The following is a 144,179-nucleotide window of genomic DNA, read 5'->3' on the forward strand; positions in this document are numbered from 1 at the left end:
GTGTATGTCAACTTACTTTTATAACCTTTATAGTACACAATAACCACAGACAAATAACTACCTAAAAATATTGCATTGGTTTTATTAAAAATATATGGTTATATAAAAAGTTCTACTTTTTAGGTAAAGAGGAAGTATTTTTTATACTTTTAGTATAAAACTAATAAAATAAGATAGATTACAACTATTTAAAGTATATAAAACCTACTTTGTGGGTGTAGTACTTTTTACAGTGTGGTGGCAAAAAAATAACATCGATATTCAAAGATCGCTAAAGCAGCTAAACGCCTCCACATTCACTCCATCAGAGCGCATCTTTTCAAAGGCCGGCTTCATTGTGAACATGTCGAGAAGCTCCCTTCTTCCCAACAATGTGGACAAGCTGGTGTTCCTCTCACATAATATGAAAAAAATTTAATCGAATTGAAAGCTTAGGTAAGAATAATTAATTTCATTTTTGAAGTGTTTCTGTTTGCAATCCGTTAGGCTATATAAAAAACAAAACAAAAAAACCCGGATATTTTTATAACGGTTAGGCTATACAAATAAATAACTATTATTTTTATTTATTTGTTTTTATATAATGCAGAAGTACTTTTTTATTCTAAGAAAAATTTGTCTGATGTTTGCAATTTGTTGTTTCAGGTTAAGACTCATCCATCGTCTTAAATGGCAGTTTGCGGCTTTGCTCTGATATTTTTGTCCTTTAAATTAGCATATTTGTTCCACATTTTTTGTTCTAAAAATAACCTAGTTGTTCTAAACAATTTTGTTTGCCGCCTTCTTTTTTATTTGCAATATAAGTTTTGGCGTTGTGCGATATGCCATGTGCATTTATTAAATTGTTCGTTTATTAATTTTCCTTTTGAACAATATAAAAAATATATTAATTTAATTTTCCACTGTATTTTATACCAAACAGTGTTTTTGCTACAGTATTATTTATTTTTTGCCTTGTTTTGTACTAGGCCTAAGTTACTAATAAGTTTATTTAATTTATTTTAAAGAACGAAATTTATTTTATTTTATTCAAAACAGTTTTTTTTTTCATTTAACTGTTACAGTTTGTATTTTTGATAATAAGTTATTAAAATGCACACTTGCACAGGCAGTCTGATTTTTTATTCTACAATTAGCCTATAACGTGTTGTAAGCGCTGTATACTTTAAACGCTTTACTATTCTGTTTTAAGCGCTTAATTTTCAGTTTGAACGTGCTAATATCATGCTTTAGCATTTTCTGTCATATGGAAGTGTTAAACTTCAACTTTGGACTATTCCTTTCCTTGTATATAAGCAAGCTTTTATATTCTTTTATATTAATATCATAAATGAACGATTATTCGACTAATCGCTAAGATGCAGGAGTGTTAGTCGACTAGGAATATCTTTAGTCGGGGGCAGCCCTAATTTTAAGGAGTGTACTGTGAAAATGATTTATTGTTCTTTTAGAGATGATGTTTTTAAAGAGCCGATTGTTAATGCATACTGGATGCAGAATTTCAAAGATTTAAAGAAAGAGAGTACATGCAGAAACATGAAGGGAAGATGTGTGGAAACTAAATTGGAATGTTTGGAGTATTTTATAAGGCATAAAGTTGTTTTTACTGATGCAATTTTAAACAAAATAGGAATTGAGCAAAATGCTATGTGTAAAGTGTGCCAGGAGAAGGAAGAGGGGATTTTACATATGTTTTTATATTGTAAAGAGCTGGAGGAATTTTTAAAGAAATGTAAATGTTTAATTAAGGATTTGACTGAGGAGTGGGATGAAAATGGAATGGAATGGAACAGAGTTGTGATGTTTGGGTGGGGAAAGAAGTGTCAAAACAAAAGTTTTATTAATCTGTGTGTCATGTTAATGAAAAGTGCAATATGGGAGAGAAGAACTGTGGTTTAAAAAGAAAAAATCATGTTGGATGTTTGGAGTGCATTTAAAAGGAAAGCTGAAGTATATTTTGAAAGATTGTATGTGTATTTTAAAGGTGAAAATATGTTGAATTCTTTTTATGATGTTTTTACACCAAAAGACATGTGTTTGTGTTTTAAAGGATCTAATGTGGAAGCTGCCGGGAGAAGAAGTCTTTTAAATGTACAAAAGTAAAAGATATGTAATGTAGAGATTTATTCACATGATGTTTGGAAAATCTATATTTTTTAGTGTATTTTATTATTGTATATTTTATTGTATTTTAATGATTGAAACTTCTTAATTAAAAAAAAAAAACTCTTGCTGTTTGAGGATGGATACCTCTAAGAGCAAGGAAGTAGAAGTGGCTGGACAACAAGAGAAGGGAAGAGGACAAAGCATGCGGAACATGAGAGGTGAAGAGCGCAGCTATGGCAAAGAGCTGACTGTGTTGGTGAAGATAGAAGGTGAGGACAGAATCACAATGATGGAGCTATTGAAGAGTGCGAAAGAAGGATGCGGAGGAGTGGTTGGTTGCATATATAAATCTCCAAAAAGAGTATGAATTAACAATGGAAGATGCGAGGGCAAAAGAGAAAATCCTGGATGGTTTGAAGATCAAAAATAGTCGTGTGATGGTGAAAGAAGTGGATTGCATGGAGGTGGTCGTTTCTTTCTTAGGACTGCCCGTCTACATTCAAGATGAAGAAATTTTGAACAAACTAAAAGAATGGGGAGTAACAGTGGTGTCTAAAATCAAAAGGAGAGTGTGGCCGGGAACAGACATTGTGGATGGGACAAGATTTTTAAAAGTTAAGTTCAGCAATGTCGTCAAATCGTTGCCCTAATTCAACAAAATTTGAGACGCTCAGTGGGATGGAACACTTCAGGGTCATACACGATCGACAAGTGAGGGTTTGCCGTATGTGTATACAGCCGGGGCATGTAGTGAGGGACTGCCCAAGTTTTAGGTGCTTTAAATGCGACAAACAAGGACACTATGCAAGAGAGTGCAAAGAGGTGAATTGTGATGTGTGTGGAATGCAGACAGGACTATGCGTGTGTGAAACACTGGCAGTGTTGGAAGAGGGGAACAGTGAGGATTCAGACCTGTACGACGCGGAGGAGAGCGAAGAAGACGAAGATGCAAGTGCAGAGGGAGCGGCAAAAGGGGAGGTCATCGAGAGCAACAGCAGCCAAGGTGATGCTGGAGATGAGAGGAAGGCGAAAAGCAACGACGAAGAAGGAGGCAATGCCAAAAGTCAGGAAGGAAAACTTCGGGAGGAAGGATACAGAAGGATGAGGGGGGAGGAAAGGAGAAAGAAAAGCCAGGGAATCCTGAGACTAACATGGAGGAAGACATGGACACGAGTGAGGGGAAATGCACCCTTAGGAAAAGAAAGAAGAAAATGGCAGAGAAGCATGAGGTTGAACGTAAGAGCTTGGTCTAATCTGAATGTGTTTAAACCTCTTTAAAAATGTAATAATGACTATGTGGGGTGTTATGCACATTGTGTGCCTGAACAGTAATGGGTTAAGAGACCTAGAAAAATTTGAGAAGGTGAAGAGACTGTCAAAAGCAGATGTGTTATGCTTACAAGAGACACACTGGACAGGGGATATAATGGATAATATAAAAAAGAGATGGGAGGGGGACATTTATGTGAGTCACGGAAATGTAAAAGCTTGTGGAGTGGCTATATTGATAAAAAGAGACAGAGTGCAAAATGTGAAACAGATATATAAAGATGAAAGCAGGAGATTGTTAGGAATTGAGTTTGTTTTGCAATGCGCTGTTTAGGCTGATTAACATTTATGCACCGAATATAGAGGTGGCTAGAAAAGAAGTCTTTAATGAAATGAAAAAAATACATAAAGGGAGGTGTATAGTGGTTGGTGATTTCAATGTGTGGTGCACAAGACTGGATGCTTGTAGCACTGCCAATTTTTAATGGAGTGGATGAGGAATGAGGATATAGTGGATGTGTGGAGGGAAGAGAATTTTCGAGAAGACAAATGGTGATGGGTAGCTTAAAACAGAGTCGCATAGATTTATGTTTGACAAAAAAATGTTAAAATGTGTTAAAAATGTGAAATGCAGAACCCGTTGTTTTAGGATAATGTATGTGAGTGGTGGGAGGGAATGAAAGAGAAAATTAAAAAAAGAAGTATTAGGTATTCGAAACAAAGGGATTTTTTGAGGAGAAGTAAAGTACAATCATTAGAAACTGCATTGAAAGTGGAAGCGGAAAACATAGAAAATAATCCCGGGTATGGTGAAGAAAGATATTTGAAGTTAAAAACAGAATTAAGAGTAAGAAAAAGAGAAAAGCAAATGAGTAATAATAAGGAGTAGAGCTCAATATGCTTTGGAGGGAGAAAGGAGTACAAAGTTTTTCCTCAATTTAGAAAATAAGAAGCAGAGGAGAAAGCAGATAGTAGAGTTGGAAAATAAAAATGGTGATAAAGTTAATGATTTTGTGGGGATATTAGAAGAAGTGGAAGGTTTTTATAGGGATTTATTCAAGAAAGAGGGTGTAGAGCAAGAGTGTGTGGATGAAGTTTTGAGTGCTGTGAATGTGAATTTAAGTGAGGAGAAGAGTATGTGTGAGGAGGATATAGGGATTGAATAAATAAAATGTGCTATAAATCAGACAAAAAATCCGCCCCGGGTTTGGATGGTCTAACACACGAGTTTTACAAAACTTTTATAGAGATCTTAACACCATTACTGCTAAAGGTGTATAAGCATATGGAAGAGAGGTTGGAAATGCTGAAATCTATGGGTTTAGGAATGATAACAATATTTTATAAGAATAAAGGAAGCCCGATGAAGCTGGAAAATTATAGGCCTTTGAGTTTATTGAATTCTGATTATAAAATCTTAACACAAGTTATTGGAAATAGAATGAAGCAGGTGGTAGGGAGTATAGTGTCGCCAAGTCAGGCTTATAGTATAAAGGGGAGAGATATTGTGGATACTATACAGGTATGTACAATAAGAGATGTAGTGGATAGCATGGGGAAAGATGGGGAAGGGGGGTTGGTTTTATCAGTGGATTTAAATAAAGCCTTTGATAGAGTAGAACATAGTTTTATTGAACAGACATTGAAAAAATATGGGTTCGGAGATAAAATTAGAAAGTGGATAAAGGTGATTTATGATAATGCTAGAAGTTGTGTTAAAATTAATGGAGTATTAACTGATTCCTTTGCTTTAGAAAGGTCTGTTAGACAAGGGTGCCCATTATCAGCAATGTTATACTCAATAATAGCGGAGCCACTGGCTTCTCTGATTAAAAGGGATAAAAGCATAAGAGGTATTCAAATGCCATATGGGGGAGTAAGTGTCATTCACCAGTATGCGGATGACACAACCTTTACAGTAAGGGATATGGAGAGTGTGAGAAGAATTAAAATACAGATGGAAGTGTATGGCAAAGCCTCAGGTGCTAAGATAAATGTTGACAAATCAGAAATAATGTGTATAGGAGGAGGGGTAGATTTAGAAGGGTTAGATGCTCCTTTTAAAATAACGAAAGACTTTTTAGAGATTTTAGGAGTGTGAATAGGAGGAAATGCAAAAGAGGCTAGAGATGCTACATGGACAGGAGTTTTAAACAAAATTAAACAAGTGCTAAATTTCTGGAGGTTAAGAGATTTCAGATTAAGAGGAAAAGTAGTTGTGGCTAATTCTTTAATATTTACCAAGTGTAACTATGTGATGGGAGCAATTGATTTGCCGGACTGGGTCTTGAATGAGATAAAGGAGGCTGTGATAGCTTTTGTCTGGGGAGGGAAAGGTATTAAGATATCAACAAAAACGTTGATAGCTGATTATAAGGAAGGAGGTTTGAGGATGGTAGATTTAAAAGGTAAAGAGGAGGGCAATAAGAGTTAAAACAATAAAAGTATGTGTGTGACAAAATAGAATATGGGTGGAAGGAGTATATGAGGGATTTTTTAAAAGAAGGTGGACGATGTGGTGAAGAAGGGCTGTTTATGGCCTTTAAGAAACCTATAACTGCAAAAATGCCATTGTTTTATCAGGAGGTTTTTAGTGCCTGGGCAGAATTTTTGGATAAAGTACACTGTAAGAAATGATTCTGTGGTGATGTAGATTTGAATTAATGTTTTTGGTTAAAATGTATTCAATATAATTGTGTTTTTGATTTTGAGGCAAATATTTAATTAAATTTCAAATAAAAATGTTTGGAATAAAAACCACCCATTGTTGTTAATTAAAACTTAAGCATTTTTATTAATTTAATTCAAATAAAAATGTTTGGAATAAAAACCACCCATTGTAGTTAAATGAAACTTAAGCTTTTTTATTAATTTAATTCCAAATGGAGAGAATATTGAGTGAATTCAAATTAATGTAATCAGGCAAAAGCACTTCCTGTCAAAGTGCACCAGACGGCGGAAGAGATACGTTAAGCTGCCTACAGACGGTGAATGTTCGCCGTCTTCCACTTGCTCATCTTGCAGCTGGTTGACTAAGGTAAGAAAACTTATTTTGTTTTCACTGGACTAGTAAAGAACGCATGTAGTGGTTATATGTAGCAGGGATAATGTCGAGCGAGGCGTTGTTATGGCAAATAGAAAACCTGACAGGCTGATTTATGACCGCGATGCGAAGCGGAGATGAAGAAGGGGTCGTATTCGCTAACAACCACCTTGCTCTATATTTTCCTGCTTATTACATGGCTACTTACCAAATAAATAAATAATTTGACACGATTTACTGATTTAAAAAGGAGTTTATTGATTTAAAAACGATTGTATTGCTTCCGCTAAAGAAAATAGTCCGTTCCGTCTCTACGGTTAAACTCCATATGGCAACGCTTTTGGGAACTTTGATTTAAAAAGAAAACTCCTTATTGTGTCACGCAATGTAGTTTTAATAGTTTTTCAGTCGACAATGTAGTTGTTTAAAGCTCAAATATGTGGTTTGTTTATAAAGATAGAGCCTATTTAAAAATTTTATCTGAAGTTTTCGGAGTTGCTGCGCCCCCGCCCAGCGCTCGTCTACCCCGCCTGGAACAGCCGTACCACGGCCAGTGCTTCTGACGGTTGCCGCTGGCTCGGATGTCTCTAGTCAAGAGGTTAAACATGAGATATAATTCGTATAATTTGTGTTTATCTTTGGTCTCATTAATCTATTAATGGTTCCCTGGTAAATAGTTTTGGCTGAAGGCAAAGTAAAGTTTCATAACTTTATATTTAGGCTATTTTAACAGTATGTTTGACTGAAGCTACTTCTGTTATAATGGCTAGCCTATTACTGATCAATAAAACTGAAATTTAGCACAAAGAGCTAAATATTAAATATATTTTTTGTGTGTGTTTATTCCGCAGCAACTTTCCAAAGCGGCCAATAGGGCGTCTATGTATATATTATGTCTATGGATACTGTAGCCTACATAGAGAGGGATATAATAGTAGCTAGTGGAACACTAAATCCCTCATTACAATGGAAGAACATTTGTAGACTACAACAAACATAAAAAAATAAAGAAAAAAACATCAAAATAGAGAAGAAAACAATTTGAGACCAAGGCCTGTGAGAAAATAAAATGTAATAAAATAGATTTATAAGCTATGAAAACCATAATGAATGTATTGTCTAGTTCTGCTATATGCTTGCAATATACTTCTGACAGTTTTATACTAAGACACTACAATTTTATGTTGCAGGACACTGAGAACTTGAAGGAACAGTTCATAATGGCCATTACTCTGACCCCAAAACCTGAAGCTTCTACAAGCAACTACCCAAAGAACATTCGAATCGTCATCACAGGACTTGGAAATATTGCAGCGGCCTTGCTCTGTCCTCCTTGGCTTGACCTACGCGCTGAATCTCGATTATCACCTTTGTACACCTTTGAGGTATTCCAAAAACGTTTCTTGGAACTGGATCAACAAAGTCCAATCCCTCTAGAGCAAACTTCAGGCTTGAAATGAGACTGTATTGCAGTGCAGACTTTTGTGCTACACAATGTCTTACTTGAGAATTGCACATTGATGTTTGTAAGTTATACTGATTTTTCCCACGAATGTCATGACATTTCAATTGTTGTAAGTTCAAAGTACAAATGTATTTTACTCTGTACAAATTGCACTTTAAAGGTCCCATTCTTCTCGATTCCATTTTTTAAACTTTAGTTAGTGTGTAATGTTGCTGTTAGAGCATAAATAATACATGCAAAATGATAAACTTCATAGAACAAGCAAGTCAATCGGGCCGTTTTTTGGACAGTGAAAACAGCAGTATACAGATAAGTAAATTGTGTGAAAAATACAGTGTTTTTTACACGCGAAACATGAACACAATCAAAGCTTAAAAAAAACATGGAGAACGGGACCTTTAAGGATTTATGGAGTATTTATGGAGTATTTTTATTTTAAGATCTTTATTGACCCAATTTAGTGGCTATGTGAGGTGAAAAAGCATGGAAACAGGTTTATGGACACGTGTATGGCATTTATTTTTGTTTTTACTAAATAGTTTGAAGTCAGTATTATGTCCTTTTTAAATGTCTGGTTTGAAATGCAAGATCCTACTTTTGTCTTGAAATGAGACTGTGAATGCAGTGTACAATGATGTGCTACAATGCGTTGAAAGCACAAAAGTGAATTGTTAATAAAATTCTCATTTGTTAAGTTCTGTACTTTCTGGGCCATTATTTCTAGGAAAGGAATATTTAGATTTAATTAATTGCATTGATTAACTCAAATTAACTCAACATTTTTGTTTAGATTATAATTAATTCTGTTCTGTTTTCTATTCGAATCTACTCATTTTAAATGGATAACTTTTAAGAGTCTTGTTTAATTAATATTTACTCAATACCAAACCTTGTGAAATTTAATTAATAATATTGCTTGTAATCTGTTGCCTCATTTTTATTGAGTAGATTTGGTGTATCTTTTTTTACAGTGTAGATTATGAATGTGATAATATAAATCAGGTGCTTAACCAGCCCTTATTTCTGAACCCAAAAATTAAGAGGGGAGGGAAAACGCTGTATAATAAATTGTTTATGAGGGCGGGAGTGAGAAAGGTGAAAGACATGGCATATGAGTATGTTACCGGTTTTTTGCCAAATAGGGTTGTATATGATTGTTTGGTGGGTTGGGATGATGACATTGAAAAGTCTAAAGTGGACTGTGAATGTGAAAACATTAAAACAAGCATTCCTGAAGGCTGGGTGCAAAGGATTGAGAACAATGATAAATGATGATAAAGTAGATATATATTTGTCGAGCTTAAGAGAGACCACATTTGGATTATGGGTTGTTTTTGGTTTGTGTTTTTTATTATTTATTTATTTGTATTTTATTATGAGTAATTTATGTTTGGTCTCGATTAATGCTAGAGGGTTGTCATCTAAATGGAAGTTTGAAAATGTAATTACTTTAACAAAACAAAGTGAATTATATGCATTCAAGAGACTAGATGGAATGAAACAATAATAGATGATTTTAAAAAATGTTGGGATGGAGAAATATGGTATAATAATGATGTAAAAAAGAAAAAAGGTCTGGCAATACTCATTAGAAGGGGAGTAGTAGAATCAACAAATGTTCTATTTAAAGATAACCATGGAAGGATTTTAACTGTTAAAATTATGGATAGGGGGGAGGAAATAACAATATGTAACATACATGCTCCAAATGAACATACAGAAAGAGTTACTTTTTTAAAGAATTGAGTGTTTTAAGATTATATGGTGTACAGAGCTGATGTTGGAAGAAAAGAATTGAAATGCATGATGGATAAACATAATTTAGTAGATGTATGGAGAGATAAAAACACAGTTAAGAGAGAATATTCAAGAAGACAGTGGGTGAATAACAGTTTTAAACAAAGTAGAATGGATTTTCTTTTATGTGACAGAAGATTAGAGCATTTTATTTCAAGAATTTTTAATAAAATGTATAGTGGGAGTGACCATGATTTTTTATATGTAACAATGGATTTTAGTGGAGTAGAAAGAGGACCAGGTGTGTGGGTGTTTAATGTAGAACTCTTAAAGAATGATATTTATAAAATGGAAATGGAAAACTTGATTATTAATAGTGTAGATGACGTTTTATATGAAGAAGCAAAAAGTGTGTGGTGGTGGGATCATTTAACATTCAAAGAAAATGCAAAGAATAAAGAAAAGAAATGAAAGATTATTAAATAAGGAATGGGAAGAATAAATGAAAAAAGTGGCAGAAGGAAGGATGGATGGGAATAGAATAGTGATAAAGAACAATTGAAAAAGATTGAAGAGGCAAAGTGCATGGGAGCTAAAATAAGAAGTAGAGCGAAAAATACAGTAGAAGGAGAAAGGAGTACCACATTTTTTATGATTTGGAAAAAACAAGAAAACAAGCAGAAATTATAAAAAGTATTTCAAAAAACGGAAAGGTTGTAAAAGGAAAAGAAGGTATTTTATATGAAGTGAAGGATTTTTATGCTATTTTATTTAAAAAAGAAGTAATAAATGAGGAAGATGAAGAGTTTTTATTGAATCAAATTGAAACAAAAGTAAATGAAGATGATAAGAAAATGTGTGATGAGGAAATAGAAAAAGAAGAAATAGATAAAGCTATAGATCAATTGTGTAATGGGAAAAGTCCAGGCCTAGATGGTTTACCTTCTGAATTCTATAAGGTTTTTAAGAATGTTTTAACGCCAATTTTGCATGATTTATTTATTGATATTTATAAACAGAAAAAGTTAAGTGAAAGTATGAAGAAAGGAATAATTAAGATAATATATAAAAATAAAGGTGAAAGAGAAGAGCTTAAAAATTATAGACCATTGAGCATGTTAAATACTGATTACAAGATACTGGCAAAGATTTTAGCAAATAGATTGAAAAAAGTGATTCCAAACATTATAAAAACAAATCAAGCATATGGTGTTTTAAATCGTGACATATTGGATATAGTAACAAGTATTAGAGATTTAATGTGGTATATGAAAGACAAAGGGAAAGAAGGATATTTGATAAGTATAGATTTGGAAAAGGCATTTGATAGAGTAGAGCACAAATATTTATTTGATATATTGGAAAAATTTGGTTTTGGGGGAATTTTTTTTGCATGGATGAAGTGTTTATATAATGATATTTTAAGTTGTATTAAAGTAAATGGGTTTAACAGATTTTTTTAAGATATCAAGGTCAATAAGGCAGGGGTGTCCATTATCAGCATTACTTTACACTTTAGTTGCTGAGCCATTAGGACTTGCAATAAACAATGAAAAACAGATAAAAGGAATAGTTTTGGAAAATGAGGAAGTACATCAGAAAATATATCAATATGCAGATGATACCACTTTGTTTTTAAAAGATTTTAAGAGTATTGATAAAGCTATGTTAATATTGGGAAAATATTGTGGTGGAACAGGGGCTAAAGTAAATAATGATAAGACTGAATATATGAGAATGGGAAAAGTAGAAAGACAATGGAACTTTAAAAAACAGAAGAATGAACTAAAGATTTTAGGAATAATACTTGGAAGAGATGAAATTAGAACAAGAGACCTGGTTTGGGAAGAGATTATAGGGAAAATGGAAAAAAGACTAAACTTTTGGAAACACAGACAATTATATATAAAAGGGACAGTACTGGTTTTAAACTTTTTATTTTTATCAAAGATGTGGTATATTTTAAATGTGGTTAGTCTGCCAACATGGGTGTATAAAAGAATAAAAACCTTTACGTTCAATTTCATGTGGGATGGTAAACCAGCTAAAATAGCTTATGATACAATTATTGGGGAGGTAAAAAAGGGAGGTTTGGGACTGATAGATCCAATGATAAGAAAGCAAAGTTTGAGAATAAAGACTGTAAAAAAGTTTTTTAAAAAGGATGATTCAATTTGGAAAAAAATAATGAGTTTTTATATAAATAAGTGTGGAAAAATGGGGGATGATTTTATGTGCATGCATTTTAGGGACAATATGATACAGGGGATACCGGAATTTTAAAAAGAAGTTTTAAAAGCATGGAAAGGTTTTAAAGAAAATGTATATATTGAGTTTAAAGGGAGAGAACAATTATTGAAGCAACCACTTTTTTAAATCAACATATCAGAATCAACAGAAACACCATTTTTTTTTATATATAAAAATTTGGTTTAATGCAGGACTAAAACAAGTTAAAGACATTTTATATGAGGTAAAACCAGGATTTTTACCTTTACAAGCAATCATAGACACATTAGAAGAAAATGAAGATATAGAAAATAAGAAATTGATAAAGGAGCAATATTTGAAAATTAAAGAAGCTATACCAGTAGAATGGATTAAAAGTATTGAAGACAAAGAAAAAGTGAATGAAAATTTGAAAGTATTTTTCAAAAATGAAAAAATGTTTCTTTTACTGATTGCACTTTAAAAATGTTTTATGGTTGTTTATGCAAGTCTGTTTTTAAAATACCAAAAGCAATAGAGTATTGGGGAAAACTATTTGATAATTTTGATGCATCCAATATATGGAAAAATGTGAGAATTCATTTCAAGAGTCCTATGTTGGAAAATTGTGATTATTTATTAAGACACAATTGTATAAAGACAGACATGATATTGTGTAAAATAGGGCTGATTCAAGATGAAAAATGTAAAGTATGTATGGAAAAAAAAGAAGGTGTGATGCATTTGTTTGTAAATTAAAAAAAGTTAAATGGTTTTATGAAAATATTAAAAAAGATAATAGGAGATTTTTTATTTGATAAAAGAATAATTTTAGAAGAATGGGAAACAACATTTTTATTTGGTTTTAATGGTAAAGCAAAAAACAAGTTTGCTCTTAATTTTATCCTAACAGTTGCAAGATTTGCAATATGCAGAAGAAGGAATATAATGAAACAAAAGAAAATGAACTTCCAATAAGTGTGTTTTATAAGCAGATTTTGAGTAATGAATTGAAAGTTTTATATGATTATTTTAAAATGAACGAGAAAATGGAAATATTTGAAAATTGGATAATAAGAAGTAATGCGTATATTGTTAAAACTACTGATGGTTTTAAAGTTTTATTGCCTGAAAATGTGTAAAGATGATCTTTGCTTGTATTTTTTGTATATTTTCTGTTTCTTTGTACTTATTTTTGTATGTTTTTGTCCTTTTTTTGATTTTAAATGATTGTTTTTAATAAATAAAAAAAATAAATTAATTTAAAAAAAACCTCGTCTGATCTCGGAAGCTAAGCAGGGTCGGGCCTGGTTAGTACTTGGATGGGAGTCCGCCTGGGAATACCAGGTGCTGTAAGCTTTATTGTTGGATGGGAGACCTAGTAAGCTTTATATGGTTTACTACCCTAATGTTCTAACCATTCAAATAGCCCAATTTTGGCAGCAGATTTCGCTTACGGCCATACCACCTTGAGAACGCCCGAACTCGTCTGATCTCGGAAGCTAAGCAGGGTCGGGCCTGGTTAGTACTTGGATGAGACTCCCTGGGAATACCAGGTGCTGTAAGCATTATTGTTTAAAAAAAAAGTCAATGAAATGGTTCAAAAATCCTAAATTGTCTTTTTTTTCCCCCTCAAAATGCCTGAAATAGTCTCTGGCTTTCTTCAGAAAGCCTGAAAGAGTCTCTTTTTTTTCTTCAAATAGCCCAATTTTGGCAGCAGATTTCGCTTACGGCCATACCACCTTGAGAATGCCCTAGTGGTACGATCCAGGAAGTTGTGTGGCAGTAGTTGGGAGAGGAAGGCTCTCCCCCATTTTGTTTTCTTTTATTTGTGTTTGTTTTGTGAGTTTTGTTACTTTAAGTTAGTTTTTTTTTTTGGTTTTTGTTTGTTTAAACCACCTAACAGCAGCTTTTTGCTGGCTGGAAGGTGGTTATTTTTATTTTTTCTTAAAAATGGATGGATTAAATGGCAAACGACACTGGAGTGGGAAGAGGAACACGCACGGCAAACGACACTGGCTCGAGGAACACGCACGGCAAACGACACTGGACTGGATAGAGGAAGACGCAGGGCAAACGATTCTGGACTGGCTGGAGAGAAACGCTTGGCAAACGACACTGGAATGGATTATCGTCAACGAGCTGGACATGATGGGAGAGACAAGTTTGCAGGAAGGAAATATTTAAAGGAGGCGACAATCATATTGAATGTGGAGAATGTCAATGAGGTGAGAGCGGCGGATATTATCAAGGCAGTGGTGGATAAATGTGGACATGGCAAAATTCTGGCATTAAGACCAAGACAAGGTAAAGAATATGAACTAACAATGGAAAATGAAGAAACATGTGAGGATTTGATGGATGGACTGAACATAAAAGAAGTAAATTGTGAAATTAAAAGACTGCAAAATAGAGACTATGTTGTTTCCTTCATGCACCTGCCCGTCTACCTGGAGGATAGAGAAATTATTGAAAAATTGGAGGGATGGGGAGTTGATCCCATATCAAAAATTAAAAGAAGATGCTACCCGGGTACCGAAATCGAGGATGGAACGAGGTTCCTTAAAGTAAGGTTCCCGAAAGAGGTGGCATCGTTGCCCTACAGCACAAGGCTGGAAACGGCTGAAGGGCAGCAGTATTTTAGGGTGATGCACAGTCACCAGGTGAAGACCTGTCGGCTGTGCATGAGCCCAGACCATCTGCTAAAAGAGTGCCCAGATTTTAAATGCCACAAATGCGGAGAAAGGGGACACTTCGCAAGAGACTGTAATGCAGCCAGGTGCCCGGAGTGTCAGAAAATTTTAAATAAATGTGTGTGTATGGGGGAGGAAGAGGAAGGAGGTAGGGAGAATCAGGTGGACGGACAGGTGCATGAAGGAAACAACGAGGAGGAAAGACAAACTGATGTGGTACAAGAGGAACAAGTTATTCAGCAAAAAGAAATGGAAGAAGGAACGAGCAACAGAGAGGAAGAAGGAGAGCAAGAGAACAATAAAGATAAAGAACAAACAATGGAACAGGACATGCAATGGTCAGCAATGGGAACATCGGACAGTGGTAAAAGGTATCGGGATGAGATGGAGAAAAAAGAAATAAAGATGGACAACATGGAGAACAACACAGAAGCGAGAGGACAAATAAGAAGATCAAAGTTCGAGCCAAATTTGGAAAATGCAAGAAAAAAGACTACAATAAGGGGCAGAGATGGAAGTACAAACAGATATGACGTGTTAAAGGACCTAGAGGGAGAAAACGGAGACTAATGGTTTTTAGGTATTTATTATTCTTTTTTTTAATGGTTTTAAGCTGCACTGTAAACCCAGATTTTGTTTCTAATTAAACTTACGAGTGATCATTACTTATTCTTTTATGTTTTGTCAAAACCTGCTATCATTACTAAACAACATTAGTTGTTTGTACTATTTATCTGAAAGATTATTTGCACTAATCATGTTTAGTAGAGATAACTTGGTATGTTAAGTTTCATAAAGTTTCATTTTTGAAAATAAATTCAAAAACCTGCTGGTCACGTGAAAAGACCCGTGTCTAACGTGCGTCCAAGAGGCTCTACACCTGGCGGGACGAGCACAGCACAGTTCTCGACAGCAGACGGTATCCTGACTGCATCATTACTGCAAGTGGAATGGTTAATATTTAAAATTACTATTGTTGCCTAGTTATCTTTGTGGGAATTTTTTATACCCAAAAGCTTGCAGATAATTTGTTAACGCAACTTTTTTTTCCGTCTAATGTTACAGTTTGAACTTGTGCATGGTGTTAATAGATGCTAGCTAACACTAGCTAGCTAAGTTAACTGCTACTTAAAAAGTGTCATTAAGTTAGCTTAGTGTTAACAGTCTAAGGATCGCTCACATACCAGCGAGTTTGCTCGACTGTATCATTTGTATATTTATAACTTTACGCAATAGAAAAGCGATTCAACCGCTGTTGGGGCAAAGGAGTGTAAATTAGTACCCGCTGTGGTGGTGTTAATAGTACTGAATAATTATCAATTTTCAAATATTGCAACTGTGAATACAGAACAGAATATTTTGTAGCCTTTTTTTGCCGTCAATACTGCCGACGTTGTCTTTGCTGTAATCAAATCAGTATATATTTATGTTTAACATGAAGTGTACTACTGCTTGAGTGCAGTAAATCTATGGGAATTATGAATTATTATATGAAAAGTTACAGATAACAGCAGCGCCGCGTCAGACACGTTTCTGGTGTGCAAAGAAAAAACACCACGAAGCTGACGCATGCCGTTTTTCTCTGTAAAACAGGCATCGTTTTGGTTCTATTACCTTATAGTATTTAACAGTGACATTGTTGAACTGAGTCGTTGAGCTAAACATTTTCTTGTTTTCTATTTTTACAGATCCTTGTGGTGTTGTGTGGATGCTGTGGAAGTGTAAGTACTGTGAGTTTATGTGTGAGAAAAGGGGTTACCTTTTAAAACATTATCGTTTAAAACACGGAAACTTTGGTAGAACTGTCCCATTTCCCTGCTTACACCAACAATGTGTGTGCACATTCAACTCCACTAATGCACTTAAGGTCCACTTAGCAAAGATTCACCTGAAAACCCAGGGTGCACAACTGAGTGAAACTGCCCAAGTAACCTTTCACTGTCAGTCATGTGATTTTTCTGCACCGTGCACAGAAGCAGCCTTTCTCACTCACCTGCGCAGTACACATTTAAAGGTACATCACAGAGTCCAGTGCCCATATAATGGCTGTAACTTTCACACAAATGTGTATTCTACATTTAATGCACACAGAAGTAAGGAGCACAGAACCAACACAGTCTCATCTCATTTTGACCATACGTCAATATCCGCCTTTTTAGGGCCCCCTTAAACGTCGGTAGATGGCGATCCCGGGCCGTCATACAACTGACGCTTTACCTTTAACGTCGGTTAGGTGACGGGTTAGGTTTAGGTCTGGGGTAGAGTTAGGATCCCATAACCTCATCTACCGATGTTTGAGGGGGCCCTAAAAAGGCGAATATTGACGTATGGTCAAAAGACGTCCCAAAACGTCAGTTATATGACGTCTTGGGATGAGACCGGGTTGACAGAACACACAACTGGAGGATGTTTAGGCCAGAAATAGTCGCTAGTAGTGTAACTAATGAAATGGCCCAAGAAGAACATGAGCCTCCAAATGACACCCTTGAATTAGAAGACAGTGAGGATTCTACCAATGAAGATCTAAATGATCTAGAGAAACAGCTGGAGCACAACCTAGCAGCTCTTTTTTTAAAGATGCAAACAGTCCTACACATTCCAGAAAGTACGGTGCAAGAAATCATACAACAGCTGTTACAGATGTGTGAACTATCCCAGCCACTGCTGCATAATGCACTCAAGGACATTCTGAAACAACAGACAGATGTAGATGATTCAGTTGTGGAAGAGTTAGTAAGGGCTGCCGCAAAGGGCAATGTGATCATGAAATTTTGTGGCAAGGATGGCCCCTTATCAACAACAAAAAGGAGAGCAGCATATGTGAATAAAAACTTCACAGAGGTTAAACCAGTGGAGTACATCCTTTGCATCCAATGCTACAGAAGTTGTTGAATAGGGCAGATATTTTGGACAAAGCTCTTCCCATCCAAAAGCATGTGCAACATGAGTACAGTTCATACAGAGATGGCTCGTATTTTAATGACAATGTCCTCCTTAAAGGGGAGGAATTCAAAATCGCTGTTGGACTTTCTACAGATGATTTTGAAGTGTCCAATCCTTTAGGAACATCGAGAAAGAAACACAAAATGAGTGCAGTTTATTGGGTGATAGCTAATGTGCCATCAAAATACAGATCCACACTCCACTCCATTCAGCTTGCTGTTTTGTGTAAATCCTCTCATGTAAAAGAATTTGGCTACGCAAAAATTCTCCGCCCTCTCATTCATGATCTGGCTTCTTTGGAGCAACATGGTGTATATGTTGGGAAGTTGGGAGAATCTGTCAAAGGTACAGCTTTAGATGTGGCTGCTGATAACCTGGCTGCTCATTCTCTGGCAGGATTCTTTGAAAGCTTTATGGTGGACAGATTCTGCAGGTTCTGTATGGCGACAAGAGGCGAGATGCAAGGCAAGGAGGTAAATTCAGGTGCTTTTGAACACCGCACTATAGACACTCACAACCAGCAGGTGCAGGAGGTAAAGCATGATCCCACTGTGGCAAAACAGTATGGTGTGAAAGGAGGGTATGTATTGATTGACGGCCTGGAGCACTTTCATGTTGTCCGTGGGTACCCCCCTGACATCCTCCATGACCTTTTTGAAGGCATTGTTCCTGTTGAATTATCCCTCTGCATTTCAGACATGATTTCTAAGAAATATTTCACCATAGAAACACTGAACCATGCCATTAAAACATTTGAATATGCTTTTCATGACAAAACTGACCAGCCTCAGCCAATTGCCCATGGCTTCTCTACCAAAGGGACCATAGGTGGCAATGGCCATGAGAACTGGGCCCTAATCAGGCTGCTCCCACTTATCATTGGTCATAAAGTCCCTGAAGGAGACAATGCATGAAACATTCTGCTGCTCCTAAAAGACATTGTTGAGTTGGCTGTCGCAACAAAGCACACTGATGAGTCGGTGCATTTCCTTGACTGCAAAGCGTCAGAACATAGGGACTTGTTGCAAACAACTTTCCCAAATTTTACATTACGGCCAAAACACCACTATGTTGAGCATTACCCTGAGATGATCAAAGCATTTGGTCCCCTTTCAGATGTTTGGACAATACGGTTTGAGGGAAAACACAAATTCTTCAAACGGGTCATTCGTAATGCTCACAACTTCAAAAATGTAGCTCTTACATTGGCTGTTAAGCATCAGAAAATGATGGCTTACTATTTGGACACAAGTTTTCAATCCTTCAATTGAAATGGACAAGGTCACTACAGCATCGATCACATCTTATCCTGAGAATGTCCAACAGGTTTTCTGCCAGAGAGTTCCTCAGCTTACATCAGTTCTTGTTGCATCATCAGTCTATGTAGATGGAATTAGATATTGTGCTGACATGATAGTCTCTGTTGGTTCATGTGCTGGCCTCCCTTCATTTAGACAGATCAAACAGATAGTGGCACTTAACACTGAGATCCTGTTTGTTTGCAATGAGATGACTGCATGGTACCATGAGCATTTGAGATCTTTCGAACTCATCTGTGACAGCAGTAACCCCTCTCTGTGTGTGGTGCAGCTGAAAGAGCTGAATGATGTTTTCCCTCTCTCAGCGTACAGATGTGGCGATAATTTGGTAGTGACCCTCAGGCGTTATATTCTCTGTTAAGAAGCCACAGTTAGATCTCTGCAATAAATCTAGGCTGTAATGGAACATTTCGTAGCTTATTTTAGAGCTCATGTTGAAATGTAACAACCTCTGAGAAGTTTTTATTTTTCCCTAAATTTGTGACTTTTTTTGTAAATGTTTTTCTTATACATTTAAGTGGGGATTTCTTGTGAATCATAAGTTGTTGTTTTTTTAATGGATTTACCACTTTAATCTAAAGGGACAGTCACTTTTTTTCTATGCTCAGCAATTGAATGGCCTTTTGGATATTTATATTTCTAATGATCTATTTATTGTTTCTATTCCCAAGATGACTGCAAACCAGAAGATGACCTTGAGGGTAATTCTAACAGAGGCGGATATAAGAAAAGTCATCCTAACCACAAGGCCCTCTACAGTCGACGATTTGATAAGCAAGCTTAAAGAATCACTGGGACTTCATTATAACTTTTGTCTCCAATACCAAGAGCCTGAATTCAATAATGAACTATGCAATCTGACAGATACTGAAGAACTTCCAGAAAAACCAACAGTTAAAGTCATGCCTGTCCTTGAGCTGGTACCCGTCTTATCTGATGAAGTCTTAGTACAGCAGATACAGACATACTCTCACACTCATCTCAGGAGCGACAGAAACAGTGGCCAGAAGTTTTTGAAATCCCTACCATGTCTGTGGATGTAGAGTATCGACTTAGACAAGCAGATCTGCTGTATATGAGTGAGGGTACATACCTTAAAGTATCAAAAGAACTAAAACATGAGATACTTGAAAGATTGGCAGAGAGCATGTATAGCTACACAGCATACCCAAATAATGCTCAGTTTGAAAGTGTCGCAGCAGCACTGATAAACAAGCACCCTTGTCTCCAGGAGCGAGGCTCAACCACTCGCTGTTGTGGTTGGAAAAATATCCTTAAGCATAAAATGGGTAATTATCGAACGAAGCGTAGGCAATCAGGATGCCTTGATGTTTCAGTAAATGCAGGTAAGCGGGGAAGGCATTCAGCAGGACAACCAGCTAACAAGCGCATCAAGAAGGCAAACAAAGGTGAAATCAACTACTTGCCCAACTTTCCGGATGGATTTGATCAGGCAGCACTGGAGGTGGCCTGTAAAGACTTGGTTGATGAAATGCAGAAGAGAACACCAAATGGACTTCTTGTGAAACAGAAGTTGGATCAGACCTTTTCTCTGAGAAGAAAAGAGGTAGTGGAGTCGGAACCCGCCATAAGCACGATAGTGAAACGCTGGCCTGCCCTTTTCACTGAAGATCAAGTAAGTTTAAGAAAGAGAACATAACAAATAACTATCTTTCGATTATTATATACTGTACATTCTATCCCCTGCGAGAGTTTTGTATGTTACTTCTTGTCAATAAAAAAAAATAATAATAAATAAACCTTCTTCTTCTGTTAACATGATATATTTGAATTAATGTACAATTCTTGCAATGTCGCCCCCACCGATAACGCATAGTATTGCGTGCATCAGTGCGTCGCGTATCAAAAACTGGGACGACACATTTGGCTACGCATCGACGCATAATGGCGGCCAAAGCGTAGCGATGCATAGCCATGCTGACGCGTATGCATACCGATGCGTTGACTATGTAACGGCCCTAAGTGAGAATGATGGGAATATTGATAAGATAATAGAATTACAGGAAGAATTAAAGAAAATAGAGGATGAGAAGTGCAAAGAGCAATAATAAGAAGTAGGGCAAAAGACATTGTAGAAGGAGAAAGAAGTACAAAATATTTTTATGAATTAGAAAAAACAAGACAGAGAGCGGATATAATAAAAAGTGTTAAAACACAAGATGGAAGGACTGTAGAAGATACAATAGGAATTTTGAAAGAAATCGGAGAGTTTTATAAGGAGTTATTTACTGAAAATGTGGTTGATTTAGAAGAAGAAGATTTTTTTACTGAGCAAAATACAGGTTAAAGTTAATGAAGGAGACAAGGAATTGTGTGAGAGTGAGATTACGGAATTAGAAATAGGGATAGCAATTGATCAATTAAAAAATGGTAAAAGTCCGGGAATAGATGGATTACCAGTTGATTATAAGGTTTTTAAAGATGCGTTATGCCCAATTTTAAATGAATTATTTATTGATATATTTAGGAAAGAGAATCTAACTAATAGTATGAAGAAAGGTATGGTAAAAATAATTTACAAGAAGAAAGGTGATAAGAGAGATCTTAAAAACTATAGACCACTAAGTATGTTGAATACAGACTACAAAATATTAGCCAAAATTTTAGCCAATCGATTGAAATAGTACCAAATATCATTACTACAAATCAAGCATATGCCGTTCTAAAAAAGAGATATTACTGATGTTATTAATAATATAAGAGATATGGTTTGGTACATGAAGGAGGAGAAAGAAACAGGATATATAATAAGTGTGGATTTAGAAAAGGCGTTTGATAGAGTTGAACACAAATATTTGATGCATGTTATGGAGAGAATTTTTTAAAATGGATAAAATGCCTAGATATAAGTAGTTGTGTGAAAGTGAATGGTTTAACTAAAATTGTCCTATGTCAGCATTATTATACACAATATTGTCCGAAGCTTTGGGACTGGCAATAGAACAGGAAAAGAACATACAAGGAATACGTATAAAAGGAGAAGAATCAGAACAAAAAATATTTCAGTATGCAGATGACACAACTTTGTTTGTAAAAGATATCAAAAGTATAGATAAAGCAATGGGAGTTTTGGAAAGTTATTGTAAAGGAACAGGGGCAAAGGTTAATAAAGAAAAAAACTACATACATGAAAATAGGATTGTCGAATGAGTTACCAAATAATGTGCAATTTAAGGAAGAAAAGAAGAATATGAAAATTTTAGGTATAAGGGTTGGAGAAAATGAAAATGAAATTAGGGAAGTGATATGGGAGGAGGTTTTAAGTGGAATGGAAAAGAGATTAAATTTCTGGAAATTAAGAGGTTTATTTTTAAAAGGGAAGGTTTTAGATATTAATTTTTTGTTTCTATCAAAAATGTGGTATGTCTTGGGTTCTGTGAGTTTGCCTATATGGGTGTTTAAAAAATTAAATCTATTGTTTTAAATTTTTTATGGGAGGAGAAACCATTAAAAATTGCATATGATACTTTAATTGGAAGGGTAGAGGAAGGAGGATTAGGATTAATAGATCCATTAATAAGAATGAAAAGTATGAGAATAAAAATGGTTAATAAATTCTGGAAACATGGGAAGTATGCTTGGAAGAGTGTAATGAATTATTTTTTAAATAAATGTGGGGACATGGGAGATGATGTATTATGGATGAAACTTAAAGAAAATATGATGAACGGAATACCGGAGTTTTATAAAGAGGTTGTAAAAGCATGGGGTGATTTTCCAAAGCATGTTGTTTGTACGTCTTTCGCCAGAGAAGAGATTTTAAGACAACCATTGTTTTTAAACGATCATATTAAAAAGGGAGAGGATACTATTTTTTATAAAATGCAGGGATAAAGCAAATAAAAGACTTATTGTATGAAGTGGTACCTGGTTTTGTACCAGTGCAGGTAATAATAGATGCAATTGTGGAAAATTATGAAAATGAAACCACAACAGTCTTAGAAAAACAATACAAACAAATAAAAAAAGTACAGAAAGAATGGATAAATGTTTTAGAAGGTACGGTGTGTAAATCAAATCAAAATCAAATCAAATTTCTTTATTCAGTCATGATGTTATTATAGACACAACATAATCTCCACTACAACAAAATAATAACATTCATTACTGAATAGGAGCATAAAGAAGACATAGTCTTATAAATTAATGCCCCTTTTTTCAATTATCTAAGCTTATACAAAACAGATGGCTCGCCATTTTTTTTTTTTTTTCCGTTCCCCTTCCTTTCTATATATATATATACATATACATATCTACATACATACATATATATACATACACACATATATACATACACATATATACATATATATACATACACACATATACATATACATACATATACATACACATACATATTTCTTCAGTATTATTTCACATCCCAGCAATTAACAATTACCAATTTAGAAAAAAAAACAAAATACAACAACAAAAAAAAACAAAACACACAAAAAAATAAAAAAAATAAAACCTTATTTCTTATGCTTCATTTCCTTTGTATTTTTCAAGTACATATTTTTTGTACATTTTATTGAATTGAACAATCGAGTTACATGATTTTTGACCTCTATCCAAAGAGTTCCATAAACTAATCCCAGTTACAAGGAACCCCTTTTGTTTTTTTGAGGTACGTGAATATGGCACACTAAAATTGCCTTTTCTTCTGTTGTTATTGTCTGTGATTAACATGAATTTATTTTTAATATGTGTTGGTACTAAATTATTTTTCACTCTCCACATAATTTTTAGTATTTTGAAACTGACCAACTCTTTAAATTTCAAAGTCTGCAGTTTTATAAACACTTTATTTGTGTGGTCTCGTGCACCTTGGTTAGCCACAATTCTTATGGCTTTCTTCTGGAGTACAAACAACTTGTCTGTATAACTGTTGCATGCATTACCCCACACTTCAGTACAATATGTTAAATATGGAACAACTAAGGTTAAATATAGAAGCTGTAATGAAGCTTCATCTAATATATGTTTAACATTATATAGAATACCAATATTCTTACTAATTTTACCTTTGATATATTCTATATGAGGCTTCCAGCTAAGTTTACTGTCTAGGACAAGTCAAGTCAAGTCAAGTCACATTTATTTATATAGCGCTTTTCACAATACAGATTGTATCAAAGCAGCTTCACAGTGATGACATGAAAGTAGCACAACACAGATCAACAACATTGCTAAACACTAAATAAATAACCCCAACTGAGCAAGCTCAAAGCAAGCCAAAAGCAAGGCGACAGTGGCAAGGAACCAAAACTCCATCAGATTGGATGGAGAAAAAACCTTGGGAGAACCCAGGCTCAGTCGGGGGCCAGTTCTCCTCTGGCTTACATTCATATTGTTTAAATATAAATATTAAATATAAATATTGTTTATGAATCAAACGGCGCCATAACATATCGCAGGACAACCCCCAAAAATTTTATTTCTGAAACACATTCGATGTTTACTTTCTCAATATTTAATTTTGTACCTTCTTTTTTTCCCGTATTTCCAAAAACCATATAATTTGTCTTATCCCAGTTTAAAGACAGTTTGTTACAATCAAACCATTTCTTTAATTTTGACATTTCCCTTTCAGTAGTGGTCATTAATTCATTAATATCTGTCCCGGACTTGAATACCGTTGTGTCATCAGCAAATAACAAAAAATTCATCTCTTTAGAAGCTTCAAAAATATCATTAATAAATAAAATAAAAAGTTTAGGGCCAATTACAGAACCCTGGGGAATTCCGCATACAACAGTTCTACAATCTGAGTTATGGTTTTTAAATTGAACATATTGGCTTCTGTTACTTAAATAACTTTCAAGCCATTTATATATCTGACCCCTTAGTCCGTAGTATTGTAATTTTGTCAACAATAATTTATGGTTAACAGTATCAAATGCTTTCTGTAAGTCCAGGAATATACTTACAAGATACTGTTTTTTTTCTATTGTGGCAAGAATTTCATCCGTTAAATGAATTAATGCAAGGGTTGTCGATCTATTCGATCGGAATCCATATTGATAATCAAAAAGTAAATTGTTTTTTTCCAAGAATAGATCTAATTTATAAGTAAACCATTTTTCAATTATTTTAGAAAACTGTGAGAGTACTGATACAGGTCGATAATTATTAAAGTCATGTTTGTCTCCTTTTTTGAAAATAGGTGTTATCTTGGCAATCTTCATCTTTTGCGGAAAAACACCTGAACTAAAAGAAAGATTGAAAATATAAGTTAGAGGTTGAAGTATGCAATCTATAGTTTTTTTAACAATTCTCATATCTATTCCCTCACCGTCACAAGAATTTTTAGTTTTACACTTTCTCACAATCTCTAAAATTTCAGTTTCGGTGCAATCATTAAGAAACATTGACTGCAAAATTCTGCTACCTCCTGTCACCCTATACCCTGCTTCATAATCGGAGTTTTCAAGTTTTTTCGCAATATTAGGTCCGACATTGACAAAGAAAGAATTAAACTCATTTGCAATATCTCTTCCACTATTAATAACTTTGCCTTTATGTTCAAAATACTCAGGTAGATTTGTACTCTGCAAATTTGGCTTCATAACCTTATTTAAGATTTTCCAGGTTTCATTAATGTTATTCTTATATTCATTTAATCTGTTTTTATAATAATCTTTTTTGGCCTGTCGCATTATAGCTGTTAACTTATTTTTATATCTTTTGTATCTAATTTCATAATTACTCGACTTGTATTTAATAAAATCTCGATATAGTTTATTTTTCTTTTTACAGGCCTTCTGTAACCCACTAGTTATCCATGGTTTTTTATCGAATTTATTCACTTTGTTCATTTTTAAGGGACAATTTTTATTATAAAGGGTTACAAAAATATTCAGAAAGACCTCATAAGCACAGTTAACATCGTCAACAAAAACTTTACTCCAATCTTGGTTAATCAGATCTTTCCTAAATGAGTCTATTTCCTTCTCCGTCCGAATTCTAATGTGTTTGATTTTATCAACACCGCTTATATTTTTGGCAGTTTTTAGGCCACAGACAATGAAAACTGGTAAGTGATCACTGATATCACAGAATAGCAAACCACTATAAAGAGTTTTATTAATATTATTTGTAAAAATATTATCAATCAATGTTGAAGTTGTCCGTGTCACTCTACTGGGTTGTGATATTACTGAAAATAAACCTCTACTGTACATTTCATTTAAGAAATCATAGGTTGCTGCTAGGCCTTGAGGATTCATTAAATCAACATTAATATCTCCACATAACCATATGGTCTTATTCCGCATTGTATAGTCTATAAGTTCCGCAAATTTAATTTTAAATACTTCTACATTTGAACCTTGAGCTCTATACACACAAGCTATAATTATTTTTTGTTTTGTTTCCAACTCAATCTCCACTGCCACACATTCTAGAAGACCTTCAATAGCCACAGACATCCCTTCAACAATCTTACATGTGTATATTTCTTTGACACACAGTGCCACACCTCCTCCTCTTTTTCCCAGTCGGTCAACATGATACAAACTATACCCATCAATTCCCAAATCATAACCTTTGACAGCATTTAACCATGTTTCAGAAAAAGCAATAATGTCAAACTGACTTTTTAGTGTATCTAAATACTCTATAATTTTATTAAGGTTTGTATAAAGACTTCTGCAATTAAAATGAACCAATGAAAAATTATTTTCTAATTTAACATTTGAGTTAAATTCATCCTCACTATAGTATTTACATGGAATTAAATCATGGTTCCGCACATGCCTTTCTGAATCCAAATCTACATCCAAATCATATATTTTATATTCCCCATCTTCTCTCATCATTTGCTCAGTCATAGTCATTAATCAACTGTTCAAACATAAATTCAAAAGAACGAAACTCAATGGGCGGCAATTCCATTCTTCTTGATGAACCAGGGTCTTTAAAATAAAATCTTGAAAACAGTACCTTATGCGCGCGTTCCAATCTTAGTTGCATTGTCCCAGCCATAATCTTGATCCATAAGAGGTCCAATCCATAAAACAAAACAAAAATACCAAAAAACAAAACAACAAACAAAACAAACCCCTGAGTCTTTAGCATGTAGCTCCTGCCAGCTGCTTATTTTCCAACAATGATTTGACAGCAGCTACGAGATCATACACCGATGTTTTCCTTCTACGGGGACTGGCAGTTTGCCAACCAGTTGCACTTAGCGTTTTCTCCAGGTCTGGATCCTCCGCAGGTAGATCCATTTTGATGCCAAACTCAAGTAGGCCACACACAGCAGCCGCTGGATTTTCAAAGATCTTGGCGTTACCGTCTTCACCGAAGATTTTCAATTTGGCTGGAAATAATATACGATGTTTAATCTTCCTTTCGCGCAACACTTTTCGTACACCTTTATATTTCTCCCTTTCCTTGTAGACAGCTGGAGTAAAATCTTCATCAAAGTAGATCCTGTTACCGTTCACTTGTACGATTTTTTTCATCCACGCTGCCTTGAGCACACTCTGTTTTGTGGCATAGCTTTGGAATAACACCACAATTGATCGGGGACGGGGATGTTCTTGTTGTCCAGGCCGCTTAGGCACGAATATTCTGTGTGCACGCTCAATGCGGAGATCTACAGTGACACCAAGTTGTTCCCGAATCAGATTCGACACAAAATCAATCATATTATTTCCCTCACTTTTCTCGGGCACTGAGTAAATCCTGATGTTATTCCTTCTTGAGCGGCTTTCTAGATCTTCGCATTTTTCTTTGAGCAAAGTCTGTTGCTGTAACATATGAATCATTACTCGTGTAATGTTTCGCTCAATGTCCTCGCTATCAGACAGCCTCTGCTCAGTAGCGTCCATTCTTTTTTTAATATCTTCAAATTCATTTCGTAAATCACTCACTTCTTTCCTCAGTGTTACAAAGTTCCCCGATGTCTCAGTGCGAAATGCTCTTATTTCAGTCAGTATTTCAGCCATACCAAACGCAGCTGCGTTGTTTTCCTCTGTCCCATTATCTGGGTCGATCTGTTTAGTTTTATTCTTTGGTCTTGCCATTCTCCGATCTCCAGATCACACCCTTTAGTGGAATCTATATATATATCCAGTGAAACCCCACAATTTTTTTTTTTTCTTTTCCCGATTCTCACAGTATCACTTCAGGTCTAAGCAGACTCATTTACCAGCCGTATACTTCGGCGGCCATCTTTTCGAGAACCTTTCCTGTTTATTATTCCTGTTTTATTGTTTTATTCCTGTTTATGTAAAGATGTTTTTATCACACCAAGAGCAGAAGGATATTGGCAAAGATTATATCCAAGTATGGAAATTAAGAAAACATGGCAAAATTTAAGAGCTTGGTGGAAAAGCCCAATTTTGGAAAACTTTGATTACATTTTAAGGCATAATTGTTTACTAAGTGAAATGAAACTGTGTAAAATTGGGATGGCAAGGGTTGCAATATGCAAGGTATGCAAGAGGGAAGATGAGGGTTTGTTACATCTTTTCTCTATATGCACAGGTTTAAAATACTTTATTAAAAAAAAAAAAAAGAAATGACAAGTAAATTGGGGGTAGAACAAAGATGTATTAATGAAGAATGGGAAACAATGTTGTTATTTGGGTTTAAAGGGAATGTTAAGAATAAGTGTTTTTTAAATCTAGTATTAACCATCGCTAGATTTGTAATATGGAGCAGAAGAAACATGGTCAAACAAAAGAAAACAAGAATACCTGTGTGCAAACTTTTCAAGGTAAAGATGTGTTTCATTTTAAATGTTTTATTTGATTATTGTAATATGAATCAAGAGAAAGATGTATGTCAAATTTTGTAAGTGGTAACCCATTTATTGAAATGACATGTTTTCGTTTTCATGTGTTATTGCCAGAATGTGATTCAGACTGTTTTTAATTGTATTAAAATGTTTTAAATAGAAATAAGAAAAGAAAAAAAAAAGAAAAAAGAACGCCCGAACTCGTTTGATCTCGGAAGCTAAGCAGGGTCGGTTAGTACTTGGATGGGAGACCGCCTGGGAATACCAGGTGCTGTAAGCTTTATTGTTTAAAAAAAAAAAAAAAAGTCAATGAAATGGTTCAAAAATCCAAAATTGTCTTCCCCCCCCCCCCCTCAAAATACCTTAAATAGTCTCTGAGTTTCTTCAGAAAGCCTGAAAGAGTCTCTTTTTTTTTCTTCAAATAGCCCAATTTTGGCAGCAGATTTCGCTTACGGCCATACCACCTTGAGAACGCCCGAACTCGTCTGATCTCGGAAGCTATGCAGGGTCGGGCCTGGTTAGTACTTGGATGGGAGACCGCCTGGGAATACCAGGTGCTGTAAGCTTTATATGGTTTACTACCCTAATGTTCTAACCATTCAAATAGCCCAATTTTGGCAGCAGGTTTCGCTTACGGCCATACCACCTTGAGAACGCCCTAGTGGTACGATCCAGGAAGTTGTGTGGCAGTAGTTGGGAGAGGAAGGCTCTCCCCCATTTTGTTTTTGTCAATTTGTTTGTTTTGTGAGTTTTTGTTACTTTAAGTTCGCTTTTTGTTTGTTTTTTTGTTTTTTAAACCACCTAACAGCAGCTTTGGCTGGCTGGAGGGTGGTTTTTTGTTTTTGTTTTTTTGCAATCATGGACGGATTAACGGCAAATGACACTGGACTGGTTGGAGGAACACGCACGGTAATCGACAATGGACTGGCAGGAGGAAGGCGCACGGCAATCGACACTGGACTGGCAGGAGGAACACGCAAGGCAAACGACAATGGACTGGCAGGAGGAAGACGCACGGCATTCGACACTGGACTGGCACGAGGAACACGCAAGGCAAACGACAATGGACTGGATAATTGACCACGAGTGAGAGATGGAAACACCCGAGATGCGAGAAACAAAAACAGTGAAAGGAAATATTTAAAAGAGGCTACAGTGATTGTTAATGTGGAAAACGTGATCGAGGTAAGAGCGGAGGATATCATCAAAGCTGTAACGGAATTATGTGGACATGGTGGAATATTGGCGCTAAGACCAAGACAAGGAAAGGAATATGAACTGACAATGGAAAAAGAAGAAATGTGTTACAAACTTACTGATGGACTGGAAATAAAAGGAGTGAAATGTGAAGTGAAAAATTTGCAAAACAGAGACTATGTTGTTTCCTTCATGCAATATTAGAAAAATTGGAAGGATGGAGAGTTACTCCCATCTCAAAAATAAAAAGAAGAAGGTATCCGGGCACCGACATAGAGGACGGAACAAGGTTCCTAAAAGTGAGGTTCCCCAAAGAGGTGGCATCACTGCCATATAGCACAAGGCTGGAAACAGCGGAAGGGCCACAGTATTTCAGGGTGGTGCACGGTCACCAGGTTAAAACCTGTCGGCTGTGCACGAGCCCAGATCACCTACTGAAAGACTGCCCTGAGTTCCAGTGCTATAAATGCGAGGAGAGGGGACATTTTGCAAGAGACTGCAATGCTGTCATGTGCCCGGATTGCCGAAATACTTTAAATAAATGTGGCTGTGGGATGGAGGAAGAGGAAGGAGGTAGGGAATTTCGGATGGACGGACAGGTGCATGAAGGAAACAACGAGGAGGAAGGACAAACTGAAGAAGGACAACAGGAGGAAAGACTACAACACGAAATGGAGGGAGCAGCGAGAATCAGAGAGGAAAGAGAACAAGAGAACGATAAAGAACAACCAATGGAACAGGACACTCAATGGACAGTAATGGGCATTTCGGACAGTTTTAAAAGTCACTTGGACGATGAGGAGAAAGACGGACATAAAGAGAAGGATCAAAGCGAGTCTGAAAGTGAAGAAGAAACAACGATGGACAAAGACAGAGAGGGGAAAGGACAATTAAGAAGAAGATTAGTAAAGGTAAAACCAAATATTGTTAACGCAAGGAAAAAGACTATTTTAAAGATCCTAGATAAAAGTGAAAATAGGTTTGAGGTGTTAAAGGACATGGAGGGAGAAGATGAAGAGTAATGGTTTTTAGATATTTATTTGTGTTTCTTTTAATGGTTTTTAGTTGTGTTACTTTTAATGCTAGAGGACTTTTAGATGTAAGAAAATTTGAGAAAATGAAAGAAATGTTTAAGAATGAAGATGTGATTTTATTACAAGAAACTAACTGGAGGGAATGTTTTATGACTGAAATAAGGAAAAGATTGAATGGAGAGATTTTATATAACAATGGGGATGATAGGCAGGGCAGAGGTGTAGCGATTTTAATAAAAGAAAACAGTGGTGTGACATGTAAAAAAATATACAATGATAAAGAAGGGAAATGTATGGCAGTAGAAATGGTTTTTGAAGCAAAAGAAATAGTTGTGGTTAATGTTCACGCACCAAACGAAGAGAATGAAAAGAAAGAGTATTTTAGTATTTTAAGAGAATTTTTAAAAGATTACAAAGAAGTTATTATGATGGGTGATTTTAATACTGTTTTTAGCAAAATTGAAATGGGTGAGGGAATGGTTTTTAAAAGTGACAAAGGAAGAAAAGAGCATAGAACCAGAACTTAACTTAATCCACGAGACAACGCATCTGCTACCACGTTATCAGATCCTTTTTTATGACGGATCTCTAAATAATACGGCTGGACCATTAAAGCCCAACGCATCAATCGTTGATTATGGTTGTACATTTTACTCAGAAAAACCAGCGGATTGTGATCCGTATAAACAACGATTGGAGAAGAACTAGACCCCACATAAACATTAAAATGTAGTAAGGCTAACAACATAGCTAAAGTTTCTTTTTCAATCGTTGAATAATTCAACTGATGACTGTTAAACTTAGCTGAAAAGTACGATACGGGGTGGCCTATTTCATCAGCACCCTCCTGCAGCAAGACAGCTCCCACTCCAACCGCACTAGTGTCGACCTCAAGCTGGAATGGACGAGTCACATCTGGAGCAGACAGCACAGGTCCACTACAAAGAAGTGATTTAGCAGAAAGAAATGCCTGCTGGCACTCATTAGTCCAGTCAAAACAAACTTTAGGACTACACAACTTCGTTAAAGGAGCAACCACACTCGAGAAATTTTTGCAAAAACACCGGTAGTACCCAACCATCGCCAGGAATCTACGTAGTTCTCTCCGCGTAGTAGGCACTGGGTAACTGAGGACAGCAGTCACTTTTCCGTCCAATGGCCGTACCTTACTGTTTCCCACCTGCTTCCCTAAATAAGTGACAGAAGCCTTAGCAAATTCACATTTTTTTAGGTTTAACGTTAAGGAAGCAGCCTCTAACCGACGAAACACGTCATGCAAGGTCAACATGTGTTCAGCCCATGTAGTCGAATAAATAACTAGATCGTCTAAATAGATGTTACAGTTAGGAACGTCACCTAAGACTGTGGACATTAAACGTTGAAACGTTGCTGGTGCGTTTCTCAGACCGAATGCCATGCGTTTATACTGCAGAAAAGAATCGGGGGTTACGAAGGCGGAGATCTTAGAAGCGCGCTCGGTTAACGGCACCTGCCAATAACCTTTCAAAAGGTCTAACTTAGTAATATATTTCGCACCCCCAAGACAATCAATGCAATCTTCCATCCGCGGTAACGGAAAAGCATCAGCCACTGTGATGGAATTTACCTTTCTAAAATCAGTGCAGAAACGTAAAGACCCATCAGCCTTCGGTACCAGAACACACGGTGAGCTCCATGGACTATTACTCGGGACAGCGAAACCATTCTGCAATAAATACTTAACCTCACTTTTCATGGCTTCTCTCAGACTCATTGGGCAACGATAAGCGTGTTGCTTGATCGGTAATGCGCTACCGACCTCAATGTCATGCTGAATGACATTAGTACCCGGAGGAACGTCATTGAACAAACACAGGAAACTGTCTATCAACTCTCTATCAACGCTGTTCAGGCGATAGATAGGATAGTTGCTCAGGAAGCAAAGATAAAATCTTAGAGTTTTCAAAACATCCTCCTCCTAAAGCTTCCATGGATACATTCAACCCATCGTCCGCAGGATCGGCAGGCAAAGCATAAGCCAACAATGAAACGCGCTCAGTATTTCCTTTAGTCACCGATTCACTAACCAAATTCTCAGGGTTACCTTTTGGTTCGACACAAAAATATGGTTTCAACATGTTTATGACATAAACGAGTTTTTCGCCTCCGTTCTGGCGTGTGTAAGATATAATCAGTTTCATTCCACTTACTTTTTATCACGTAAGGACCAGAGAAACGCGCAGAGAGAGAAGATCCAGGAATAGGAAGCAACACCAAAACTTTCTCGCCAGGCAAAAAATTACGCATAACTGCTTTCCTATCAAAATGTTTTTTCATTTTCGTTTGTGACAGAGAAAGTGCTTCCTCCGCCACAGCACAAGCATTGTGCAAACGTTCGCGAGTACGTGATACAAAATCAAGGACGTTGGTCTTCACAGACGAACTGTTACCGAGAAATTCTTCCTTTAACATTTTCAAAGGACCACGGACATTATGTCCAAACACAAGCTCTGACGGGCTTAACCCAAGCGAGTCCGCGTACCGCGAATAACACCAAGGGAACTCCATCGTCCCACTCATTCCCAGTCTCTGTACAGTACTTTCTCAGTGCAGATTTTAATGTTTGGTGCCACCTCTCTAAAGCACCTTGCGACTCGGGATGATAGGCGCTTGATACTACGTGAGAAACGCCAAGAGCCTTTAACGAGGCACGGAAGATACGAAACACAAAATTCGAACCCTGATCAGTTTGGACAGTTTTCGGCAAACCGAATGTTGTAAAGAATTTAGTTAAGGCTTTAGTTACTGTCTTAGCTGTTATGTTGCGTAACGGAATGGCTTCTGGGAACCGTGTAGCCGCGCACATGATTGTCAACAAATATTGACAACCAGACTTAGCCCGAGGAAGTGGACCCACACAGTCAACTAGAACGCGCTCGAATGGTTCTCCAACGGCAGGAATAGGACACAGAGGAGCAGGTGGTACAATCTGATTAGGTTTTCCACTAACCTGACAAATGTAACACGTCTTACAGTGCGTCACAACATCAGACTTTAACCCTGGCCAGAAAAAATGCTGGAGCACCCGGTTATAGGTCTTAGTTATCCCTAGGTGTCCAGACCAAGGATGGTCATGAGCCAGACTTAAAACATGTGATCGAAATTTCGAAGGTACCACAATTTGATGCACCGCATTCCAATCGTCTCGCTGCTCAGAATTTAAAGATCTACTCCATTTACGCATGAGCACATCATCGTTCCAGTAGAACTGGTGATTACGCAGCGACTTTTTGTCATTTTCAACACTCGCACGACATTTTTCTAATGATAAATCATTTCGCTGAGCTTCGATCAGAATTTCACGCGAGATGGGCAAATCAGAGATCAAACTAAGATCAAAGCCATCAGATGCCTTTAAAGTCGTTTTAGTCGAGTCAGGAAGAACATCAGTTTTCAAAATCTGTGAAAAGACAGAATCACAAAGAGTATTACTTTCGTGAATGTCCTGTTTCGCCTGTGCTCGTGTTACAACAGCACTAAACACATTCGGCAAATTTTTACCAAGTGCTTCAGCCTGCAAATCATTGCACGGGACATCTACAACTTGTACTACCGGCATTACCTTACCTCCAGCTATGTCATTTCCCATGATAAAATCCACACCTTTCACCGGTAAAGAAGGACGAACTGCAACCTCAAAGCACCCAGATGCCAAATCAGAAGAAACATATACTCGATGGAGAGGAACAGGCACAAAACCCATTTCAATACCCTGCACAATCGCACTGGTATTACATGCCGAGTCAGCACAAAAACCCAGAATATCTGATAATATAAAGGACTGAGATCCTCCTGTGTCACGGAGAATTCTTACAGGCTTTCGGCTTTCGACCTTCTCATTTAACGAAACAAATCCATCGAATACGAAAGGCTGAAAACAGCTGTCAGGTGTCACAAGAGAACTTACGGATGACGGGGACACAGTTTTCACTAGTACTGAACCTCGAGGCTGGAAAGATGAAGAATCTTGTCGCTCTTGTTTGCGTTTTAAAGTACGACACTCAGCTATAACATGTCCCGTCTTGTGACAATAACTGCACTCTCGATTAAACTTCGGACTGGTTGGAACCCATTTATTTCGTGAGTCGGAAAGATTTTCATTTTCCTTTAATAAGGAACCCCCACAGTCAGACGGACGCTTTGAAAACACAGTTTTATGCATTAATGCGTACTCGTCAGCTAACACGGCAGCCTGTTGTACAGTGCTGACTTTCTGTTCATTTAAATACAACACAGTACGTTCAGGAACACGGTTCTTAAATTCTTCAATCAGCAAAAGTTCTCGCAAAGAATTATAGTCAAGTTACCCTGCACGCCTTGATCCACCGATCAAATAAAATGCCCTTTTCGCGAGCGAACTCGACATACGTTTGAGACATGCCTTTTTTCGTAGTGCGAAATCGTTGTCGATAGTGCTCAGGAACTAATTCATACGCTCGTAATATTGCAGTTTTCACGGCATTGTACTGTACGCTTTCATCTACCGAGAGACATGCACACACCTCTTGTGCCTTACCTGAGAGTTTACATTGTAACATTAGTGCCCAAACCTCGTTTGGCCATCTTAAGGCAACAGCAATTCGTTCAAAAGCTTGAAAATATGCCTCAACTTCCCTCTCACGGAAGGGTGGAACAATAGATATATTTTTAGCCACATCAAAATGTGTCGAAAACGGCGCTACAGACTCAGATCCCACATCAGACGGCACAGAATTAACACCCGAAGTGGATGGACCAGCAGATGTCTCAGAATTAACCTCCAACAGAGATGTTTTGACGATAGATTTTTTAGGTACCTCTGAAGCAGCCTGCAACTCCAACTCCCGCAATCGCACCTTCATATCAGCGTCAATTCGGTACATTTCAATCTGATGCTTCAAATCATCTTGTCTCACCTGAGCTTTATCCTGAGTTTCTAACTGTAACCGTGCTAAACGTTAGCCTGGCTGCGCCCTCCTACGCACTTCCGCTCAATTTCATTTTACTTCTGTACTACGTCTGGGATCGCTCCATATCCTTAGGTTTCCAGAAATCAATTTTTTGTAGGACCAATCAGCGAATAGAGGGAGTGGCTGAGAAAGATGACGTTGATGTAAGCGCGTCAGTTTCAATTCAGTAATGGCAGCGGAGAAAGACGTGAGAAAAGCTATTCGGTCCGTTGTTGGAAAAGAAACTGCCGAATATACACAGAATTTAAAGCCGGATTGTTATCGTCTCACCTCTTGTTGCACAACTGAGGACCAAGTGAAGGAGGCAGAAAGTTTGGAAGTTTGTGCTGGGCAGTTCGTGCACGATGACCGTGACATTTTGGACAGACGGTTTAGCCTGGTGTTCGCGGTGTTCGGAAGCCCCGAGTCCTGGCTGCTAAACTATTGTTCAAGTCTGAAGATCCGCTCAGGAGTCATGTCAGTCGCTCATATTCCCAATTGTATATTTACTGATTCTTGTGATGAATAGAACATTTTGAGCCTCTTTGTAATTTAAAAAAAATAATTGTCATAAATAAAAATGTGAAAAACCATACTTTGAAGATATTTGATTTTCAGTTTTAGATGGCAATGGTTGATTTGTTTTACTAAAAAAAATAAATGCCACATAAACATGTACAAACACATACTTTGAAGACCATAATTAAGGTAATTAAGAAACAATAAGACGTAATATGAAAATTTGTTGTTTATTACAAATCTGCAGATAGAGACAGACTGATCATTCACTGTAACGTTAGCTGCTACAGCATTTGCGGCAGTTGATTAGACACAGCTTCCACCGTTGAATGAATATATCACTGTCCTTCGTGTCAAATATACATTTCGAATTAATAATTGTTCCTAGATTAACAAAACCTGCGGCACTCGTTGACTGAAATCCTATTGTAAACATAATCCTCTGATCATTCGGACTTGTTTCCAGCCATTTCGGCGCGTGACATACGTCACTCACGACACCCCGTTAGCGATTGGCTATGGCAGATCGTGAGTGACTTTGGGCAGATCCAATAGATTTGAACTTTAATAGTGAACCCGCCTACAAGGAAGTAAACGTTTCTCAATGGAGCGGTTCCAGACTCTATGTGGAAATGAAATGAACTAGAGTCTGGTTGAACCAGGCTAGCTAAACGTAGCTTTAAACGGGAATCTGTACGCAAACCTGATGATTCTGCGGACAGCGACAAAGGTTTAAATTTAGGTAGTGAAAAAGACGGACGTACCTCCGCACCAACCTCGATCACTGGAGTAACTGGAACACCACTCGTTACACGTAAGGGCGGACTTCCTGCAGCTGGTATCGCCAACTCCGCTGCTGCAGTAGAAACAGCCTCAATAGAAGAAAATACCCCTTTATTAATCAGACTAGTCACTAAACAAGCTTTCAACTCTTCCTTACGAAGTGTTCTAGAGATAAAAAATCTCATAATGTTGAGCAATAAGAAACAAATCATTTTTTCGACATGTCTCTAAAGCTTCAACACTAGGTTGATCTAAAAATTGACTGAGCTCAAACGTTGCCATCTTTACAAAAAAAAAACGAAAAGAAAAAAAAAAAGCACGCAAAAGCAATCAGGATAATCCAACACCCTCTGGACCTACCTACCTAGCCATTAATCTAAATGATACCCTACCTAGTCTTCAGAGGGTACCGATTAAGAGATCGCTCTCTCCCCCGGAATACCTCCAAAAACAACAAACTAAAATAATAAAGCAAAACAATAAACAGTAAACCGTCGTCAGAACTGGCGCTAAGCACAGCCCTGCTGGCTTACTCTAACTAACCAGAGGATATTGGTCACCTGAATTAAATTAGATCAATCAAATTGCCACTACTCAGACACATATCTTGGACGAGCCCCCAATTATGTTACGAACCCTGTTGTTAAAAATGCTCGTTTTGTAAGGGTTCAATAGAGGGCGTCTCTCATGTTCTCACTCTTCCCACAGAAAACTCACATTTTCTCTTCACTAGACATACCAAACACTAACAAAATAAAACAGAACAGTGGCACAATACACAGAACACAGTCTTGAGTTGATCGCTGTTTAGATGGTCATGACGCGCACGGAGTTAACCGCTGCGTGTCTCACACTCCTGCACACACCGCTTATATGCTCAGCACGAGCCATCAGAGCAACGAACCACAGGTGCGCAAGGGAGGAGCCTACACTTAAGAAGAAACATTTATTAGATTACAAGACAAACAAACACACACAAATACATAGGCAACACCCATAAGGCTGAGGCCGTAACATGATATATGGCGAGAAAGAAATGAAAAAATTAGAGAATATTCAAGGAGGCAATTAGTGGGGAATTTTATGTGCAAAACAAGAATTGATTTTATATTATGTACAAGGAACGTGGAAGGATTTATTGGTAGTGTGAAATATGAGTTATCAAGCCTAAGTGACCATAAACCAATTTTTATGCACCTAGACTGGAGTTCAATGAAAACAGAAAAGAAGAACGAAATTTACAGTGAAGACAAAAGATTATGGTGGTAAAATACAAAATATTTAGTTAAAAAATTTACAATCAAGTACTGCAAGCTAATACAGAAAAGCAAGAGACACAAGGAGAGAGAAATAAGAGAAAATTTGAAAAAATAATTAAATGAGAACAGGGAGGATATACAAAAAATAAAAGAATTAGAGGGAAAATTGAAAGAAATGGAAGAGGAGAAATATGAAGGAGCAAGACTAAGAAGTAAGGCAAAATACACGGTGGAGGGTGAGAAATGTACAAAGTTTTTCTTTGATCAAGAAAAAAGTAGAGGGAAAGCGAAAATGATAAAAGAAATAAGAGGAAATAATGGAGTAGTTGTAGAAACAAATGAGGGAATTCTAAAAGAAATAAAAGCATAAAAGGAAACTCTGAGTTTTTAAAAATTGTATTGGATGTATGGACTGTCTTTAAAAGGAAAACTGAATTATATATTGAAAGACTGTATGTGTATTTTAAAGGTGAAAATATGTTGCATGCTTTTTATGATGTTTTTACCCCAAAAGTTCGTTGTGTTTTAAAAGATCTAATGTGGAAGCTGCCGGGAGATGAAGAAGTTTTCTAAATTATGTATGTAAAAAAAAAAAGAAAAAAAAAAGAATGCCCGAACTCGTCTGATCTCGGAAGCTAAGCAGGGTCGGGCCTGGTTAGTACTTGGATGGGAGACCGCCTGGGAATACCAGGTGCTGTAAGCTTTATTGTTTAAAAAAAAAAAAAATATGTCAATGAAATGTTTCAAAAATCTTAAATTGTCTTTTTTTTCCCCTCAAAATGCCTGAAATAGTCTCTGAGTTTCTTCAGAAAGCCTGAAAGAGTCTCGTTCCTGGGCCTTCCAACATACATTCAGGATGAGGAGATTCTGAGCAAGCTGTCGGAATGGGGAGTTAAAGCAGTCTCAAGAGTGAAGAGGAGAATGTGGCCGGGAACAGATATCGCCGACAGGACAAGGTTTTTAAAAGTAAAGTTCAATGAAGAGGTAAAGTCACTGCCGTATTCCACAAAGTTTGAGACATTGGGAGGGGTGGAGCATTTTAGGGTAATACACGACAGGCAAGTTAAAGGTATAGCGGAGGATCTTTCCGAATTTTAGAGAAGACCCGCCCTCTCCAATTTAAAAAAAAAAAATGCACATGCAGAAACACAGCACTCTTGCTCCCGAGAGGGAACGTCTATTTCGCCTTACACAATTATGTTGCAAATTATAAACTAACTCAAAAACATTCATAAAAACACGAAATACATTCTGAGGAAACTATTTTGCAAATCGCAATTACGTTACATGGCAACATATAAGCAGTGCTATTATGTTGGTCCTTAACCTAATATGTCTCATTGTTAATAATATGTTATTTTTATACATAGTTGCATATATAATGGAGAAGTAGCTTGTTGCATTTGTGTAATAATAAACACACAAGGTTTTAGAATATGAACACACAAGGTTTTAGAATATTTCAGGGTGATACCATTTACCATTTGGTCAAAAGGCTACTTTAGACAAATTGAGATGTTTACCGTGTCTATGCGGTGCATGACTTGTGCCAGGGCTAGCATTGCTAAGTAGCATGCATTAACTTTTACTAGTGATTTTAAATGGATTTCTCCAAATAGCATGACAAACTTTACCTGCCTGGTAGAATCTTCGCGACTGCGGCATCAGTGAGAAGCCCAACCTGTGCTTTTAGCGCACGCCAGCATGTGATATTAACCCAAAATCTCTCTGGTCTTGTTTCTATATTCTGTGGCCTTTCTCTTCTTATCATACACTTCGTATACATTTTTTCTCTTTCGACCCTCAGCCATTTTCAAAGGAATGGCTGAAACCGCAACTCCGACATAATACACCTGAAAGTGAAAACTACATAGGGACGAGCACGTACGACGGCCTTACGTAAACATATCATCAGAATGATTGACACTTAGGTGGACCAATAGTATAGACTACCCACCCAGAAAAAGAAAATCCTCCGCCTTTAAAGTCTGCCATTTGTGTATTCCGCCAGGGCACATTGTCAGAGACTGCCCTGGCTTCAGATGTTATAAATGCGACAAGCAGGGACATTACGCAAGAGAGTGCAAGGAGGTGAACTGCAGTATGTGTAACATGAGACCTGGACTGTGTGTGTGTGAAACGCCGGCGGAGATGGATGAGGAGTCAGATTTGTACGAGGTGGATGAGGAGGTAGAGAGCGGAGAAGAGGATCGTGCAGCGGATGGAGAAGGAGAGAGAAGAAGAAAATGGAGTGGAAAAGAGAGAACGGGGGAGTGGAGAGCGACCGAGAGCGGGAGCAGTCAAGAGGAGGAGGCTCCAGGGCAGAGGCAGAGAAGAGAGAAAGAGAGAAAAAAGAAAGAGAAAGAGAGAGGAGAGATACCTGGTAATGAGTTGGCAGCGAAGGACGTGGAGTGTAAAGATGGAGAAGGGGAGACAGCGAAAAGCGACGGTGAGAGCCAGGATGGGGATAAGATGAAAAGGCGAGGAGAAAGGCCGCAGACGGAAAGGGGTGGAGGAAAGGAAGAGGTGCCAGAGAGTCATTCAAAAGCTGATGATGAAGGAATGGACACAAGTGAAGGGCAAAGAGTGCAGAAGAAATGAAAGAAAAAGTGGAGCGCAATGCAGAAAGTAAGTGCCTGGAAGGATCTGAATGAGTGTTAATGGTTTAAAAACTATTTTTTTTACTATGTGGGGAATTGTGAACATTGCTTGTTTAAACAGCAATGGGCTAAGAGATGAGAAAAAGATGGAGAGTGTGAAGAAAGTACTGAAAGGCGATATACTCTGTCTACAAGAGACGCACTGGTCTGATGACATAATGGATAATATAAAAAAGAGATGGCAAGGTGATATTTTTGTCAATCATGGGAATGGGAAAGCCCGTGGTGTGGCAACCCTGATAAAAGAAGGGAGAGTTAATAGTGCAAAGGAAGTATATAAGGATGGAAATGGGAGAATTTTAGTGACTGAATTTGTGTATCAAAATGAACTTTTCAGGCTGATAAATATATATGCGCCAAATATAGAAAATGAAAGAAAAGAACAGTTTAAAGAATTGAAGCCATTGTGCAAAGGGAATTGAATTGTGGTGGGGGACTTTAATGTATGGTGCACGAGACTGGACGCTCCATGCAGCGCAAACTTTAAGTCTGATGTTTCCAGAAAATATATAGTTGAGTGGATGCAAAATGAGGACATGGTAGATGTATGGAGGGAAGAGAATCCATACAAAAAAGAATTCTCTAGAAGACAAATGGTTATGGGAGTTTTGAAACAAAGTCGTATTGATTTGTGTTTAACCAAAAGGGAAATGTTAAAATATGTCAGAAATGTAAAATATAAGTTTGTAACCATTCAAATAGCCCAATTTTGGCAGCAGATTTTGCTTACGGCCATACCACCTTGAGAACGCATAGTGGTACAGTCCAAGAAGTGTGCTGGTGAAAGAAGAGACTTCGTGTGTAAAACTTTAGAACTTTATTTAATTTCAGTTTCTATTTAGAACAGTTATTGATCCTCAAACGTAGAAGTAAATTTTAGTTAGTAGTGTTCCCCCAACAGCTTTCGCTGTCTGGGGGACCATTGTACACCAGTTTTTCTGTTTTTTATGTCAACAGAAAGCATGGCGGCAAACAAAGAAACCAAAATGAAGGATGGACACATGGCAAGCAGAAAAGACGCTGAAAAAGGAAATGAGAAAGGATTTCCAACCAGCAAACGGATGAACGACGAACAACAGGAACAAGAAAATAGTAGAAGAGAGGTATGTGGAGAGCGCAGAGATAAATATTCCAAAGAACTGACTGTGGAAGTTGAGGTGGAAGGAACTGCAAACATTTCTATGATGGACTTGCTAAGAGGTGTGAAGAAGGAGTGTGGAGAAGTGGTGAGCTGCAGAGTGAGAGGAGAAAGAACTTATGAACTCACAATGAAAGATGAAATGGCAATGAAGAAGCTAATGGATGGTGTGCGGGTAAAAGGAGCAATAGTGCATGCCAGGGGCATTGTAAACAACGAAATGGTTGTATCATTTATCAACCTGCCTGTTTATCTTGAAGACGAAAATATATTGGCAAAACTGCAAGAGTGGGGAGTAAAGCCGCTGTCTACAATCAAGCGCCGGGTGTGGCCGGGAACAGATATGGTGGATGGGACAACATTTTTAAAAGTACGGTTTACTGAAGAAGTGCGCTCACTCCCATACTCAACAAGATTCGAAACTTTAAGAGGAGCGGAATACTTTTGTGTGATCCATGATAGACAAGTGCGTGTCTGCAGAATGTGCTTAAGGCCAGGACATCTGTTCAGAGAGTGCCCTGAGTTTAAATGCTTCTCATGTGGTAAAGTGGGTCACTATGCAAGAGAATGCGGTGAACAAAGAGCAAGGGAGACAGAAGAGGAGAGAGAACAACGGGATGATGACAAGAAGACTGAAGAGGATCAATCTGGCAGGCAGAACAAGGAGAGCGGGGAAGACATGGATGTTGCAAATGATGGAGGAGAGAGCGCTGATGGAGGGGATGGTGCTAAATGGGGATGGAGAGTTGAGATAACGAGTGAGGACGCTGATGAGGAAGAAAGGATGGAAGAGGAGGAAAATGAAGAGTACGGGGAGGAAGAAGAGGATGGCAATGAGGAAACGGCCAAGGGAGGAAAAAAACAAGAAGCAGTCCTTCAAAAGAAGGAAAGTAAAAGTGGGAAAAGTTGAGAGACAAGTTTGCAGAGTATGCAGACAAAAGGCCAAAGACTGAGTGCTAAAAGAAAGGCCGAAAAGGACAAAGAACAAACGAACAGATAAAAGAACCCCGGTCGGGTATGTAATACTTAGCTTAAATGTTTTATTTCTTGATTTATGTTTTTTGGTTTGCTTTCATGGCCACGGTAACCTCCATAAATATAAATGGTTTGAGAGATAAAATGAAGATGAAAAAGTTACTTCTTACGTTTAGGAGCGATATTATTTGCATACAAGAAACAAATTGGGAAGAGGATAAGGTGAAAGAGATGAGAGAAGAATGGAGTGGGGATATATATTATAATAATGGTGCTAGGAATGCAAGAGGCGTGGCAATATTAATTAAAAAAATATAGTGTAGAAAATATAAAAGAAGTATATAAAGATCAGAGAGGAAGGATTTTGATAGTTGAGTTTAGGTATGAAGATGTCGATTTTAGATTAATAGATATATATGTTCCAAACATAGAATTAGACAGGAGAGAAATTCTAGAAGAGTTAAAAGGGTTAATTGTTGGGAAATGTATTATTGTGGGAGACATCAATATAAAATGCAGTAGATTAGATGTTGGGAAAGGGGTAAAATTCAGGTGGGAGAAGTCGAGGGGGATGCTGATGGATATAATAAGAGACGAGGGATTGATAGATGTGTGGAGATATGAAAATCCAGAAAAAAGAGAGTTCTCTAGGAGACAGCTAAAAGAAGGAATATTAAAACAGAGTAGAATAGATCTAGTGTACGCAAAGGAAGAAATACTTAAGTATATAGATGGAACAAGGCATATAGAAAATAGTTTAAGTGATCACAATGGTGTTAGGTTCAAAATCAAGATAGGGAATGAAGAGGTAGGAGGAGGGATGTGGATATTGAATGCGGGCTATATAGAGGAGGGAGAATATGAAATGCAGATGAAGGATTTGCTAAATAGAGAACGTGAGACGATAGAGGAGTATAAAAGGAACGGTGAGTTAGATGATGGAATAGGAGAGAGATGGGAAACAATGAAAGACCAAATTAAATCAATTAGTATAAAATACAGTAAGAAAAGAAGAAGGAAAAATATAAAATAAGAAAGGTTGTTGAGAGAAAGATTGAGAGAAGAGCTAGAGAAGGCAGAGGATGAAGAAGGATACAGTATGGAAAAAGTTATAGAAGTTAAAACGGCATTAGATAAATATGAGATGGAGAAATATCGAGGAGCTATTTTAAGGAGCAAAGCAAAATATGCATTAGAAGGGGAAAAATGTACAGGGTATTTTTTAGGTCCAGAGAAAAGGAGACAAAGCCTGAACTCGTCTGATCTCGGAAGCTAAGCAAGGTCGGGCCTGGTTAGTCCTTGGATGGGAGACCGCCTGGGAATACCAGGTGCTGTGATCTTTATATAGTTTACTACCCTAATGTTCTAACCATTCAAATAGCCCAATTTTGGCAGCAGATTTCGCTTACGGCCATACCACCTTGAGAACGCCCGAACTCGTCTGATTTCGGAAGCTAAGCAGGGTCGGGCCTGGTTAGTACTTGGATGGGAGACCGCCTGGGAATACCAGGTGTTGTAAGCTTTATGTAGTTTACTACCCTAATGTTCTAACCATTCAAATAGCCCAATTTTGGCAGCAGACTTCGCTTACGGCCATACCACCTTGAGAACGCCTGAACTCGTCTGATCTCGGAAGCTAAGCAGGGTCGGGCCTGGAATACCAGGTGATGTAAGCTTTATTGTTTGAAAAAAAAGAGTCAATGAAATGTTTCAAAAATCCTAAATTGTCTCTTTTTTTCCTCAAAATAACTGAAATAGTCTCTGAGTTTCTTCAGAAAGCCTGAAAGAGTCTCTTTTTTTTCTTCAAATAGCCCAATTTTGGCAGCAGATTTCGCTTACGGCCATACCACCTTGAGAACGCTCTAGAGCAAGCAAGAAGTGTGTGACTGCAGTTGGAAGAGATAGGCTCTTCTAAAGCTTTATTTGTTTCATTTTGAGTTTTTTTCATATTTTGGAAGGAGATTTAAGTTTAAATTTATAAGGCACACGTTTAAGCTCCAAGCAGTAGGTCTGCTTGGAAGCGATCCTTTGTTTGTTAGAGAAATGGACGGACCACATGGCAAAGACCTAGGAATGGCGGGAGGATTGGAAGAAAGGATTGAGCGGAATGGAGCACAAAAAGGTTCAAGAGAGTCTAATAGAGTGAATATGGCGCATGAAAGGCAACAGAACATCAAGAAGCGAGTGGATTATCTGAAAGAGGCGACGATGGTGATGGATTTGAAGGACAACAAGGAGGTAAAGGCTGATGACATAATAAAGGCAGTAACACAGAAGGTTGGATTTGGAAAGCTGTTGGCTGTGAGACCTAAACATGGAAAGGAATATGAGCTGACTTTGGAAGGTGCTGATGCTTGTGATTTGTTAGAGGACGGATTGGAAATAAAAGGCCAATTCTTCGAATTAAGAAGGTTGGAGGTAAAGGAGCACATGGTATCCTTTCTTCACCTGCTGGCCTATTTGGAGGATGAGGTGATTGAGGACAAACTGAAGTTTTGGGGGGTCACTCCCTTGATGAAAATAAGGAGGAGAGTTTATCCTGGAACTAACATTGCGGACGGAATAAGGTATGTGAAGGTAAAATTTCCAAAGGAGGTAACTTCACTGCTATATAGCGCTAAATTTGAAACGGCAGATGGCACTCAGTACTTTCGAGTAATTCATGATGGACAGGAGAAACTTTGTCGAATGTGCTTGCAGCCAGGACACATTTTAAGGGACTGTCCTGATTTTAAATGTTTTGAATGTTATGAGCAAGGACATTTTGCAAAGGACTGTGAAGCGGATAAATGTCCGGACTGTAAGAAAGTATTTATGAGATGTGACTGTGAAAGTGAACATGATGAAGAGGCTGATGAAGAAGTTGAAAATTGTGAATCTGAGAATAATATGGAGATATTGGTTACTGTCAATAATGAAGACGGGGGGGGGGGGGGGGGGGTGGGTGTGTAGGAGACATTGGTGGTGGGAAAGGGCATGAGCAAGAAAAGGGTGGGAACAAGAGTTTGGAAGGAGGGGAGGTGGATAGGATGGAGGGAATTATGGAAGAAGGGATTACGGTTTTGGTGGATGACACAACAAAAGGGAGGCGGGAGGATGATTTGTTTCATTTTGAGTTTTTGTTCATATTTTGGAAGGAGATTTAAGTTTAAATTTATAAGGCACACGTTTAAGCATATGGAGAGAGATGAATGAGGGTATAAAAGACTTCTCAAGGCGACAGCTGGTAAAAGATCAAATAAAGCAAAGTAGAATAGATAACATGTTGATAAAAAGTAATATGAAGAGAAAGATTGATAAAATATATTATATGATGACTTCTTTAAGTGACCATGGCATGTTAGTTGTACATTTGAATAAGACTGGGATGGAGAGAGGAAAGGGGATGTGGTGTTTAAATAATGAACTATTAAAAGACGAAGGCTATAAAATGAAGATAAGAGAAATAATAATGAAGGAAAGAGAGAATGGAATGTATGAGGAGGATAAGAGTATGGTGGGATAATGTTAAGTATGAGATAAAGAAATATTCAATAAGGTACAGTAGTCTGTTACAAAATATTAAGAGAAAGGAAGAGCTAATTGTTAAAAAGGTTTTGAAAGAAGAATTACATAAAGAGAATGGCGATATAGAAATTATTTTAGAAAATGAGAGCAGATTAAAAGAGATTGAAGGAGAAAAATGTAGAGGTGCTATGATAAGGAGTAGGGCAAAAAATGTAATAGAAGGGGAAAGGTGCACAAAATTCTTTTTTAGCTTGGAGGAAAATAGACAAAGGGCTGATACAATAAAGGAGGTATTGAAACATGATGGAAGTAGAGTGAAAGGAACCAAAGACATATTGGAAAGTGTTAAAGAGTTTTATGCACGTTGTTACGGCCAGCTCGTTTCGACCGTACATAAAAAGATACAAGTACAACAAAATGACTTGCAAGTTTTTATTTGTCCTCAAAAATCACAATTAACTGAAGATAACAAAGTCTAGGGTTTCAAATCAAAAGGGGAAAATCATAATCCGGTTGGGGAGTAAAAGAAGGTTGGTATGGGCTGTAAATCAAAAGGTTCAAATGACTTCGCCAGAGGCTGTCAATCCAATGGACGAAGTGAAGAGGAGATGTTTGATCCAAGGTTTTATCCTCTTCACAATTGAAGATAATCAGGTAGCAGGTGTGCGTGATCTCCCACGCTCTCTGAACAACTACGCCACCAGCAGGCGAGCAAGCAGAACGCAGGGTCGTAACAACGTCTTTTTAAAAGTGAAGGGACGCAAGAAGAAGAAAAGCCGTTTTTATTGAGTAAGGTAGAAACAAAAGTAACTAAAAAGGATAAAGAAATGTGTGATAATGATCTTTTAGATGAAGAAATAGAGGTAGCAATATCACAGTTGAATAATGGTAAAAGTCCAGGAGCAGACGGACTGACTAGTGAGTTTTACAAGGTTTTTAAGAACATATTAACACCAGTGTTAAAAGAAATATATAAGACAGAATATGATAAAGGGGAAGCAAGTCAATTGATGAGTTAATTGATGAGTTAACGATTAATTGAAAAATAATCTTTAAGAAAAAAGGTGATTCAGCAGATTTAAAGAGCTATAGGCCTATATCAATGTTAAATACGGAATTTAAAACTTTGGCCAAAGTGTTGGCAAATCGACTAAAGAAAGTTTTACCAGAAATAATAACAACGAATCAAGCGTATTCAATTATTGGGCAGGAAATTACTGATACGTTATGTAATATAAGGGATAAAATAAGTTATATGATAGAAAACAAAAAGGAGGGCTACATGGTTAGTATTGACTTGGAAAAAGCGTTCGATAGGGTCGAACATGATTTTTTATTTGAACTTTTAGAGCAGTTTGGTTTTGGAGATAAGTTTATAAAATGGATCAGGGCTTTATAAGGATGCAATTAGTTGTGTGAAGTGTAATGGTTTTATGACAGTTTTTTTTTTTATCATAACAAGGTCCATTAGACAGGGATGCCCTTTATCTGCATTATTATATAGTATTGTGGCTGAACCTTTAGGTTTAGCAGTTGCAGAAGACGAAAAGATTAAAGGAGTAGGCTTTGGTGGAATGGGAAAAGAACACAAAATTTACCAGTATGCAGACGACACAACTTTTAATTTTAAAGGATACTGAGAGCATTGAAGGAGCTATGGGGAAAATACAAAAATACTGTAAGGGTTCGGGGGCAAAAATAAACATAGACAAAACAGTGATGATGAGAATAGGAGCGGCAAAACAATTACCCGAGTACCTTAATTTTAAAGAGGAGACAGAAAACATGAACATTTTGGGAATTAGAATTGGGAAGGAGGAAAAGAAAACTAGAGACTTAATATGGGATGAGATTTTAGGAGGAATTGAGAGAAGATTGATATTTTGGAGACAAAGATTGTTGAACCTGAGAGATAAAATTTTGATTGTGAATACTCTGATGCTATCAAAAATATGGTGTGCTTCGGAAGTAACTCCATTACCAATTTGGGTTTGGAAGAAGTTGAAAACGTGTATTTTAAACTTTATTTGGGATGGCAAACCAGCACAAATTGCTTATGACACAATGATAGGGCCTGTTGAGAAGGGGGGTTTAGGTTTGTTAGATCCTGTTTTGAGAATGAAGAGCCTAAGAGTTAAAATAATGAAGAAATTTTTGAATGAAGACAATAGACAAGAGTGGAAGGATGGAATGAAATACTTTTTGAACAAGTGTGGAGGTTTAAATATGGGTGAGGGAATAATATGGATGAAACTAAAGGAACATATGTTAAAGGGAATACCTGAATTCTACAGAGAAGTTTTAGGGGCATGGAAAGAATTTTTGCCAACTATTGTGTACAAGCCGGAAGGTATGAAAGAGTTTTTGAATCCTTTGTTTTTAAACTCTAATATTTTATATGAAGAGGAATTATATTTTAAACAATGGATTGCTGCAGGAATAATTCAAGTGAGAGATGTATTACATGAGGTAATTGATGGCTTTATGCTGCTTCAAGGGATTATAGGTGGAATTGAGGGGATTGGAGAAGAAGTAGAATGGAGAACAGCAAAACAACACTTTGACAAAATTAAAAAAGAAATTCCCAAAGAATGGATTTAAGGAATAGGGAAGAGGGAAAGGGAAAGGTTGAAGTCCTTTTAAAAGAAAGCGGTATTAAAAGTCCAATTCAATCATGTTCTTTAAAATTGTTTTATAATTATTTTAGATCAAGGGTTTTTGTGCATCCAATTGCAAACAGTTTTTGGACGAGGTTGTTCCCAGGCACTGAAGAGGAAAACATTTGGGAAAATTGATAAAATACATGGATCCAATGGTTAAGAATTTTAATTTTCTTCTAAGACATAATGTTATTTATACAAAAATGAGACTGTAAAATGAGGATTGCCCAGAATGCAAGATGTGATGCATGTAAAAAGGAAGATGAGGGGTTTTTACATTTGTTTTTATTATGTTCGAATCTTCAGGTCTTTATGAGTGAAATTAAAAAATTTGTCGAAGGAATTTTGGGAGAAAGAATTGAGCAACAAATTGAATGGAATAATGTTTTTCTGCTTGGACTAAAAGGAAGAGGGAAAAATAAATATATTGTCAATCTTGTTCTTGACGTGGCGAGATATGCAATTTGGTGTAGGAGAAATGTTATGAAGGGAAAACAAGTTAATATTAATGTGTGGTTTTTATTTAAAAGGAAGTTGGAAGGGCATTTACAGATATGGTATGAATATTTCAGCCTGAATGGTGAAACTGAGAGGTTTTACAAAATAATTTTTGGGAATGATGCAAGAGTAATCGGATGTTTTCGTGAATGTAAAATAAATATGCCAGAGTAATTAAGAATGTAATTCGTTAATGTTGAATGTTAGGAGAATTAGAAACATGTTACCTGAATTGTATATAAGGTGATATGTGTCAAATGTTATGTAAATATGAAATGTTCGTTAAAAAAAAAAAAAGAACGCCCGAACTCGTCTGATCTCGGAAGCTAAGCAGGGTCGGGCCTGGTTAGTACTTGGATGGGAGACCGCCTGGGAATACCAGGTGCTGTAAGCTTTATTGTTGGATGGGAGACCTAGTAAGCTTTATATGGTTTACTACCCTAATGTTCTAACCATTCAAATAGCCCAATTTTGGCAGCAGATTTCGCTTACGGCCATACCACCTTGAGAACGCCCGAACTCATCTGATCTCGGAAGCTAAGCAGGGTCGGGCCTGGTTAGTACTTGGATGGGAGACCGCCTGGGAATACCAGGTGCTGTAAGCTTTATGTAGTTTACTACCCTAATGTTCTAACCATTCAAATAGCCCAATTTTGGCAGCAGATTTTGCTTATGGCCATACCACCTTGAGAACGCCCGATAGTTGGTACGATCCAGGAAGTGTGGCAGCAGTTGGGAGAGAAAGGCTCTCCTCCATTTTGCTTTCTTATTTTGTTTTGTTTAAGTACAGTTTTTTGTTTGTTTTGTTTTTCGCTTTTTGGTTTTAAAAACTTCCCAGCAGCCTAGGCTGTCTGGGGAGTGTTCATACTTTTTGATTTCTTAACAAAATGGATGGATAACATGGTAAAGACATGGATATGGCTGGAGGACCAAGTCGGATACAAGCCCAGCCAACATGTGGGCCCCATGTGGGCTTTTGATGGTCTGTAACTTGGGCCCTGAATGGGCCACCCAAATGGGGCCCAGATAAATTTGTCCATCGGCTCCACATGGGCCCCATTTGTGTTAGCCCATATGGGTTAACGATGGGTACACAGTGGGCTCCAAGTTGGGCCCATGTAGGAGTTCATTTTATGGGCCCACTTGGGTCCCAAATTATATAATATTAATGGGCCGTAAGTGGGTCCCATACATCACCTTTATGGGGCCCTTATGGGTGATCTCACTGGACCACAGTGGGCCCCATTTATTAAGTAAACCTGATTCCCGTGGTTAAAGTAAATGTGCTATACTACAAAATTAACTTTCAAATCACTCCAACTTTGTTACTGTTTTTTTAACCAGTACCTGCCCAAACCAAAAATGCATCAATTTGTTTTACTTTAACATTTTAATATCTAAGAAGTTACAAAATATTTGAATTGCCAGGGGAAAAATGACTTCAATTCAGAATGTGTAAATCAAGGTTTCTTTTATTGAAGTTAACGTCTTCAAGAAAAAAGTTCTCAGTCCTGTGCCTCTACAGAATCCTCAGCTTCAAACCTAAAGAGTAAAGAAAGGAAAGACAAATAAATACTTTAAAAATCCTAGCAGAACTAAAAAAATAAGTTTTACATGAACATTTATTAAAGAAATGCATGAGTATAATCTAAATTATAATCATGCTTCATACCCCCCAAAATAATCTGAGCAAATACAATAGACTTTATGCCGAGCGTCACGTGACCAAACCGGAAAACTGGTCTCTTCGCATCCGCTTGTCAGAGAAAGTGTTAACGGCTGTAAGAACTGACTACGATATCTATGGATTTTTAAGGTAATCAGCTAACCTAACTAGTTCACTCTGTTATTGGCGTTTTATTCCATTTAAATATCTAAACGTAACTGTGAAGAAGAAAAATTATAAAACGTTTATATCAATCTGCACATGTGAGGGACATTGGTTATGCTAATCTTTGCTCGCTCCTTTTAAGTTATCTTGAGTGAAACAAAAATTTCATGAAGCAAACAAAAGACCTGGACCGGAAGCGATGCGACCTGTTTTACAGAATGAGAAAATAAGTTGTGCATAAAGCTTATTGATATTCTATATTTTGGTGCTTGAATCCCTAATAAGAAAACTGGAATATAATAAAGATCATTAATAACAACAAGATCACTACCAACATTAATAGGTGCCTATGCACCCTCAATGATTGGACCCTAACAAATACAAAAAGGGTCTTCCTTTGCAGTTTGACCCCTAGAAATCAGTGCTGTTGAATATTTGATTCTGATACGTTAACTTAACAGATGTTAAAAATTACTAGTAATTGAATGAAAAACAAACAATTTAGCTTTCCCTTTATTTGTTATAAATTTTGTAACTTACACCTCTGACTGTGCTGTTCTCCGCACAAGGTTTCGCTGGGCTCTCAAGGCGCGGTTGCCATCTCTATCCCTAGCATTTGTGAACCATTTACCGAGGGCTGTCTCCACCTCTTTCTTGCTGACCGTTCTCAAGAGAGTGTTCTGTTTCCGGCTACCTGCGAACCAAAATAATGAATTAATTTTAATTAAAGGGTGCTACTGCAGCTATACACCACTATATTGAGAGCAATACAGCTAATATATGAAAAGTTCAAGATAGATAAAACTCAGTTTTTATTGATTTTCATAAACGTGTTTTATATTGTGCATTCAAACATCAAACAGAAAAAAAACCCTGACGTCTAGGGCCCTATTTTAACGATCTGAAACGGATGTATCAAGCGGGAAACACAAGTACCTTAGTGGGCGGATCTAAAATCTAAACACAAATATAAAATGGGTTGGTCTGAAGTTGCTACATTACTCAAAGGTGTGGTTTGGGCGTAACGTGAAATAAACCAATCAGAGTGACATTTCACATTCCATTTAAAGCAGTGTTCCCCAACCCCTAATCCTTTAAAAGCAGGAGCACTTGTTCCATGGCGGATTGCTATTAACCACGGATTTGCCTGGCACGCGCGGTTCACAGCTGAGGAGACCGACGTCCTTGTCAGGGCCGTAAAACACAAAGAAGTGACATTGTATGGTGATGGAGAAACCCACCCAAATTAACTTCGGTTAAACAGGCATATAATAATTTGGGTAAATGTGTAAGCTAGATTAACACCTATTTTTTCACATCGTCTTGGACACAACAATGATTTCCCTAGTGTTTTAATATTTTATCTTGTAATAATTTATGATTTGCAAAAATGAAAACTGCTGCATCTGTTTAGATGAGAGAAGCAAAGTATATGTGCGTTGTGCACACACTACATTATGGCCAAGCATGCACCCTTAAAATAGCATTTGAATAATTCAAAATGTTTTCTGAAACTGCAAAATAGCATCAGGGAACGTTTGCACCAGAACACGCCTCCTTTTTTCGCTGAACCACCCCCGGGAGCGCAAGTTCATTCCCTAATTTACCAACATGCGTCTGTGGAGGTTAAAGCAAAATAGGAATGATACATGAGTCGGTGTACAAAATCAATTGTGCTGGGTGCAAGATAGGGCCCCTAAAGCATTTTTGTATATCTAATTTACATTCACAGATGTAATCTAAAAAGCCATACAAATCTTCCAGGTTCCCTTTAAGTAATAATTTTTTTCTCTAGAAAACAAAATTATCAAAATCAACATTGAGCTGGGAACTTCTGGTTTATTTGACACAAAATGAAAACCAAACATGAACACCAAACCGTTTGTGTTTGAATGAAGGATGTTGAAATGTATATACCATGCAAAGTATCAAACAGACGTAGGGTCCTGAATGAGCGTTTTCCATGGCGGCCTGTGAGGTTCAATTGACAGGCAAGGTCATTTGTCATCAAAAATGCCATGGTTCTCCGGACACACTCATCAAGGCTCCTCCCTCCAATGTCCCCAAGGACTGAGACCTGAAGTTGAGATGAAAAGAAATATAGAAGAAACAAAATGAAAAAATTAAAAAATTGATAAAAGTTCATTAAGGGAAACAGATTGGGTTAACTTAACCTAGTGGGTACACAGAACCACCATCTGCATCTACAAATCTTTGGTTATTTGGGCAAATATGTATCAATATTTTTTTTTCGGGCAGTATCACTATCCACAATTTTTTTTTAATGGTGTTAAAGACTAAAATGAGGGCCAGTCATTAATATATTAATATAGTTCTTTGCATACGTGTAATAATTCCCTGTTGTTATTTATTCAGGCAGTAGGTCACTTGCATATTGTTAGGACCCGACGGTGCTAAGGACCCTGATGTTGGCGTGATTTAAGCTGTTTCTCAATACCAAGTACGCAAAGTTCGGACTTGCGTCCTTGGTAGTTCAGACTTGCCAAGTACGACTCAGGAGAACGAACTCCCGAGGACGAGAGGACGCAAGTCTGGTTGTTCTGCAAATGGAACAGAGCGTACTTGATCGCTTCACTCAGCACGGTCTACTCCAGTTATCTATTTATATATATATTTCAGGCCACAATAAAACAAAATATGCTACAACTCTGCCTCTTTTCGTCAAAAATAGAAGGAAATTTGTTATAAAACACCACTTTGCCTCTTTTCATTAAAAAAAATATATATTTGAACATATTTGGCCATGTGGTTCAGGCGTGTATTGATTATCTTCACTCCATATATTAATAACAAAATGAAAATGATCCTTTTGTTTTCATTTAAAAAATATGAAACATTATTGATTTATATTGACATTTAACAAACAAAGACAGAGTTAATTTTATTTTATTGTTCAAATAGTAAAGATCATGTAAAAAATAGGGCTGTCAAACGATTAATCGCATCCAAAATAAAACACTGATATAAGTGATCACCCGGATTTAGACCTACCTATATTATATTTATATAAAGCGTTCACAGGCAAATTTGCTTAATGTTTAGGTCTTGCTTTTATTTCCCCGGTGTAGAAATCAGGCAAACATAAATATCAGGCAACACGATTCCTGGCTGCATGTCAATATCCATGGATCACTGGATATTTAATAAGTTGTAAGGAACACTATATTGAGTCCAACATTTAGTTTAAATTGATAAAATTGTTCGATTTAGTCGCATTTCCGCAGTTTTCCCCTATTAAATCCAGTCACGCAGCAGATCTTTGCCACTCGGTCAGGCTGAGGGGGGGTTGTCACGCGGGAAAGTCACGTGTCAATGCATTCCCTCTATTGTGAAATTTGTCTCAATACCCAGCCCTATTAATAATGTACAAAAATGAAAAGATTACAATAAATTACTTATCTATTTTTACCTGATTAACCTTACTTTCGGCTACGTCGCCCGTGACCTTTTGAACGTAATTACGTAATACGTGACGTTGCAAACGCGTCTCACAGAATATAGCAAGGCTAGCATTTGTCCTTATAAAAGTTACATTTTTGGAATAAGTTTTGAAATAACCGATCGTTTCGCATGATAAGACCCTTATTCATCGTCTGATATCATTCAAAGACATTTGAAGCTGCATCTGAAACAGTTATAAACCGTCTTTTGATACTTGAACCATCCGGTTCCCATTGAAGTCCATTATATGGAGAAAAATCCTGGAATGTTTTCATCAAAAAACCTAAATTTCTTTTCGACTGAGGAAAGAAAGACATGGACATCTTGGATGACATGGGGGTGAGTAAATTATCAGCAAAAGTTTTTTCAAAAGTGAACTAATCCTTTAATCAGCGAGTCACCTGATTTGACTTCAAATGAGTCATTCTGACAGTTTTGTCATTTTATTCAACAGGTTCACTAAAAAGAACCGATTAAAAAAAAAAAAAGAATCGTTCATGAATGGGCACATTATAAATGTTTCTTGAACTACGACGTAGTATGCATTATTTTATGGGACTTTAAGCCGAGTTTACACCGGCTGCAAAGCACAGAAAGGCCTAGAAGTGCAAAGACACATTCTTGCACGATACTGCCTCGGTCATTATTATGAGACCGAACGATTATGAAAAATACGGTAAACATGTAAAAGGGTGAAAAGTCGACGTGAACACTATTAGTTATTTAAAATTTGCTGGTTAACCAACCATTTTAGTTAGCTTGTGAGCTCGGCTGGCTAACCTTAAATGTTAGCTCTATATGATTCTGAAATATCTAGTTTTATTAAATCTTAAGTAAAACTAAGTTAATACAAAATAAAACGTATACATTTCTTACCTTGGTAGTGTTAGACAGAAGATATTTGACGGTGATGGTCTAGAAACTTGTCAGGAGAGAAGGAGACCGTTGGGGTTTTTTTTGTTTGAATGCGCGCTGGCGGGAGAAGGCAATCGTTATAGCTTGTGGGGGAGGGGGCAGGATGACGCGAGTGCTTCTTTTATAAACTTTTTTCTGCACATGTACATTACAAAAATAATTGTTTTAAAAGGCTATGAAATTAACACAAAATAATATTATTTGACAAATTTGCTGTGCATTTTGTATTATATCAAATAAATAAAAAACAGTCAAATATTTGTTTTTCATTTTCAATACACAATTATGATAGGTACTTTTTAAACAAATACAAACCAAATTTAGTAATAAAAATTTTGTCTAATATAGCCCAATTGGGGCCCAAACAAGACCCGCAAATAAACAATAATGGGCAGCCTAGCTGGAGCCCACAACCTTAACCAAACTGGGGCCCATAATAACCGCATCAAAGTGCCCACTCGGAGCCCATGCCCACATGGCACCCAAATAACCCAGAAAAAAACCCATGTGGGGCCCGTATGGACATGTTGGCTGGGAGACCCTAGCATGGACAAAGGATTACGAGAAAGAAAGGACAAAGACAAAATGGAAAGGAGGATCTATACAAAGGAGGCAACAATAACGGTGGATCTAGCAGAGGTGCCGGACGGAAAAGCAGAGGATATCATCAGAGTTTTAACAGAACAGGTGGGAATTGATCAAATATTGGCAGTGAGGTCCAAAAACAGAATAAAGAGTACTATCTACAGAAGAAACATGTGATGAACTATTAAACGGACTGGAAATTAAAGGAAAAATGTGCGAAGTAAAGAAATTAAAGGACAGAGTTTTTGTGGACTCCAAAACTACACTGGTGTCCAGGGACAGGCATTAAGCTGGTTTAGATCGTACTTATCGGACCGTTATCATTTTGTCTGTTTAAATGGGAAAAAATCAAAGATAACGTCAGTAGACTATGGAGTACCGCAAGGATCGGTTTTAGGCCCTCTGCTATTCTCAATATATATGCTGCCACTTGGTAATATTATAAGAAAACATGGAATTAATTTCCACTGTTACGCTGACGACACTCAATTATATATTTCATCACGACCAGATGAAAACACTAACTCATCTAAAATGACAGAGTGTCTCAAAGATATAAAATGCTGGATGACGCGTAATTTCCTGCTATTAAATTTAGATAAAACGGATGTATTACTTATTGGTCCAAAAAACTACTCACAAAACCTCTTACAATACAACTTTAATATAGACGGATGTCCTGTTACTTTATCCACTACAGTAAAAGACCTGGGTGTTATACTAGACCACAACTTGTCTTTCGAAAATCATATTTCATATGTTACAAGAACAGCCTTTTTCCACCTTATAAACATTGCTAAGCTACGTAACATGCTATCTATCTCTGATGCAGAAAAATTAGTTCATGCATTCATGACCTCGAGACTAGATTACTGTAATGCTTTATTAGCCGGTTGTCCTGCATCCTCAATAAACAAGCTACAGTTAGTACAAAATGCAGCTGCTAGAGTTCTTACTAGGTCAAGAAAATATGATCATATAACACCGATTTTATCATCTCTACACTGGTTACCTATTAAGTTCCGCATCAACTACAAAATACTACTACTGACCTATAAAGCCCTAAATGGTTTAGCACCTATGTACTTAACGGACCTTCTTTCGCCCTACAATCCACCGCGTTCCTTAAGATCACTAAATTCAAAGCTTCTGGTCATTCCTAGGATATCGAAGTCCAGTAAAGGAGGGAGGGCGTTCTTGCATTTAGCTCCAAAACTCTGGAATAGCCTTCCCGATACAGTCCGAGGCTCTGACTCGCTGACACAGTTTAAAACTAGATTAAAGACGCATCTCTTTAGTCAAGCATTCACATAATGCTTACCTATTAGTCCTCTGTTATGCCATACGGAACCGTTTGCCACTGAAACTGCTTAACGCACCAGTGGGGCTCGACAGCGATAGTGGTTTTCTAACACCGATAGTGGTTTTCTAACACCGACTCCCGTATAATGGAAATCATTATGAACATCAGCTATGCTAATTATTTCCCATCTGCCTTTCTGCTGTTATCTTGGGACGCTTGTCCAGAGAAAAATGGTGTTCGTCAGGTCCAGTTTTTTGTCCAGCCTCTCACGGGGATTTCGGATGCCCCAACGCCTGTGAGGAGAAGACCAACGCCTGTGAAGAGACGACTCAACGCCTGCGATATGTTATGGCACCGTTTTATACATAAACAATATTTATATTTAATATTTATATTTAAACAATATGAATGTAAGCCAGAGGAGAACTGGCCCCCGACTGAGCCTGGGTTCTCCCAAGGTTTTTTCTCCATCCAATCTGATGGAGTTTTGGTTCCTTGCCACTGTCGCCTTGCTTTTGGCTTGCTCAGTTGGGGTTATTTAGCGTTTAGCAATGTTGTTGATCTGTGTTGTACTACTTTCATGTTATCACTGTGAAGCTGCTTTGATACAATCTGTATTGTGAAAAGCGCTATATACGAAAAAGAGTAATGCAGCGTCATTTTCAGGTCTGTAATTTCAAGCCTCAGGATAAGACATCTAAACGAGGTAAAACAAGAGTTCAAGCTTTGTGTGCATTTGCTGGAGCTCAGTTCTTAAGTGGTATGAATCAGTATGAGGTTGCAGTTGCTATTAAGGAAGACCGCTGCATTCTTGAGTATGGTTACAGACGGTTCAGAAAGAATGAGTATGTAATAAGCCAGCACCAATATATTCGACAAAAACTGAGAGAGTTAGGGTTACTGGAAGCAAAAAAGTTGACACATGTGAAGACTATCAAATAACTCATAAAGCCTTAAAAGTACACCTATGTTGTCTCGGCTACAAGATGCCTAGCTGGATTCAATGGTGAAACTGGCAAATATAAACATCCGTTTCAAAGTTGGACATGGCTTGCATGCTTTAGCCATGTTTATCAAATCTGAAGGATTGAAAATGAAAGATCAACAGACTACCAAAGATGCTGAGGAATTTGCACTGCTATACCAAGAAAGTTGTAAATTTGACATTGCAAGCCAAACGGTAACTCAGCTTAACCAGACAAAGTGGAATTCTCCTCAGATTCTACCATTCACACAAGATGCCCACAGACTTCATTGCTATTTGTCTGAGAAACAGCAGAAGCAATTGAATGCCCTACAAGAAGAGCCTTCTCCCTTGAACTGGAAGGACCTTGCTAAAGTGACCCTGGCGCAAGTTATCCTCTTCAACCGACGAAGAGCAGGAGAAGTATCCCGAATGTCCTTGTCAGCGTTCCTGTCAAAGGATACATCAGAGACCCACGAAGATGTTAACCTAACCCTTACAGCACTCGAGCAGAAGCTTTGCAAACATTTTGTTCGGATTGCCATAGTAGGAAAGAGAGGGAGGAAAGTCCCTGTTCTCCTTACCCCGGTCATGAGAGAATCGTTCGATACTCTGACTGAAATGCGAGAAGAATGTGGAGTACTGAGTGAAAACGGATACTTGTTTGCATTGCCATTTTCTGTCTATTACTTTAGAGGTTCCGATTGCATTAGTGTTACGAACTATGATTAGTTTGTTGTATTGCTTTGTTTTTTTCTTTTTTTTTCTCTTTTACCCCCTCTCTTTCTTTTTTGTTGCTCTAATTTCAAACAGGTGAACTAATCCGGGGTCGTAAGCCGCCATTGTTTGTCCAGCTGGGGCGTGGTCTTTATAAGGACGCTGCTGACATTCATCGAGGAGCTCATTGTTGGTTCGGCCGCACGTGGGTTGAGAGCTCCGGAACATCAGAATCTCTGAAGGAGAAAATCATAATTGGTTACCATTAGGGCTGCACGATTAATCGCATCGCAATCGCGATGTCAGCCCTCTGCGATTATATGACGGCAAAATGTTGCGATTATATATTAAATAAATAAGTGTGTGTGTGTGTGAGGAAAGAAACTTTCTGAGAACAGTTTGCCGATTTTCCTTGCCGAAATCTGATCTGACAGTCTCAGTAAAGGCGTGTTGCGTCTCGTGCCGTGTCACGTGCGTGGTCACTGTGTGTGTGTGTGTGAAGCGCGAAAATACCAGAGCGAAGATGGATGCTGAGGAGATCAGCACTGATCTGGTACCTAAAAATCACTCTACCTCTGTTATATGGCGGTATTTTGGATTTCGGATTACTGACACTGAGCAGAGAGAGGTACTGTGCAAGATTTGCAAAATTAAAGTTGCTACATCACGTGGCAATACGACATTTTTATTTTAGCACCTGAAACAGCACAGAGAAAAATATGAGGAATGCATGACAGTGAAAGAGACAACTGAAGGAAACACGGCACAAGCTGTTCCCCGAAAAAAACAAAAAAACAAAACAGATGTGTTTGCAAGCATCACGCCATATGATAAGTCTTCGGCTAGACATAAAGAAATCACTGACTCCATAACGCACTGTTTGGCAAAAGACATGATGCCCATACACGCCGTAAGTAAAGTGGGATTTCAGAAAATGATCCACACACTGGACAAGAGGTACCAACTGCCCTCTCGAAACTACTTCTCTCAAATAGCGATCCCTAAACTTTATAACTCGCGCCGTGACGAAGTTCAAAAGGAAATGGCTACGGTGATGTTCTTCTCAACCACTACGGACCTGTGGTCAAGCAGGACAAGTGAACCGTATATTAGCTTGACTGTGCACTTTGTCGACGAGGAGTTTGAATTGAAAAGCCGCTGCCTGCAAACATCGTACTTTCCCGCCGACCACACAAGAGAAAAAATAGCCTTGGGCTTGAGAGAGGCACTGGCTGCGTGGGACCTCTGCGAGGAGCGTCAGGTCGACATAACAACAGACAACGGCACTAACATGGTCAAAGCAGTGGAGCTTAATCAGTGGACTAGAATCCAGTGTTTTGGTCATAGACTTCATTTGGCCATTGGTAAGTTAATTTGCTTTCATATTTCGTTATATTACACTAAAGCAATTTTTTTAAACTACTATACTTTTATAAGCAAATAACTTTGGGTTAGGGGCAGTTGTACCATTTATTTAATGAAATAAAATTACTTGAAATTGACCAGAGCTGACGCCATTCATTAGAAATAGCCTAACCTTAAATGTTAAAAGGATGATTTAAAAAACATTCTCTTTCCTTGGTCACAGCAACCTTTTCACAAATATGACTTGATATGAGGGACAGATATTTTGTTTACATCCACTTTTCTGCTTCCGATCTGCTGCGTGAGATCACGTGAGTCACTTCCTCTGGCACGATAATCTTAATAACATTGTGTGGTGTGTGATACACTGCAATTATCAAATCTTGTTGTGTGAGCATGTATAAGATTTGAGGAAAGAAAATCAAAGATTCTCCGTAAATGTGAGATGCAACCAGATTTCAAAACCGGTTAGGATTCTCTTCACTGCATATATTAACAAAATGAACATGATCTTTTTGTTTTCATTTTAAAAATATGAAACATTGATTTTTATTGACATTTATCAAACAGAGACGGGTTGTGTCATTTTATTTTATTGTTCATATAGTGAAGATAATGTAAAAAATGTTGTTAAAATTAAATAGCCTAAAACATATAAAGTTATAAAACTTCAAAAAAAGATTTTTTTGCCATGAAATGAAGTTTTATTAACTAAGTTTGGGAGGAGCACGTTCAGATAATTAACACGAGTGGACAGCAATCAGCAACCAATGAGAAGAGGGTATATATAGACTCAGCAGTCTTACCTCGATCCATTGGCAGTTTGCAGCATTTGGCCATGTCCGAATCTAGCTCTTCCCGTTTCGATAAAGAATCTTTCGTCCTTCAGAATTAGGAATCTTTGCCACAACCTGGTAACGTCATTTTCTCGTGGGCGTCAGGCCAAACAAACGGGCGCAACATCCGCAATCTACTTCCGCGTCTTTCTTTAAACCGGACCATTCAATAATTACTGCCATATAGAAATGGACAAAACAATGCTGCCCTCTTAACGCAAAGGAACGGACCTTCCTACAGCATCAGGCTGCCGCAACAGGTCGTAAGTTAAGCCACGCTGCAGATTCAGTCCCGGCTGATCCACACTCTCAAACATCTGCCGGGTCAACTATGTGAGTGCTTAGCTCAAAACTTTTGTGTCCCTGATTGAACTTCGCATCACTTCAATTGTTGAATGACGAGCAAGTTATGCTATCTGGGTAATAACTGCGATCGGAGGATCACACTTTTTAAATGGTTTCTGTACAAATTATTTGCTTTCCTTAAACTCGATGCTTGCTTGTGGCGTAAACTCACATGTAAACAGTAGAACTGGGAATCGAATCCAAAAAAGAATCGATTCCGAGGCGTTAGGAATTGAGAGTCGATTCCAAAGTTTGGAATCGATTCCATTAAAGGGAATCGAATCCTCTTTTAAGATTTTAACTCAAACCGCGGCTTGTAACCGATTATATTTGTCAATACAATCACGTCACCTATAAATAAATAAAGTTCAGACTAATTCAAACCCACAGCTTCACAATTTGGTTTTACTGATTATTGATAAGAACGAATAAATCGGCTGGGAACGTGAAATGACAAATAAATAAATAAAATGAGAAAATAAGGGGGCTTTTACACAGGGCTCGTTTGCTGCGGTCTGAGCGTGTTCGTTCCCGATGCCGCCCGCAGCGTGGGTCTGTTTTCACACAAAACTTGTTTCTATCACACAAAACTTGTTTTTATCGGATCTGGTGCGTTTGCGTGCATCTTACGTCATCGCAAACGTGCACGCGCATGATAGAAAGCAGAACATGGGTAATATCGTGTTTTGTTTTAATTAATTAATTTATTTATTTTCATTAATTTGCTGCTATCATGCGCAGTTGAGTGAACAGTACGGGTTTATTGTGCGTGTGTCTCGTAAGGTGGACTTCTGCTACTTGCAAACGGACTCTTAAGGAGACAGTGGATTTCCAAATGTGTTGCTCTGATTCCATGCACAATGCTCGAATACACTGCAGGCTCACTCTCGCTCGTATCCAAGGTAATTCCTCAACAACATCATCCCTTACTTATTTTAACTGAATACATCACATGAGCTAAAAACACATGCGCAGGATACTTACTTCCTGAACAAGTGCGCACCCGAGTCCATGCTGCTTTCACATACACGCAAACCGCGGCACGGTTCGGGAACAAGACCACCTCCTCCAGGTAGTCTTGGGTTCGGTACCCCAGTGCGCACCCGTTTCCCATAACGGCATTCACATTAGCGATTTTTAATGCGAACCGTGCCCCGTGACGGACTTAACTGCCAGGGTGAAAGCTCCCTAAGCCATTTTCAAACGTTAATAAGATGCGCATAATCCTGCAAAGATTTAATAATATCCCCTCTTTTTCGCGTCTTTGATTACGCTCAAGAAGATGATCTACTTCCCCCTTCGCTCGGCTTCACAACACAGCTCAATTTGCACAGGTACGTTTCTCCACTGCCCCAGCAGTGATGTCTCCTCTGCTTCCACAGGTGCTCTCTTTCTCTGGCGAATTTTTTTTGCACTGCCACAGCAGTGATGTCTCCTCTGCTCCCATAGGAGCTCTGTTTCTCTGGCTAATTTTCTCCACTGCCACAGCAGTGAGGTCTACTCTGCTCCAGCTAGAACTCTGTTTTCTGTAGCTAATTTTCTACACTGCCCCAGCAGTGACATCTACTCTGCTCCCACAGGAGCTCTCTTTCTCTGGCTAATTTTCTACACTGCCACAGCAGTGACGTCTCCTCCGCTCCCACAGGAGCTCTGTTTCTCTTGTTAATTTTCTACACTGCCCCAGCAGTGATGTCTCCTCTGCTCCCACAGGAGCTGTTTCTCTGGCTAATTTTCTACAATGCCCCAGCAGTGATGTCTCCTCTGCTCCCACAGGAGCTGTTTCTCTGGCTAATTTTCTACAATGCCCCAGCAGTGATGTCTACTCTGCTCCCACTGGAGCTCTGTTTTCTCTGGTTAATTTTCTCCACTGCCACAGCAGTGACGTCTCCTCGGCTCCCACAGGAGCTCTCTTTCTCTGGCTAATTTTCTCCACTGCCACAGCAATGATGTTTCCTCTGCTCCCACGGGAGCTCTGTTTCACTGGCAAATTTTCTACACTGCCACAGTAGTGATGTCTCCTGCTTCCACAGAATCTGTTTCTCTGGCTAATTTTCTACACTGCCACTGCAGTGATGTCTCCTCTGCCCCCACAGGACCTCTGTTTCTCTGGTTAATTTTCTCCCCGCCACAGCAGTGACATCTCCTCGGCTCCCACAGGAGCTCTCTTTCTCTGGATAATTTTTCTCCACCGCCACAGCAGTGATGTCTCTTCGGCTCCCACAGGAGCTCTCTTTCTCTGGCTAATTTTCTCCACAGCCACAGCAGTGTCGTCTACTCTGCTCTCACAGCAGCTCTGTTTCCCTGGCTAATTGTCTTCACTACCACAGCAGCGACGTCTCCTCCGCTCCTACAGGAGCTCTGTTTCTCTGACTGATTTTCTACACTACCACAGCAGTGTCGTCTCCTCCGCTCCCACAGGAGCCCTGTTTCTTTGGCTAATTTTCTACTCTGCCCCAGCAGTGACGACTCCTCTGCTTCCACAGGAGCTCTCTTTCTCTGACTAATTTTCTACACTGCCACAGCAGTGATGTCTCCTCTGCTCCCACTGGATCTCTGTTTCTCTGGCTAATTTTTACACTGCTATAACAGTGATGTTTTCACTATCACTATTCAGAATTATAACTCCTGCTAAAACCCCTAATTGATTATGTTGTGGCAAAAACAGTTTAACAAACAAACAGCATCATAGTAAGAGACATTAGATTCAAATTGTACTTCAAAAGATGTTTATTCTTTTGAAGGAGGCTTGTTCACAAAAATACCGCGACAGCTACCTCGCGATAGGAACACAGACCTAAATGACATATAGTACAGACAGCTTTTATACACCTTTCCCCCTGCCCCATGGTGTTTTACTGCCCTTACTCCTGTGAGAGCAAAAGTCAATGACCTGCCCCTTGCCCCATGGTGTTTTTACTGCCCTTACTCCTGTGAGATCAAAAGTTGATGAGATCAAAAGGCTTTATAATGCGGTGGTTCCCTTGTCTATAAACAAAAGCCTTTAGCATATCTTTGGCTGTGTGTGTGAGAGAGTTCCTGCTATGTAAATACAGAGTAAAAGGGGAGAAACACGTTTTAATTGAAAAAGGAACAAACCTCATAATGTGGAACGAAAAGGAAAATAAAAGTACAAAGAAAAGAATATTAAAAACATTGAAATTTTCTATAACAATTATTTTCTCTGTCCAGCGAGCATTGGTCTCCAAGCGGACGTTGCAAAGTTATCCTCCAAGCAGCATCTCCCAGGACCCTTCAATCCCATGTTACTGCTTGGAGATAACGTAAAGAAAGAAAACGATAAAAATGTCTCTTATAACTGGCCTTTCCCTGATCTTTCTCTTTTCAATCAAATCTTTTATCTCCTACCTTAATATCATTGAGAGCCTACAAATCGGGTCCATTAAAGGTTATCTGAACGGCATCCAGTTTTTTCTATAAACTGAGATTACTCTTTCCGTGGAGATAAACAATTCACAAACCCTGATTAAAAGGAATCTAAGATCCTAGCCCACCCGCTCCGACGCCGGACAACCCATAACACTGGACATTCTCATCAAAGGTATTCAGGCTTTCCGCACAGGCTACCAGCCCCTCAGTTCGGCTCACACACTCGATGCCATGTTTAAACTAGTTTTTTCGTTTTATTAGACACTCAGAAACCGCCATCACCTCGTGAGAGGAGTGAGTGCTTTCCCAGTGGAGCACTTACATTTTTTTTTTCATCCAGCAAGCAGTTGGTCTCTCAGTGGATGCAGTGTGAGGAAAATCTCCTGGGCAAGCACTCATTTTTCCTCTTTTCAGGTTTCCTCTTTCCGTCCAGCGAACATTGGTCTCACAGCGGACGGAGTGAGAGCTTTCCCAGTAGAGCACTTACATTTTCTCTTTCATCCAGCGAGCAGTTGGTCTCACAGCGGACAGAGTACGAGAAAATCTCCAGGACAAGCACTAATTTTCTCTTCTTCTTTCCATTCCAGTGAGCATTGGTCTCATAGCGGATGGAGTGAGTGCTTTCACAGTATAGCTCTTATATTTTCTCTTTCATCCAGCGAGCAGTTGGTCTCACAGCGGACGAAGTATGAGAAAATCTCCTGGACAAGCACTCATTTTTATCTTTCCAGTCTTCCTCTTTCCGTCCAGTGAGCATTGGTCTCACAGCGGATGGAGTAAAAGCGTTCCCAGTAGAGCTCTTACATTTTCTCTGTCGTCCAGCGAGCAGTTGGTCTCACAGCCAATGGAGTATGAGAAAATCTCCTGGACAAGCACTCATTTTTCTCTTTCCAGTCTTCCTCTTTCCGTCCAGTGAGCATTGGTCTCATAGCGGACTGAGTGAGAGCTTTCCCAGTAGAGCACTTATATTTTTCTATTTCATCCAGTGAGCAGTTGATCTCACAGCGGATGCAGTGTGAGAAAAGGTCCTGGGCAAGCACTCACTTCTTCCACTTTTCAGTTTTTCTTTTTTCCATCCAGCGAGCATCGGTCTCACAGCGGACGGAGTGACGGCTTTCCCAGTAGAGCTCTTACATTTTCTCTTTCATCCAGTGAGCATTTGTTCTCATAGCGGACGGAGTATGAGAAAATCTCCTGGACAAGCACTCATTTTTCTCTTTTCAGTTTTCCTCTTTTCATCCAATGAGCATTGGTCTCAAAGCGGACGGAGTGAGAGCTTTCCCAGAAGAGCACTTATATTTTCTCTTTCACCCAGCGAGCAGTTGATCTCACAGCAGATGCAGTGTGAGAATCACCTGGGCAAGCACTCATTTTTCCACTTTTCAGTTTTCTTCTTTCCATCCAGCGAAGATTTGTCTTAAAGCGGATGGAGTAAGAAAGTTTCCCGGTAGAGCACTCACGTTTTCTCTTTCATTTCAGCGAGCATTTGGTTTCACAGCGGATGCAGCGTGAAAACGTCCTGGACAAGTACACAACAACTGCACTTCGTTCGCAGTCAACAGGGGCCGTCAGTCCAGGCAGCGAGCCACCATCACGGGCCTCCCTGAACAAAGCATCCAGGCCCCTTCTCGAGATGCCAGCCCGCCAATCTCGGCACTCTTTGGGGGGTCTTTAGTCCGGCAGCTGTCCTCTGCTCTTTAGCCTTTTGGGGGGAGTACTCTGGGTTCGGGCAGAATTCTGAGCTCGGAACCCTCCCTCCGGACAGCACGGCAAATATGCATTGAATCTTACTTACTCAAAATTATATGTAAGTGTGAACTCGTGTAATTAAGTTTTATTAACTAAGTTCGGGACGAGCACGTTCAGATAATTAACACGAGTGGAAAGCAATCAGCAACCAATGAGAAGAGGGTATATATAGACTCAGCAGTCTTACCTCGATCCATTGGCAGTTTGCAGCATCCCTCCTCCACCCCTTCTCCACACTACTAGTTCTACCAGAAAGACTCGGGAGATAAATAGAAAAGCAGTATACATTTACTTAGTTGATCGAAAACTCTCCGAAGACCACAGTGCAGTGTGCGGGTAGATGCGGCACTGAGCGCGGGGCAGGGCGTGTAGCAGGAGATACGGCGGGAATATCCATCGATCGAACTCAATAGTAAACAATATGCGTTTTCTGAACATGTTGCTGGCGACTGGTCCGGGTATCGTTCGTTCATTTGTTTTTGCTTTCATATATGAAAACGAAAAAACGAGAAAACAACTCCTTTTTCGTTTTTTCTGAAAAACGAAAAACGAAATTATGACTTGATATTTGATATTGATATTTGACTGAAAACCAGTTTGAATGTACAAGTTTTTGTTACAAAATATGTAAACAAAAACATGCAACTCTAAAAAAATAGTATCATGCACATTTATGGTCAGTCTATTTTGGGGTTTCAAATATTGGCTTGGCAGCAGAAAACATTTGTAGAAGTTTTTGTGGATTGTTTTGTCAATGTTATCATCAGTACACAGAAGGAAACTTCTCATTTTAAGCATATCATTGTTGTATAGACGTAAATCAGAAGATCAGCTTAAATGCACCCAGTATATCCAATTATAATCACTGAAGCACATGTTGTCAGAGGGACATTTAGATCAGATTAGAGAAGCAGTCTAATGCAGGCTGTAAAAAAAAATTCCAGACACAAAAATGCAGATTAATGCCAAAAACAAGCCCAATGTGATATTAAGGATCCACCATATTGTCCAAAGTTATTAGATTAGAATTATAACATTGTGCAGATGTACAGAGAAACTTCATACAAAAGACTAAGGCTGGTGTGTAGAGTCATTAAAATCGATTTGCATACCAGTACAAATTGAACAAGAAAAAGTCTCCTAGGGCCCTCTCAAGTGTTCTTGGCACAGCTTGCTCTCCACTGGAGACGAGGGGTGCTTCTCAATATCCCTCCTCGTCTCCTCGCTCCTCTGTCCTCCCTCCTATGACCCGGAAACCGATCGAGCTCAGCCATCTTGAAGGACATCTCAATTCTCTAATTGCACCGTGAGGAGTCGGGGATCGAGAAGTGAGGAGGCTTCCTGAGGAGTCATAAGCGAGGATACACAGGTGCATCCTACGCGGAACTGTTATATTGACTAAACGTGACGCACGTGTCAATTCTCCTCCCCCTTCACATCGGTCACAATCATTTTAATTTATACTTTACCTTTGCAGTTTATATAAACCACACATCTCAGATATTTCAACAGTATAGTCTATCTTTATTATTATTTATTATGAATTTATTAAATAACCAAACTTCAACAACATAAGGGCAGATCCTTTTAGCGCTGCTGATCGACACTGTGGAGTGACGCTCGAGTGATCAAGTATTCCAATGTATATAAAAAAGCTTTTATTCGATTCCTCTGTCCTCCTTTCCTTTCCTCGCTTCCTTCCCTCACGTCCTACAGGGGGTGGAGCTGAGACGCAAGGAAAGGAAGCAAGGAAAGGAAACGAGGATGCACAAATAAGAAATGAGAAGCACCCAATGTTTTGGATTTGCTGGGACACAGCCTCCAGTCCATGGGAGGCCTCCAATAACTCTATTATTTGCAGTTTCAGGTCTTGCAGTGCAGAGGAGTCCACATCTCTTCGGCTGTTAGGACAAATTTTATTCATTTATGAATCCCATATTTACTTGATGGTTAAGTGTAATATTTGTCATCAAATGTGTAACTGTATGAATCATGGTTTACAAAAGAAAAAAGTACTGATACCAAAGAAGTAACAAGTGTAAAAAAAATGCATTCCTCATGATTCAATTGTTCTACCAGAAAGACTCGGGAGATAAAATGATGTAACAAAGCATCCATTTATTGACAGCCCAGCAAGTAATTATTTTCAAAGTTCTTTGGCGTAGGCCCCGTCCATAAATCGTAATACAGCCACTATGGGCTCTATATGCACGGCGGGATTTCCGATGAAGGTTTAAGGATGCTCAACAACTTCCGCCGATCGCAGAGTCCAATGCAGTACCGATAATTTATATTAAATTTTATACTCCATGTTTTTACAAAAGCCACGTTAGTCACGAAAACAGATTTTTGAAATAAATAAACATAACTATATAAAATTTACATTTGAACATATGAAGGTTTTGTTTCAAAGACGAGAGGACAGTAAATTTTGAAGACTCTGCCATAATCCCATTTCCTCGGTTTTCCTCCGCTTTAATCTTCCCAACCGGAAACTGAAATGCGGAACTTATGCATACATATAGCCCATAGGCCAGACATAGACAGGCTCGTTAGACCACAGATACAGGTATATATAGACGTTTCGATGGACCACAGGTACAGCCACAATAGACCAGACGTAGACAGGTCTCGTTAGACCACGCAGATATAGGCATGATAGACAGATCGCGAGAGACCACAGATACAGCCGCGATAGCCAGACTTAGACTGGACTTGATATACCAGATACGGCCATGATAGCCAGACATAGACAGGTCTCGATATACCATAGATACAGCCACGAAAGCCAGACACATACCAGTCTCATTAGACCACACAGATATAGCCACGATGGCCAGACATAGACAGGTCTCCATAGACCACACGGATATAGCCATGATGGGCCAGACAAGACAAGGTTTAATTGTATATGAATAAATATTTGGCTACGGTGCCGCTTGAAGACAAGGCCACGCGAGGCCATACACCTTATTCAGAGCAGCGCCATGACAGGTATGAAAGTGAGGCTGTGAGGGATAGACTTACCGTGTTTCCAATGGCATCCGCTGTAAAAAGCTGAATAAAACTGCTAGATACTTACAATTTTCCACAGCTTACATTGTCGGGAGTTTTTTGTCAACTGAAATTTCTTGGAAAGATATTTTTTCAGTGTTTCATGAGCAGAACAATCCGAAAACACATTAAATAACAGTACAGCCCATTGAAGAGATGCATGACTATCCCTCACAGCCTCGCTTTCATTCTCATTAAAAATCAAAGATGGCGCTGCCGTGAATAAGGCGTATTGCCTGATACCACCACCAGTAATTGTATAGAATTTACCTGAATATCACGAAGAGCTTGCTGGGCTTCAAGGATGATTGGATCAGCTCTTAGTTATGACTCGAATGCAGAGGAAGACCATCTGCCGAGGATTTTGATGGCTGCAACAGAACTACCAAGTTCAGCCACTGTCACGGCAGCCCCAGTCCTGTAGGAATGGCAGTACACGGGGAGGAGGATAGACTGCAGCTATTGAGGTCGGAACTGACGAGACCCGAACCAGGTTAAGAAGGTAGTGCTCCGTTAGTTCTGATAAATCAAAATTTGACCATAGATGAGAATGGACAGAATTTGCAAATTTATAAATTGATAATGGGGAAAACATGGGGAAAATCGGAGTATTAACTCCTGGAGATAATCTCCTGAATGTATGAGCCATGAACGCTGTGACAGACAGTTACAATTTGAATAACATTAGAAAAAGAAGACCATTGCAGACAGACGTAATCGAAGGGGTTGAATGGATTTTGCTTTTGACTTGGAGTGTAATACTGCCGTTCAAGCATAACCAACAACTGCGACGTTACACACTCAAATTTAAAAGAGTGAGAAGAATTAATTTGAGAATTACTTTTAAAGATTATAACAGTGCTGGTAGGAGCTAGTGACATCCTCCAGGTTAGTGAATCACAACTAAATTTACATGAATCCTGCCAACAGGACATGATTTACAATATAGATGACGAGACAGAATAACCTAATCGGTGACTAGAGATAGCAACGCATGAGCTACATATTTCATCGATGGAATGATGACTTTATGTTGACACTTCTTGAGACTCCATCCTATGTGATTCTGATTGACAGAAAAAGTTTTAAATTGTGGTGATAGTTAATCGAAGCTGCAAACGTGCTGTTGAAACTTTGACTACTTTTATAAGTCATAGGTTTGCTTTGCCTTAAGCAACAGAGAAGGTACAGTGAACAGACTTGAAAAAATGTAGGATTAAAATACTTGCGTGAATTTGGATGCCTGAAAACGAACTATGAATGGACAAAATATTAAATTACAATTTTCATAATTGTATACAATGAAGGAACAGCCGGCCATGATCGGTACGTGAAAGAGACTCTAAGTGATACATGATCTGTTGTCTCTTGATTGTGGAATCCTTTTCTCAGGTGTGAAGCATATGACTGACATGGCTCCTGAGTTGTTCTTGCAGAAATAGCCTCATTCATGCAGGGAGATCGCTGGCCACACCCAGTTGAGACTCTTGAATAGAATGATACATGAAAAAGTAAATCATACAGTAGAGCGAAGACAATGTCACTGGAGTCTCCTTCACTCACTGACTTCTCGTAAATAATACTACGGTAATATGACTATTAGTTCTACTGAGTTAACAGTTTTGACTAAGTATATGTGGCTTTAACCAAAGCCACGCAGATGCCTTGAACCTTAGACTGCATTTCTCTGAAAATTAATGTGAAAGCACCCCTCACATTAATTCTTATTCCAATCACACATTTCAATGGATTACGTAGCCACCAGAAAGGTTGAGTATTACAGCGATTGTACACAATTCAAATGTTGTAGAGTCATTAAATATTAAATGACTTAATATGAATTTAAAGTATAGCCTAATATGGTGAAAATAGTTGTTTGTGAATTATTCTTACACAATTAATAACTTGCTGCCATTGTAGATATGATCACTGCAGAATAAGCATAACGGCCAAATTGATAAACTTGCTCTCTTTCGCTCAGGTTTATTTATTTATTTATTTTAATTAAACGCACGCAACCGAGCTCTGTTAAGTGAGCAGACGTGATGACGAGCGCGACCCGTGATATTGCAGAAGTATAGAGCTCTTAAGAACTCGAGCAGACTATGATTATTTTTTTTTTTTTAAATCAGTTACACAGATGTTAGTAGGTATTTGTAAACTGCAAATAAGAGCGTGGTATTGACAACGCTGATATTATTAGATCACGACTGAAATGTGGAATATCAGACTGACGGAAACGCAAACTTTGCTTACACTTGGTACGAGCATTAAGGCGAGCTATCCGGCCCGTCTGCAGTGTGCAGATCAGCGGTAATGATCAGATAGCGCCACGTCATCGACATCGTGGATGCCAATTTTAACCATGATTTCAGCTCGGACGTGTAGGAAGCCATGGAAAAATACTTACCTGAATGAAGTTTAATCATGTAGAGGACACATTAACAGTGCAGGTGCGGTGCCTACCAAAACGAATTGAAAGCCTTGGAGGGGAGTTTGAACTTGAACCAGTGAGAGCTAGATCGTCTCGTGATTTGCAGAGTTGTTGATTCATGTCGGTGGGTCTGTGATTTGCGGGATAATAATGGCACCTGTGTGCAGACAGCGCGGTTCTGGAGTGCTCTAGCCTAAAGACAGCCGGAACTTCTCGGCCTGATCAAAACTCTCCGAGGACCGCTGTGTCTACGGGAAGATGCGAAGACTGAGCGCAGGAACCTCGACGTGCGTTAGGAAATAGAGCGGGACATCGTCGGATCTCGCAAATTGTAAGCAAAATATCGTGAAACATGTTGCCTGGCGACTGAACGAGAGCATGAATAAATGCGACAGCATTTACTTGTTGTTGCGTCGGCATCTGCAAACTCAAACATGTGTAAGTACCGATCTTTTATACCACAAGAATAAGAACATGATTGGATAACCTGAAGGTAACACGTGACGCGGTAATTAAGTCTTCCTGGCAGAACTTATGCTAAAGCTTTCATTTCTTCTTTAACCCCACTTTAGTAAATTATGATTCCGGTCCTTGGGATTACGTCAAAGGACAGGTAGGGGTGGGTAAAATAAAAATAAAATTAAAAAAAGAGCATAATACTGTTGTATTTTTTTATTGTGTGATAGTGTGACATCTTGTTACATCCCTAAATGTTACCATTTGCTGCATGCGATATACCACACTTCATGATATTACCTCATTTGAGCCCTCCTCAGCTGCCACTGCCTGAATTCAGCCCTTTCCACAGCATGAAATTTCCTTGAATTCTGCCTCCAATAACATGAACCTGTATTGACAACACTGATTAAAGTCTGTGACATCACACTTGCAGAAAGGTAATGAAAAACCAAACCCATATTTACCAGTTGTGCCTTCTGACTCCAAGACCTCATTGCCTTGAGCATCAGTAAGAACAAAAGCGTCACTGTTACCCATTGCCAGTTTAATTTTCTCCAGCATGCAGGGTACATTTGCTTCTGACTCTACGAAGCGAACCACCACAACTCTGCTGGATGAAAGTCGCCCGTCTCGGATTTCTGACAGGTGTATGGATCTACAAAACCAAAAATAAAATAAAAAAACATTAGCCAACTGAAGCATTCAAACTGATGAATTAAAAATACGATTATAACAATAGCATTATGAAAAGGGCTAAAAAGGTGCCACTACCACCCAGTGACTTAAACACAGTTGGCAATAATGGTACATTTAAGAGGGCCACAGATGACATGCCCCAATTTAGTAATGTGCACTGTGCATAGGCCTTAAACTAAATATAATGTTAATCTGATTAAAAGTCTGGGAGGCATTAGTAAAAGCCTTGAAATGGCAAAAAAAAGAGGATATTCCAATTGCTGACATGATGCAGGAGCAACATGAATATAGAGATTGCTAACATGACGTCACCAGTGGTGAACGCAAACCATTTTGGGAATCCGCGGCACAAACAGTGTACAAGATGCCATCTACCTGCTGTGTTGTAAACTGTAATCATCAATTGCGTTGACTATTAGGGACAAGGAAATTGATTATTTGTCAAATTCGAATGACGTTTTTATTATGACTGTATGAGTGAGTTTAATTTGTTCATTGATCGATCGTTAATCTAGTAAATTATTTAATCCACTGAATACTGCTGTGGTAATATAAACACTCTCCCAACAGCATATCGTTTCTTTTTAGCCTTAAAAGTCATTTATTCCAAGTCAGATTAAAATTATAGTTGTAAATCACTTGTGATGGTATTTTGTATAGATTATGGCCAGGCGTGCAGTTTACCAATAACATTAGAGCAACAGCACTACGAACGCCCGCGGCCCATCAAGCTAGCCTAGCGCCACACAGCTACAAAGTCGCTGGTGGTGTGAACGGGGCATTTGACTGGCACACACGCACACTCCAGCATTGCAGTCTTGACAGGAATTCTGACTACATGCAAATGACAGAGAGCAATGAGTGTGGAATAGCATACATTTGAACGGACAACAGTTTTCTGCCCCACTTTTACAATCTCCAGGTCCTGGACCCACCTATCTGTAAGAAAAGACTTGGGCCTTCTGCAGCAACTTGAAGTTATTGAAAACTTGTGTATAAGCTCTAACATTTAATATAGTTGTGTGTATATATGGGTGCTGGAAGTTGGGCAACAGGTTGACGTCTCCAGGCCAGTCACTATATGCTCATAAGGATCCAGTCCTTTGATTCCCTTTATTTTCTCTTCATATCTCATCTTTGCATTAGGATTTAGCTCAGACCAGTGCTTGAAGTAGGAGAAAAGTCATGCCGGTACTCTCTTGCATTGGCAAATTATCACATTTGACATTTCTACAGTGAAAAACAAAACTAGGAAATATTGCCGGTACAACAACAATTTATTGTTATTTATTAACAACATAAATGTATGTGTGCGTGCATTTCTTTACAAAGAAATTCTCTTTTTAGAAGTTGCTCAGTAATAAACTCGATTAATGAAGTTATAGGTCAATTGCATGTAAATGGTAAACAACAAAAAAACAGCTCTGATATTGTCTTTTCAGGTCACACTTCGATATGTTTACAAGACAGCAAACATTAAAAAATATTACACTTGGGTTTAATTTGGGCATGTACCTGTCTGTGGCTATTATATAAACTAAAAGAAAGCTTTTATTCAGACTAGTTTGCTCGTTTTATTTATTAATAAAACATAAAGTTTTACTGATTAATTAACAGAAGTGGCTAAATAAATATTTTTGAGTCTTTATTTCCTTTTCTGACATAGTCTACTCCAGTTCTTGTTAAAACATACTAGACAAGCAAATTCTGTGCATTTTGGGCACTTTTTGTGTGAAATCATAATTATTTACTCCATCAATCACTTGAAATGAGTATAGCACAACACAAATAGACTCTGCCCGAATCCCCACTCACTGCTGCTCACGCGCCGCTCCTCCGCGCAGTGTGAATATGGAATACACTCACGGATTAACATGCAAACCGGAAAAATACGTGCTGATCACGCTTGCGGTGGCCGCGATCAGCTCTGATAGATTAATAAGCACTGTAACTAATGCATTGCTCATCGTTAGTTCATGCTAGTTAAAGCATTTACTAATGTTAACTAATGAACCTTATTGTAAAGTGTTACCAATTTTATTTTATAACTTTTTCATTTCTAAATGAAGTACATCCATCAGCTTTATACATTAACAACTTTATTTGTTCGCTGCATGTTTACAACAGTGTTTTTCTGAACATCAGTGATTGAATCTCTGTGTATAACACAAAATCTTAAGTTTTGTGGCAAGAACATGCCATGTGTTTATGTTTTGGTCCTTGAAAGTTTTGGTCCTTCATGAAAAATTACACTTAAGCATTAACAGTAAACAACTAAACATTAAAACTGTTATATTATTCCTCAAAACTCAGCAGTGTATCAATAAAATCAAAACCAAATAGCCTGAGCTTTCCTTCTTTTGAGTATCTTGAAATGTTTAACTAGTGCAGGTTAAAATGTACAAGTTATACAAACACACCTGCATTTCAAAATAGTTAAGAAAAAGATTTCAATAAAACTGTTAACTCTGGCCTAAACTCTGGTCTATCAGTCAAAGATGTTTAGTTTCAAGGAAGCCCAAAACCAGGGGACTTTTGCAAGCCATAATCCATGGCTTCTTGAAACTCTTCATAACTGGGTAAGATTGGAATTTTTATTGTATTTGAACATACATTTGCCATGGGAAAAGCGTGAGGTCTTCTGAAAGACTAGAAGTGGCTGTGGCTGTATTGCTGCAGGAGGAACTTCCTTTAGCCCAGTTCCAAACATGAGGACATCTTCCAAAGAAGGACTAGTGTCTTTTTCTAGGGAGAGCAAAATAAAAATAGGTTAGACATGATGTTTTTTATTTTTTACTTGTTGCTACTTTCAAATCAGTGTAGTCGTCACCTTGCAGCTGTAATAAAAGGGTTTAAGCACAGTGCTGATTTGCATGGAGGTGGTTTGCAGATTCCAGAAAGCAAGGTTAACTTACAGTCAGATATACCTTGGACTCTCGGTAGATTAACCCAAACCTTACTCAAGGTATGTTGGTTCCAAAAACGCATGCGGGGAGTAAGTTCATCCAACCCAGAGTATGTTCCCGGTTAACGCACAAGACATTCTCAACAGAGTGACGAATCGACCATCGAGTGACCATCACCATGGAATGGCTAAGAAAAAGCGTGCCATTCTACTTTCACCTTTTGTTTAATTGACGATTTACTTAACCTACTTAGTGCACATCGCCAACTATTTGGTGGTTGTGCAATAATTTTTTCAATCTTTATTCATTGAGAATAAGGATTATATTGTTTATTTGATGCTAATTAATTGAATGTATGTCTGAGATGACAATAAAATATATTAGACATTACCTTTTTATACTAGTGCTTTAGAATTTATGTATAATATTGCATGTTGTATAAGTGCAACTATATAACCAATTTTGTTATATTAATTATATCATGCATCTGAATACCTCTTACGCTACGTTCACACCGGACGCGAATCGCGCGTCAAATTCGCGCCTGACGCGTCTAGTTTGACGCTTGACCACTTTGTGTTAATTCGCGTGTCAAGAGCGAAAATGGCGCGCGTAAAAACAAAAGTTTAAAGCGAAATTTATTTTTTGTTTTGATGATAAATAGAGCCAGCCTTCAAAAGTTATTAACCTGTCCTGTGATTTTTTTCTCTCTCTCACGTCCAGACACGAATTTATGCACATATGTTGATTGTCTTTACAACATAATACTATTTCATATAATCTAGCTATGGAATGAATAACATTTAATACAAAATGAACATGTCTCGTATATAGAAATAATGTTTTAAGTGATAAAACATTTGCTTTGTTGTGCATAATCCCACCATGCATTTAGTCATAACAAAATAATTTATTGAAGTATCCAGACACTTCACCACGTGAGCAAGCAGCTAGGCTCCTGATTGGTTAACGCGGCGCGAATTCACGCCAAAGTTCAGATTTTTCAACTCGAGCGGCAGACGCGAATTCGCGTCAAACGCGTGAATGCACAAATGGCACTATTCGCGCGTAACGCGCTTAATGTGCCAGACGCTCAATTCGCGCGAACGAGGCGTATTCGCGTCTTCCGCGCCTCGCTCCACGCCTCATTCGCGCCGCAGGAATTTTTCACGCGCGTAAAGCGTCTTTGCATTGACTTAACATTGAAATCATTCGCACCTGACGCGCTATTCGCGTCCGGTGTGAACGTAGCATTAAGCAAACTAACCCTGGTTGCTATGGCTACTTACATACCCTGAAATGTTTTTGTAACCGAAAGTTGAGATTATCCACTTACTCTTAAACATTTCCCGGATAGGATACCCACCGCTAGCCTAGCTTAGCACAAAGACTGGATGTAAATGGTTGCAGCTTTCATACTAATCCAAATGAGTGAAAAAAAACCCAAACGTTTTCCTATTTACATGTTGTGGTTTGTATAGTCACAGAGTGTACAAATATCAAGGCCATATGAGACACAGACATCTTTTAACCGTATAAAACCTGGGAACTATTCTCGGAAGGCAAAGCACTGCTACTTTGACGGAGTGATAACCGCATCACCGGAGACACGCCGTGGTGAGGAGCGGAGAGTTCGCTCAGTGTTTGGGTAACAGAGTCAGCAATTTATAAATAGTAAAAGCGTAGTTTAGAGTCATGGGTTTTCACTCTATTGTAAATAGCTGCGACAGTAAACAGGGGAGGTAACCATGTTTCACAGAATTCCAACTAAAAACGCTGACTGGATGAAGAAATGGCTAACTTACTTCTGGATATTGATCCAAACACACCTAAATAGATTAAGGGACATTATGTTTGCTCGGTACATTTCAATGAGGACGACTATTTTGAAAAAATGGAATTTGCCACACAGACCATAATGTGCTGAAGGATACGGCCATCCCATCGATAGCACAGACAGGACAAGTGGATCACCTGCGTCTGAGGTAAGTGTTACCGTTATGTTTTTAGATGACCTACTGTAACAGTGCCTTTAGCCAGATCTAATGTAACGTTAGTGACACTATTATATGATTAGGGTATGAATATGTTTTTATCTTGATGCGGTGCGGACGCGCTTGGGAAAAAACGAGTGCGTTGAACTTGCACCCTGCGCGCGCCGCGCCTAGTAGCATAAATTTGAAATAACCATGGAAATAACGAACTTGAGCGTGCAAAAGGGTACGATAGGCTGTGAGTTCATTGTGCAAAAACAATTTGTGCTATTACTTTCCCCTTATTGGATCCTATAGTAATGCAATTAAACTGTATATTATGCTGTTGAATACATTTGGTTCAGCTAATAAATTGCATTTAAAATATATTGATTCCTGTAATAATAATTATTTATTCATGTTCTGTGATATTTATAAATCTGGATGCGTTTTTGGTTGGAATTCAATGAAACATCCTAGATAGCAAACTGACATTGAATCAACGTGGAAACATGACATCGAAACAACGTTGATCTGACATTGTTTTGCTCATCGAATTAACGTTGAACCAATGTCAGACGCGTCATTCTTTCAAAACTAACAGAAAATCAACTTGAAATCAACGCGTTGTTTCAACGTTATGAAAGCAAACCAATTTTCGATTTTCATTTAGCTTTGAAGAATGCCGCGTCTGACGTTGGTTCAACGTTAATTCGATGAGCAAAATCAACGTTGTTTCAATGTCATGAGAGACGTCGTTTCCACGTTGATTCAATGTCATTGAAATACAATTATTTTAATAATTATTGTAAGATTGTTATGTATATAAGTATGTGTTTGTTGTACAGCCGCGGCAGATCAGTTATTCACTGTGCAAACGCATCATAATATGTGAACGCACTAACAGCACGCTCCTGCACCGCAACACACACTGCAAATGGGTGTGAAACGGAGGTTAGATCCACTACAGTTCTTAGGAACTTAGATGTGTTTAAGAACTCTTTTTTCGTACAATAGCAGCACTCATCTTCTTTGTTTATTAGTGGATGCGGATGACCAGTCGTAGACCAGAAACTGATACGCCAACTTCTGACAAAAGCGGAAGTTCGAAACTACAGTTGTGCACATAGCCCATTACTGTTGTTCATTTGCATGGACAGCTTCCTGTGGTAATGTTTATTGTAATATCCAAATACTTGTTATTTTAGGTTTACTAATAAGTGTTCTGTTTTATTTATGAATTTTTAAACATTGTATTTTCTTAAACAGTGTGCACTACTACATGGCATGTGTACTGTTACCATTAAAAAGAAGAAATACAAAACAGCTCGGTAAGTACTCTATTTTTGTGAAATTTTAAAGCATTTGACACTCTCAAATACAGAGAAGTGAGACAAACAGACCACCATTTAAACATTACCTTTTAATTTAGTTGAATTTAATGTTAATTAATAACTAAATCATATATTTTAGTATCAAAGTAACATGGTAAAGTCTAATAATGGGCAACCCTGATGAACGCTGAACTTTAAAATCATATAAATAGTTCATCCAAATATGAAAATTCTTTTATAGTTTACTCAACCTCATGTCATACATGCCAAATGTATAACTTCCTTCCTTTAGCTGAACTGAAAAAAATTTATATTAAATTGCTGCCATGTAGTGATGTGACGTTCGGCACCGAGGCTTCAAAGCTTGTATCAAAAAAACAAAACATCTAACATGAAGCACTGTACCGGAGCTTGATTCGTCTTGCCATAACCATGTGATCGGTGACGTCCGAAGCTTCGTTTCGACACACAACCATGTGACTGCTTCATATTCTGATTTAAAAGTAGCGCGAGCCCCTTGCGCAGGTTTCAAGTGTCATGCATGAACCTGAGAGTGAGCTCTTTTCAGCATGGAACCAGCCAAGAAAAGAGGTCGTTCGGAAGTCTGGCAGCATTTTCAGGTCGTATCAACAAATAAACTAAGTATTATTATTATTATTATTATAATTATTATTTTGTAATAAGAATACGATATTAGAATGAATTATAATAATTAATTATAGTGTAAATTGGTATCTTACATGCAATTTTATGCATATTCAGTGTATAATAAACAATATATTATGTTAAATAATAGGACTACATTATATGAAAAAAGTAGGCTACTCAAGTTAATACGTGTCACCTCCTTCTGTATAGGTTGAGTGCCTAATATGTTCTCAACAGCTTTCTTATAATAACAACACATCATCAATGTTGAGACATTTGAGAGCTAAACATGAAAAAGACACATCTTCTGGAAGTGGACCAACAACTAGTAACCAAGGTATAAGACTTTTGATCAGTCATTCCTTTATTTGTTTGTCAATTTCTGTATTTATCCTAAATAGTGGATAGTTATGTAATACTCATTCAGTTATATTTTAAATAGGCTACTTTACTGTTCTGCAGGGATCAGAAAACAAATTATTGATGGGGCCTTGGTGAACATGATTGTTAAAGATTACCAGCCATTCTCAATTGTTGAAGATGCTGGCTTTAAGGAGTTTGTAGGAGTTTTGGATCCAAACTACATTATTACATCCCGCCAGTCTTTAAAGAAAATGGTTGAGGAAAAATACAAGTGTGACGATCACCAGTTGGAGTGCCCCAGAGAATCACCAGAGGGCACTCCACATCAGAACTGATCACTCCCACCAGAACTCCATTTCCCATAATGCCTCATCCCTGTGACTGATTACACACACACCTGCACCTCATCAGACTCTCCATATAAGCCACACACAAACATTGATTCAGTGCGAAGTATTGCATTGCCACGGCTTGTAATTTCTGAGCGTATATCCTGTTTCTGGTTTCTCTGGTTTTGATCCTGGTTTGTTTCCTGACTTCTGCCTGTTTGCTGCCTGCCCTGATCTCCTGCCTGTTACCTGACGACTCTCTGCGCTCACTCTCTGATATCCCTGTTTTGCTGTTTCCTGACCCCTGCCTGTTTGATGATTCTAAATAAAGCTGCACTTGGATCTACATCTCCCAGTCTCGGAGCATTTCGTAACAGAATACTTCGCCACTTCAGATCCAGCAGCCGAGAGAGAACCGAGATCCACCATGGACCCACTTATTAGTCTCTTCCGCCCTTAGCCAAGGTAATTGTTCTATAGAGGAATATGTTGAGGAATTTTGTGAGCTATGCCATGGGGTAGACTTGGACGATTCAGTTTTAAAAGATGCTTTCCGATATGGACTTAAGGACATAATAAATTATCTCATGCCTGATAATACCCCTCAATGGACTTTATATCAGTATATTGAATTCGCCCTGAGGATTAGCGGCTCATCATTTACTGTGGGCTTTGAGGATAAGGCCGAGGGGGCGTTCCTAGAAACCGTTCAGCCAGAGACCGTTCAGCCAGAGACCGTCCAGCCAGAGCTTCACCACAACATGCCTGAGCTTCATGCCGAGCCTGCGCTCACCGTCAGCCCTGCCGAGCCTGCGCTCACCGTCAGCCCTGCCGAGCCTGCGCTCACCGTCAGCCCTGCCGAGCCTGCGCTCACCGTCAGCCCTGCCGAGCCTGCGCTCACCGTCAGCCCTGCCGAGCCAGAGACGCTTCACGTCAGCCCTGCCGAGCCAGAGACGCTTCACGTCAGCCCTGCCGAGCCAGAGACGCTTCACGTCACTTCTGCCGAGCCAGTGTCTATGGACAAGATGGCCGTTTCAGAGACTGTTCACGTTCCTTCTGCCAATCTAGAGATTGTTCAAGTCACCACCTCCAAGCCAGTGTCTAAGGACAAGATGGCCACCTCTGACCCAGTGTCTGAGGACAAGATGGCCGCCTCCGAGCCAGTGTCTACGGACAAGATGGCCGCCTCCAAGCCAGTGTCTAAAGACAAGATGGCCACCTTCGAGCCAGTGTCTACGGACAAGATGGCTGATTCAGAGACTGTTCACGTCACCGCATCCGAGCCAGTGTCTAAAGACGAGATGTCCGCCTCCAAGCCAGTGTCTATGGACAAGATGGCTGATTCAGAGACTGTTCACGTTACTTATGCCAATCCAGAGACTTTTCACGTCATTGCCTCCAAGCTAGTGTCTAAGGACAAAATGGCTGCCTCCGAGCCAGTGTCCATTTCTGTGTTTGTTCCAGAGCCAGGGTCGGTTCCTGTTCCGGAGTCGGTGCCGGTTCCTATTACTCCCTGTTCTTCACCGCCGTGGCCGCCTGAGAGATCTTCACCGCCGGGGCCTCCTGAAAGGTGTTCACCGCCGTGGCCGCCTGGGGGGTCTTCACCGCCGTGGTCGCCTGAGGGATCTTCACCACTGTGGACGCCCGAGGGTCCCACAGTTCCGCCCTGGTCACGTCCACAGCCTGCTCTGCCCTGGTCATGCCCACAGTTTGCTTCGCCTTGGACGCCTGAGGGTCCGACAGCTCCGCCCTGGCCTTCGCCTCGTCCAGCTCCGCCCTGGCCTTCGCCTGCACAGCCTGCTCCGCCCAGGTCGCCTGCACAGCCTGCTCCGCTCGGTCGCCTGCTCAGCCTAATACGCTCTGGTCGCCTGCACCTCTTCTGCTCCACGGACCTGGCCCTCCATCCCACCCCCAGATCCGCCTTCGCTCCACCGCCCACCTGGACAGTTTTGTTTGTTTTGAGCGTCTGGAAGCCGCTCTTTGGGGTGGGGCTATGTGACGATCACCAGTTGGAGTGCCCCAGAGAATCACCAGAGGGCACTCCACATCAGAACTGATCACTCCCACCAGAACTCCATTTCCCATAATGCCTCATCCCTGTGACTGATTACACACACACCTGCACCTCATCAGACTCTCCATATAAGCCACACACAAACATTGATTCAGTGCGAAGTATTGCATTGCCACGGCTTGTAATTTCTGAGCGTATATCCTGTTTCTGGTTTCTCTGGTTTTGATCCTGGTTTGTTTCCTGACTTCTGCCTGTTTGCTGCCTGCCCTGATCTCCTGCCTGTTACCTGACGACTCTCTGCGCTCACTCTCTGATATCCCTGTTTTGCTGTTTCCTGACCCCTGCCTGTTTGAAGATTCTAAATAAAGCTGCACTTGGATCTACATCTCCCAGTCTCGGAGCATTTCGTAACAACAAGGAGGCCAAAAAGAAGGCAAAAGAAGAGGTGAACAAGGCCAGAGCTGTAAGCCTGACATCCGATATGTGGACATCATTGCATATGGATGCATATCTGGCAGTGACATGTCATTTTATAAATGAAAATGATCAGATGTCCACCGTTTTACTGGGGGTGGGAAAATTTTCCAAATGTCACACTTCTGAAAATATAGCTTAAGTCAAGTCAGCTTTGATGGAGGAGTGGGGCATTCAAAACAAAGTTAGGTGTCTGGTAACTGGTGTGGTAGCGTGTGCCAGCATCCTGAAGCTGCGCCACACAAACTGCATTGCACATGCCTTAAACCTGGTTGTAAAGAAGGCAATAGAGCAAACCCCAGGATTGGAGGATATTAGACTAAAGGCACGGAAGATTGTGGCACATTTCAAGTCTAGCACAACAGCAAGAGAAAGGTTATTGGTTGTACAAAATCAGATGGGCAAACCAAATTACAAGTTGATTCAAGAGGTGGAAACTCGCTGGAACAGCACATATGCCATGTTAGAACGGCTCTTTGATCAGAGGGAGCCAGTAGGTGCTGCTTTGGTTACTCTGAAGACAAGCCTCATATCATTGACTTCAGAAGAGTACCAGACAGTAAATGAATGTCTGAGTGTAATGTGTCGTTTCAGTGAGGCTTCCACAGAATTGTCAGAGGAGAAGAGAGTGTCAGGGTCAAAGGTGATTCCTCTTATAAAAATGCTGAGGCATGCAGTCACCTCAGAAACAAGTTCATGATGAGACGACTTTGCAATTGTGCAACAACCTCCTGAGACTTCTTTCTGAGAGGTTGTCTACATATGAAACTATGAGCATCATGACTCTAGCAACTCTGCTGGATCCACGCTTAAAAACTATCGGCTTCAGCAGCCAGTCAAATGCACAGACTGCTGTGAGGCGTCTCACATCAGAATGTGCTGCAGTCATACGAGCAGCCCAAAACACCCCATCCTCTCAAATCTCCTCATCGCCACCCTCACCCCACTCAGGTACTGTTTGTGTGTGTATTTGTGTTTTATTACATTTGGCTTGGATCATGCATGTAGCTATTGCAGAGAAATACAATGAATTCCATTAAAATTATATTTGTATTATTCTATTTTTTTTTTCAGGTAAAGGTCTATGGGATCTACTGGACAGTCATGTTGTGGAAACCAGACAAATGAAAAATGCGACAGCAGATGCCACAGTTGAAGTTCAACGCTACCTCAGTGACCCAAATATTCCACGCACAGAAGATCCCCTGCATTTCTGGGCTACTCAAAAGGGAGTCTATCCTCATCTTCATTGTCTTGCCCTGGAATTTTTATGCACTCCTGCCTCCTCAGTCCCATGTGAGAGAATATTCTCAAAGGCAGGGGAAGTAGTAAATAAAAAAAGAAATAGACTTAGTCCCCACACCGTTGAACAAGTCCTGTTCCTTAATAAAAATCTTTAATTTCTTCAAGTACCCAACTCCCCAGTTCACAAGCACTTTCCCTACCCAGCACTTCAATACTCCACAATAGTTTTATTTTATTTTGATTATATATGCCTATATGAGCCTTGCCTATAAACTCATAGGTTAAGGACTATGGCTAAAGTTTTCAGGCTGCATTAAGAGTTAATTTGTCCTATGTATAAATTATTTCATAAATTGATTCATAGACTCATTTTGTTCATACATTGTGCAAAAACACTGATGATTTTTATCGCTTTGTGGTTTTCATAGCACAAAGTGATTTATCACATAAAACAATACAAACAATTGTGAAAGGTAGCTTTTCCACCTTTTGACCACAAGATGTCATTAGCGTACACCGTGTTGAAAAGCTTCGAGTAATGAACCAATTTACGATACATTTGAGGGGAAAGCCTCAATGCTTCACAAAGCTTTATTTCACCATCACTACTGCCATGTGTCTTATACTGAACAAAAAAATAAATGCTACGTTTTTGGCCCCATTTTTCATGAGCTGAACTCAAAGATCTTAGACTTTTTCTACGTACACAAAAGGCCTATTTCTCTCAAAGATTGTTCATAAATCTGTCTAAATCTGTGTAAGAGCACTTCTTTGCTGAGATAATCCATCCACCTCACAGGTGTGGCATATCAAGATGCTGATTTAACAGCATGATTATTGCACAGGTGTGCCTTACGCCGGTTTCACACCACAAGCGGCAGCGGCGCATGAGCAGCACGTATTTTTTTTTCGGCGTGCATGTTAATCAATGAGTGCGTTCACGCTGCGAGCAGTAGCAGATGTAAATCTAGCGCTGGCCTTTTTTGATGCCATGCAAGATGATGGATTTTCAGGAGAACAGACTTTTTGCCCGATGAGGAACTAGATTAGCAGGATAGACCCAGCTGAAGTGCCATTTATTTATTTACTGTAAAAAAGTATTATAGTAGTATAAATGTAGTATAAAAGTATAAAAAGAATATAATAAATAAAAGAATAAACAAAATAGAAATGCAAAGCCTGTGATGTGGCCCTCTGTGTGATTGCTGATAGGAACTGTTTTGAGGCACCACTGAATTTCATGACGCCCAAAACGTAAATAGTTTTGGTTCTGTACAAGTTATAATGTTTAGTCCTGTGCTCCAGGACTCCAAAGAAATGAACAAACTGTTTTTTGTTTTTTTGCTTTTATTTATTTGTGTGTGATTTTAATAAATATTCGAGTGATTCAATTTCCGATTTATTTTTTCATTCGTCTTTATGGTCCCATAACATATTTTACATTCAGGTGACATCAATGCAACACAAATATGCTAAAAAGTTCAATTTGTCCTGAAAAAAAGAGGTGTGTCAATTGTCTGTGCACAAAAGGGTTGATGTTTTACAAGCTTTTTTAGTAAATAACACCAGACGGAAAATCAATTGTAAAATATCCTTAGGTCTCTGAGGGTTAATATCTGAACAGCACGTATATACAAAGGTGATGTGTCTGACTTTTATAACTGCGTGCACTACCCAGTATCATTGTCCATTGCAATGTTTCACTGTAGACATTGCCTGATGCCAGTTTGGTACACATCACCCAACCCTATCCAAAATGCTTGTTTATCAAGCCATTATGGATGATCAGTTACCCCTTTTCCACCAACAAGAACCAGGTGCTGGTTCAAAGCTAGAGCTAGGGCCGGTTTGGAGTTGGTTCAACTGACGAGCTTTCAAAGAACCCTTTTGCCTTTCCACAGGTTAGAGAGCCATCACAGAGCCAGATCTTACGTCACTGTATACATCTCATGTTTCCCAGCAACACTAGCGCGGCACACACAAGGCTTACGAGATAGTTCGGGACTGTGAATCTCAAACTGCGAGAGCGATTCGAAAAAACATTAGAAAAAGATTCGATTGAAAAGCAGAAGGAGTCGTAAACTCTCCAAACACTCCCGCAGCTCCGATCAGTCCACGCCGCTCCGATGCATCTCGAACAAGCCTTCCATCAACATTGGTGGTTGTTGCGTTACTATTTATGCTCATGGTTTTGCAAACCTACATCGGTATCCAAACACGGCGAATCCAGCACGTCCGTGCAGCTCGCCGGAACTTGCATTAACGGAGATTACAATCGAGCTGCTATTAGCATGATTAGCTGCTATTTAAAAAATGGCAGTCAAAGTTTTTATTCGTCTTGTTGGTCACAATAAACTCACCCTCAGCCGCTGACGTAAGCGGTTCTTACTTCTAGACCAGCAATGATTTGGTGCTACTTAAGAACCACTTTTACTGGTTCAGAGCTGGTGCTTTGGTGGTCGAAAAACAAAGAACCGATTTGAAACAAGGCTTTGGCTCCGAACCAGCACCAGCTCTGCCTTGGTGGAAAAGGGGTAAGTGAGATAAATTGCTAACTCAGGAGTTTCCAAATGAAAATGTTGTACATTGCAATGCTTCAATATGGTGTCATCAGTTGTAATGTTTTATGTGTGTGTTATGTACGCCTTACTATTTGTTTTGTTATCTTTGAATTAGAATGAAACTGAAACAAGTGAAGAGGACATATCAGATAATGATCCAGAATATGTTCCAGCTTCAGAAACCGATTCAGAAGATGATGAAGCACCAAGCAGATTGGCAAAATCTACAGTTCTGGCAGAGAAAGAATCATCAATGATGGATATAAGTCAGATCAGTGGAATAAGTACCAAGGAAACATCCGCAAACACAACAGACTCAACATCTGTTGCAAAGAAGGGATTGAATTTTTGCTTTGTTTGCAAAAAAGCTCATTTTAAAATAGCTAGACATTTTAAAGTTCATGTTAAGGAAAATGCAGAGATCGCCAAAGCTTTGAGTTTCCCTGCAGGCTCAAAAAGTAGAAAGGAGTGGCTAGAGAAACTTAGAAACAAAGGGAACTTCATTCATAACTGTGAGGTGCTGAAAGATGGAGCTGGTTCGCTGAAAGTCAAAAGAAGAGCCCAGGGTGGCTTTAAAAAATATGAATACTGTCTCCATTGTAAGGGCATGTTTTTAAAAGCAGAGCTATGGAGACACATGAGAAGGTGCCCTTCAAGACCAACAGATGATGCAGGAAGAGAATACATGGCTTAGCATCAGTAGCCAAATCAACATGTTCAAGCGCTGTTGAAGAAGGGGTGCTTAAGATGTTAAGCTGCATGCATGATGATGAAATTGCTGCACTTGTTCGCAATGACTTTTGCCTTTTAAGATTTGCAGAGTCCCTTTACATTAAACATGGACATGATCCCTCAAAACATGACTATATTCGGCAAAAAATCCGCCAGCTTGGCCGATTTCTACAGACAATGCGCAAGAGTTCTCCAGTCCTAACTTTAGAGGATGCCGTTAAACCAGCAAATTTCCTGAATGTGATTGAGGCTGTGAAGAAAACTGCAGGGTTTGATAAGAACAATAACACCTATAAGACTCCAAGCCTTGCATTAAAAATTGGCCACTCCCTGTTGAAAGTAAATGACATAATTCACTGCCATGCCCTTATGGCTGAAGATGAAAACCTAGTGAAGTCCTCAGATGCTTTCCAAAAGCTTTATCGGGCCAAGTGGTCTGAGTACATTTCACACAGTGCTTTAAACACGATTAGTGATTTAAAATACAACAAGCCAGCGAAACTTCCACTCACCGAAGACATCATGAAGTTTAACAAGCATCTTGATGAAAAGGCAAAGTCAGCAACTGCAGCACTGGAGAAGGCAGCAACACCACAGAATTATTCCAATGTTGCAAGAACAACGCTGACCAAGATTGTGCTTTTCAATAGGAGACGAGTAGGAGAAGTTTCGAAAATGAAGCTTAAAAATTTCCTGGAACGAGATCGTTCAATTACACAAAAAGAAATGAATTTATCGGAGTATGAACAGAAATTGTGCATGTACTTTGAGCGGGTCGAGCTCAAGGGAAAAAGGGGAAGAATGAAATGACGAAGTCCTTAAATCTGATGATTATGAAGAGAGAGCAATGTGGTGTGCCCAACAAGAACGAGTATTTATTCGCCGTTCCTCACTGCCTCGCATGCTATAGGGGACATCAATGTCTTAGGAAGTTTGCAGATGAATGTGGTGCCCAAAAACCTGATTTTTTACGATCTACTCAGCTGAGGAAAGAAATGACAACTACTTATCAGATGTTAAATTTAAAGAACAATGAAATGGATCAGCTGGCGGACTTTTTGGGTCACGACATAACAGTGCACAGACAGTTTTACCGTCTTTCTGAGGCCACCATACAGAGTGCAAAAATTTCCAAGCTGCTTCTTGCCCTTGAGAAAGGAAAGCTGCATGAGCTACGAGGAAAAACACTTGATGAAATTGGAGGTAAGTTCATATAAGTTTGAAAAGATTTTACAGTAAGGATCCATTTCTTAACATAAGTTAATACACAATTGAATATACTTGGAATATACTAACCTATGGGCTATATGCACGCATAAGTTCCGCATTTGACGCAAGGATGCTCAACAGTTTCCGGTTGGGGAGATTAAAGCGGAGGAAAACCGAGGAAAACGGGATTATGGCTTCAAAATTTACTGTCCTCCCGTCATTGAAATGAAACTTTCATACGTTTAGATGTAATTTTAAATATAGTAATGTTTATTTAATATAATTTTAAAAAGAAGCATAAACACAACGAGGGGTGTCTGTTTTGCCTGTTTTTGTGACTAACGTTTCTTTATTATAACCATGGAGTATAAAATTCAATATAAATTCTCAGTATTGCAATGGACTCTATGATCAGCGAAAGTTATCGAGCATCCTTATCCTTACACCTTCACCGGAAATACTGCCGTGCCCCATTGCCCCTTTCCCTTTAGTTTGCTTTTGGAATATACTTACCCATTGCCCCTTTCCCTTTGGAATATACTTACCTGTGCATGTACTTACCTGTTACCCATTTCTCTTTGGAATATACTTGCCTGTTACCCGCTTCCCTTTGGAATATACTCTAACCAAAATTATAAACCCAACACTTTTGTTTTTGCCCCCATTTTTCATGAGCTGAATTCAAAGATCTAAGACTTTTTCTATGTACACAAAAGGCCTATTTGTCTCAAATATAAGGCCTCGTTTACACTGTCAGTGAAATGTGACCCAATTCCGATTTTTTTGCTCATTTGTGACACAGATCGGATGTGTTCTATGACAGTGTAAACAGGAAGAAAACGCATGCATTCTGATTTTTCCAGATCGGTATCAGGCCTCATTTATGTGTGGAAATAAATCGGATATATGCCAATGCGACTGTCATGTAAACGGGCAGATCGGATTTTCTGAGGCATTAGGTGATGTCTGATGTAATGTAAGTGATGTAAGTTTAATGACGAGAGAAACCCCCGACGCGCTTCTGCAAAGGGACGGATGGCCGACGAAACGTTGTGTAATAGGAGAGGAATGTGGACAGGGGAACGGGAGGTGTTTTCACAGGATTGTAAATGTGACAAAAATTGTTTATTTACATTTATTTTAAGCATTTAGTCATTAATTTGTAATAAACACTTTAAGTGGGCTATTTAAAACACGCTAGGACTAATAACATGCTTAATTATATTTTTAAAACATACGCACAGAGTGTGACATCATATTGTGTGTGCATAGAAAGAATTAATCCGCAGCCGCTCAAAAAAGAAAATCGTCCACAGCTGCTCGACTCCTGAGCGCAACTCCACTGTCAGTGTTGTGTGAGTATGTGAGTTTTTTTTTGTCTTAATTTCTATTTGCTGTCTCTGTGCAGGCTCTTTATTGTATAACAGTGAACAGCCCAATAACCCCTTTATTTCAAGGCTTAAAGGTGCAATACCTAAGATCTAGATGCCGCTAGAGGGCGCTACATTCAAAACAACAACAACGGCTTTGCTTGATGACGCCGTGGAGGAACGCGGAATGATGGGAACTGTTGTTTTCAACTCCACCGTGGATAAATCAGTCAGACGGGAATCGAAAATTAGTTGTCATGGATGAGGTAAAGTTCGATTTCTATAAACGTTGCGTTTAATGACATGCTTGTATTTCATTAAACTGAAATAACCGTGCAAGAAAAGTCAGGTTTAAAAGTAAATTAGTTATCACAGATGTTACTGTACGAGTCACTGGACGAAGCTATGGTGGAGAGGGTTTGAAGGGGCAGGTCTCTCGCAAGGAGTTGACGTGGTTGGCCCTCCTTGGTAACTTTATAAAAATAAAAAATCAATTTAATGTCAGTTATCCCAACCTGCAAAAATTCATTTCCGGGAGGTATATTTCGATAACAAGATTGTGGGGGTGGGAGGAAAGGCTAACTTTCGCGTTCACGAGGCACAAACGCAAAGTCTCTCCCTCTGTACAGTGCACGCGCAGCGCGCTGTATGTTATGCGCGCAGTATGTCTCGCTCTAACATTATATCCCGGGAGATTTGAACTAATTTGCGGGCATCAGGGAAACGCTATCAATATGCGGGAGATCCGGGAGACTTGGGATGTCTGCAATGTACATTTGACACATCTTTTCATGTCGTGTAAGTATTCAACCACAGCTACAGTTTCACAAAATAAACGTTAAGGGGGTCGCACACCGGACGAGAAGCTGCAGCGCCGCGTTGCACCACATAATTATTCGAACACATTATTATCTATAAGTGTACACATACCGGCGGCGCCATTCGGCGTCTGTCCGCGGCGCCCAGCAACGTTTCAGGACCGTGTTCAAAACCCTGCTGCGCCACAGAGTGCCATTTACATAGTTTTATATAAAATTGTAATTATTTTTGCCTCAAACCGTTGCTAATGGATCCTGACTTTGCCCTATGCTGCAATATCTATGCATTTAGTTTTGCAGTCATTTACAGAAATCAGCTGCTTGAATGACAATTACTGATTATTATTAGATTTTTCACGTGAGATTCTCAATTCATTCTGTGAACGGATGCTCTGAGGTAAAGTTTTCAGAATGCAGACTCAGCAACGATTGTATTTAATTGTACAGTACAATAACATAGAACAGACATTATCTTCATTTTCTGTCATTAAACATAACAATATTGCTGGCCATACACTGATGAGAAAGTGCGCGTCCGGTGTTCGATAACGTTACTGGAGTTGTCCTAAACGTGACGCGGCGCTTCTCGTCCGGTGTGCGACCCCCTTTACAGCCAACAGTTCACATTCCGAGAATAAATGAAAAGAATATATGTGCTCCATTCCATAACAAATGCGCGAAACAAGCTGCCGTTTGATAGGCGCTAACGCACAACTACAACTACCGCATTTGTCCAGGACTACACGTAGTAAGAGCGGAAACCGAGGTAAGCGGATATGACGCGATTGACTCGCGACTCCCAGCTCACCCCTGCTGACACGTGCCGTTTCCTTGGTTAAAATCTCAATTTTCTCGCGATTTAAACATTGTTTGAAACATTTGGAATATTGTGAGTTATCATCTTTACTAAATATATAACACTGGCCTTGTGATTTTGGGATATTTTAATGCAAAAATCTTAGGTATTGCACCTTTAATGTCCTGTAGATCGGTCCGTTGCAGAATGAATGAAAGCAGTATCAATAATGTAATGTCAATGTTGGGGGATGCCAAGTACATTATTTGCAACTACCCCACTGTATGGTAGAGCCTAGTTTTAGCCAATATCACCTTGTAAGCATAAGAACCCTGCCACAATGAAGTATGTGAAAGTTGGAATTTTGTTTTGACTGAAGATTGAATTGTTACTTTCCCATTGATTGTCCAGATTTCACAGATGATGATGACGACGATGAGGATGAGAGTGATGAAGATACAACCCTGGACACAGAAATTGCAGATGAAATTAATGGTATGTATTTTAAATGCCAACAAAAACATTTTAGCATATTAGAGTAAAGATTACCTTATTTCTTTTCCTTACTAACATGGTCTGCAATGAAAATTTTTAAAAACGGGGTTTTAAAAAAAAAGTTTAACTATTTTTTAGTGGGGTATGGGAGCACCTCTCTTCCCTTATATCAACAACCAGTGCACACACCCATGTTTAGATGAGTTTTCTATTTTTATTTTATTTGTGGTTAAAAAGTCCTGCTATTGTAAGCCCACATTCGTTTCATTGGGACCATGTGGCACAATCAACTTTTAAAATCTTTTGCTTATTTCCACAATTTAAAATAAGCAGTGCATCAATGTAACGTTCATGCTGTGGGTGCAGGCAGAGGAACGGGCAGAGTCCAGAAGATCAATTAATATAACTTTTACTCACAGAAGAACAGGCAAGAGTACAGAAGAACGGTAGCAAACACAGGGTAACATCAACACATTGACCGACAAAGACAGAATGAAACAGAGGGAACTAAATACACAGAGGAATCAGGCCGAATGGGGTGAAAACAGGTGAAACAGATGAACAAGACGAGGAACAGGTGGCTGATGAGGGAGTGAGTTTCGGAATGGAGACAAGAGGATCCTGGGAAGTGTAGTGCCGATGACAAGACAGACTGGTGCAGACGAGGACTGTGACAGAAATCCCCCCTCCCGGAAGGCGTGGCCTCAAGCCGCAGAACAGAGAAAGGAGGGGGGACGATCTGAGGGCTGAGCGGGGCGTGGCCAGGGCGGAGCAGGTTGAGGGCGTGGCCAGGGCGTAGCAGGCTGAGGGCGTGGCCAGGGCGGAGCAGGCTGAGGGCGAGACCAAGGCAAAGAGGGGGCTGAGGGCGAGACCAGGGCGGAGCAGGCTGAGGGCGAGACCAGGGCGGAGCAGATGGAGGGAGGACCCCTGGTGGAGCCGATGGAAACGGGGCTGACAACACCAGGGGGTCGACTGACAGGAGCGGAGCAGATGGGAGAGGAGACCAGGATGAAGCTGAGGGACCAACGAGACATGGTGCTGACGAGGGACCAAGGGACCATGGTAAGAACACAGGCTCAGGTGACCAAGGTGACTACAGGGGCACAGAGGGACACGGTGAGGACAGAGGGAGTGAGGGCTGACGGGTGACTGGAGGGAGTGAGGAGTCCAACTGAACCGGAGGGGTGACATGACGGGGCAGAGCCAGAGGAAGGAAGTCCATAGGTGAAGTGAGGATGACGAGGGAGTGAAGGGAATCCGGAGGGACGAGGGAGCCTGGCCGAGCTGGTGGACTGAGGGACCATGGAGGAGCTGAGGGAGGTACGAGCCAAGGGGGAGCCAATGGGACCGGGGGCCGAGGAAGTGTCCATGTGGAAGAGGCGGGAGGCAAAAACTGAGGATCCAATGACCAGGCTGGGTCAGGAGGGCTGGCAGACAGAAGGGCTGACGGATGAATGACGGGAGGAGGTGGGAGAGGGAGGCTGGTGGGATCCTGGTCTCTGGCTCAGGCTGGACGGTCTCGAGCTCTGGCTGGACGGTCTCGGGCTCTGGCTGGACGGTCTCTGGCGCTGGCTGGACGGTCTCTGTGGGGCTGGACGGAACCAGCGATGAGGAGGATTCAGGCTCGGCGGGGCTGGACGGAACCAGCGGAGAGGAGAGCTCGGGCTTGGCGGGGCTGGACGGAACCAGCGGAGAGGAGGGCTCTGGTGTTGGAGTGGGGCTGGTGACGACGTCCACGGTGAAAGAAGATCCACAGGACACCAGCACCCACTCCACACAGGCGTCCGTGGGCATCCGACACTTTTCACTGTGTAGTATGACGTCCGTTGGGAATGTATTGCGTATTACGGAGCTGATTTCAACTACCAGTGTGAAGGCGGCATCAGACCTGAAGGACGCGTATTTCCATGTCTTAAAGGAAAATTTCATTAAAAATAAATTCCTAAGCATTACTCATACAATTATTTTTACAAAATGACTGTAGTGTTCCATGTTGGAGGTGACGGTGGTTCAATTACTGTTACCTCCAACATGGAAAAAAATAATTCCTTTCAAACATTATGTGAAAGTCTCTAATCTCTAAAAGTCAAATCTGGGATCATCAGTTCAGATTTTTGAATGTGGCGAACAAATTATGCAAACAATGCACACAAAAAGCCCACTTTGATGATGCCCTAAAAACGCTTACCCTAATCTATGTAAAGGTAGACGTTTTCAGTTACATGTAAATATAGTATTTTGCAAATTGCATTAATATTCAGAAATTTATCTGAAAAATTTTGAAAAAGTTGAATTGCATATCCCTACATGCTCCTTTGACTGCTAATTGTGTTACTTCTGGATGGTAAATTTGTTGTGATAGAAAAATCAGTTATAAAGTAATGTTTTGATTTGTATTTGTGTTTTTACTCACAGGCCATGCTCTGTTGAAATTTCCTAACATCAGCATCCATGATGTGAGACGTATCATCAGAAAAAAGTGCAATAATGAAAGCTACGCCAAGCAAGCCACTGCGAGGAAAACTGTATGAAAAGAACATTTAGTTTTGTGGTTCCTCTGCCATTTAAAGGGATAGTTCACTTTGAAATTAATTTTTTATATGTTTTAGCTTACCTCAAGGGCATCCAAGATGTAGGTGTCTTTGTTTTCACGGCATTTTCAATTTTGATATTTATTGGTCAAACCGTTCTTGTCTGTCAGTCATACACTCTCAGTTCACATCAAAGAGCATTCACAGAGAAGTCAAAATTAAACATGATTTAATGACTCGTAAATGTAAGTACACATTGATGGCCTAAGACACAAAACGAGCGGTTTTTGTGAGAAAACAGTATTTAAATCGTTTTTATCTCTTGTTAACAGCCGTCGAACTGATCTGAATCAGATGTCCAACTGAACCAAACTGAACCGTCTCCAAAAGTTACGCTGGAAGTGATCTCTTGCGAGCCTACGTCACTCTTTGTTTATACAGAGATTTCGGAAGTTTTACCTTTCACTAAACATATTTAGATATACGGGAAATCGCAATGGAAGACAATTTCGATATTTCTAAATATGTTTAGTTAGTGACGTACACGCATGAGAGATCGTTTCCAGCGTAACTTCTGGAGACGGTTCAGTTCGGTTCAGTTGGACATCTGATTCAGATCAGTTCGACGGCTGTTAACGAGGTAAAAACGATAAATATTGTTCGTTTTCTCTCACAAACCGCTCGTTTCATGTCTTAGGCCATCAATGTGTACTTACATTTACTAGTCATTAAATCATGTTCAATCTTGACTTCTCTGTGCATGCTCTTTGAGGTGAACCGAGGGAGGACCCCCTTCACCTCCATTATATGACTGACAGACAACAACGGTTTGACCAAAAAATGTCAAAATTGAAAATACTGTGGAAACAAAGACATCTACATCTTGGATGCCCTTAAGGTAAGCTAAAACATATCAAAAATTATTTCAAAGTGAACTATCCCTTTAACAGGGCAGAAACTAGAGGAGTACAATATTGCCTTAGTCACCCCGAAAGTCCACACAGCATTTGGCCAAAAATCCTTTCAGTTTGCAGCAGCTAAGGACTGGAATGAATTACAAAAAACCCTAAAACTTGAAGCACTTATATCACCTGTTGCCTTTAAACAACTTCTCTCGGAACACATGACTGATATATGTACCTGTTAATTGTTTTTAGCCTTTTCTTCTTTTGTCTGCATGATACAATGGACCTCTTTCAGCTGCACTATTGTCAGAGTTGATTTTATTTATTTAAACCTTTTTATCATAAAACATTTGAGTGTTTTAATTTTGGTTACCTAATAGAGTTATATGTACTTTTTCTTGAACCCGTATTGTCTTATTGTGTGTTTTTTTTTTTGTCTGTCTGTCTTTTGTGCCCTGTGTATTTATTGTGTAACTTATTGTTGTCTTGCACTTTTATCACCTTATCTTGACCAGGTCGCCGTTGTAAATGAGAATTTGTTCTCAATCGGCCTACCTGGTAAAAGGTTTTAAAAAAAAAAAAAAAACCTCTTTGTGGGGAGCTAGTGACCCTACATATGTGTTTTTACTGTTTGTTGATATGGACATCCAAAACAATATTTGTTTAAAACTTTGATTTGTAGAGAAAAAAAAACTATTTTCATTCCCGAGTTTTACCTTGTGTTCATGTATAGTTCGTTGGTTGTGTACATGCAAGTTAACATCAAGTCTGCATGCTTAAGGTTTATTTCAATATAAATACTATAAGCTAAATGGAAACTTAGTAGTATATTTTAAATGCAGAAACTAAAGACGTACAACCTGTTTGCGGGTATGTATGTGTTTGTACTGTGTTGTCCTTTGTTTGAACTAGGCATCCAAAAAAATATTTGTTTGAAAACTTTGATTTTATAAAGTAAATAAATTTTTGACTTTTGATTTTGACTCCTGAGTTTGTCTTGTGAATATTTATATGTGTAGTCCACTGGTAGAGTGAGTTAACATCAAGTGTACATAAGTCAAGTCAAGTCACATTTATTTATATAGCGCTTTTCACAATACAGATTGTATCAAAGCAGCTTCACAGTGATAACATGAAAGTAGTACAACACAGATCAATAATATTGCTAAACACTAAATAACCCCATAAAGTAAACTAAAAGGTATATTTCAAGTATAAAATTAATTTGTAAGTAGTAACCTAGTAGTACACAGTGCAAAAATATATATATATATATAAATAGTAAACTATAAGTATGATGTTAAGTTCACTGAAAGAAAACTTACAAGTGCACTTATAGTATAAAAACTATTAAACTAGTAGTTTACTGAGTAGTATACTTAAAAGTGTACTTTCATATACTAAAAATCCAGGCTAGAAGTATATAACTAGTTAACTAGAAGTATATCTATAAGTTCACTTGTAGAATAACTAGTAAACTAGAAGTATATCTATAAGTTCACTTGTAGTATAACTGCAGTACAAAATAAAACTTTGAAGTAAACTAGTTGTGAACTCAAAGTTTACCAGGATTACACTTTAAGTATACTTAAAAGTATACTTTTATATACTAAAAGTGGGCCAATTTAGTCCCAAGAAGTATTAAATAAGTACACTTACAAGTATGCTACTAGTACTATGGTCTTAGTATACTTAGTATGTAAAGTATACTTGGGAAAAATACTTGAACGTTAAGTCAAGTCAAGTCACATTTATTTATATAGCGCTTTTCACAATACAGATTGTATCAAAGCAGCTTCACAGTGATAACATGAAAGTAGCACAACACAGATAAACAACATTGCTAAACACTAAATAACCCCAACTGAGCAAGCTCAAAGCAAGCCAAAAGCAAGGCGACAGTGGCAAGGAACCAAAACTCCATCAGATTGGATGGAGAAAAAACCTTGGGAGAACCCAGGCTCAGTCGGGGGCCAGTTCTCCTCTGGCTTACATTCATATTGTTTAAATATAAATATTAAATATAAATATTGTTTATGAATCAAACGGCGCCATAACATATCGCAGGCGTTGAGTCGTCTCTTCACAGGCGTTGAGTCGTCTCATCACAGGCGTTGGGGCATCCGAAATCCCCGTGAGAGGCTGGACACAAAACTGGACCTGACGAACGCCATTTTTCTCGGGACAAGCGTCCCGAGATAACAGCAGAAAGGCAGATGGGAAATAATTAGCATAGCTGATGTTCATAATGATTTCCGTTATAACTCACAAACTCTCCGTAACCTGAACTCTCCGCAACCCAACCATACGCGCCGACCCGTTTGTCTAAGAGGCTGTCGAGCCCCACTGGTGCGTTAAGCAGTTTCAGTGGCAAACGGTTCCGTATGGCATAACAGACGACTAAAAGGTAAGCATTATGTGAATGCTTGACTAAAGAGAAGCGTCTTTAATCTAGTTTTAAACTGTGTCAGCGAGTCAGAGGCTCGGACCGTATCGGGAAGGCCATTCCAGAGTTTTGGAGCTAAATGCGAGAACGCCCTCCCTCCTTTACTGGACTTCGATATCCTAGGAATGACCAGAAGCCTTGAATTTAGTGATCTTAAGGAACGCGGTGGATTGTAGGGCGAAAGAAGGTCCGTTAAGTACATAGGTGCTAAACCATTTAGGGCTTTATAGGTCAGTAGGAGTATTTTGTAGTTGATGTGGAACTTAATAGGTTACCAGTGTAGAGATGATAAAATCGGTGTTATATGATCATATTTTCTTGACCTAGTAAGAACTCTAGCAGCTGCATTTTGTACTAACTGTAGCTTGTTTATTGAGGATGCAGGACAACCAGCTAATAAAGCATTACAGTAATCTAGTCTCGAGGTCATGAATGCGTGAACTAATTTTTCAGCATCAGAAATAGATAGCATGTTACGTAGCTTAGCAATGTTTCTAAGGTGGAAAAAAGTTTACAAAGTTAAATAAACTTGAAGTATACTTTATTTTGGTAAGGGCTATGCACGGCAGAGTCCAATGATCGTAGAGTCTAATGCAAAACCGAGAATTTATATTGAATTTTATACTCCATGGTTATAGTAGTCACAAAAACAGATAAAACAGACACCCCTCGTTGTGTTTATGCTTCTTTTTAAAATAATATTAAATAAACAAAACAATATAAAAAATTACATTTAAACGTATGTACATTTCGTTTCAAAGACGGGAAGACAGTAAATTTTGAAGACTCTGCCATAATCCCGTTTTCCTCCGCTTTAATCTCCACAACCGGAAATGGACGAGCATCCCTGTGTCAAATGCGGAACTTATGCGTGCATATAACCCATTATGATCAGGCAAGAAATTATCGGGTCAATCAAATTGCCAGGGCGGGCTTTATACGATGATGGACAAATGATCTGCAAGGATGTAATCATCATGTTATCAAAGAACGCTTAACTGTTTTCCCTCAGAGATGACTGCAGCTGGAGAATTGAGATGTATAGATTCCGCTGTGGCGTCTGTTGTAAAATATATCGACAGTGCATTAATTTTAATAGACAAACAGAGAACTGCAATCAAGGCATTTGTCGATCGGAAAGATATTTTTGGCGTCCTTCCAACATGATTCGGGAAAAGTGTAACTTATCAGCTGTCTCTGACGGTCGCTAAGAAGATGGGACGTAATGAAAAGCCTGTGGTCGTTGTGGTTTCTCCTTTGGTCGCACTCATGGAGATGTAAGTAAAAGAAGCAACACTCATTCATGCTCTTCTCATCAGAGAAAGCTGAGGTTCACCTGTGAGAAATTGATCAATTTAGGATAAAAAAGGGTTTTTTTTTTAAAAGATAAAAAAATGTAAAATTTGCTTGACGGATTTTGACAACTAGTTCAACATTTTTGTATGTGATGACTCAAGCAATGAAATGAGGACTATTAGTTTTATATGGATTGACTATCCAGCATTCACAAGTATAGTTAATTTGGACTGATATGCAAATGATAAGCAAATGATAATTTTATAAAACAGCAGTGAGTTGTATGAAAGCAATTGATGCATGTCCAAAAGCATTTGGAATTTGTTGGAATGAGAAACTGCTATGATGTGCACAAATGACAAAACGTTGTGGAGGTTGAACTAACTGTTGTCCAAATGTAAATATAGTGATGTGAGAAATGCACCAAAGTGACTGAGAAAACTATTAACTAGCGATTTCTTTTTACTTATTAAATGTGCCCCTATATACTACCGTTGTACGCTAAACAGTTTTTAGAGATAAAACTCTTTACATTCGATCAGAGCCGGCCTGAGGCATAAGCGAACTAAGCGGCCGCTTAATCGAGGTTATTTTATTTTTTTTATTTTTTTAGTTGACTTAAACAAGTGACATAAATCAATGAATGCATGAATATGACTGAATGAATAATTCAAGACAACAAAATTCTGATTTAATGATCAATATGCCAGCCTAAAAGTTACACAAACTGCAGCTCTGTCAAGTCATGCGCATAATCTTCTAGACACCTCGCGCGTGCATAGACAATTTGTGCGCAACTGTGCCTAGTCACGGCCTCGGTATTGGAGAAAATAGCCAGCAGGGGGACTTAACCTTCAAGGTGTAAGGGTAGCAGTTTGAATAAATAATAAACATAGCAGTTTGAACTCTTCTCCACTTTATTATACCACACATGAGACCTCCAAAAACCCGCGACACTCCAGTAGCCTACCAAGTGCGCACGACCCATCTACGGCAAGCCCCGAGGGGAAAAATACATTGCATACACACATACAACAAGCGCCAGAACATCATAACCGGTTTTACAGTAACCGACTTTGTTGGATTATGTCATGTACTATCTAACAAAGTATGTTACGATAATAATTGTTATAAAGATTTTGAGGACAGGTACTCTGTATTGAGACAGTTAAGAAATAGTAATATTTTTAGTTTTCAACAATAGGCCTAAGTATCATTGTTGAAGCCTTGCTCTTATGTTTCTAATTTCTCCGTTTTGTCATAATTTTAGTGATTCAGTCAGACATGTGCATAAGTGTATTTAATAAAGCCACTACTTAAGCATTTACTACGTTACAATGATACATGTATTTACAAACATTAAAACACAAACTAAGACGACGCAGAGCGTTTAGACAATGAATATGCGCAGGTTAAGTGAGTTGGAGAGAGAGAGAGAGGGTGAGATAGAGTGAGTTGTAGAGAAAGTGAGAGAGAGATAGAGTGAGTTGTAGAGAAAGTGAGAGAGTGATTTGAAACAGTCAGTTAACCTTTCTGAACACCACGAAAACACTTTCTTGATGCTTCTTAGAAGCTCTAAAAGAAGGTATACTTGCAGAGCATATTTGGTCTGTGTGAGTCGCGGACGTTGCTTGGCCCGTTCGGGCCGCGTGTCGACTGGAGGCGCTGTCCTGCGAGCGCGCGTCACGTGGAGCGCGGCCGCAGCGTTGGTGTGCGGCCCGTCCCGGTGCGTGCATTTCTCCTTTGTTCCGTGGGGAGTCACGTGGTGTTCGTTGGCATTCAGCGCAAGTGTTTGAAAGGCTTAAAGGGTTAGTTCGCCCATTTAAGACACGAAGTTGTATGCAATCCTTACCAGCACTATAGTGCATACACACTGACCCACTCTGTTGTGACCCCCCTGGTCAGAGTTCTGACCGCTGGAAGTTTTTCAATGAAGTACTCCCGGCTATTTTCCGGGGCCACAAAACTGTGCGTTTTTACGTGAAAAAATGATTTGCGTTTCAAAGCTTGATTAATTTACCACACAAAAAACACGCCGCTCAAAATTCATACCTCATTTTTAATGCGGCACTATTTTCTATCCATTTCTATCAATCCGCGCCGCCGCAACGTCAACAGTGAGCACGTTACGATCAGCTGTTCCATAGTTTGACAATCGATTGACTACTAGGTAAAAAGTATTAAATTAACAATGGTGCGAACTTGTAAATTCCCAGGCTGTGACCACAAGGATGTTCCGGGATCAAAGTTCAGATTCCATCGTTTTCATGTTTCCTATGAGACAGCTTTGGCTGGTTGCCATGGGAGCTAAAATATCCCTAATAAAGGATTTTCGTGTGTGTGCTCACTTCAGCGAAGACGATTACATCCCCAACCAAGGAGGAAAAGGAAAAATATATATTTTAAAGAGTTTTGCTGTTTGCTACCAGTACCACGGGTAATAACTTTATGATCCCATGTCTAAACTGTACGGTAAACAAGCTGAAGGGACATTTGGTGTCAAAACAGTAATAAAATTATTAATTTATTAATAATTGTATTACTGTCCACTCAGTATAATAATAATAATAAAGCAGTCAGATAGACTAGGCCTGTTATATAGCCAACTAGTCAAAACAACGTTAATTTTTTAAATAAAAAACTACAAAGCAACGTGAGCCATCACACACTTACTCAGTCGACATCTGACCGTCAGTCCAGCTGGTTTGGGTCGCTTTTTCCAATTGAGTTTAGGTACGTAGAAGAACGTCTCCAGGTTTAGCATTGCAGGGAAAATGTCATTGGATGTAGCTAATGCAGACAGCTGGCCTCCTCGTCAATCGATAGGTTAGTTCGGTATACTCCGGTTCATTTATCACTTCAGGTATCCCTTTGTCGTTGTGCTAAAATTACTTTCATCATCTGATCCGTCTGACATTGTGCTAAAATTCGTTTCATCATCATAAGTTTCGCAGTCAGACATGTTGTCAGCGAGTCGCGCGCTATCAACAGCTGATTGTAACGTGCGCACTGTTGACGTTGCGGCAGCGCGGATTGATAGAAATGGATAGAAAATAGTGCCGCATTAAAACTGAGGTATGAATTTTGACCGGCGTGTTTTTTGTGTGGTAAATTAATCAAGCTTTGAAACGCAAATAATTTTTTTCACGTAAAAACGCAGTTTTGTGGCCCCGGAAAATAGCCGGGAGTACTTCATTGAAAAACTTCCAGCGGTCAGAACTCTGACCAGGGGGGTCACAACAGAGTGGGTCAGTGTGTATGCACTATAGTGCTGGTAAGGATTGCATACAACTTCATGTCTTAAATGGGCGAACTAACACTTTAAAATCTTTGAGGTGACGTTACCCGAGGAAATAGTTCGGCAAAGTCCACTTCCTTTCCTGGGAGACGAACTTGGTAGTCCATTTGAGGAAAAGATGAAACTTTTAGACGAACAAAAGAAAAGATCCATGGTCGGATCAGATCTCCGTGAGGAGATCTACATGTTTCTCTGAGGAGGTCAGAAGAAGGAGGGGCGAGGCGGAGCCGGCACGCTCTTTTTATCCCTTCGGCGAAATCCATCCCTTTCCTGTTGGCTTGAGCCAATTGGGGAGATGGATGTTGCTCGCGGGAACTCTTGGTTTATTGTCCTTTGTTCCTCAGCGCGCGCTCCTCGTGGAAGGGGGTGTGTTCAATGAGGGTTTTATAGTTTAACAATTTTGATCTTCATTGGCAGTAAAACAAATTAAAAATACCCTTTACTTTACATCTCCATGCATATTCGAGTGTTTCATTAAGCATTCTAGAGATATCAAGGAACATTATGTTATAGCAAAGGAATATGCACTTATGTTTAAAGTGCATGTAGAAGGTATTCCTAATTTCTATTTAAGCTGTGACCAAACAAAGTTATTTCACTGTGACATGGGAAAGACACATATACATAAAAACCATTGAAAACATTTTGTTGAATGTCTTTAAACACCAAAAGTCCTTCTCTTTGTTCAGAGACATTCCACACATCCCGATGTGTGGGGGGGAGGGAAGGTCTTTGTGTGTGTGTGTGTGTGTCCATTTCGGAGGACTGTACATGGCAAATTGGCAAAGTCCTTACATCTTTCATTTTCATTCATTCCGTCGTCAGTTCCCTGTTTATTAAGTTCGACGGAAATGGATTCAGGTTAATGATTGTGATCTTTGTACTTCTCATGTCACCATTCACTAACCCGTAATTGTTTATGTTTATTATGTATTATGATTTGTGTATTATGAAGTAGTTCATGTTCAACTTTATTAATATCCCAGCCAATTTGTATCCAGCGTAATAAATGCATAAAAATGTATACCACAATATTAAACAAGATAAATAAGAACACAACAGTAGGCTAAGTATAAAATTAATATATTAATATATGCCATTCTGAGTATTTAACAATCTGATTGTACAAGGGATAAATTAATATTTGTGTGAATTGTTCTTCATCTTTGATAGTTCTAGCAAAAGCAGTGCAAAAAAAGTTTACTATACCGAAGAGCATAACTGTTGAATAAAACTGACCGACTTCTTTTTGGTATTCACATCAAAACACAGTTTATTTTAAATAATAGTCCCTAAATATGATAAATAACTTTCCACACACTCCACATTCTCACCTTTAATGAACGTATATTGGAAAGAATTCGCTTCAGTTCTGAAATCAATAGTCATTTCTTTGGTCTTAGATACATTAAGCTGCAGACAAGCATCACCACAGCATTTTACAAAGTCATCAACAACTGGACCATGACAAGTTTACATTTTTTCGAAGTTTTGAAGACTCTCTGACCAATTTTCTCTTCCCAGGGTATGTTTTTCTGATGTGTTTTGATGGTTGACAGGAACTCCGCTTCGACAACGATTACGTATTTCCGGTGTAAGAAAGGTCCATGTTTTATTAGACTAAAGGTTCATTTTGTGCATTTAAAGCCTGAATCCATACATTTAAAAGTCACACAATATCTATTTTCAGTTTTTCCCTTGATCATTTTCATGACACAAGAAATGGTCAAATTTAATTTAATTATTTGTAGCTCTGTGTAGGATGCTCTGTCACAAGGAGTATAAGCACATTATTAGGTACATTTTCCAATAGACAGATATGACTAGTATCAGTTACACAACAGCCATTAACAATGTTTTCAGCAGAGACCCATATAATGAAGAATGGAGACCATGCTGGGGTGATATGGAGATATGGAGTTGATAAGTTAATCAGGATGCCCTTGAAAGAGCTGTAGTGGTTACTCAACCACAAATTAACTTGCATCACAGACAATGGCAAATACTGTAAGATACACTGACAAAAATTACTCACCTGAAGGAAAATATATGACTTGCTGTGGAGAAATTTCCAGATTCCTACAAGATTAAGTTAAAAATATGTATAACTAGACCATTCAACCATCAAGTTAAAATGCCGTAGTGTGAGATTTATGCAGTACATTAATATTAGCCAAGTTGTAACGGATTGACCTAATTGACTGGGGTGCCAAGCAGGTTTTTAAACCTACTATATTTTGTTTAGTCAGTCAACCTTACAAAGGATTCAGACATTTAAAAAAAAAAACAAATAAAGTAGAACCCTTAATATGTGGATGAAGAATTAACAACAACAGCAATAGGCTCAATTCATATAAACTGTTATTAGTTTTTGTTGATCAAGAAAACATTCAGTGAGAAAAAAAAAAAAAACATTAATGTTTCACAAAGGCAAAAAAACAAACAAACAAAAACTAAATCAGAAACCAAAAGTTCTTCAAGTTCTTCAAAAGTTCTCCAACAACTCAAATACTCAATTCCCAAGTCTGGGGTTCATTTAGTTCATTTACCATGACAAGTATTCAAACAAAATCAGATCTGCTCATTCAAAGTCAGATTATTTTCCTTTTAACTCATTGAGGGTGTAAACACCAACAGTTTCACAGTTCACATTAACAGCTCTTGACCAAGTTCTCAATTCAGCATAGTTTTTGTACATGTACTTAGACCTTTCAGAGTCCATTCAGGCCAGCACTGAGCAACCAGTCCACTGTGCAGTTGAAAAAGAGTTCTCAGCACTTTAAACCACAGTCACAAAGTCTCATGCCAAAAAGTCTCAACTGGCAAATCCAACATAAGAATATGAAAAAAGAGAAAAGAAAAAACAATACTTGGTTGGTTTGTCCAGTCAGTCAGTTAGCGAAATGATCAGTCCTCCATTGTTGTTTGAACCATTAGTAGTATCTTTGAACATCCAGGAACATCCAAAAGAACCATAAATCCCAAGGCAAATCAACAAAATGTTCCTTTTACCTCACAGGGTTTTTTGTAGGGATTAACTTCCCACATCTTTCCACTGCACAAGGTCTACTCAAACTGCCATCTTCCAACTCTTTTAAGCCATGTGCTCCACACATCATGTGACTCAGTGAATCATGTGACTGAGAACATCATGTGACTGAGAACATCATGTGACTCAGAGAATCATGTTCGTCACACTCCCTTTCCCTTGTAAAAAGCAAAACAATTAGGTGACAGGCTTATTGTTGAGGTCTGAATATCCAAGGAATTCCTCTTCATCGGTATCCTCTTGGAACAGATCCATTAATTTTACGCGCTGCATTTCCTCTAGGTCTTTTGCTGTGGGATAACATGGTTTTAGTTGACATACATGTATGGTACGTAAATCCTCTCCTGTTTCTTCCATTACAACCTGGTAATTTAAAGGACCCATCCGACGTATGATCCTATAAGGACCTTGCCACCTTGGTGCAAGCTTGGCTGAAAACTTCTTCTCTGCTTTAGAAAGGGGATGAGAACGTAGCCAAACCCTATCATTGTTTTTGAATTCAAGGTTGCGTCTCTTCTTATCATAATTCCTTTGTTGTCTCAGACGAGCTTTGGACAAATTTTTCGAGACAAGTTCTTTCAAGTCATTGAGCTGAGCAAGGGTACTATATGCTGGTGAGTCAGGAAGAACGGTTTGTGGTTGTAACAAAAGGTCTAAGGGACCTCTGAGTGGTCTACTGAGATTAAGCTCAGCAGGTGTAACACCAGTAGACTCTTGTACTGCTGAATTAAGAGCAAAACGGAACTGATGAAGATGCTGGTCCCAATGGCTGTGTTGGCTTCCTACATAGGAAGCAATCATAGTTTTCAGTGTCCGATTAATCCTTTCAGTGAAATTTGTTTGGGGGTGGTAGGCAGTGGTTAACTTGTGGGTCAAGTTCCAAGCCTTACAAGTCTCTGCAAAGATTTCTGACACAAATTGAGGTCCTTGGTCAGACAGAATGTACTCAGGGACTCCCCAACGAGTAATGATTTCTTTAACCAGTATTCGTGATACCGATAGAGCTGTAGCTTTCCGCAAGGGAAAAAGTTCCACCCATCTGGAGTAATAGTCAACAAAGACCAGTAGGTAAGAATTTAGCTGGGAACTTACGGGCAAAGGTCCCATTAGATCAACACCAAGCATTTCCCAAGACTTTGAAACTAGAGTTTGCTGTAACTTGCCTGCTGGTTTCTTAGCTTCTGGTTTGTAGCGTTGACAAACTGAACAATTCTGGACATAGTTCCTGACATCCAAACTCATATTTGGCCAGTAAACAAGAGACTGTAATCTCCTATAGGTTTTGTATCTGCCTAGATGACCTGAAAGAGGATCGTCATGAAAGAAACTCAAAAGTCTAGCACGTAAAGAACTGGGTATCCACACCTGGTAGATGGTACGGTGTGGGAGCTGAACTATACGATAGACTTTGTCCTCAATGATGGTCAGAGTGATAGAGGAATTAACTCTTTTCTTTCCATCTTCCAGAATAGACTGATACAATGCTTGCACTTCTGCATCCTCTTGTTGGGCTTTCCATACCTCATCATCCGTACAAGGAAAGACAGGCACCTCCTTCTTTTTGGTGGATTTTAACACTGTGGCACAGGTTGACAGGAAAGGTTGGTCTAATGGAGCACGAGAAAGGGCATCTGGAACTGTATTGTATTTTCCTTTCCTGTATTCGACAGCAAAGGTGAATTCCTGCAAACGTAATGCCCAGCGCATGAGTCGTGTGCTAGGTTTGTTGGTCTTAAATACCCAAGCTAGTGATGCATGGTCAGTTACCACTGTGAAATAACGACCTTCCAGGTAGTACCGCCACTTCTCCAGGGCCCAAACTACAGCAAGACATTCTTGTTCTGTTGTAGAGTAATTACGTTCTGCCTTGTTTAGAGTCCGACTGGCGAAGGCCAGAACTTCTTCAGATCCTAAACCTCTCTGCTGGACAAGTACCGCTCCCAGGCCAATGTCACTAGCATCAGTGTATACCACAAATGGTAAGTCAAAATTAGGATGTCCTAAGATTGGTGGCTTCACCAAATGCTCCTTAAGGGTGTCAAAAGCAGTTTGGCATTCAGATGTCCATTTAAATCTAGCTCCTTTTCGTTTCAAGGCAGTGAGAGGCTCTGCTGTTTTTGAGAAGTCAGGTACAAACCGGTGATACCACCCTGCCATTCCTAAGAAACGTTGAAGGGATTTCAGATTGGATGGGACAGGAAAGTTTTTAATGGCTTGAGTCTTTTCAGAATTTACTTGAATGCCTTCAGAAGAAACCACATGGCCAAGGAATTTCAAGGTCTCTTGAAAGAAATTACTTTTTTTCATATTCACAGTGAGTCCTGCATTTCTCAGTGTATCCAGGACAACTTGAAGATCATGGAAATGCTGTTCTTTTGAAGGAGAGAAAACAATAATGTCATCCAGATAAACAAAACAGGTCTTGCCTCTTAGATCTCCTAACACAGTCTCCATCAGCCGTTGGAACGTGGCAGGAGCATTTCTAAGCCCAAATGGCATTACCTTAAAATGAAATAGCCCATAAGAGCACACAAAGGCTGTTTTGTCTCGACTTTCTGGATCCATTTCAACTTGCCAATAGCCACTGTTTAAATCAAGAGTAGTGAAAATGCCAGTGCCTGCTAAAGATTCTAGAATTTCCTGAATTGTGGGTAAAGGATAGGCATCACTGTAAGTAACAGCATTTAACTTTCTGTAATCAACACAGAATCGCAAGCCTCCTGATTTCTTTGGGATCAGAACTACTGGTGAAGCCCAAGCGGAAGAGGAGGGCTCAATCACTCCCGTAGCCAACATCTCATCAATTAGTTCCTTCATGATCCTCTGCTTAGTAGGTGAAACTCTGTAAGGCTTCTGCTTCACAGGCATATCATGGGTAAGGAAAATTGTATGGTTCAACAACTTGGTACGGCCCAGTTTTGTTGTACACACATCCAAATTTTGTTTCAGCTGTTCCTTGAATGTCAGTTTTTCATTTTCTTCCAACTGAGCATTTTTGACTGCTTGTAATATTACTTCCTCAGAAGGATTTGGAGACAATAGTGTTGGGGCTATAGTTGTAATTAAGGCAACTTGCCGTTCTGGTCCCCAGTCATGCAGTTTTGGAATGTCACTATCGAAGGTAAATCTGTCTTTTTTATAGGGTTTGAACCAATAGGTATTGGTAGATACATCAATCTGTAACCCACTCAGAAACAGAAAATCAAGTCCCAGAACAGCAGCAAAGGCAAACATTTTATCAGACAACACTACGGTAGGCAACACCCAGTGACGACTGTGCAGCTGGAACTCCATCTCAGTCCACCCAAGTGGTTGCTTTGCTTCCCCATCTGCCAAGTACAATGGTCCTTCCTTCCAAACGTTCAGTTCTTCCTCTGGGTTTTTTAGAGTTTTCCAAAGTTTTTCAGAAAGAAGAGTAAAAGAAGAGCCTGTATCCACAATAGCAGTTCCTTTCCACTGACGTAACGTTAAGGGAACAACTAGTTGGTGAGGACTTGAATTTCCAGTGGCCAATACAGGGGTTCTATAAAATTCAGTATTAGGGTCTTTGGTATCTCTTTTAGGTGTTACGGTACTTACAGTAGGATGATTTTGAGGAACAGGTGCATCCCTAACAACAGCATTTGGACCTTTCGAAAATTCCTTATTCCTTTGGGCATTAGGGTGACGACAGGTAGCTGGTGCATGGGCCCCTTTGCATTTCCAACAGAACAATTGTCGCGTTCTATCTTGTTCAGGTTTACCTGAATTTTGCTGGCTCTGGGTGTCTGGTTTGGAACCTTGGTGAAACGTTTGGTTAACCTTGTTGGTGAAACGTTTACGTTGTTCATATTGTTGTTGATTGTCTTTATCCTTTTCTAATTGTTGTCCTAGACGAACCAATTCCTCCACAGAAGAAACTCTATGTCGAAGCTGACTTGCCATGCGGGGATTGATGTTTTTCAGGATGAGTTTTATCACTTCTTCATCATCAATTTCAGGCTTCCACCGTCTGCAAAGAGAACGATACATGTATGCAAAGTCTCTTATACTTTCATTTTCTCCTTGTATTCTATTACGAACTCTTTCTGCCAATTCATCCCCATAATCTTCAGACAAAAAAGCTGAAAGAAAGCTAGTTTCAAACTCAGTCCATGTATGAATGGACCCTCGAGCTACATCCCACCAATCTCTGGCAGTCCCGTGCAGTACATTTCGAAGGGTGGCCATCAGTTCTTCATTTGATAGAGGAAACATTGCTAGAAAATCTTGACACTTTTCAGTGTAAGTTAAAGGATCTGGGTCATCCTCTTTCCGACCGAAGACAGGGAATTCTAGCTTAATAGGACTATTTCCCACATATCGTCGACTGATGTCTCCGGGTAACAGTGTGTCTGTGAGCCCCCTTGAACTCCTGTCAGGAAGCCCGGTTTGCATGGTGGACTGAAAAGGATACGATTTCTTTGTAACATCGTGTACATTAGTCACAGGGGAAGGTTGAGGGGAAGATGCTACTTGAGAAGTATTCCCATGGGCTTGCATGCTGGACTTCAATGAAGCCAAGTCCTGAGACACAGCGTTCACTTGCTGAGTTTGAGCTTTAAATTCAGTCCGAAGATCGTCAATAGCTGTCCTTAGGGGCAGAATAATGGCGTCAATATCCTTTAAAACTTGGTTCTGGAAACGTTCCAATCGCCAATTGATGTTAGCAGAATTCTGAGTTTGATGATACTCCAATTGCTTTATCATTTCTTTTTGCAAATCCTTCTGCCCGTCAACATACAACAGTCTCAAATCTTGATTGATTGTTGTTAAGGTATTCATAAGCTCTCCTTTGACGCTTTGTTGTTCCTCTTTCATTTTTGTGAAGGTTTCAGCAAGGAGTTTCTGGAGTTTAGCTTGATTGGATATAATATTGGACTCATCAAAATCCCTGACATAGACTTCTCTGTGTTTAGGAAGGTCCACAAAGCTTGGTAGTAAGCGAGGGGAAAGTGCAACGTCATCACACAATTCCATATCAATTAAGGAACGAGTTGTAAGGTTAATTGAAGAGGGTGGGGGGTCTTGAAGAGGACTAGAAATCTGTGGTACATTCAATAAGGAAACATCCTCAACATCTGAATTCATTTCTGGAATGAACCCAGTATCCAGTACTGGTAATATATGGTCATCTTGCAATGTAGGAATAACATCCCTTATGACAGAAGGGGTAGTAGAAATGCCTGAGACCTCCATTTGAATTCACAAAAAAAAAATAGCTTAAAAAAAACCTTCATCCAATTTAAGTCCCATCTGGGGTGCCATTTTTTATGTAACGGATTGACCTAATTGACTGGGGTGCCAAGCAGGTTTTTAAACCTACTATATTTTGTTTAGTCAGTCAACCTTACAAAGGATTCAGACATTTAAAAAAAAAAACAAATAAAGTAGAACCCTTAATATGTGGATGAAGAATTAACAACAACAGCAATAGGCTCAATTCATATAAACTGTTATTAGTTTTTGTTGATCAAGAAAACATTCAGTGAGAAAAAAAAAAAAAACATTAATGTTTCACAAAGGCAAAAAAACAAACAAACAAAAACTAAATCAGAAACCAAAAGTTCTTCAAGTTCTTCAAAAGTTCTCCAACAACTCAAATAGTCAATTCCCAAGTCTGGGGTTCATTTAGTTCATTTACCATGACAAGTATTCAAACAAAATCAGATCTGCTCATTCAAAGTCAGATTATTTTCCTTTTAACTCATTGAGGGTGTAAACACCAACAGTTTCACAGTTCACATTAACAGCTCTTGACCAAGTTCTCAATTCAGCATAGTTTTTGTACATGTACTTAGACCTTTCAGAGTCCATTCAGGCCAGCACTGAGCAACCAGTCCACTGTGCAGTTGAAAAAGAGTTCTCAGCACTTTAAACCACAGTCACAAAGTCTCATGCCAAAAAGTCTCAACTGGCAAATCCAACATAAGAATATGAAAAAAGAGAAAAGAAAAAACAATACTTGGTTGGTTTGTCCAGTCAGTCAGTTAGCGAAATGATCAGTCCTCCATTGTTGTTTGAACCATTAGTAGTATCTTTGAACATCCAGGAACATCCAAAAGAACCATAAATCCCAAGGCAAATCAACAAAATGTTCCTTTTACCTCACAGGGTTTTTTGTAGGGATTAACTTCCCACATCTTTCCACTGCACAAGGTCTACTCAAACTGCCATCTTCCAACTCTTTTAAGCCATGTGCTCCACACATCATGTGACTCAGTGAATCATGTGACTGAGAACATCATGTGACTGAGAACATCATGTGACTCAGAGAATCATGTTCGTCACAAAGTTTGTCAAAATACATTACTTTATATGTTCACTTGTAATTATGACATTTAAAAAAAAAAATTACAATAAAACAAATACTTTTTAGTATTTCAAAATCATTGCTTTCAGAAAGGATTTTCAAAACTCAATTTCTGTTCTATAACAGGAAAATAGACATTTTATATATTTGCCCTAAACTGTGAGAACAACAGATAACCAGATTGACTGGCTTTATGCTGCCTCTTTAAATTTTATTTCATTGTAGTTTTTCAAAATCAAAACTTCAGCGTTGTTTTATGACGGAAAAAAAGCAAAATTAGTAATTTTAAATTTACATTTCTTCTAAACTGCAAGAACTGAACAGAAACCAGTTCAACAATAGGTCTAGAAGCTCTAGATGACTGCAGAAGAAATGTATCTAAATGACAAACTGATAAAGTAAATTAGTCTCCAAACATCACAATTTTATCCTTTTATGGCACATAAGCTTGCTCATTCTTACAGAATCCCAAAGCCTGCTTTGTTCCGTCAGTCATGTAGGTTTGGAAGTCATCTTAGCTGTTGTGAAGTGGGAGTGGGAGTTTTTTAAACATGTATTGGCCTCAGGATATATTCGTTTGTAGTCTGAAGTTCCATGTAGAAACTGGATTTGGGGAGGTTGAGAAAAGTGGAGCTATAGTTGATGCTCCTGAAGCAAATTCAAGGACTGTCGCCATTGTTAGAGGACTGCATTCTCCTTCTACAGACACAGTAAACATAAGTGCAAAAAAGTCAAATCAGGATCATGGATATTACAGTAAAATAAATGTACCAACAAACTATACCAACAAATCTACCAAATTTAGGCTTACTTGTGGGTAACTCTGGCAAATGTATTAATTAAATTCAGAGAGACTCCAATTTAGAATAACTTGTGATCAACCCACTACCCTCTTGAATTTATAAATACTGGGAGTTTAGGAGTATCCGAGGTAACATTAAATTGGTAATTTAAAAGTCACATTATTAAAAGTAATTTTAAAGCTTAGGCTAAAATATTATACATAAATACGTAAACAGATTGCTCCATATATATATTATACATATATATACATACATATATTGCTTCAAATCAATAGAACAAGCATGTAGTGATAATTACAGTAACCTAATCCAGTTTGTGATAGTTGAGAAAGTTCCCTGGCTGAAGGCAGTCTGGAGATGCTGGGTCCTGGAAGCAGAAAAATACTCGCACACCACGTAGACCTCACCCTTCTTCCAGCAGGCTGACCTACAAAAACATAAGAAGTAACCACAATCAAATATTTCATTACACCACCATACAATAATTGTACAAAAAAAATAAAACATACAACCACACAGTATCTTGAATTCAAAATTAAACTTAAGTAGTAACTGGACCGCCCACAGCCTGGACATCCAAGTTATCTGGACATATCAAAACTGCAAAACTTCATTCAAAATCACATATGCCCCTGTCATCAGCAACCCTGAATCTGCAAATGTAACGGAGCCCAGTTATTAAAAATAATCCATATTAATTCAAAATCAAACAAATTCAAAGAAGGTTTAGATTTTTATTTTACTTTTATGAATATAACATTTAAACAAAACAAGAATCAAAGTTAACAGGTGTATTTTATTGAAATATGTAAACGCATATTTTGGTTTTTAATCACATAATCAGCGCTCTGTTAAATGTACAATGGTAAATCCGATAAAAATATGTTTTTTTTTTCTGTTTTGATCATCCATCATTTCTGACAAGAGTAGCAAAGCCTAGGCTAACGTTGGCCTTCCAACATAAATAAAGCATTGAAATTTCTAAAAAGTTTAAAGGGTAACTAAACCAACTTTTCTTAGTTAATGATCTGTAAGAATGGGGCTTTATTAGTGATGTAACTCGAGTAACTTTTTTGACATTTGGGTATAAAGTGTTTTAATTCTACAATATATGGTGTAAAAACAGTGGTTTGAATTTTCCTATTGGATGTTTGCGGTGCTTCGTGTTGTAAGCGGTGAGAGCTGACGTACACAGGCAGGGTTCTCAAGTCTCACGCATTGGCCGTGAGACACACGCAATTCAACCAGTTCACACGCTCACACGCCACACCGGGTATTTCTCACGCTGAAACGTGTCCAGCGACGCGACAAAGTTGAGGAATGTTTAACTTTATGCAAATGAAGGGCGATTTTTTGCGAGCGGCAACCAATAGGAGTGAAGTCAGTGGAGCGCGTCACTCTTCAGTGCTGAGTCTGACCCTGGCAAGTTGAATGAGAAGCTCATTTTAGCAGTCAGAAACTGTCCTATAATTCATGATATATCTCCGTGTACATACAGTGATGTTCATCGTACTGACTCATCGTGACTGAATGGTTTCAGGGAACCCAGATAGACTGGTATTTGCCCGTTTGCTGCAGTTAAATTTCCGCGATGGCAAAGAGCACTCACTGTTTCTCGTTCATCTTTAATATTATGCATTTTATGTACTGATTCCATTTATATTTATACTTTTCCTTACAAAATATTTGTTTGTAGCGGCAATAAAACGTATTTGTTGTCTACCATAGAGTAACTTCCGTGAATGTCAATCACTAACATTACTAGGCAACCAGTAGTGGGGAACACCCTCCAGCACAGCCACAGGCGACCTGCAGCGTCAAAGTCACGTGTAGTGTGAACAGGTCTATAGACGTGCGCCGCGAACACACAGAAGTTGACGGAACATTCTCGTCGTTACTAGGTAACCAACAACAATCGTCGAACACACGTCGTGATGGAGAAAGGAAGAAAGCTCGTCTAACATTTTTAGGCTACACTCTTAGAAAAAAGGGTTCTATATATGTAGCATAGGGTTCTTTACTCAACTGCAAAGGACCTTTTATGCAATAAAATAATGATAATTAATGACAAAAAAGAACCCTTTTGGCTCAAATCATGTTCTTTATAGGCTATTATTCATTCATATATTGCATTATTCTGCAACATTTTGCAGTTGTAATTAAATTATTGTTTATTAAACTGTTGTAGTAACTTAATATCCCATTTTAATCATGCTGATTTTTGAAAGATAAAAACTGAAATGACAGAAAACCTTTCCTTCTAAGAGTGTTAAACATTTAATAAATTGCCCATTGTATACATTATTATTGATGCAGTCAAAAACTCTACAACTACTTTGCAACCAGGCCGGAAGCTTTGGCTCAGTTTGGCTTACATTACCCGAATAGCCTATATAAGGAAAATGTTTGTGGGTATATGGGAAGGAATGAAGATGTATTTCTTCATTTTATTTTAAATTATATATTATACTGTATTAATAGTTCTAGTTACATTAAGGCTACATGTATTAAAGCAGAGTGCTCTGGGTAATATTTTATATCCGGTCAAAATACATTAATTATTGCCATTGCATTTGTATTTTTCAAAGATGTCAGGGAAAAAGCAAAAAAAAAATTGTGTACACACACACACAAACGACGCTCAGAAAGATGCGCGCCAGTATATCGAGTTCTCTTTCGCGCTTGAACGAACAATAACACACACATGTATGCCAGAATGTATATTTTGTCGAGTATCCTCTCTTAAATGAGTTAAAAAAATTCTTAAATGGAAGTAAATCGTAGTGAGAGAATGAGATGCGTGAGATCCTGTCAGCAGCGACAGATCTTAAAGTGACAGGAGCCATTAATTCTGTCTGTCAGTAAAGTTAACCTACATAACAGAGGGAACAAAATATTACTAACTGTACCTGACTAAGTATGCTTGTAGCTTTTATAAGGATTAATCTATATTTCATTTATAATGTATGCAGGACGGACTGTTTTATAGCCTTATTCAATTGCTTTATGGTACAGTTAAATATGATATTAATTATGGGTTAAATAAGGATTGTCTTAAGTTTACTTAAAATAAATGTTTTTATATTTTTTGAAATTTTCATTTAAAATTTTTGGGAAACAAAAAAAGTTCAGGCTCAGGATTTTTTTTTTTCACTTTAACCCCTGCATTTGTGGTCTATATAAAGCATAACTGCAATGCTTGGGTCTGAATTCCTCATTATTATAGCTCCACAGGCCCCTTTTCTACCCGTTTTCTGATGTGCTTCTGTGAGCAACCCGTTTCGAAGCGAAGTTGCGTCTTCCCCCCGCCCGCTCTCCAGGTCGCTGAGTTCACGGTCGGTTCAACTCCCCCCGTTCGGCCATTATTGTAGTTTGATACGAGATATACGATTACTATAGCTTCAAAGAACATTTTTATTCACACGTTAACAAAATGTCAACAACGGAAGACTTGTCTATCAAGCCTAACATATTCGAGCCAGAGCGAGCGAGTTGATAAAGACGACGACGAACCTGCAGAACAATGTCTTCATATGGATGCAGTGGTATGTTAAATTAACTATGTTGTGTTATTAGTGAAAGTCGACTATTTTCTCTTGTTAAAACAAGCACACTGACAAGATAAATGAATACGGTCTAATCTTACCACTAAAAATCTGTATTGATAATAATATGATAACTTGCGTTTAGAAAAGCATCAGAAAACACAGCAGCTAAATGATAGAAGGAATTTACCCCTCATTCAGACTAAGTCGATCGGCAAACCCTTCTTTATACTGGCGGAGGTTGTTGAAGTGGGGATCCTTGAAGTGCTTCAGGTCACTACATCCAACAACCAAACATTTTGACTAGCCCTCTTGTAACTTCTGCATCATTGAGCTTAGACTACAAAATCGGAACGAGAAATAATAATGGCGGATTGCTCGAAGTGTTGGGCCGGTAGTCAATGTCCTAAAAAACATGATTTTTTTTTCAATGACGTAATTGTTCAAAAAACGTAACAGAGAAGAGAAAAATATGAACAGGTTGAAAAATATGACCAAAACATATAAAGATATAAAGAATATAAAGATAAACGAAGCACCTGAATAGAATAATTTCATCTTTTCTGTACTTAAAAAGTAAAAAAAAAAAAAAAAAAGCAGAGTATCAGAGCCACTCTTTTTAGGTTTAGTTAGCTTTGTCCACTAAAATGAACCAAAAACCTGAGCACGTCTCTCTGAGGCCTTTATGAATCCCTGGCTTATTTTTGTTGTGTCTAATTTATTTGTTCTGTCTTTGTGAACATGACAGACAACAACGCTGTTCAGGCGGTTCTGGGACATAGTTGATCGAAGCCATGTCTTCAGGCGCCGGAGAGCGCTGAAGCTTCTCTCTGCCTCAGCTGATGATGCAGGAACTACGAGAAGTAAGCGGACCAGAGTCTCTACTTGCTTGAATAGTCCGCGGACTTCAGGTACCATGTTCTTCAAAATATTGACCACTTCTGTACAACTTTGGTATTTATAATTTGAGCGAAACATGGCCATCTGCACGTTTAGGGACCGGGATTCCAGCTCAGGGTACAATTCAACAATGTTGTTGACTTGCCCAGAGATCAAGACATTTTCAAGCATGACAATGTTGCGCAGACCCTCCTGTTCAAATCGATGTGTCAGCTGTGTCATCACTGTATCAAGAACTTGGAAGAACTGCACACGATAGTACTCCTCATCTGTATTTGGAATGTAGGGCTGAGCTGGACCAGCGTGTCTTGTAGAAGGCCTTCTAAAATGTGGTACCGTTATCGCTCAAGGTCAAGTGATGTCACCACCTCAGATGCCTGTGTGTAGAGCTCTCTGAAACTCAACTGCACTTAGCATGCCTCCGACTGTTGCTCCTCTCACTTGAAGTGAGGTGTTCAAGCCTTCCAGGCCTATCATGATGTCCTGTGCCAACAGCAGTCCAAGGACAGTGTTCCCTTTCTGGAAACGCTCGCGAAGGCCATTGGCTTTGGAGGCGGTGTCATGTGTGCCGGATGATGCCATTTCCTCCAGTGCTGTCAAGACAGCTTCATATTGGGTGAGGACAGAATTGATGGCTGGTGTACGCACTGTCCATCTAGTTGGACACAATGGTTTCAGTGTTGTAAAGCAGCCAGATGTAGATTTTGCCACAGATTTAAAGATGGTTTTAAAATTGCCTGACTGGCCAAATAAACAGCCCAGCTCATGTATCCATTGCAAAGAATCGCGAATTATTGGTGCGGCTGAACAGGCTGCTTGTGTGACCAAGTTCACGCAGTGGGGGCCACAGTGAACAAAAGTGGCAAGTGGTTGCTCTCTGCGGATGTGAGCTTGTACACCTGACAAACGCCCAGACATGTTTGCTGCTCCATCGTAGGTTTGACCACGCAGACTGGAAAGGGGAAGGTTTAGACGGAGGAGGACATCAGATGCAATCTTGCCTATTTGCTCACCAGTTGAAGAAGAAGCCTCATAAAGGCCAACAAACTCCTCTCTTGGTTCCAGGTCTGTGTCTACATAACGTATGCAGATAGACACCTGCTCGACACCACTGATGTCCTGCGTCCCATCCATTATAATTGAATATTGCACTACTGGTAAAGCCAAAATTTCCTGTGTAATTCCGCGAATTATGGTGTTGCTCATTAAATTCATTATCTCATTTTGTATTGCAGGGCTTGTGTAGCAGTGATTGCGTTTGAGCCAGCTTGAGAGACCAGGATCACTCTCTGCCATAAAGAGGAGAAGCTGGGGGAAATTTCCTTCCTCTTGGCTGTGCCCCCTCAGAGGCAAGCCTTGTTGGGTCAGGTACTTAACAGCATTAACTATTTTTAACAAATTTAACCTGGCCTCCTCTTGTGCCTTTGATGGAATGCTGCACAGTTGCACTTTAATTGACTTTTCCGAGTGAATGAATGTGTTCACTGCAATATTGTGAGCTTTGCTTTTTGCATGTCTCTCAAAAGCTTCTTGACCATGTTTCCAGTTCCTGAAACCCTGAGAGATGAATGCTTGCTCCGTATTTTTGGCCAGTGTGGACGTCTGTTCGGAAAAGGCATTGATGCAGTAAAAACACAGTACCCCTTTGATTTCAGGGCAGTAGTGCAGCCATGAGAAGCTCTTAAACCAGCTCTCCTGAAATCTAAGAGATTTGTTTGATAACTTCTGAACCTCTATGAATTTGGAATCAGGCTGAAATGGTTCAGTTGTTCTGTGTTTTTCAGGTGCCTGCTGTCCTGGCTCTATGGTAGGAGTTGGCTGTATTGATTGCTGCAACTCTGTGATCTCCACAGTCAAGTTTTGCCCTGCCTCACCCAAGCTATCAGCTGCCTGCCTCTGTAAATAGTTCATTACATTTTTAGCATTTTTTTTAGCATTGATGAATACATATTTTGTAAATAGTTGTTTTGTGTCATTAAATATGAATTTAATTTATACATGACAAATTGTAAATGAGTATGTGAATGATTTTCTGTTTTGTTTTGGGTTTTTTTTTTTTGGGGGGGGGGGGGGGGGTTGTGTAAAATAGTTGTAATATTCTAATTTATGTGAATTATGAAAAATGTTTATTGTAATATTAAAGTTATTTTTCATATTTTTATTTAAAATGTATTTGTAGTCTACAATGTTACTGTATTTTAGTCTTACCTCTACATTTTCTGCTCCCTGTTCTTGTTCTATGTCAGTAGGCACATTTGTTTGATTCTGGGGAAAAATGTACAAGTTCAACCCAGGATCTAATGCAAACATTAGCAATATATTGGCATTTGTCCATCATTTAAGGCTAATTAATAGTTACAGCATTTTTAGGCAACAGGCCAATTATGTTATGACTGTGATTTTCTAAATTAAAACAAATATATATATATATAAAAATACATGTCTTTAGTCCATAGACCTTTCATTCAGGTTTGTATTAAATCGCAGCGCTCTAGTGGCCGCCAAAAACATGATTAGCAACAGCTAAGTCTTCACGTAAGTTAATGTAATATGTTTTCGTGTTAATTGAGCAAAGTAACTTACTGTGCGTGGCTGCTTCACTAAAAAGCTTCTTATATCACTTCCACACTTTCTTTTGGACATTTTTTTTTAGGTTTTAACATTTACACCACAGTTAGCAAAATTTACCGTTAACTAGCCTTTGTGGGGTGGGGGAGGAAAAATATAAAAACGTAATAAAAAAAGATTCGTCAAACAATTTTATTTATTTAATTATTTAATTAATAAATATATTTTAACCATTTAAAACACAAATTAACTTTCATTCATGTTTTACACAAAGTTTTTCGTAGTTCAGGATTGGTTAAATTATTTGATTGGATGAGGAAATATTTTGTGGGCTTGTCTTGACTCTTGACGTAATGTTGATTGGTTGATTCCTCCATGTTCAGCGCGTTCTGCATCACACCTGCTTTTAGCAAGTTGTCCTGCTGGTATTAAGAGAAAATTTGCAAGTAATTCGAAGTAGAATGAATCGTAATACACTCATACACAAGAACTGTGCAATTAATGAATACCCTGCAGCTGAGCTGACTGAAATGGTAAGTTCACCATTGATCTTGCATTTTGATATATTCATTAGGCCAATTTTACCCTAGATGTGTTGAAATTTGTGACATTTTGCTTATTCGGATGCTTAGACATTTGTAAATGTGATACATGCATGTGTGTACGTCACAATGAAAATTAAGTGTATTTCCTACTCTGAACTTAGTCTCCAAGTAAATTAGGTTATTAAATAAACAAACAGCAAAACGAGTTGCGCAGTGTCCCCACCACTTTTCAAAGCAAAGTTACGCCACTGAATTTACCCCTCATTCAGACTAAGTCGATCGGCAAACCCTTCTTTATTCTGGCGGAGGTTGTTGAAGTGGGGATCCTTGAAGTGCTTCAGGTCACTACATCCAACAACCGAACATTTTGACTAGCCCTCTTGTAACTTCTGCATCATTGAGCTTAGACTACAAAATCGGAACGAGAAATAATAATGGCGGATTGCTCGAAGTGTTGGGCCGGTAGTCAATGTCCTAAAAAACATGATTTTTTTTTCAATGACGTAATTGTTCAAAAAACGTAACAGAGAAGAGAAAAATATGAACAGGTTGAAAAATATGACCAAAACATATAAAGATATAAAGAATATAAAGATAAACGAAGCACCTGAATAGAATAATTTCATCTTTTCTGTACTTATAAACACTCCAAATATACAACAAAATGCATTTAAGGGCTAAAAAAGTGGATTTTGCTTGATTTAAATTGCTGATGTTTGAGTGTTTAACAAAACCAAGAAAAAATCAACAGCATCAGCAGGAGTAAAAACTTCCAATAGGAAATTCATTTTTTTAATTGGGTAAAAAAAAAAAAGATAGCCAGTCGGTGACAAGTTAAAAAGAATAGTCAGTAAAAAAAAACATTACTTGTAACAACAATAACATTACATTCTAGTGCTGTGAGTGTCTGTGTACTGTGAGTGTGTACTGCATATATTTATGTATATATAAATACAAACAGCATATTTTTCTTAAATATATACATGCATGTTTATATATTCGTAAGAAAAAATGAGGTGGACGTCGAAGATCTCAAAAATGTAAGTTTATTACAGAAAAAAATAGGAACAAAATACAAACAGTACTTCGTATTCAGCGGAGTCAAACAGAATCCAGAACTCATCCCAGCGCAAACATTTTATTCACCTTATTTTCGAACGTGGAAGTAACTATAGGTCCAACTTCCGTTTTTTGTGCGGCACTTCCGTTTCTTCGCTTTCCTGGGCAAACTAACGTTAGCTGAACTAAGTTGGTGAACTATCGTGGGAACATTTCCAAAAATCACTAAACAATCGAAATGGCAGGTCAGTGCCACACCCTCAAACTATTCACGAGTGGGAGGATGACATGAAGAAGTGGCATCATTAACGTACGAGGACATTTAATTATTTTGTGTTGTCACTTGGTGCGGATGGGTCTACAATGCGCAACTACAAAAGTACCTCCACAGTGGAAAAGTTGAATAACAACATCGATGACCTGGTATTCATGAAGGCTGATGTCCAACCAAGCCAAAGCAAGTTTGACGTTCACTCTGCATGGACCCCCTGTGTCGCGGGTCAGGGGAAGTCCTGCAGTCACGCAGCGGCGATCTAATGGAAGGTATGCCAATGCAATGATTTGTCTGTTCAGTTGTCTGTTTTATGTACAGTAGCCTATATAGTTCAGTGCCATAACACACTAGTTGTTGCCTTGTTGTGATTGGATTGCTAGTCATATTGTGTAGGCTTGAAGTTTGGCACACTGTACCAATCTGATGTGTACTCGCATAGCTCTTGATGATAGTTGACAACATTACATTTTAAGCTAGATTTACATTGAAGCATCTGATACCCAAACAGTACAAATAAGATAGAAATAAAACTTTTATTTGTACTGTTTGGGTATCAGGTAGAAGAGTGGATGGAAACTTTGGCTTCTAAAGCATTTGGGAAATAAAATATAGTATATGACTAATTTTTTTTTTTTTTTAATTAACAGATTGTGCACCTTTTCCAGCTAAGTAAAGTTCTAATCTCTTGTTCATTGATGCTGCTTGGGTTAAGGTAAGTTGGTTCAAGTTTGGGTAGAGGCATATTCTATCAGCAGCACACCACATTTTTGTGAACCACCTCCTTTCTGTGTAGGTACGTATACCAATTCTAATTCATAATTCATGAAATGTTTAAATTTAGTGTTGTTTTACCATTTTAAAAGTGAATAATTGTAAATACATTAATGTAAACAAATGTCATGAGTTAATATATTCCATTAGTGAAATACTGTAACTTCTTGCCTCCTTGTCTTCTTTTTTTAGTTATTTACATGTGGTTAGGACAACATCCACTTGATCAAAATGACTAAATACAACAAATTACATTAGCAATTCAAATTAATAAAAATAGAAAATTTTAATAATACACATTTCAGTTGGACAAGTTAAATATCATGTTTTTGTATCTGTAAACAATTAAATAGTCTAAAAATAAGTTGATATTATACAATACGTGAAAAGTCATTACTAAATTGAAAACATCAAGGTTTCAAACTCAAACTATTTAGTATAAAACCTGAGATCCAAAACAAATATTGTGTATTATAATTCCATTTTATAATTTACTGGTAAATCAGCAGTGCAGAATAGAGATACCTGAAAAATAGAATGTTAAAGACAAATCAAATGTGAAAATGATAGTACAATCAAGGCACTGCAGGCTGTCAAATAATTATTTACAAATATTATGGAAATTTGAGTTTCATTATGGTCATCAAAATTTGATCCATTTCATGCATCTTAAGGTTTGCTTTACAGAACTGTTCCAGATATTTAACATGATCAAAAAAGGCACCGAGAGAAAGGCCTGTGTACAACACACAGCTAGTGTCGATCTTCAGGAGGGCATGGGCAACTTCTCCACCACATTGTGTTTCTCTGTCGCATACATCCTTCATCTTTCCTCCTAGGTGTTTAGGTGTGCTCCATCAGTGCCTGAACCTCCCACTGAGTGTCAGCATCTTTATGCAGAGTTGCCTCTGACTGTGGAATGGTCAGCCTCCTCATCACAGTGGCGGTCATCTGCCAAACATAAGACCACATTAGCCCAGTTTAGCAAACAACGTAAAACATACCTAGAATACTTACAACTACCTTAACAGCAAGCTTATAGAGCAACACCTGTATAAGTGCTCATTCAAATTATCATATTGCATATATTGCTTCCAATTATTACAAATGCCCTGGCTAGCAGGGATGGAAAAAATACAAATATATCATTAACCCTTGTGCATCCTTATGGACATGTTTGTTCTTTTCAATTGCAGTTTTACTGCATAGAATTTGGCACAGGTTAAAAACATTTCATTATATATATATATATATATATATATATATATATATATATATATATATATAATACGACCAATTTTGGAACAATATTTGTGTGGGTGTTTTGGTATAGAGTGGTTAGTATGTGTGTTACATATGCTCGTGTGTGTTTGTAATATTGAGAGAGAGAAATTCAACTACAAAAAAAAAAAAAAAAAAAAAAATTCCAATCACTGTGTGCACTAGAGGAATTTAGCTGGCACCCACTGGAGAACATCTGTTACTGTCTCTAACCAAAATCTTACCTAAAGTTAATTTTTTTGAGATTTATGGCTTTGATTTTCTAGCTGTTTAAGAGTTCCAACTTCTTTCATAAAATATAGATTTTATATAAAGTAATGTTCATAAATAATTTATTAACTTAAACCTATCTAACTAAATTTTTACTTCAGCAATAATCTCCCACGGGTCTTCTTTAAAATGACACCAAACTTAAGTCTGTGCTCCCAAGCTTATAATTAAATGACAGTTTTTTGACACAGACATTTTTGTCCTCTATGTAACATCTTTTAATTGATGCACAATGGATAAATATACAGAGAGAACAAACTTAAAAGACAGTTGGCTTTATGTGAAAGATATTAAAGCCACAATATGTATTTTTTCTGCATTAAAAATAGCAAAAATAACTGTATCTATGTTATATATTTCTGTTAGATATGTACTTACATTATCCCGACAGTTTCCACCAAATTTCAAATACGGAGAAATTTATAGTTTAATTCGAAGACACGGGACGTTTCTTTATTTCCGTTTCGTCGCCCGTCTATGGTGTCATATAACCTTTGACTCCTCTATTTTCTCTAACTTCCTTGCGGAAACCGCCAAACACAAAGGGGAACACTGGACTACCGCCAATAAAGCAAAGAAAATGACGAAGAAAAAAAAGTAGTACGTATTTTTATGTGTGTAAATCACGTGCCCGCTCACGAGCGCTCACTCTTAACAGACACACTGTCCCCGGTGCTGCTCGCGCATAAAGCGCTCCCCGTTCACAGTAACCGTGCCGTCTCATTCAAATCAGCCAACTGTTGCTGTTAGCGAGCCGCGCACATTGAATACTCTTATGAGTCAGGCTGCGAATGTACGTGCCCGCTTCAGCGCGCTCATGCTTACTAAATAAAAAACCTCACCTCCGGCACCGCGCACTCACTATTAGCCTTAGCACATAGTGGATGAATAACGCAAACCCAGTCAAACATTTGACTGCAGACTGCAGTATCTTATGTGCTTTATAATCCGGTGCGCTTTATAAATGAAAAATGTTCTAAAATAGGTCATTCATTAAAGTAGCGTAATATTAATATTTATATTCGTCTGTATAATAGTTATGGACCACGATTACGCTTTGCCTGCACGTTCTGCTGCTACAGCCAGCTCATTAACTAAAGCTCAAACGTACCTGAAAAATATGACCCGAGAAAGGTTTGGGACAGGAGAAGCATGACACAGGTAAACATTGGGGTTGCATTTAAAGCTTCTTGACAAGCTAAATCTACAGAGAGATGCCGTATATCCGTATATTTTGTGAAACAATCATGTCATGAGCTGAGCTGGTACTCCGACAACAACTCCCGTGAGCCCACGCTCTTTCCCGACGTCATCAAAGTACGTCTTTTGTTATTATTTTAAACGAGTGACCCCTGGTGGCCAAAAATCTCATACTGTACGTTTAACTGTCAAGAGGGACACAAGCTGAGAACTAACAAGAGTTAACATTACCTGTCTGCTAACCTCTGGACACGTCTCCTTTGTGTTTTTATTGGGATTTCGTAGTTCAGCCCAGCCACTTTTCTGGTATCGGGTGGTCTTCTGTGGGTCTTTGTGCCCACGAAATGTAAAGAACAAACATAAGGTCGCGTCAGTGGTTTCTTCAAATTTAAAGCTTTTAACCACAGGCGAAGGGATTCCTCATTCTTCTGCGGGGGTGAAGCTCGTTGAGCGCCTCGCACCAACATTCAGCTCTCGTACGCGATCGAAACATCCTGCTCCAAGTAAATTTGTCTTTTGTACCAGTTATTATGACAACCTCTAACTGTCCCGGTTTTCCCCGAAGCCATAACTATGAGTAATTAGTTAATGGAGACTTGTTTGATTAACCGCTTCAGTGAAGTGAGTTAGCTAGACAGTTACCGGAAGTGCCAGGCCGGAAGTCTCGCACAAAACACCGTCAAAATGGCTGCGTCCGTATTTTCGTTAAAAATAAGGTGGATACCCAGATAGTAAACTGACATTGAATCAACGTGGAAATATGACATCGAAACAACGTTGATCTGACATTGTTTTGCTCATCGAATTAACGTTGAACCAATGTCAGACGCGTCATTCTTTCAAAACTAACGGAAAATCAACGTGAAATCAACGCGTCGTTTCAACGTTATGACAGCAAACCAATTTTCGATTTTCATTTAGCTTTGAAGAATGCCGCGTCTGACGTTGGTTCAACGTTAATTCGATGAGCAAAATCAACGTTGTTTCAATGTCATGAGAGACGTTGTTTCCACGTTGATTCAATGTCAGTTTGCTGTCTGGGTACATTGTTACATTCGTCTTCCCCCTCAGCATGTAAATGAAGCTCTCTCTTAAATGTAAATTAAGACTAACAAATTTGTTTTCTCTCTCAGCGTGGAGCTGAAACTCTGTCTTAAATGTAAATTGAAGATAATGATACAAGTGGTGCCTCCGTGTCTATGTCTTTGATATTCTTTTAAATAAGAACGGCCAAATGTTAAAGTGATATGACCAAATGTTTAAGGTGATAATATCTCTTTGAAGCTCCCTAATCAAGATGGTTCTTGGATACCTGCTGTCCTTCCCACGCTATAAGTGATGAATGTGACTGTGGTACTTTTAAGATTGTAAGAAATTAATTCTATGATAAATAAGCGCTTTTAAGTGAAGGAACATTTCAATATAATCTATATTGGAGTGGAAGTTGGATCGGGGCAGACTATAATATCTTACATATTTAATATAATATAAAATGTAATAATGATGATTATCTTGGATATTTGAGAAAACAAACAGAATTTTGGATCAGTATGGCGTTTGGGATGTAAAAATACATTTGCAGATATTTAAAAATGTATTTAACAAAGTACCAACAGACTGCTAGAATGCTTACAGCACTATTAGATTCAGTACACTGTCACCCAGTGATGGGAATTTAAAAAAACTGTTACTCCAAAAAACCATAACATTACATTCAGAACATTTTGACTCGTTGTCACTTAATTTAACTCCATGCACTTAAAGGCAAGCCCTCGATTTCTAACAAAGTCTCTGATATTTTGAACTGTCCTGTTTTGCAGCACTGGGTGTTCACATCTTTTACAGATCTCAAATTCTCTCATTGACGCCAAGTGACCTTCACTGATGTGAGATCTGAAGTGTCGCATTACTGCGTTCACTTCAACATTTGTCCATGCTCTTTTGAGTTTCCCTCTGCTTGAGACTAAAAACAAACAAGATGATAAATTGTTAACATTACTGACATTTTTAAGTCATGTGCCTTTTAACCAGAATTTATTCCCTGGTTGAACTAATACAAATATATGTTTAATTAAGTAATGTTTATTCAAAATGAGTGACTGTTTATTCAAACACATGACTGTGTTTGTACTTGAGAACAGGTAAGCCAACACAAATTTAAATGGGATTGTGTATCCATGTTGCGACTTCAAATGTGAAAGCATTTGACTAGAACTAGGAAATAAGTGTTAAGTTTTATTTTATTTTTTTTAAATGTATGCATTACTTCATTTACATGAATTAAATTAAAACTAAAACCCAAATTTACCATACCATTGTTTTCAGAGACATTTCTGGCAGTGTTTGGTCCATCAGATGTGTCCTTTGGGCACCGTTTCCTCCTCTCCAAATGCTCTGTAATGGAGAGGCAAATCGTTGTTTTACAATGCTTTGCCTACACAGAAATATCATGAATAAACTACTGGGAAATACTACAGTTGTAAGATAAATGGCTGAATGGCTACTCCACAACAAAAGTAAATTAACGGTTTCCAAACCATTGACAAGCTAACTCGTATTGTATGAGAAAATGCTTCTTACCAAAAATGAGTTAGGTTTCTGTGTTGTAGGTATATCATGGTAAGTGAAACCCTTCTGCATCTCCACTGAACATTAACAACAACATACATACTGAAAGGGTCCTGGAAAGTCTGTAATTTTGTTTTTTGGTGATTTAAGTTTTGGGAGAAAAAGCAGAATAAAAGCGGACAAAGCTTGGTGCAACGGCAATAGCACCCATGACTCCTACAGGAGGAACCAGATCTCTTAAAGTCCCTGTAAAGTCAAAATTAAGTCTGTCATACCACAGAAAAATGTGTTATTAGCCACCCAGCCAAATTTGAATGATTAAAAAAAGCTGGCAAGTACATAAAATAAGCTATCAAAATCTTGAAAGAATGAGCAGTTATCTCTGTTCTCAAACGCTGGGGGCGTGTCCGCTGGCTGTGCTGAAACCACGCCCACTAGTGGGAAAGCTGTCGACAGTGATATTAGGTGAAACTGCTTTCGCGACTCAGGACAGTCAGATCTCTGTGCCTACATGGGGCTACTGATTTTGGCCAGCGTCTACAGATCCAGAGGGGAGTCCACACGTTACCTGTGGGATGATCGCAGTGGTCGTGCGATTTTCAGAGCCACCATGTCCCTCTCAAGATTCTCCCAGTCCACCCAGATCCAGGATCCTCTGAATCCTCCTCGCCTTCAGTGGAAGCTCGATATGATGATGAGGGTGCCACATCCACACCAGGATCTGACTGTCCTGAGTCTGCGGTCAGAGTGAGAAGACAATATCTCCTGCAGCTCGCTGGAGGGGTCAGACTGCATAATCATCTCTAAAACTTCACTACAAGTCAAGCCCTCTCTCATGTTGCTTGCTGCTCTTCTCACCATCAAATGACAAGCGTTTATATCCACTTGCTTTGTTTTTGTTTAGTCTGCATTTCTCACCATCAAAAGGCAGCAGATGCATAAATACACTTACTTTGTTTTTTTTTACTCCATGTAGTTTTGAGAGCTGAAGTGTATATTTTTATTTTCTCAGACACATCAAGGTGAGTTCTCACACTCACGCACACACACACACACACACACACACACACACACACACACACACACACAGACATATACACACTGTAATATGCTATTATACTCCATATAACTCCATGTAAAAGCTCCACAGGCCTGTCTAAAGGGTTAAATGGTTCCACCTGGTTATGAACAGTAAAAATTACAAATTTTACCTCTTCCCAACAGGGAAAACCATCAACAATCAAAAATGCATGATTTTATGGTGTCATGGCTTTGCAATCAAAAAATGTGGTTATAATGGAAGTCAATGGGGCAAAAAACAGCCACGAACAGTAAATGAGGGAGAAAAAGTTAAAATCTGATGCTGCACAAAAACTAACAATGCATCAAAACCAATGTTGTTTCTAATCTTTGACATGTCCAAGACTGTGATAAAAGGTAAAAAAAAAAAAATCCAGTCCACAATCATATTTTATATTGAAAATAAGTCATTTTGTGTTTTTCCCCCCAAATCAGTGACATCATTTATGAATTTGGCAATTAAAGAGTTAGAATCCTGAATTTTATGTATATATATATATATATATATATGTGTGTGTGTGTGTGTGTGTATATAGATATTTTTTTATATATATATTATATATAATATATATATATTATATATATATTTTTTTTTAAATAATTTTTATTTGTTTATTTATTTGTTTTATTTTTTTTTGTATGTTTAGTTTTTTTATGTGAAAAAAGAAAAGTGTTAATAATTTGTAATCTATTGTGTTGTAATATCATTTGGATTAATAAAAAAGTTTGAGCAAAAAAAAAACAAAAAAATCCTGAATTTTTTTTTTTTAATTTAGTAGTTTTGATCAGGACTAGGGTTGGGAATCGTGAGAAATTTTCCGGTTCCGGTTCCGATTCCGGTTCCGCCAAACGATTCCGGTTCCGGTTCCCATTCAATTAAAAATATTAGTAAGAGAAAAATCCACAATCCTTTTTGTGTTTATTTCTTATAGTACATGACAAATTAGTTTAACAGACTGGTAATGTAAACAAACTCAAAATATTATTAAGCAATCTTTGCAACAAAAAAAAAATTTATATATAAAGGAAATTAAACAATTCTGCATTCTCTATAATAATTTAGACCTCTCCTTTATTGTATCTCCAACAGTGAAGAATACCCTCTCAGAAGGAGTAGAATATGCTTTAACACATATGTGTGTAGAACAGATTATTTTTTAAAACGGTTTGAATGATTGATTCATAAAGACTTTACTTATTTCATTACTGGATAAATCGGCGCTCTAGCAGTTAATAAACAGAACTGCATGCGTCTTGCGGAAGAACATTGTTGCCGGAGCTACTTCTCTCTGTTTATGTCCATGACGAGTCACGCAGGCATTGGGCTACTCCGCAGCAGCTGCGATCCGCCGGCCAGTCTAAACAAGTCCGAGTATTAACGCTTATTACAGGCTTTACGTAGTGATTCAAGATAAGACAAAAACACGGTTTGAAAAAAAAACATTATGATGCACTCGCTCATTGTATATATTTTGTAAATTCTAAACACAAAAAATATACGGACTGCATCTGTTTTGACCACTACCGTCAATGTTTACTCAAACTATAATCTCACTAATTCTGTAACGGAAATCATTTGAATGTGAAACAAATAAATATTGAGACTGTGTGATTGTAAAGCAGTTTCATATCGACAACTGCTCTCTCTCTCTCTCTCTCTCTCTCTCTCTCTCAGCGCAAACAGATTTGAATGTAGGCTAGAGAGTGACTCGGCGGTCGGCGCGCGCAGCGTGCGTGTGTCTGTGTGTGACAAATGCAGCGCGTGTGAGAGCAAATCGCAACTTCAGTGGTGAAGTTTTTGTCATTTAGGAATAAGACGGCGTCTTCTACTCCCAGCACTTCGCCCACATGATGATATCGCATCGGCATCAGAACCGTTTTCGGAACCGAAACTTAGGAATTTTGCACGGTTCCGGTATTTTTTCAAAAACACAACCGGTTCTGGAAAAGAACCGGTTCTCGGTTCCCAACCCTAATCAGGACTGAGGTCGGTTAATAGATTTATGCAAAAAAATTGGAAAAAAATATTTATCTGATACATTTTTACAGCAGTTTAAAGTAGTGGCTTTTTTCAGCCACGAACATAACGAAAGGGTAGTGAATTTGAACAATGCACAAGGGTTAAAATAGAATTGTATGAATGTGTATGAGAACAAATGTAAGAACGGAAGTTGATAGACATACACTAAAGGGAAAAATAAAATAAAATGCTTGTGTCACAATAAGGTGAACAGAATAACAAAGTGTAGATGAGATGGAGAGCCAAGAATTGTGGAGTTATACATTTGTGACTTGATGGTAGTATTTAGTTGCAGTAAAAGAGACATTAGTAAACTTACCTAAGGGAAAGTGGAGGGATGTATTCTTCATCAGAGCTGTCCTGCTCCTCATCATCTGTATCTGATGCCTTTACTGGTGGAGGGTTAACTGCCCAGTCAATACTGTTGAGACAAAATCATCGAGAACATAATATAGACTGAGATAACACTCTTGAGTGACATCACTTTCGCTGAACAAAATACTCACGTGCTATTCCTCAAGTCATTGATGGCTTAATTGTCCATCCAGATGTTCCTCCTCACCAATGCTCATTTCACCAAGGCTTGGGAACAGCATTAGATAAAATAGAATATTAAAAAAAACATAATTTTAGAAAGAAGTCACAATGAAAAACTCTTATAAGAACCTGCAATCACAGTGCACATTATGACCTACCTGCACTCAAGCTTGGCCAATTCTTCCACACCTGCTGTGCCCTTGCTGGCTTTTTCTGAGGTATGTTTGTCTCTGTAACAGGTTGAACACACACAAGAAATAAATAGAAATAAGAATAAGAATGTAATGCGACATTACAGTCTGTGGCATAAATGTGAATTTAACAATTAGTCATGATAATGACTTCGACTTCAAATTAAAACATGCTTGTGAGGAACCATGAGCAAAGTATGACCTAAAACAAGACAGGCACACTCACTTATCAGAGTCACTTGACCCGATGCTTGTTGCAGTGAGATCTGTCAGTGCTGGCCGTTTTTTCATGGGAGTGGATGACAGTGGGCCTTCATACCTAAAAAAAATTGCACATTTCAACACAGCAGGTAAATGTTAAGCCTCTCAGATCACTAAATTTGTCCAATTATAAATTAATCTTAGCTGCAAATATAATAGTAAAACTACGGACAACATCTATTTAGCGCATTGTTTCTCAAACTCGGTCCTGGAGGGCAACTGTCCTGCAGAGTTTAGCTCCAACCCTGATCAAACACACTTACAGTAGGTAGACAACCAGAATGTGTTTTTTACCGCCGCAGTTTTGCTGCAGCGGTAAAAGTTGAGGTGTATTTGCTGCCTTTGGCCGCTAAGAGGCGCTACAATCACAGACTTTGAAAAGTGTCTGTTTTTTGTGTAATCTTCAGCTGCGCCGCGGCTCTTTCAGAGCAATTGAAAGATGGTAGCAGATCAATTCAAGTGAAACGTTGTTAAATTAATTAATTAATCACAATACTGAAATTAAATTGAAAAAATAATGAAACCTTAAAACATTGCATTCGAAACATATTAGGGTAAATCAATGAGGCTTTACAATCGTATAAGACATCAATGCATTATCAGTCTAGCGATAGCTATGTGGTTAACGCATCATCCTCAACTTCATCAACCTCCAAACGACATGAGATCGAACCTCGTTACATGCTGTTGGCCGACAGCTTTTATGTTTTAGCCTACCGTTCTTGAAGCTTAAATAGATAGCTGTTTATTAGCGAGTTTATTAACTGTTTATTTAGGCCTACTTAAAGTGTCCGACTTAATTTGCCACTTCTCATTGAGAGCTGAGGTCGCAGATAAATTCAAGGTTAACACTCTAGCCTGTACTTGGGCACGGGTGGGACATGTCCCCACCACTTTTTGCCAGGGTCGATATTGTGCCCACCACTTTTGAAATCTTAGCTAACCGCATTCGTTTCATTCATCTAGCGCTGAAATGTGTTGTCTTCAATCAGACGCACGCTGCAATCCGTTGTGGAGGTTTCATTCGTTCCGGTGAAATCACAAATCATGAGACTGTGTTGATCAATCCGAGGCGACGGTTTTGCAATCCGTCCGCTCAGTTTATAAACTGTAGGCTACTCATGGATTCAATTAAATTCAATTCAATTAAACTGTTCCCTCGGTTTAACAATTCGTGCCCACGGATTCATAAACCATACCCACGAGTTCCTAATCCGTGCTCTCAGATTTGTAAACCGTGCCCTCAGTTTTTGAAATCTGTACCCACAAATTCATAAACCGTTCCCACGCTTTCGCAATCCGTACTCACGGGTTTGTAATCCGGACTCGCGGATTTGTGGCTCGTCCCCGCGAGAATGTGCCGCATGATTCAACCAGGCCTCCTGTTTAGATGCGGGATGCATTGTTTTTTAAAAGGACTTCACTTACAAAAATAAATAAATAAATAAATATAGCCTAAATAGATTTTACTTTATAAAAACGTCTCGGTTACGTATGTAACCCTCGTTCCCTGAGTAGGGAACGGAGACGTTAGGTCAGAAGTGACGGAGATTGGGGGATTTCGCATAGAAAGCCAATCCTCTTCGAGTATTTAAACACGAGCCAATGGCATGCAATGCCTTGGGGCTGCGGAAATTTGCATAGCGTACTCCGCCCTACTCCGTGAGTATAAAAGGAGGAAGTGAACGCAACCGCAGAATGTCTTCGCTGAGGAGCCAAGACTGAACTCGGCATCTACCCAGCGATACAGCAGAAGTGGCAGGGAGATGTAACGTCTCCGTTCCCTACTCAGGGAACGAGGGTTACATACGTAACCGAGACGTTCCCTTTCGTAGTCACTTCGAGTTACGTCAGAAGTGACGGAGATTGGGGGTCTGTGCCATCACGCCAACTTCAAGCTGTCTTCCAGTGCCCTGCGAAAGTCTGGACCCCCAAGCCTTACCTCTTTTTTTTTTTTTTTTTTGGGGATCCGACTTTGACACAGGATTACCAAGGTACACTGGGAAACATATCCCGGAAGGGACATGCTACCAGCTGCCTACCGAAGGGAGGACTTACGAATACACATATGGCCACATAGGAACGCATATGGAATCACTGGAGCACCAACCGCAGGTGGCTACTAATTTCAACTCCAGGGGTGGCAGATGGCTTGCCAAGGGAAGACACATGCTCAGAGAGGCTTACCGTGGATAATACACATGAGACGGTTACCATGGGGAACCGTGCGCATGGAGGCACCTAGCCCGCATCGTCGGTGCTGGAGGACTTAAGACTTCAATGGAAGAACTGAGGAAATATCGCACTTATCCAGTCCGGGGAGTGGAGTGGCGAGCAAGCGAAGACACCTGAGCGGATCCAGAACTGGCCGAAACGAGTACGTGAGAGGATACCGGCTCAATTCGCAGATTATAGAATCTGGCGAAGGTGTTGGGTGTTGCCCAGCCTGCAGCTCTGCAGATGTCTGTTAGCGAGGCGCCGTGCGCTAAAGCCCAAGAGGAGGCCACAATCCGAGTGGAATGGGCCGTCACACCAAGGGGGCACGGAAGGCCTTGCTGCTGGTAAGAAAAGCAATGGCGTCTACTATCCAGTGGGACAGCCGTTGCTTTGAGAGAGCCCTTCCCTTCTGGCTCCCTCCATGACAGACAAAGAGCTGGTCTGAGGTCCTGAAACACTGCGTTCTGTCGACATAGGTGCGGAGAGCACGTACCGGACAGAGCAGTGCCAAGGCTGGGTCTGCCTCCTCCGGGGGCAGCGCTTGCAGGTTCACCACCTGGTCCCGGAAGGGAGTGGTGGGAACCTTGGGCACATATCCAGGCCGGGGTCTCAGGATCACATGAGAGTAAGCCGGCCCGAACTCCAGGCACGCTTCGTCAACGGAGAATGCGTGCAGGTCCCCCACCCTCTTGATGGAGGCCAATGCAACCAGGAGTGCTGTCTTCATGGACAGAAACTTTAACTCTACCGATTGCAAAGGCTCAAAGGGATGCCTCTGCAGAGCACTTAAAACTACCGAGAGGTCCCAAGAGGGTACGAGGGGAGGATGAGGCGGATGCAGCCTCCTCGCTCCCCTCAGGAACCTGATGACCAGGTCGTGCTTCCCTAAGGACTTACCTTCCACTGCTTTATGAGAAGCGGCAATGGCCGCGACGTAAACCTTAAGGGTGGAGGGCGACAGCCTGCGCTCCAACCCCTCTTGCAGGAAGGAAAGCACGACACTGATCGAACATCTCCGGGGGTCTTCTCTGCGAGAAGAACACCAATTGACGAAGAGGTACCACTTCAACGCATAAAGGTGTCTCGTGGACGACGCTCTTGCGGAAGTGATGGTTGCTGCCACCGCAGGTGGCAGCGAACTCAAACCTGCCTCGTCCCGTCCAGGAGCCACACGTGCAGCCTCCAAAGATCGGGACGAGGGTGCCACAGAGTGCCCCGTCTCTGAGAGAGTAGGTCCGGTCTCAGAGGAATAGGCCAAGGAGGTGCTGTCGCGAGTAGCATGAGTTCGGAGAACCACGTCTTGGTGGGCCAATAGGGGGCTACCAGCTAGACCTGCTCCTCGTCCTCCTTGATCTTGCACAACACCCGTGCAAGGAGGCTCACTGGGGGAAACGCATACTTGCGTGGGCCCCGTGGCCAGCTGTGCGCCAGCGCATCCGAGCCGAGAGTGCCGCGGGTCAGAGAATAAAACTGGGCGCAGTGGGACGAGTCCCGAGAGGCGAACAGGTCTCCGAATTGGTCCCAAATCAGCTGGACCGACTGGGGATGGAGTCGCCATTCGCCGGAGATGGGACGGGCCCGGGACAGCTCGTCGGCTCCCCAGTTCCGGTCTCCAGGAATGTAAACTGCACGAAGAGACCTCAGGTGCTTCTGACTCCATATCAAGAGGTGGCGGGCGAGCTGCGACAACTGGCGTGAGCGTAGACCCCCCTGGTGGTTGATGTACGCTACTGCCGTAGTGTTGTCTGAGCGGACAAGCACATGCTGGCCCTTGAGCAACGCTCGGAAGCGGTGCAGGGCAAGCCGTACTGCCAACAGCTCGAGGCAATTGATGTGCATGAGGCGCTGGGCTCCTGTCCAGGAACCGGCGGCTGCATGCCCATTGCACATGGTACCCCAACCCGTGGTAGATGCATCCGTGGAGACAACGAGATGCCTGGAAACTCGCTGAATAGGGACGCCGGTCCGTAAAAAGCTGAGGTTCGACCACGGGAAGAAGGTTCGGCGGCACGCTGGAGTCACTGGAACTCGGAGCGAACCGCGATGCCATGCCCACCTCGGGACTCGATCGCGAAGCCACAGCTGGAGCGGTCTCATATGAAGCAAACCGAGCGGCGTTGCCGCGGATGCCATATGCCCCAGGAGCCTCTGAAATAGTTTCAGTGGAACCGCACTCTTGCCCTCGAACTGTCGAAGGCAAGCCAGCAGTGAGTGCGCGCGCTCGTTCGTGAGCTGCGCGGACATGGCGACCGAGTCTATCTCCTTGCCGAGAAAAGAGATCCTCTGCACGGGGCAAAGTTTGCTCTTTTCCCGGTTGACCCGAAGGCCCAGACGGGCTAGGTGCCGGAGCACCAGGTCTCTGTGTTCGCAAACCTGAGCTCGAGAGTGTGCTAGTATCAACCAGTCGTCGAGATAATTCAGGATGCGAACCCCGTGTTCGCGAAGGGGAACAAGGGCTGCCTCGACGATCTTCGTGAAGACGCGAGGGGACAGAGCTAACCCGAATGGGAGAACGGCGTACTGGTATGCCTGGCCCTCGAAGGCAAACCGAAGAAACGGTCTGTGTCGAGGGAGAATGGAGACATGGAAGTACGCGTCCTTCAGGTCGATCGCTGCAAACCAATCCTGATACCGAACACATTCGAAAATGCGTTTGGCCGTGAGCATTTTGAACGGTAGTCGATGGAGAGAACGGTTCAAAATGCGCAGGTCCAGGATCGGTCGTAACCCACCGGTCTTTTTGGGGACAATGAAGTAGGGGCTGTAAAGCCCGGACCTCACCTCGGCTGGAGGGACCGTCTCGATTGCACCCTTCGCCAGCAGGGTCGCAATCTCCGCTCTCAAGACTGGGGCATTGCCACCGACCATCGTGGAGCGAACTCCCGTGAAGCGGGGAGGAGACCGTGCGAACTGAATCGCGTAGCCGAATCTGATCGTTCTGATGACCCAGCGGGATACCCCGGGAAGCGCTAGCCAGGCTTCCAGGAAGTGAGCCAACGGGGTCATGCGAACCACAGACGTCCCCCAGGAGGGGCAGCGGTGCGGGTCGACTGGCACGCGTGCAGGAGTTACCCCGCTCGGATGCGTCGAAGCCCGCTCCCCGACAGAAGAGACCAGGGAAAGCGGAGCCTTCCACGGGGGTCTGTTCTGCCGGGGTCTGGCGATAGAGGGGGAAGGGATTGGCGTAGCCCGGGAGCGACACACGCACCCTTCCGCGCCCTCAGAGACAGAGAGGAGTGTCTGGGCTGACGCACTGGGGCATCGAGCGCACCCACTCCAGTCTGTGAGCTCAGTGAGGATGTCAAGTCTTTCTTTAACCAGTTCAGGGTGCTGCCCACCCGTGGGTGAGCAGCGGGGAGCTGAGAACAAAAGATTCTCCCCCGGCCCTCCACCGGGGGAAGGAGGGGGCCTGCTACCGCCTCCTGTGAAAGACTCGAGATCGTCACTGAGCGGCCCGTGTCAGGATCTTCGCTTGGCCTGGCGTTTAGCGGGGCGAGCGGCCTGAGGGGGCTGTGACGCCGGCCTGCGGCCTCCTCGACGCCGGGGCCCGGGTGAAGGCTGCTGCTGGGGCCGGGCGGGAGGGAGGGGAGCCGCAGGGGGGCGTCCTCGGCGGCGAGCAGAGGGAGGCACCTGCGCCGATGACTGGGTGGAGGCAGCAGCTGGTCGCCGGAGCAGGATGTGTTTAATGGCCTCCGTCTGCTTCTGGGCAGTGGAGAACTGCTGGGCGAAGTCCTCGACCGCACCACCGAAAAGGCCAACCTGGGAGAGCGGAGCGTCGAGCAGACGAGTCCGCTCAGCGCTCCGCGTATCTGCCAGGTTGAGCCAGAGATGGCGCTCCTGAACCACACAAGTGGCCATCACCTGACCGACGGCGCGAGCGGCCACTTTCGTTGCCCGGAGAGCAAGGTCAGTGGCGGACCGCAAATCTTTAAATGCCGTCGTGTCAGTCCCGCCCTCGTGCATGTCTCTGAGCATCTTCGCTTGGAAGACCTGCAAAGTGCTCATCGCATGCAAAGCGGAGGCCGCCTGTCCCGCCGCTCTATAGGATCGCGCCGCCATAGCAGACGAGAACCCACAGGCTTTGGATGGGTGCTTAGGAGGACCACGGGTGCATCGCAACAGAGCGCTCCACCGGGGGCATCCCAGTGTACCCACGGGCGGCCCCACCGTCGAGGGGGGGAAAGGCGGGGGAGAGATCGCGCTCTCGAGTGGACAAAGGAGCCCCCCAAGAGCGCGATAACTCCGCATGCAGCTCGGGGAAAAAAGGTATTGGAGTTGGCCGTGGCCTTGCGGCGGCAGCTTTGTCCAGATACCAATTGTCCATCCGCGAGAGATCGGGGCAGGATGGAGGTTTCCATTCTAGCCCTAAACTCCCAGCGGCTCGAGACAGCATGGCCGTCAGCTCGGGATCTGACACGGGCAACGCTGGCACTCCCGAAGGAGGCAACGCAGCCGTATCTTCCTCTCCCGAGGACTCAAGCCCTCCTAGTGATGCAGTGATAGACATCACATCATCTGGAGCGCTGCTAGAAGCAGCCGGCGCCGCCGAAGAGACAGCCGACTGAATCGAGCTGGCGCTCGCTGGCTCACGCACTGAGGCGGGAGGTGTGGCCCGAGGAATCGTCGGGGCTTTATCCCACACCGTCACCGTTAGATCGCCGGGTCCCCGGGTCGACGGGCCCCCTTTCGTGAAGGAAGCCGATCGAGTAGGGGGGACCGGGGCTCTCACTCTAGTGAGATCATTGAGCCTCGACCTCAGTGTGGAGATGGTCATGCTCCCACAGAAGGAACATGAGTCATCCACGAACGCTGCTGCTGCATGCTGAATGCCCAGGCATACAAAGCAGCGTTCGTGACCATCAGATGATGACAGAAATCTACCACATCCAGAAGGACACGGGCGAACCATCTTTAAAAAGACGTGCCACGTGCAGCTCTTTCACTTTTTGTGAGAAGGGAGAAATTCACTCTTTCAGCGCTGAGGCTACCAGGGAGAAGTGCAAAGTCTGGCAGACCACTGCTCAGATCGCAGGCGATGCAGAATCTCGCTGGGTACCGCCGTCACACCAACACTGAAGAGGACGCTCGTTCTCGAAGAGTCTTGAATTAGCTTTTAGGAGTGAAGAGGTTCTCTTGGCTCCGAAGCGAAAACATACTGCGGTTGCGTTCACTTCCTCCTTTTATACTCACGGAGTAGGGCGGAGTACGCTATGCAAATTTCCGCAGCCCCAAGGCATTGCATGCCATTGGCTCGTGTTTAAATACTCGAAGAGAATTGGCTTTCTATGCGAAATCCCCCAATCTCCGTCACTTCTGACGTAACTCGAAGTGACTACGAAAGGGAACTATATTTTGCCCGCAGTGCTAAATAGAAGAGCATGTCTCGGGAAGTATAGAGTGAGATGATTTATATGATTTATAGGTATGGTTTATATGATGTTATATATCATAATAAATGTGTCTGAAAAATTAGGACGTTTTCTTGTTAATGTGAGTTTACACAAATAAAAGTAGTTGCAAATAATGTATTATGTATTTTTTTCCGTATGACCAGAAATGCTATAGATTATTTTAAATTGTTCCACTGTTGATAGGAACATGCAAGTGTTTGCAAATGCGGCAGTGACATGCAGTGCGCGCTTCACACAAACAGTTGGATATGCGTTAAAAACCTGTTTGTTTGTTAGAATCTTAACCCATTATTATTGTCTAAGACTGACATTTGACGAATTGCTTTTTGTGGATAAAAGCGTCTTCTAAATAGGCCTATAGCCTAAATGCATTTTGATTTGTTAGCTAATTATTATTTGCGTTTATTACTATGAATGAGTTCACCAAAGACAGTAATATATTTAACATAAAATAATTTATAACTTATAAACAAATCTTTTGCAGTTTTTGAACTGTGTTATTATTATTTTATTTTTATTTTTTCGCATCTAAACAGGAGGCCTGGTTGAATCATGCGGCACACTCTGGGGGACGAGCCACAAATCCGTGAGTCCGGATTGCGAAAGCATGGGCACGGTTTATGAATTTGTGGGTACAGATTGCAAAAACTGAGGGCATGGGTACAGTTTATTAATCCGTTGTGATAAAGTGCAGTTATGTTTCTAACGTTAGTGTTTTTGGAGCAACTGAATGCCTTCAAACAAAAGCTACCGAGGAATCGTCAAGAAAAGTAAAGGCCAGTTTTAAAGTTTTACAAAAAATAAACCATGTTCAATTTGTAGCCTATAGCCTATATTGTTCTTGAATTGTTCGAAGAAAAAACGACATACTAAAAACGCCAGTCTAATCTCAGGAGCTGCTTTGATTACGCTCATGGCGTTTAAAAAAACGCGGCGCTCCCATTGAAAACAATTGAAAACATATGCCAGGCGTGTGGAAAAACACTGTGGTGGACACACGGGCTTTCAAGTGGGGGAGGGCGCATATTTGCATTTGAATGTTGTGTTACATTCTAAAACATTTAACGTGTGACGCACACACAACTGCACACACATACACGTCTATATTACTAAAAGGGGACTATCGCTCTACACTGGCCAAGAGGGGACTAGTGTTTCTGGTCATTTTGAAGAAACAAAAATGACGTACAAAATTCTCTTTTAAGGTCTTTTTTCATAATATAACTTTAAATATGCATTTTTTTATTTTTAAAAAAACATGCCAAGTGGGGACCTGAAACTCTGGCCGATGTCTACCTTACCAACAGGGGACTCATATAGCCTGCAATTGAACTGTATGTCTGTGTGAACAGTGAAGTGAACTGGCAGTGAAATCTTGTCTTCATTTTGTAACTTATACATACTTATACACATATATGTGTGTGTGTGTGGGTGTGTCATTATATAATGCTCAAACATATACATGTCTATATTGCTACACAGCAGTGTCGCTGTACACTGGCGAAGAGGGGACATTCTGAATGATATCTATCCAACCAAGTGGGGACTTTGTGTGTGTGTGAACTGGCAGTGAAATCTTTCTTAATTCCGCTTACATTATATATCTATTATATACATTATATATATATATATATATATATATATTCACATAGAAAAACGCTGTTTTAAATTGTAATAATATTTCACAATATTACTGTTTTTTTTTTATCAAATAATTGCAGCCTTGGTGAGCAGAAGAGACTTCTTAAAAAACATAAACAATCTTACCGATCTAAAACTATATATTTCTATACTACTAACAGCAGTGTCGCTGTACACTGGCGAAGAGGGGACATTCTGAACGATATCTATCCAACCAAGCGGGGACTTTGTGTGTGTGTGAACTGGCAGTGAAATCTTTCTTAATTCCGCTTACATTATATATCTATTATATGCATTATATATATATATATATATATATATATATATATATATTCACATAGAAAAACGCTGTTTTAAATTGTAATAATATTTCACAATATTACTGTTTTTTTATCAAATAATTGCAGCCTTGGTGAGCAGAAGAGACTTCTTAAAAAACATAAACAATCTTACCGATCTAAAACTATACATTTCTATATTACTAACAGCAGTGTCGCTCCACACTGGCGAAGAGGGGACATTCTGAACGATATCTATCCAACCAAGCGGGGACTTTGTGTGTGTGTGAACTGGCAGTGAAATCTTTCTTAATTACGCTTACATTATATATCTATTATATGCATTATATATATCTATTATATACATTATATATATACATTATATATATATATATATATATATATATATTCACATAGAAAAACGCTGTTTTAAATTGTAATAATATTTCACAATATTACTGTTTTTTTTTATCAAATAATTTCAGCCTTGGTGAGCAGAAGAGACTTCTTTTAAAAACATAAACAATCTTACCGATCTAAAACTATACATTTCTATATTACTAACAGCAGTGTCGCTCCACACTGGCGAAGAGGGGACATTCTGAACGATATCTATCCAACCAAGCGGGGACTTTGTGTGTGTGTGAACTGGCAGTGAAATCTTTCTTAATTACGCTTACATTATATATCTATTATATACATTATATATATCTATTATATACATTATATATATACATTATATATATATATATATATATATATATATATATATATATATTCACATAGAAAAACGCTGTTTTAAATTGTAATAATATTTCACAATATTACTGTTTTTTTTTATCAAATAATTTCAGCCTTGGTGAGCAGAAGAGACTTCTTTTAAAAACATAAACAATCTTACCGATCTAAAACTATATATTTCTATATTACTAACAGCAGTGTCGCTGTACACTGGCAAAGAGGGGACATTCTGAACGATATCTATCCAACCAAGCGGGGACTTTGTGTGTGTGTGAACTGGCAGTGAAATCTTTCTTAATTACGCTTACATTATATATCTATTATATGCATTATATATATCTATTATATACATTATATATATACATTATATATATATATATATATATATATATATATATTCACATAGAAAAACGCTGTTTTAAATTGTAATAATATTTCACAATATTACTGTTTTTTTTTATCAAATAATTTCAGCCTTGGTGAGCAGAAGAGACTTCTTTTAAAAACATAAACAATCTTACCGATCTAAAACTATACATTTCTATATTACTAACAGCAGTGTCGCTCCACACTGGCGAAGAGGGGACATTCTGAACGATATCTATCCAACCAAGCGGGGACTTTGTGTGTGTGTGAACTGGCAGTGAAATCTTTCTTAATTACGCTTACATTATATATCTATTATATACATTATATATATCTATTATATACATTATATATATACATTATATATATATATATATATATATATATATATATATATATTCACATAGAAAAACGCTGTTTTAAATTGTAATAATATTTCACAATATTACTGTTTTTTTTTATCAAATAATTTCAGCCTTGGTGAGCAGAAGAGACTTCTTTTAAAAACATAAACAATCTTACCGATCTAAAACTATATATTTCTATATTACTAACAGCAGTGTCGCTGTACACTGGCAAAGAGGGGACATTCTGAACGATATCTATCCAACCAAGTGGGGACTTTGTGTGTGTGTGAACTGGCAGTGAAATCTTTCTTAATTACGCTTACATTATATA

The 144,179-nt window shown here is 39.4% G+C and overlaps 3 long non-coding RNA genes, 3 other non-coding genes and 2 pseudogenes across 6 annotated transcripts in view; 6 read left to right on the forward strand and 2 right to left on the reverse strand.

The window, feature by feature from the left end:
• The window catches only part of LOC148994724 (uncharacterized), a 2,402-nt gene extending 2,174 nt beyond the window's left edge, over positions 1-228 (reverse strand). The window contains exon 1 of the long non-coding RNA XR_016155245.1: positions 1-228. This exon is cut by the window's left edge and continues 175 nt beyond it. This is a non-coding gene — a long non-coding RNA (uncharacterized LOC148994724).
• A 2,979-nt stretch (positions 229-3,207) lies between these two features.
• On the forward strand, positions 3,208-10,091 carry LOC148994725 (uncharacterized; annotated as a pseudogene).
• Positions 10,092-13,279: 3,188 nt separating this feature from the next.
• Positions 13,280-13,396, forward strand: LOC120466206 (5S ribosomal RNA; annotated as a pseudogene).
• Positions 13,397-13,495: 99 nt separating this feature from the next.
• LOC148994726 (uncharacterized) lies at positions 13,496-20,491 on the forward strand. Its single transcript, XR_016155246.1, has 4 exons — positions 13,496-15,101; positions 16,210-16,242; positions 17,861-17,937; positions 19,455-20,491. It is a non-coding gene; the product is annotated as an uncharacterized LOC148994726 (long non-coding RNA).
• Positions 20,492-28,999: 8,508 nt separating this feature from the next.
• Positions 29,000-29,118, forward strand: LOC120465809 (5S ribosomal RNA). The gene has a single exon (XR_005619216.2). It is a non-coding gene; the product is annotated as a 5S ribosomal RNA (ribosomal RNA).
• Positions 29,119-44,487: 15,369 nt separating this feature from the next.
• On the forward strand, positions 44,488-44,606 carry LOC148994727 (5S ribosomal RNA). The gene has a single exon (XR_016163415.1). It is a non-coding gene; the product is annotated as a 5S ribosomal RNA (ribosomal RNA).
• A 5,629-nt stretch (positions 44,607-50,235) lies between these two features.
• On the forward strand, positions 50,236-50,354 carry LOC148994728 (5S ribosomal RNA). Its single transcript, XR_016166681.1, has one exon. It is a non-coding gene; the product is annotated as a 5S ribosomal RNA (ribosomal RNA).
• Positions 50,355-51,203: 849 nt separating this feature from the next.
• LOC148994729 (uncharacterized) lies at positions 51,204-53,654 on the reverse strand. Its single transcript, XR_016150714.1, has 3 exons — positions 53,498-53,654; positions 52,121-52,274; positions 51,204-51,291 (listed from the first exon to the last, which is right to left on the reverse strand). It is a non-coding gene; the product is annotated as an uncharacterized LOC148994729 (long non-coding RNA).
• Positions 53,655-144,179: the final 90,525 nt, after the last annotated feature.

Source organism: Pimephales promelas, chromosome 3 (genome assembly GCF_988280905.1).
Source record: "Pimephales promelas chromosome 3, fPimPro1.hap1.1, whole genome shotgun sequence".
NCBI lineage: Eukaryota > Metazoa > Chordata > Actinopteri > Cypriniformes > Leuciscidae > Pimephales > Pimephales promelas.